Genomic DNA, 144,179 nt, shown 5'->3' with positions numbered 1-144,179 from the left:
AGAGGCCAGCACTTACCTGCCTTTCACACATCTTTGGTACAAAAGACTGATTAGGCATACCTTAAGGCATTCCACCCTCATTTATTTGAAACTAAATTTATGTTAAATAAAATTCCCTTTTTTGCTCAGTTTTGGGTGATATCTTTTTTGTGAATGATGTTGCAACTACAAGAGCTGGCGGGGAGAGCGTGGCCTAGGGGATAGAGCGGGTGCTCTGCAACAAGAAGGTCGCCGGTTCGAATCCCACTCTATCCCATCTGCATGCCTAAGTGTCCTTGGCAAGATACTGAACCCCTAGATGGCCCCTCATAAAATGATGAGTGTTCTTAAAATGTAAGTTGCTTTGGATAAAAGCATCAGCTAAATGACATGTAATGTAATGTAATGTAAAAGAGCTAAAGTAAAGGCTGACATAACAGGCTACACATTCAAATCTGCTTCCTTAGACCACAATTATGAAATCCGAATAGGACAAAAGAGAGAATCAAAACAACTTCAAAAGTTATATCCAAAAGTTATATCCAAAAGTTATATCCAAAACAAGCTTACATACAAAGCTTACATTCAAAGGAATGTAAGCTTTGAACATTCTGTCCATTCATTCCAGTAGTTGAAGTAAAAACTTGAAAACTTGTTGCATTGCAACCCCATATAGGGATGGAGGATGTTGTTTGGCCCTGAAAAAGGGTTACTGTAGTAGCATATGCTTCGGCAGGAAAAAGGGTTACTGTAGTAACCCTTTTTCTACTGTAGTAGAAAAAGGGTTACTGTAGTAGCATATGCTTCGGCAGGAGTAGTTTTAGAACAGTGCTCTTTATTTTTTTTAAAAATCTACTCCAAAATAGGTAAGATAAACCCAGTTAAAAAAGGTTGAAATCCAACAAAATTAATTTTGTAGTCAAATATGCAGCCTCACATAATGTTGTACAATCCTCTCTTTCCCCTAACTGCTATATACCACCTCAGCATTACCTGCCTGAAATCTCTTTCTCCCTCTTAATTTAACATTTACTCTCTCTTTCACTCTCACTCATGTATACACACTTTCTCACCCAGATGCGCTCACAGGTACTGAAATTTGATTTAACGTGACGTAATAAAGTTCAGTACTACACATTATTTAGGGAAATAGAAACAACCATCAGGAAACACTCTGTAAATTGTCACTGCTATGTGGACAACACAAAGTGATACTTTGTGATCAATGTTTTCAATTAACTAAACTTCAGAAATGTCAAAAGACATAAAAACCTGGATGGCCTATTAAATTCCAAAAAAACAGAGGATAGGGTAAGGGCTATGGTTCTGCCCTACATAGTTCAAGAATACATAATCTAATGACATAGCTACTCTAGATGGCTTTTCCGTTGCTTCCAGTGAAATCGTTGCCCATTGTGGGTTTGGAGAGCAGGGCACAGTTGAGTCTAGGCCAATTCCTCTCCCTGGATTATAAAGGCAGCATCAAATCAAATCAAATCAAAGTTTATTGTCACATGCACCAATGACAGCGTCATCGGAGCAGTGAAATTCTTATGACATGGCAGGCAAACATCTACGCAGTAGGCGACTTTACAAAATGAAAAAAAAAATAACATAGTGTGAACATAACATATTACATAACATTGTAACATATAACATATAACACAGTCAAGTGAATATTAAATTAAGTAATATGAATATATGTATAACATATAACATAGTCAAATTAAAGTCAAAGTTAAATGAAGCAGCAGTTTACAGGGTGAAGGGGTGGGGAATATTAAATGAAATAATATGAATATATGTATAACATATGACATAGTCAAATAAATTCAAATGAAGCAACAGTTTTCAGGGTGAAGAAGTGGGGAATATTAAATAAGCTAAGTATATATGAAGTAAGAGAGCTGCCACGAGGAGACATGGGAGAGACAGAGCCATGGAGCTGCCGGGGATATTAGTTTCTATATTCAAAATTATGTTTGTTGATTTAGCATCTGAATAAAGATTAAAACATGAATGGTTCATCGCTAGCAGTTGTAGGGAGACCCCGATTGCAACGTTGCTTGCCACACATACATGTTGACTGACTAAACTTCCTTGAACCCTTTTGATTTATCATTGCAGAACCAGGATTTGGGCTGTGGTCACATCATGGATTGTGGTAGCACCTGATCGCGGATTATGATTACAACTAGATTGCTTAGATATACAATATGCCTACTCACATAAAGTACTATTACTGGCAATTCCATCATCATTACAATTGACTGCGCTGCTCCCGTCATCTCTGTAAGACATTTTCTTATGTATGAACACTTTACACCAGGGGTGTCCAAACTACGGCCCGCGGGCCATCTGCGGCCCGCCATCCATTTTTTATTTTTTTTATACTAACAATTTAGTAGCACTTAAATTTGACTAATTATAGCACTCTGTAATTTTGCTCTATTTTTGAAGATATTGAACTTTCTTGATTCTCGTTCTGGGTTTGTACCCTTGAATGCACTTATTGTAAGTTGCTTTGGATAAAAGCATCAGCTAAATTAAATGTAATGTGATGGACTATGGCCAACTGTATTGTATTTTTTTCTATATGTGGCCCTCGGGATAAAAAGTTTGGACACCCCTGCTTTACACCTTGATACAGCTTTCCATATTTGTTTGACACTGTCATGAATGTTGTAAATATTCTTATTTTGTTACTAAGCTCTGTTAAATGCAACACTTATTGCACATCCGTCCAGCCAGGGAGAGGAATACCACACGTATGGCTCTTGCTCAGGTTTCTATGATTTTAAAATCTCTGCCAAAAGTTTTTTGGGGGCTTTAGGCTTTCAATAAATTGTGTTATCTAAAATATTGAATATTAATATTAAACATTAATTTTAAATAAAAAAACTTTAATTGATAAAGTTACCTCCGGGCACCACCCTTCAACTTTAAGTCTCATGAAGGTACTAATTGCAAATTGGGAAAATAAAAGTTCAACAAACAGCAGCCAGAAGGATGGCTTATTTCAACAATTGGCAAGTGATTATTTGAGTTAGCTTTCATCAATTAAATTTGCAAGGGTTGTCCTCTCAGTGCAAGAGGTTTCCTAAATTCATTAGATTCAACCACCTAACAGATCCCAATCATGGCCTTTCATTCAGCACCAATCTTTGCAATGTCTTTCTGTCTGAGCGGCTATAGCAAACTCTTTTCATTTGCATAATAGTTATTCTGAAACCAATTAACTACTGTGATGATAACATATGGATAGGAAACTATCATAATTGAAGAGATGTGTGTAACCATCCCTGCCATTATTAATCCACATACGTTCATCTTTCATTTAAAATTAATTGGAATAAAATGCTTGCTACATTAACCACATAATGAAAGGCAATAATCTACAATAAAGGATAAGACCAAGACCTTCATTGCAGGTTCTAATTAATTAAATCCAATTTAGCCATATTTCATCAAAATGGTCTCAGGCAGTATCAGGCCCTTATTCATTCAAGAGGCACTGATGAGAAAATAAAGGTGAAATGTTGAGGGAACCCAACTGTCAGCAAATTTAGTTCCAAATTAATTATTTCAGCCTGGTAACCCTCTTGATCTTTTCTGACTCATTTTATGGAAAGAGCCAATTAATTATGTCAAACATGCTCTCTCCTTTTGCTCCCCAGAGTGGGCAGGCAGGCTGATGGGGATGTTTACTATAAGAGAAGATGGTGGGGTGGTGGATGATGGGTGTATGTGTGGGTGACGGGATGTTAGGGAAGAGCCCACCCCTAATCTTGACTCACCTGTCAGGCATACAGCTCGTTATCTAGGCACTGAGGGCCAACGATGCAGAGGAACGTACTGAAGCAACATAGCATGCACACACACACATCTCTCTCTAAAATACATACACAAACTGTCCGCTGTTAGACAATTCCCTCAATTAGACCATTGCACTCAGTCACAACCTTAGGTAGTGGAGTCCAGTCAAAGGTTGTGTCATCAGTGTTTTATTGATGTCCATGCAACTTGAATGTTGCGTTTTGGTCTCAAGGTGGGTACAGAAGAAATCCATTCCTGCAAAACAACCTGGCAATAAGCTGATGTAGAATCGCTCATTGAGGGAACATACAGAGTGAAATGCCTTTTAATGAATACCTCTGACCAAGAACCAGTAATCATCTAAAATCTAGTGTTGTCCAATCATGTATACAAATAAGACGCAAGATTTCTCTTCGTAGTTCTGACTGGACCCACTTTTCAAACACAGAGGATAGAGTCAAATGAAAGTTTGAAAGCATTATTTGAAGAAAAAGACAATATCCAAGTCCACACAGAAGGTGGGGCTCCAACTGATGCTGGCTTTTGTCCTCCAGTGTCACATGTGCTGATCTATGGCTACAAAGCAACAATAGATACTTGAATTAGTCACAAAATGGGTGAGCAGTGTGAAGGAGACACTAGTGATTTAGGTGTGTATGAGGGACCGAGCAGGCAGAAAAGAGGAGTCACCGGTGTTTTCAAAAAATAGTTCTAGGCCCATAAAAGAGGTCAACTGAACTTGATTCAGGCTTACACTAAAATTTTACAAAATATAACTGACCAACCAAGGAAACTTCAGCCTACAGAATAGAGAATTGGAACGCTGACCTTTTGGTTGGAAGGTGACCTGTTCTATCCCCTAAGCCAGAGTCAACGTTGTTGTTGTTCTAGTCATAAGTTTTTGTTTTTCAGTTGGTTCAATTGGAGTCTGCAGTTTTTTTGACTTGTGGGTTCATATTTGTGCAAACAAAAGGTTTTTTCAAGGGATTTGAGCAAGACACATGCAGGGTTTTTTCTGCAGAAAAATCTTTCTTCATAGTTGCATACACCTTTTCATCCTCTCTCTGTTTCTTTCTCTCGTGACACACATTTAAACTCAGACTGGGTTAAAACAATGGAATTTGCACTTAGGCAGTGTATGGAGAGCCGGAGAAGATGGCGGAGCATGCTAGGTTTGGCTTAATTTGGCTGGCATTAATAAATCACTGACAGAGCCGATAAAAAAAATGTAAATAATTAATTTTTTACGTTCCAAAAATGTATGAAAAGACCAAAAATGGTTGTCTGCCCCGGGCACTCAGAATGGTTAATGCACCATTACATCAACCTGATTTCAGCTAATAATCTGAATGAGACACTGCCATTTAAACAGTATTTGGTAATTTGCCAAGAATACAAAATATTCAAACTAAGACGTGAAGTATTCCGACCTTATTTAGACAAGCATAGAAATCTATTGCATTAACGTCCTCTGGTAGTTTTTTTACAGCATTTGCGATAACGACGTACAGCAGTTACCAACTGCTTGACGTGCTATGCTTGTGCTCTGATAAAATCCATCACAGCACAGAAACAGCATTTTAAAGGTTGCTAATGAACTTTTCAAGGAATCAGATAATGGACTTGGCACTAGCAGTGTTGCCAGTTCGAGGAAACTGTTACGCTGTCTACTTGCTGTAAAAGAGTCAGCTTAGTTATCGTCAGGTGAACCTCCGTTGTGTTTTCTTCGAGGATTATCCTGGTGAGTTAGCTGCTTGACTAGACTAAGCTATGCGCTACATTCAAAGCTAATGCTATAACTAAAGTAAAACTCACAAAATGATTTGTGTATACTTACATTGTATAACAGCTTAGATGTATTGTGAAATGTGAATGTATAATTTTTTATTTTTAAACAGAGCAAATTGTAAATGGGTACAGTGGAGACAAAACATGTTTTGTTATAATTATAGTTATTGTATTAAGGTGAATTCCAGTGTCAGGGACTGGAGATAGTTTTTTAAATTTTCAAAAAAGGCAATACTTGGCAATTATTCTGGGCCAATAAAAAAGGTCTACCTGACAGAACTTATCTTAAGCTGCAACTGAAAAGAACTTAACAGCACAAACTGAGACACGGCAGAAACATATAGTGGTGCCAGAATATCAGATTACCAGAAAGGGAAAGCTGGATAACAGGGGTATCAGCTCAGGCCATTCCCATCACAGAGAGGGATTGACTAAGGGTTTTTTTGCTGACTAAATGTGTGCACTCCAAACAGCGAAACTGTTGTCAAACTATACCAATAAAACTGAGTTTACCAATGTCTTGATGTCCAGTTATTTATCTATTATTTATATTTATTTATGTGTGAAGAACAAAACCTTAACTAAGTAAATGAAATGGATGCAAAAAAATGCTATCACCATGTTCCAGAGTTTCTTTCTCCACTTCAGAGCAACGGACCTCCCTTAAACAGCTTGCAGCTGAAAGCCAACGGATGTTGGTCCTCCAGTGGTCCCTGCAAATGGACAGATCCAATGCCTCTTCAGGCTTCTCAACGTTGTAAGCAAAGGGTTCTTAACCAGAGACTACAGCATGTTCCAGAATGCTGCTACTACCTCCTCAGTTTACTGGACCTAGCTGGGGCACCTTGATCCAGTTGGATCTTTGAGTGGCGCAGCTCTGGCTGAAAAATTGGGGACAGGGCTAAAGGGCGTGGAACTTGGAACAGATACTTAAGGCCAATTTATGCTTCTCCGTTTTGACGGACACGGACAGATAGGACCGCCTTCTTTGCCTCGCAACGCCCTCTCCGGGCTCCATGGAGAGCTTTTCGTGCAGCTCAGATTTTTTTAACTACACGGCGGCATGGCGGAGAGCCTACGGATAGCCATTGGCTGTGATTGGTCCGCTAACGACAGTATTTCGGAACTACATCATTTCTGGACCTCAAACTTCCTGTTTCATTTCCTATATCACAATAAACCCAAACACAACTACGATTCTACGATTAATGTGACAAGTGTGTTAAGCCAGCAGAGTTGTCCGGCTGACGGTGGCTGGTTAGAGCCCTGACGGCATGTGTGTACGATCACATACGGTTATAACAAACTCTAATAATGGCGCTAGCGTCCCAGTCACCATGCTAACTGAGTGGTAACTTTGAAAAAACATGCTGTCACGACTTTAATTCCACAGCTATCATGAGACTGTTTCTCAAACACAGAAAGGTTAGAAGCCAACACTTGGTAGTAGTTAGTATCGGGTGTCCGTGCTGACTGTGTGTGGAAGCTGGGGGGGAAGCTAGCTGCCTCCGTGTAGCTTGTTGAATAAGCAACGCAGTTCGGAAACAAGACCGGGGAACCACTGCGCTAAGAAACGATAACATAAGCATTATGACCCGCTGGGTGTCACATTATTTTATTGAGCTGCCATCGTAGACTGTGTGTGAAAAAGCGGGAGCAGGTAAATAATGAACGTGGACTTCTTCTGAGAACTCATGAGGTAGGCTTCTGTAAGCTCGTCTTCCGTTGCGCCACCTACTGTTCTGGCGCCCAATTGTTTTCAGCAAGGAGAACTATAAATCAAAAAGTGTCCGTCCGATCCGTCAGTTCGTCCGTCTGTAACGGACTCGGAGAAGCATACATTGGCCCTTAGTCAAAGGTCTGAGAAAACACACTTTGCAGGGTTAATGATGAGGCCTGCTGATTGGAGACTGTCAGGACCCTCAGATGCTGGAAACGCTTTTCTCAAGTAGCACTGTAAACTACAATGTCATCCAGGTATGCACAGGTATAATCTTTGCATCCACTCAATACCTGATCCATCCATTCAGCAAAAAGGAGTCTGAAATGATGGGGTACTCAGGCAGATTTGTCAGGCCAAGGAGGAGGCCTACAGAAGTGGGGACAGGATCCTGTACAACCAGACCAGAAACACACTGACAAAGAAGACCAGGGTAGCAAAGAGCAACTACACTGAAAAGTTGGAAAACAGGTTAGCAGACAAAGACCCGGCGTCAGTGTGGAGAGGCCTGCAGGACCTCACTACAGGAACCCATCCCACGCTTTGGAGAATCATCAACTGGCTGACATCCTGAATGTGTTGTACTGCAAGTTTGACAAGCCCACTTTAACACCCACAACTGCTCTTCAAACAACTTCAAACAACCACCTCCAGCCAATGCTACCTCCTCACCTCTCCCAACCAACCCCCCACCTGCCTTGAGGATCTGTGAAGAGGATGTGAGTCTGGTCTTTCACAGACAGAAGATCAGGAAGGCACCAGGCCCAGACGGGTGGTCACTGCCTGAAAGTCTGTGCTGACCAGCTGGCCCCCATCTTCACACAGATCTTCAACCGATCACTGGAGCTGTTTGAAGTCCCCTCCTGCTTAAAATGCACCACCATCATCCCAGTCCACAAGAAATCCTGACGTCTATGGCCATGAAATCGTTTTAGAGACTAGTGCTGACCCACCTGAAGGACATCACAGGCCCCTTGCTGGACCCCCTGCAGTTTGTCAACCAGGCAAACCGGTCATGGATGATGCAGTCAAATGGGCCTGCACTAAATGCTGGAACACCTTGATTCCCGAGGGACACACGCAAGGGTTCTGTTTGTGGACTTCAGCCTGGGGTTCAACACCATAATCCCAGAAAATACTTCATACTAAACACTCCCAGCTCTCTGTGCCAGCCTCCATATGGCAATGGATCACTAACTTCCTGACAGACAGAAGGCAACAGGTGATGCTGGGGAACATCATATCTAGCAACCGGACCATCAGCACCGGCGCCACCCCAGGAATGTGTGCCCTCCCCACTGCTCTTCTCCCGGTAAACCAACGACTGCACCTCAGGAGACCCATCTGTTAAACTCCTGAACTTCGCAGATGACATAACAGTCATCGGCCTCATCAGGGATGGTGACGAGTCTGCTTACAGTCGTTGAACAGCTGGCCCTCTGGTGTGATTAGAACAACCTGTAGCTGAACAATGTCGAAACTGTGAAGATGACCAATACTCAGTCAGGAACAGACTACAACGGACAGTCAGGTATTCAAGACCCCTTTCGGATTATTAAAGACCCCTTTCACCCCAGCCATAAACATTTTTGCCTGCTGCCATCTGGCCGACGGTACCGCAGCATCCAGGCCCGCACCACCAGGCTCAGAGACAGTTTCATCCCCCAGGCCATAAGACTTTTAAACTCCTCTGAACTGCAATAACCCCACCAAACTAGCACCGTGACATATTTGCATATTTGCACTTCTGTTGTTTTATTTTCTCCTCAGCTGTTTATATACATTATTTCCTATTTTGATATTCTATTTTATTCTATTTCTATCTTATTTTGTTGTATAGTGTGTAATTACTTGAGCATTGTTAGAAGAGAGCCTGAGACGCAAGCATTTCACTGCCATCGACTGCTTAATGTTATTGTTGTGCATTTGAGAAATAAAAATCTTGAATCTTGAATCTTGAATCATGAATCATGGCGCAGTTGCGGGACTCTCTACCTCAAGGTTGCTGTGTGGCTGTACTTTAGCTTGTAAGGTCCTTTGTTGGCCGTCACTGGCAACCACGCTTCGGATGGCCAGGCTGTTCTGGCCTTGAAGGCCCCGTTCTGGCTGCAAAGAAACTGTTCAGGCTGTAAAGAACGGTCCGGGGTTTTAAGGGAGTGCTTCGCTTTTAAGGGAGTGCTCCGTTTTTAAGGAAGTGCCCTCTCTCTTTTACTGTGACTCTCCACGTTCATTTGAGATGTAGCGAGGAGTGACCACCTCAGAGGGATGCCTGATTTTTATTAACACTCTAATCCCATTTAAATTGTTGTTTATATTGGTTTGGATTTGGTTTATTTTGTTGTTTTGTTTTCATCAGCATTGATTTAACACTGTTATTATCTTTTTATTGTTGGACATATGCTTTGGGCCTGAGGGGGCGACGTTTTCTTCACGACCCGTTTTGTTGGTTTGGAGTGTCAGGGGTGGTTATTTTATTTATCCTTCCCTTTTTCCTTTGGTTCTCCAGGTGGCATAGTTGCAGTCTCTCATTTTCCCCGTTTTCCCTAAAGCTACACATATATTCAAAATTTTAAAGATATATATTCCACCTACCTCATGTACATAAAGTATCCTGTGACAACCTTACCATATTTATTCTAGTATCTGCACTCTGCATCATCGCACCATTCTCCATGTTATTGTAGTTTTTGTTGTGTCTTATTTTCATATATATATATATATATATATTTCATACTTGTACATAGGTTAAAGTTTGCTGAACCTTGTTATGCTTTGTTGTCCTGTTATTTGTCTATTTCTGTACATTGAGTAACGGAAATCTGAATCAAATTCCTTGTATGTGTAGGCATACATGACCAATAAAGCTGATTCTGATAATGATGAGGGTGGCATGAGGGCCTGACATCCTTTGGCGGGCCCTGTGCTCATGTCCCAGCACCATGCAGCTCGATTGGCATTCACCAGAGAACACTGGAATTCGAAGACTGCCACTTGTGCCTCGCTCTCCTCAGAGATGAGTGCAGGTTCTCACTGAGCATTGTGATAGATGTGATGTGAAATAGTCTAGAGACACCTTATTCGGGGGTAGACGGCCCTTGGGTTCCTCCTGCTGGAGGACAAAGCCCGGGCTTATGTGGCCAGAGTGTCAAGGCAGTTCCTGGATGATGAAGGGATTGATGCCATTGACTGAGCCTCACAATCCCCCCATTATATATTGGTGTATCTGTTGCTTTCCAAGTGCCACCAAAGACTCTCTAGATGCTCACTGATTCCCTGATCCAGGTCTTGGAGGGATCCCCCAGGACACCGTTCATCAGGAGAATGCCCAGACGTTGTCGTTAGTGCATACAGGCACGTGGGGGCCATACACACTACTGAGTCACATTATGGATGCTGTTATGAAATTAATGCAAGTTGGATCAGCCTGTGATTTCAATTTTTATTTAGATTTTGGGTGTTTCACGTTTAGATTCTCTATGGGGTTCAGGCCAGGCAAGTTTGCTGGCCAATTAAGCACAGAGATACCTTGGTCATTAAACCAGGTATTGGTACTTTTGGAAGCGTGGGCAGATGCCAAGTCCTGCTGGAAAATGAAATCAGCATCTCCATAAACCTTGGTAGCTGAAGGAAGCATGATGTGCTCTAATGTCCTGGTAGACGGCTGCGTTAACTTTGGAGTTGATAAAACACAGCCGGCCAACACCAGCAGATGACATGGCTCTCCAAATCATCACTGACTGTGGAAACTTCACACTGGACGTCAAGCAACTTCGATTCTGCGCCACTCCACTCTTCCTTCAGACTCTGGGATCTTGATTTCCAAATGAAATGCAAAATTTACTTTCATCTGAAAAGAGGACTTTGGACCACTGAGCAACAGTCCAGTCCTTTTTGTCCTTAGCCCAGGTAATCAATCAATCAATCAATAAAAAAAAGAAAATGTATAACCCATATTCACAAATCACAATCTGTCTCATAGGGTTTTAATATGGTGTGACATCCTCTCTCCTTAACCCTCAACAAGAGTAAGGAAAAACTACTAAAAACCCTTATAACAGTGTAAAAGAACGCAGAAAACAGCCACAGAAGTGCAATAGATGACAAGTTTACTATATATCAAGCGGTCCTGCTGCAATCATAGTCTATGGTCAGCAGCCAGCAAGATCATTATCCACCATCAAGATCGGATGCCAGTATAGTCCACAGTCATTGTTGTAGGTTCAGGGGAAATCTGACTAGCTACTGGTTTGTATGGCAGTACTATGAAAGCCATGCGGCCCACTCAGTAGATCAGACATCAATACCTCTATGCCTTTTTAAACTAAACGCTTCCCATTTTAGAACATAGGACAAGTTACGTTCTGTCGCACTAATAATAACAAAAAAATTAGGTTTTAAGACTACTCTTAAACCTACAGATGGTGTCTGCTTCCCGAACTGAAAGTGAGAGATTATTCCACAGGAGAGGGGCTTGATGGCTGAAAGCTTTGGCTCTTATTCTGCTTTTAGAGACTTTAGGGACAACAAGTAAGCCTGAATTTTGGTAGCGGAATGCTCTAGTGGGTTGATACGGTACTAACAGCTCAGTAAGATAAAATGGCGCCATTTTATTAAGGGCCTTGAAGGTGAGAAGGAGAATTTTAAATTCTATTCTAGATTTAACTGAAAGCCAGGGTAGCGATTCTAATATTGGAGAAATGTGCTCTCTTTTCTTGGTTCTCCTCAGGACACGTTCTGCGGCATTTTGGACAAGCTGTAGAGTCTTTAATGACTTACTGCAGGAGCCTGATAGTAGTGAGTGTTTCATTGGAAGCAAGGGCAATGTCGTCTAGCGCAGCTATATCATTAGATAATGTATATCTAAGGTGTTTAGGGCCAAGTATTATAATCTCTGTTTTATCTGAGTTTAATGAGAGAAAATTGCGAGTCATCCAGGTTTTTATGTCTTTGAGACATGCTCGAAGTTTAGTTAATTGATACTTTTTTCAGGTTTTATTGACAAGCATAACTGGATGTCATCCCCATAGCAGTGAAAATGTACTGTGTGTGTCCTGATAATGTATCCTAGTTGAAGCATATATAATGAGAATAAAATTGGGCCGAGCACAGAGCCCTGTGGAACACCATGGTTAACTTTGGTGCGCACAGATGACTCATCATTAATTTGCACGAATTGGAAGCGATCAGAAAAATAAGATTTAAACCAGTTTAGTGCGGCTCCTTTAATGCTAACTAACTGTTCTTTTCTCTGTAATGCTGCACTGCTGCACTGAGATATAACAGAATGAGGACAGACACAAATCCCTGATCTGAAGGCATTAGAAGGTCATTAGTGACTTTTGCCAAGGCTGTCTCTGTGCTGTGATTGGCTCTTAACCCAGACTGAAAGTTTCCATATTTATTATTTTCCTGGAGAAACACACACAGCTGATTGGCTACAACTTTTTCTAAGATTTTAGACAGGAAGGGGAGATTATATATTGGTCTGTAGTTAGCTAAAACCTCTGAGTCTAGGGTGGGGTTGGATTACCGCTATTTTTAAGGACTGTGGTACATATCCTGATGATAATGACCGATTGATTGTGTTAAGCAACAAACTATAATTTAGGGGCAGAATTGTTTTAGGTAATTTTTAGGAATGGTATCTAAGATACGAGTTGTTGGTTTAGAACCTGTGATTATTTTGGTAAACTGATCACGGGTGATCAGAGAGAAGCTGTCTAAATAATGGGTAGGATTCTCAGCCGTTTCTGAATTCTCTTTTGTTGGTAGGCAGGAGATGGTTGATTTTATTTCTAATAGTTCGAATTTTATCATTAAAAAAGGTCATAAAGATATTGCTACTTAGGGATCGAGGAATACTGGGTTCGGTGGAGGTGTGACTCTGTCAGCCTGGCTACAGGGCTGAAGAGAAACCTGCGGTTGTTTTTATTCTCTTCTATTAGTTTTGAATAGTTGGCAGCTCTTGCTTTGTGGAGGGACTTTTTATATGCTTTAACGCTACTCTTCCAGTCGTAGATTTTCAACATGGTTGCTGGAGCGCCACTTCTTTTCTAGTTTTCTAGATACTTGTTTTAACTCATGTTTCTTGGAATTATACCACGGAGCTAATTTACTATGTTATACATGTTTCTTTTTTAGAGGGGCTATTGAATCTACTGTTAATCGTAATGAGTCTGAAGCGCTGGTCAATCTCAGTAGGGTTTTTAATAAATTTGTTGTTTATATTGACGGATGATATGGGTTTACATGTAATCAGAATTATTTCCTTAAATTTAGCTACAGCACTATCAGGTAAATATCTAGAAAAATTTGTTTTTATTGGTGGCATATATTCCGATAATGAAAATTCGAAGGTTATTAAATTATGGTCTGATAGAATTGGATTGCGCAGAAGTACTGTTAAATGTTAAATTTTGACATTGTATGATAATACAAGGTCAAGTGTGTGGGTACAATAATGAGTAGGTTGGTTTACACACTGACTGAAACCAATTGAGTCTAGTATCGAAATAAATGCTACCCTAAGGCTATCTTTATTATAGTCAACGTGAATATTAAAGTCACCTACAATAACAATTTTATCGGTCTTTAGGACCAGGTTTGATAAAAACTCAGGGAATTCCGTTAAAAATTCAGTTTAAGCCCAAGGAGCACGGTAAACTACGGCAAATAGGATTGGCTGTGTGTGTTTCTTGGATTGTGTGGAAGACTAAGAACAAGACATTCAAATGAGTTGTAGATGAGTTAAAATAGCAGCAACTCCACCTCCTCGGCTGAATTGTCTAGGAATGGGCAGGTTTATATGACATGGGGGAGTAGATTAATTTAGGCATATTCATCAGGATGAATTAGTGTCGAAAAACGATGTCGGACACACTGATTCCACATTAACTTTGGTGACCTCCGACATGCGAAGCCGGGAGTCGTTTCTGCCGATGTGAATTACGATTTTATTGTATCTAAGTTTAGTTTTAGCCAGCAGCCAGCCCCTGGGATGTAATTGACTGTGTTCGCTGGTGTCGCTAACCTCACGTTTCTCAGAACTTAGCCAATTACCAGAGTTTGCTTCTCAACGGATGCGTCGCTGAGTGGATTGAATCTATTTGAAACGTGAGCTGGTGGGTCTTTAATCTTGGTCTTTTTAAGGGTAGCAACATGCCCCCTGCGGACCATTACCCAGCCGCCCTGGGCTCCTGGCTGCACGGGACAGGTCGAGGGACTGCTTGTGTCCAGTTAGACACTTTTGACGTTGTGTCTGGTTCAGGAGTGGCTTGACACGAGGAATGCAACTGTTTCCTGGATACGTCTGTGTGTGTTAGCTCTTGATGCACTGACTCCAGCTTCAGTCCACTCCATGTGAATCTCCCCCAAATTCTTGATTGGCTTTGGTTATCCCTGTTACTTGTGCACCTTTTGTCTACTACATCCACCTAACTTTCTATGAATATATGCTTGGATACAGCACTCTGTGAACAGCCAGCTTCTTTAGCAATGAGCTTCTGTGGCTTACCCTCCTTGTGGAGGGTGTCATCATTCAAGATTCAAGAGTTTATGTTCATATACAAAACGATTACATTAATCAATCACTTGCAATGAAATGCTTGGATCACAGGCTCTCTTATGGCAATGCTCAAAATACTAAAGCCGACAATTTTTGTTTAAAATAAGTTAAAATAGAATAAAAGGAAACAATAGTGCAAGTGTGTGCAATAGTGCAAAACGCAATGCTAAGGTGCAGAGTCAGTGGAATTATGACGTATTGGAGGAGTTAAAAGTCTTAGGGCCTGGGGGATGAAACTGTCTCCGAGCCTTGTGCTGCAGGCCCAGATGCTGCGGTACCGTCGGCCAGACGGCAGCAGGCAAAAATGTTTATGGCTGACAAAATTGTTTATGGCTGTGTAAACATTAATGACTGTCTTCTGGACAACTGTCAAGTCTGCAGTCTTCCCCATGATTGTGTGTCCTACTGAACTAGCCTTAGAGACCATATAAAGGCTTAAGAAACATTTGCAGGTGTTTTGAGTTAATTAGCTGATTAGAGTGGGACGTCGTGAGTCTACAATGTTTAACTTTTTCACGATATTCAAATTTTCGGAGATACTGAATTTGGGGTTTCATTAGCTGTAATCCATAATCATCAAAATTAAAATAAATAAACGCTTGAAATATTTGACTGTGTTATGATTCTATATAATATACGAGTTTCACTTTTTGAATTTGATTATTGAAATAAACTAACTTTTCCATGATATTCTAATTTAATTAGAAGCACCTTTATACCCTGTATATATGACTCTAAATGCAAACTTGCTATGTGTTTTATCAACATTTAATTCGGGTTGAGTCTACTTGTCCATCATATAAAACAGTTAACATTATATAAAACAGTTAGCAGGTGGGTCATGGATTGTAAAGATAGTGGGAGGTGTGTGTATTGGACTGTGAGTGAAAAGCAGTCACAACTGAATGATTTAATATTTGTTTGATCAACTTATACTCTTCCCACCTAGTCAGGCAAATAAACATCACATTTGCTTATCTACATGAGTTCATTGACTGATATTGGTACCAAATGTGATAAGACCTGCTGAAGTCTGCAGGGTGAAACTCTAGACAGAGAAGATGTGGTAAGATAAGTACCTTCTCCCAAAGCTATTCACCCTGAAACGCAGCCATTGTTTTGACTGTCAGTTATATTATCAATGGAATAATTAGAATTCAAATTCTCTCACATGCAAACTCTAATTCAGAAGCTGGGTTCCCTTGTCAAACATGTAAAGGGAAATTATTCCTATTCCTCCTGCTCCCCCTCTGGTGCTTCAAGGCAGGCCAAAGGGCTACTTACTTGGAAGCACAATGGCTGCCTTCTGTGGGCATTTTATCATAGGGGATCTTGGAGATGAAGCAACACTGGATATCAGGCTACACACTCCTAAGGTTCCCATGTTAACAGCCTCTACTGCAGGCCCCCATAACAAGAGCTCACTTTCCACCTCACAGCACCACAAGCTCCTCCTGTTAGAGACGCATTCGCTCCATACAGGTTTCCCTTCTAATCGGAGGAGTCAAAGACGAAAGAGGGAGAGAGAGCGATGGGAAAAAGCAGGAGCATTTCACAGAGGAAGCCTGCATTCACGGCTCTAAACTCTTCATACGAGAAGCCTTGTGTCACAGAGACAAGTTAACTGTCAATCAAGCGGCACCCGTCTGTGCCGAGCTCACAATGTAGGCTGATGCAGGAAATAACAATGTGCTCCTAGATCATTTACACACCCGAGTGGGAGAATCACACATCTGCAGCTGGAACAAATTGTTATGTGTTTTGAAAGGTGGGAAATAGTCACTATATGAATACATATCTGTTAGATATGTAATGGCTGTGCTGCTGTTTTTGTGAAGCAGCAGAGCTTAACACTATGAAGGCATTGAATCTTTCTGGGCCATAACACACAAATATGTGCTTCTGCAAAGACCATTGGAGCACTGCAGCTGTGCTTGATAATGATAATGACACTTCAAAAGGGGTACAGTTGTGTTGCAAGAAAAACCAGAAGTGAGCAATGCCATAAAATACTTGCTTTTATACATGAAGCTTAGTGATGATAGTAATATTTATGCAAAGTTTTCATAATATAGCAAGTCAATAGTTAATTGTGTTCATCATTTCTCATAACCACAATGTTTCCTTATCTTTAAAGTAGCTCTAATAAATATATATGTGATAACATTGGATCAGATGTGTAATGTGAAATGTTGATCATTGGATGAATTAATTGTTGGATACAACTCATCAGCTGCGCCAGTTCTGTAAGATCTGGGTGACATCTAGTAATGATGCATCATATCCTAATCATTAACTGGGCTCTAATACAATGTATAGATAACCAATCCTTACTGACAGCATGTTGTAATGTCAATCAATATAATCTCTCTACCCTCCTCATAAGGTTTATCTTTTTAATTATGTCACTGGTAACCGGTCAAAGAGGCTTCATTAGGGCCTAAACAGTGGCCTAGGTCTCCTGAGATCCAGACCTTTCTGCTCTCTGGACATATGCAAACATACATACACACCGCTCTTGGTCCCATATGGGCCAAACCTCCCTCTGTTTCCTGATTTGTGAAAAATGAACTAGGTCATGTTTATATATATATATATTTTTTTTTTAACTACATCCACACTTCCAAAAATTCACGTTCAATCCATCAATCAAATTTTATTTGTATAGCCAATATTCACAAATCACAATTTGTCTCATAGGGCTTTAACATGGTGAGAAATCCTCTGTCCTTTACCCTCAACAAGAGTAAGGAAAAAACTAATAAAAACCCTTTTAACAGGGTAAAAATACATAGAAACCTCAGAGAGAGAGCTACATGTGAGGGATCCCTCTCCAAGGACGGACAGAAGTGCTATAGATGTCTAATGTAGGAAAACATCATCAAGATAAAGGTTTTAGCAGCAATGATGAGGCTCAAAACCTTCCTTTTTGATAAAGCTTACAGTTAGGGCTAATTAGTGCGGCAGAACATAACTTGTTCTATTTTCTAAAATTGGAAGCGTTTAGTCTAAAAAGGCATAGATGTATTGATGGCTGATATACTGAGTGGGCCACATGGTTTTCATCGTACTATCGTACAGACCAGTAGCCAGTCAGATTTACCTTGAGCCTCAGTGTAGCCTCAAGTTCGGCCTGTATCATTGTATCAAGGCAAAAACCCCTGATGACGCTAAGACGCAAAGGGAATTTATGACACACGGAGCTTCTCTTTCCAGCTTCTCCTTCCTCTTCTCCATCCCTATCCCCCTTCCCCGGAATCCCTTTGCTCTATCGCCCGCAGATCCAGGGCCTCTGTGGTCGCACCATGTATTATGATTTGTGGATCGCGCATCAGAGGTCGCAATGGTGGATCCAGTATGGCGGATTCTCTATCGTGTGGGCTGATCATAGTGGTAATGGCTGATCCTGTGTCTCAGCGGCTCATGATGGATCCTAATAAGCGGCAGTGGACAATGACTGTGGACTAAAGTGGATCTGATCTGGATGGTGGATCATGATCTTGCTGGCTGCTGACCATAGACTATGATTGCAGCTGGACTGCTTGACATATAGTATTGAAGTTATCCTTTAAGATGTTTACCCTCATCAATGCTGCTAAAAACTTTAATCTTGATGATGTTTTCCTACACGTGGCATATATTGCACTTCTGTCCGTCCTGGGAGAGGGATCCCTCACATGTGGCTCTCTCTGAGTTTTCTACGTAATTTTACCCTATAAAAGGGTTTTTAGTAGTTCTTCCTTACTCTTGCTGAGGGTTAAGGACAGAGGATGTCACACCATGTTAAAGCTCCTATGAGACGAATTGTGATTTGTGAATATGGGCTATACAACTCCAATTTGATGATGATGATATACCCCAGGCATCCTATTTTCTACAAGGAAGGGATCCAGTATTTATTTTATACATCTTTCAAAATTGGTAAGGGACAAAAAGATTGGGGCATGATCCAATCAGTAATATCCCTAATATTAGTGGTCAAAATGAAGTCGATTCTGGTGCTTGTTTTATGCAGTGTTGACTACATTAGGATGTAAAACACGGCAGGCATAAACATAGCTGATCTAACCACAATTGTCTGAAAGAGCTTTAGACTATGCGCTGGTGGGGACCTTTATCTTGATGATGTTTTCCTACATTAGACATCTATAGCACTTCTGTCCATCCTTGGAGAGGGATCCCTCACATGTGGCTCTCTCTTAGGTTTCTACGTAATTTTACCCTGTAAAAGTGCTCAGAGTTAAGGACAGAGGATGTCACACCATGTTAAAGCCCTATGAGACGAATTGTGATTTGTGAATATGGGCTATACAAATAAAATTTGATTGATTGATTGATAAACATTTTGAAGGATAACTTCCATACTACACTCCTGATCAAAATCTTAAGACCAGTTAAAAAATTGCATGAATTTGCATTTTGCACTGTTGGATCCTAGGAAGGTTCTAAGTAGAGCTTTAAAATGCAAAAAGAAGAAATGGGAACAAGAGACCAAAAGTTGTGAGCAGGCAATTTATTGAAAACAACAATTTAACTCAAATAGGCTGTTCATCAGCTGATCAAAAGTTTAAGACCACAGCCTTTAAAAGCCAAAATCTGTGCAAAAATTTGGATGCCATGTCATTTCCTGTCAAGTAATCACACTGTGAAGATCTCTTGATGGCAAAGGAAAAAATGCTCACCGTCTTTGAACGTGGTAGGATTGTTGAACTGCATAAACAAGGCCTCTCACAACGTGCCATCGCTGCTGAGGTTGGATGCAGTAAGACAGTCATTTTGCATTTCTTAAAAGATCCTCAGGGTTATGGAACAAAAAAATCAAGTGGTAGACCCAACAAAAATCTCACCAGCGCTGAGCCGGAGGATCCGAATGGCTGTCCGTCAAGACACGGGACGATCCTCGTCCCAAATTAAGGCCATTACTGGTGCTGACTGCAGCCCAATAACCATCAGATGGCATCTGCGAAGGAAGGGCTTCAAAAACAAGAAACATCTTCAAAGGCCACGTCTCTTTCAACGCCACAAAATTGCCCGTTTAGACTTTGTAAGGGAGCACCAAACATGGGACATTCAAAGGTGGAAGAAAGTTTTATTCTCTGACGAGAAAAAATTTAACTTTGATGGTCCTGATGGCTTCCAACGTTACTGGCATGACAAGGAGTTGCCACCTGAGATGTTTTCTACGCGGCACAGTGGAGGGGGCGCCATCATGATCTGGGCTGCTTTTTCCTTCAATGGAACAATGGAGCTCCAGGTTGTGCAGGGGCGTCAAACAGCAGCTGGCTATGTGGAGATGTTGCAGCGGGCATCCCTCATGACTGAGGGCCCTCGTCTGTGTGGTAACGACTGGGTTTTTCAGCAGGACAACACTCCAATTCACAATGCCCGTCTGACCAAGACTTTTTTCCAGGAGAATAACATCACTCTTTTGGACCATCCTGCGTGTTCCCCTGATCTTAATCCAATTGAGAACATTTGGGGATGGATGGCAAGGGAAGTTTACAAAAATGGACGTCAGTTCCAGACAGTGGATGCCCTTCGTGAAGCCATCTTCACCACTTGGCGCAACAGTCGCACTAGCCTTTTGGAAACATTTGCATCAAGCATGCCAAAACGAATTTTTGAAGTGATCAACAATAATGGTGGAGCTACTCATTACTGAGTCAGTTTTTGACACTTTAATTTCTTTTTTAGGAGTTTATTTTTTTTTTTTTAACTGTGGTCTTAAACTTTTGATCAGCTGATGAACAGCCTACTTCCGTTAAATTGTTGTTTTCAATAAATTGCCTGCTCACAACTTTTGTGCTCTTGTTCCCATTTCTTCTTTTTGCATTTTGAAACTCTACTTAGAACCTTCCTAAGATTCAACAGTGCAAAATGCAAATTCATGAAATTTTTTAACTGGTCTAAAGATTTTTATCAGGAGTGTATATGTCAAGCAGTCCTGCTGCAATCATAGTCTATGGTCAGCAGCCAGCAAGATCATGATCCACCATCAAGATCGGATACGACTATAGTCCACAGTCATTGTCCATTGCTGCCAGTTAGGATCCATCATCAGCTGCCTCGGTCATGGTCCACCACCATTATCTCACTCCAACGCGACAAAGGATCTGCCATTCCCACTACAATGATACAGGCCGAACTTGAGGGTACACTGAGGCTCAAGGTAAATCTGACTGAATACTGGTTTGTATGGCAATACTAAATGCATATGGCCCACTCAGTAGATCAGACATCAATACCTCTACCTCTTTTTCTACCGCCAGTTGATGTTATCAACCTTCTAGACCTATAGCAGCATAACCTAGAGCAGGTCTAAGACAAGCCTGGACGAGCTCAAACTATAAGGTTTATCAAAAAGGAAGGTTTTAAGCCTACTCTTAAATGTACAAACGGTGTCTGGTGCTTCCCGAACTGATAGGGAAAGATTATTCCACAGGACAGGGGCTTGATGGCTGCAAGCTCTGGCTTCTACTCTACTTTTAGAGACTTTAGGGACGACAAGTAAGCCTGAATTCTGGGAGCGGAGTTCTGTAGTGTATTGATAGGGTACTAACAGCTCTTTAAGGTAAAATGGCACCATATTATTAAGAGCTCTGAAGGTGAGGAGGAGAATTTTGAATTATATTCTAGATTTAACTGGAAGCCAGTGTAGCGAGGTTAAAACTGGAGAAATGTGGTGTCTTTTCTTGGTTCTCTTCAGGACACGTGCTTCGGCATTTTGGACAAGCTGCAGATTCTTTAACGACTTACTGCTGGAGCCTGACAATAATGAATTACAATAGTCCAGTCTGGATGTAACAAAGGCGTGGACTAGTTTTTCTGCATCTTTTTGCGAAAGGACATGTCTGATTTTTTAGATATAACGCAAGTCGAAAAAGCCCGTCTTAGAAATTTGTTTCAGGTGTGAATTTAAGCACAAATCAGGATCGAAGATCACTCCCAGGTTCCTGACTGTTTCATTGGAAGCAAGGGCAATGTCCTCTAGCGCAGCTATATCATTAGATAATGTATCTTTAAGGTGTTTGGGAGCAAGTATTATAACCTCTTTTTTATCTGAGTTTAATAAGAGAAAATTGCGGGTCATCCAGGTTTTTATGTCCTTGAGACATGCTCGAAGTTTAGTTAATTGATTACCTTATTGAGGTTTTATCGACAAGTATAACTGTGTGTCATTCGCATAGCAGTCGAAATTTACCGAGTGTGTCCTGATAATGTTTCCTAGTGGAAGCATATATAATGAGAATAAAATTGGGCCGAGCACAGAACCCCGTGGAACACCATTGTTAACTTTGGTGCGCACAGATGACTCATCATTAATTTGCACAAATTTGGAGCGATCCGAAAAATAAGCTTTAAACCAGTTTAGGGCGATTCTAATGCTAATTAACTGTTTTAGTCTTTGTAATAAAATGTGATGGTCAATTGTGTTGAATGCTCTACTGAGATCTAACAGCACGATGACAGACACAAATCCCTGATCTGAAGCTATTAGAACGTCATTAGTTACTTTTGCCAAGGCTGTCTCTGTGCAGTGATTAGCTCTAAACCCAGACTAAAAGTTTTCATATATAATATTTTCCTGGAGGAACTCACACAGCTGATTGGCTAGAACTTTTTCAAGATTTTAGACAGGAAGGGGAGATTAGATATTGGTCTCTAATTGGCTAAAACCTCTGGGTCTTGGGTGTTTTTATTGAGAAGGGGTTTGATTGCTGCTATTTTAAAGGACTGTGGTACATAACCTGATGATAATGACAGATTGATTGTATTAAGTAGCGAACTTTCAATTAGTGGCAGAATTTCTTTAAGTAATTTTGTTGGAATCGGATCTAAGATACAGGTTGTTGGTTTAGAACCTGAGATTATTTTAGTAAACTGATCACGGGTGTCTAAATTATGAGTAGGATTCTAAGCCGTTTCTGAGATCTCTGTTGTTGTTAGGGTATTAGTGCTAATTGAGGCCAGGAGATGGTTGATTTTATTTCTAATAGTTAGAATTTTATCAATAAAAAAGGTCATAAAGATATTGCTCATTTGTTCCATTTTTTTATTGGGATGATTATGGTGAAACATTTACGATTATGTGTTTAGTCAATAATCCTTATGCGTGTCGCTCCGGTCATTTTAACAGTCATGACTGTGCATCACATCTCGTGTTGTACTGAGCACAAAACTAATCAGGTCCTGATAACTAGCGATGAGTGTATATTAGTGTAAGTGAGGGCAAGTCAGAGTGGAGGAGGGGACATGTCGCTCTAACACACACATTTTCTCTCACTCCTGGTATTTCACATGATGGCCTGATATGATGATGATTTAAAAATATGAACGTGCCGTGGGTTTCCGACCCCTGCATTATTGCTTATCCCAGCTGTTCACCATCTTGGTCAACAAGCTATAATGAGACATTTCCACAGTTTTACAACCAATCAAATGGTGTCTTCTTGGTGCCATGGGGATCTAGACATGCCTCTGTAAGGGATTAAATGTTTGACTTGGATACAATTAGTGTAAGACCTCTGAACACCTCTTAAATCCAAAGCCACAGTTGTTGAGACCCAGCAAACAGGTACGTTCCAAAACATTCCCCAGGGAAATTGAATAGGGGGCTATTTTGGCCCTTTGCATCATTTTATCATTAGTTATGATGTATGAGTACAGAATGTGTACAGGTGGGGTAAACCCAGGCTCAGTATATTGGTGCTTCTCAAAAAAAATAAGGCCTCTTTAAATCCTATTGCCACTCAAACTGTGGATGACATCAACCAAGAATAAGACTTTCAACGGTGCAGCTTGGGTCAAGTGCTGTGGTAGCAGGGGAGCATTTAAACCCATCAACCCTCTCACCCCTCTTTAGGCCAGAGCTGCTGGAGATCCATATAGGAACACATATTCTCCCATGGTTTAACATCCAGACAGTGGGCACTAAGCAGCAGCAGGGGGTTCCTGAATAACATAAATCACTGACTCATAACCATTGGGGTTTACTAAAAGGTCAGAGGTGAAATCACTTCCAATTCAGGAAGTATCTTCTTTATTCATATGCAGTCATGCAAAATGTGAAAGTAAATAACAGCAACAACATTTCGAAAAAGAAGGGTTAATCTTTGTGTATTTGATAAAAGTTTATATTTAAACATTTACATATTAAATTAACTATTAAATTTGGAAACATTTCACATTTCTTCCTCTTCACAGTTGCGAATGTGTAAGTACTTTGGTAGAAATAAACAAGTAGCAGCAAAACAAGGAGGATTTTTTTATCCTGAATGAAGAAATGAGCCACCTTGTGAAATTCACACTTCACAAATCACAATCAAATCCTCTTTATAAATATTCCCGGCCTTTACCATCAAAGCTTGTTGACAATGATATGCGCAGCCTGTCTGAAATGATATCAGAGGTGAATAAGAGAAGGTAGAGTGTGGAAGGGGGATAATTGATTTGACTTTGGCATTAGCAAATCCCTGCAAGGTTTGAGGTGGAACGAAGGCGAGGAGTAGCCACAGAGTGTGTTATCGCTGGGTATCCATGAAACCACAGACAATAAACCCTCTTAATAAGCCTAATCTCCATCTTTGGGATAAAGGATGAGGCGCGAAAACTTGCAAAGAAGCGACCATTTTATGGCAGAATTGTTCTTTCTGGGGACCAGGGCTTACACAGATTCTTAAACCCTTGACGTGACCCTGAATACCTTAATAGTCAGGAAAGTTGATCATATAGCTATAGAGAAAGATTTCATTTGGATGTTGTTGCTAAATTGGATATTTTATGGTTTACTGTTGTTTGTTTGCCTTCCACAGTTTTATCTTGTAAATATAATTATTACTTAATTTCTAGTTTATTTTTAAGTATATATTTGTGCTGCAGAAGTATTTTTGTATACTTGGTATACCGTGAAACGGTTTTATATATGTTATATAATATATATATATATATATATATTCTTCTGGTTTAGCCATTCCTTGCTTTCTAAGGATACCAAATATTTAGTCTTTTTTGCAGTTTAACCATGGGGTGAATGTGATCAGATGAAAACGGTGGGTTAGGGTTAGGGCCATTGTAGTGTATGTTCCCTGCTAACTTGACTCCCCTTGCTCACACAAACACACACACACACAGGGGCTAAGTGGATTGCACACTGATGATTTGTGTTTGACCATAAGCATTTAGTGATGGAGCACACAGCAATTCCAACCAAGGATTAGGACACTAGCATGTCATCCAATTGGTTAGCTAGCATGTCTAATGGCGATTTAGCATTTCACATGTGTTTGTCAGCATAAAAGCTAAAAGGATGGGATGGAGGTCCTGGGCAGACTGTATAGGAGGAAAGCAACGTGATTAATAGAAGGACTGAGTTGTGTCCCTTAAATAGGCTCTGTATCTCTAGTTCACATTGACACAAGATGCAAAGACACACTAGTATTGGGCCTTTTATTGTTGTCGGACATGATGTTCACCATTGTTATCATTCAGGTTCCAACTTAAAAGCAGCACGATGACAAGGATTTTCCATATTAATCCATTCCATGGTTTAATTGACAATCCTGTCTAATGCTGAGAAAGAGTTTCAGAAGTCTGCTTTCCTGAGATCTGTATTTGTTTGAATGCTGTTTCAACTATAGTCAAGCCACTTAGCCTACGAGCAGTTCTCCAGTCGCTGATGTGGTGAATTTTGGGTCGAATGATAAAGAATTTTAGGCTAAAACTTCCAGTGTTAAACAAATGATTTTAGATAGACCCAAGATCACCTTCTATCCGCCCCACAATTTCACCAGAAATCAAATTTCTAAAAAGCTTATTGTCTTTTACTTAAATTAGTTTCTGTATTTTATCCCAACATGCTAAAAATAGTGGTTTGCAGCCACAATGACAGAAACTAAATGCTGGTTTAAGCAATTCAAAATTCAAGAACTCTCAGTGAAATGGTCAGGGTTGGCAAAATGGCTAGCGTGAACCCAAAAGCAAGACAATGAAGCAGTGATTGAATAAGCAAAGCTCTTGGTTTATTAACGTAGCAGGGGTCAGAAGCCAGGGAGTCAGTCAGAGAAGGCGAACAAATCCGGTAAAGAGCAGGCAAGACGGGAGTCCAGGGAAATATCATGCAGGTCACAATGGAGATCAGGCAGAAGACAAGTCAGGCGGGAAACCGCTGGAAGGCTAGGTACAAGCACACTTAACGATCTGGCAGGGAACAAAGGAAACAGGCAGGTAGATATACTGGCGGACTAATGATTTGATGGAAGGCAGGTGCGTCTGTGGGTGGGGCTGTAATGGTATCTGTGGCACGAGGAAGTGCAGAGCAGAGGGGAGTGGCTGAGTTCTGAAATGACAAATGGATTATTATATACAAACTATGATAAGACAAACTAAAAATGTTGATAGGAGGGTGAATTCGTGACATTGGGGCTTATAATATACATCTGGAAATGCTACCAAGAGAGCCTCAAAAAGAAAAGACAGTGAAGAAAGTTGAGAAGTAAACATCTCAGGCAGAGATCGGAAAACAAACAAACAAACTCCAAAAACGTTGACCCTTTGACCTGCAAACCACTTCTCGAAATGTTGTCATACACATACCCTAACAGTGACGACCTTAATATCAATTTGAAATTTAGCTCAAACTTTCCAATCAGGGGTGGGTTGTTTTGGTGGATAGGATGGTGGTAGGGACTCCACGGATGGCGACAGTGGTTTTGAATATTTGTACCCTCTCTGAGAAAATTTAGCTTGACCTCCATGACCAATGGACTCTGGAGTTTGTGTCAGGGCAGGAAATAACTGCATGATAACGATGCCATATATGATTATATAGACAAAAGTCACTCTCTGCCTGAGCAGGAGTTTCCGCTTTTGTGCTCTTGAGGCCAACAACAGGGAGAGTTTTCATTGCTTCTAGGATGAGCATCTTAATGAAAGACCTTCACTGGTTCCCTTACGTGTTGAGATTCAGGTTGGAGTTGTTGTCTTAGGTAGATGTTGCAGTTTTATTAATATTAAAAAATACAACACTGATCTTTTAATCTCCTAAACATTACTGCCAAGACATTATATTCTGTGTGAAGCTTTATCCCACTCTGTTGACATTGGTCTTGACCTATATGTGCAGCAGTGCTCCCCTGTTCGATTTGCCCTCTCTGGAAATCGAACATGACCAATGAAAGAATACAAATGACATGGTGTGTAAAAATAAAAGTATTTCTTTTTTATACCCCATCAATAGGTTAATAATCATAATAAATTAATAGTCAACTATTTTTGTAAAGCAAAATACACAAAATGTTGGCTACAGGAAGACTGGGATTTTACCAAAGATCCTCTGGTTAGAGGATGGCCCACTCTACCCTCTGGGCCAACCATTACAGTCAGGTTGTTGATAATGCTAGAGGGAGTTGATACAGCAGTGAGACTGAGGAGACATGTAGTGTTGTGCCCCCTACTGGACACTCACACTCTGTACTTGTGTATTCATGCATTCCATGGAATGGAACATTTCCCCACAAACTATATCTAAAACATTATTATTATTATAATAATAACACATTCAGTTAAACCACTCTGTTCATATGTTTTACTTTTAATATTATGAGAATACATTTCTGATTTTAGGACAGGCTGTATAATGTCATCGCAGCTACTATGGCAATGAGAATAAAACAACTTTACTTTTGTAGAGTGTATCATAAACCCTGGCATCCTGTATTTAAATTTAAATAACCATATGCAGAAGGTGCTAAAAATATATGATGTGAAATCGAAAGCGATTTGCAGGTTTGATTTGGATCATTGTATGATTTTGTTCTATGCTACTTTCAATTTGTAATCATGAAAAAAAAATCTTGCTAGGAGACAAACACAGAAGAAAAATGTAATTAGCCATTATATTAAAAAAAGCTGTAATGCATTTAAAGGTGCTGGATAATTGGCCAATCAGCTGCTAGTGTTGTATGCTCAATTTAAAAACATGTTGGACAAACCTGTCTTTTTCTGGCCTGCTTGATGTACAGTTAATTTCTACAGCCAATATTCCATGTCCTTGGTCCTGCTTGTGTTTTTATACTGTGATGAAACCTAAAGCCTTCCACTGATAGGATACACTGTAAATTACCCAAAAAATTTAGTATGTGTGTTTGCATATGTATGCCCTTGTAGACAACTACAGACCTTCCCGATAATTTAACCATATTTGTCCTGTGAAGGCAGTTTCTGCTCTATCGGTATAACAATGGACTTAGCAGAGTGTAATGAAAAACCAATTAGCAGATTTTGGCACAGAACATCAACACAATTGTGCCACCTGAGACCAGCTTCGCATTCATTTCCTCTCCCCTAGTGGCCCAACGCCTCATCCAGGATTTAACTGCTTCTCATGGCCATTTTGTGGCCCCTCAAAAGACATGCTGACACGGCATAGAATCTTTTGCTCTGGCTGGAAATATGATTCTCTAACACGCTGCTGCTACCGCTGCAGCTGCTTTGCCACAGAACTCCATTATTACCTCTATTCCAGCTCCCTCTACAGAGCTGAAGAAAGTGGAGACACTGGTGGAATAGGAGGCTGATTGTGATTGATGGCTTCCCATTAGCAAGTCTGTTATCGCTCCGGCTGGCGTGAACAACCACTGAGTTGTAACACAACATATTACCTGATTTTTTTTTTAACCCAAGCTGAGAGCTGCTTAAATACAATATAGACCCTCTCACCAAGATCCTGATTCCCTGCTCGAGCTAGTGTTATTCCATCAGCTGTGATTTGCTGAGCATTCCCACTCAATAAACACATCATTAGTATTCATATTAACTGGAGTCATTGTTGGACATAACTGCTCTCTCCCCCTCTCTCTCGCTCTGTCTGCTTTGCAGGCCTGTAAAGCCTGATTGTGGATGTATCCGTTGTAGCTTCACCAGGTATGATTTTCTTTCCTTCTTCATCTTCTTTTTGGTGCACCCTGTCAAAATGATTGATTGGGACCAGGGCATAGAGGATCCTGCCTTACCCCAACAAATGATCTGGCCCTTGCTTGCAGACCTTGGCCTAATGGTGAAATCAATATTTCACCATTAAATTCTATCAGAGGAGAGTTAGGGCAATGGCTGTCAGAGGCAAACCTCAACAAACCTGACACCCGCAGCACAAGAGTGATCAATATCTAGTGGTTCACAGATCATTTGTGGTCACCTTTTAAGCAGTGATGGATGTCTGAAGGGACAGTGATTCACATTGCGTCATATTTTTATAGGGTTTTATTTTAGTTTACAAGGTCATTTCTCAGACATGAGCTGGAAATGTGGTACTGTAGTTCTTCGCGAAAACCTATTTCATTATATTTGGTCTGTCCTCAGCTGTTACTGTGAGCATTTTACAGTCATTGTGGCCTGCTTTGTGTGCAAATCAGAATCAGAATCAGAATGTATTTATTGCCAAGTAGGTTTACAACTACGAGGAATTTGCTCTGGTTATTGGTGCATTCAATGAACATAGAACATACAAACACAATAAATACAACACACATAAGAAAAGCAATAAAAAGAAACAATATCAATCAAATTTTATTTGTATAGCCTGCTTTGTGTGCATATCAGAATCAGAACCAGAATGTATTTATTGCCAAGTAGGTTTACAACTACGAGGAATTTGCTCTGGTTATTGGTGCATTCAATGAACATAGAACATACAAACACAATAAATACAACACACATAAGAAAAGCAATAAAAATAAACAATATATATTTATCAATCAATCAATCAAATTTTATTTGTATAGCCCATATTCACAAATTACAATTCATCTCATAGGGCTTTAACAGGGTGTGACATCCTCTGTCCTTAACCCTCAGCAAGAGTAAGGAAAATATACGTAGAAACCTCAGAGAGAGCCACATGTGAGGGATCCCTCTCCCAGGACGGACAGAAGTGCAATAGATGCCACGTGTAGGAGACCATCATCAATAATCAAAGTCTCTAGCAGCATTTGATGAGGGTAGACATCCTGAAGGACAACCCCAACATGACATGCAAAGCAGTCCCCCTGCAAGCACAGTCCATGCTCTGCAACCATCCAGACCACGATCCACCATCCAGACCAGACGCCACTTCAGTCCTCAGTCACCGTCCAGGACCCATCACAAGCCACCACCGCGGTCCTGGTCCACCGCCCGTGCCCAATGCCAACGCGACACAGGGTCCGCCACCAGCACCACGATCAGCCCACATGACTCAGAATCCACCACACTGGATCCAACACTGCGATCCCTGGTGCGCGATCCACAAACCTCAATCCATGGTGCAGCCACAGAGGCCCTGGATCTGCGGGTGATAAAGCAAAGGGATTCCGGGGAAGGGGGATAGGGATGGAGAAGAGGATGGCCCACTCTACCCTCTGGGCCAACCATTACAGTCAGGTTGTTGATAATGCTAGAGGGAGTTGATACAGCAGTGAGACTGAGGAGACATGTAGTGTTGTGCCCCCTACTGGACACTCACACTCTGTACTTGTGTATTCATGCATTCCATGGAATGGAACATTTCCCCACAAACTAAATCTAAAACATTATTATTATTATAATAATAACACATTCAGTTAAACCACTCTGTTCATATTTTTTACTTTTAATATTATGAGAATACATGTGATTTTAGGACAGGCTGTATAATGTCATCGCAGCTACTATGGCAATGAGAATAAAACAACTTTACTTTTGTAGAGGGTATCATAAACCCTGGCATCCTGTATTTAAATTTAAATAACCATATGCAGAAGGTGCTAAAAATATATGAAGTGAAATCGAAAGCGATTTGCAGGTTTGATTTGGAAGAGGAAGGAGAAGCTGGAAAGAGAAGCTCCGTGTGTCATGTGTCATAAAATAGAACTAGTAACGTTCTGGCGCACTAATTAGCTCTAACTATAAGCTTTATCATAAAGGAAGGTTTTGAGCCTACTCTTAAACGAAAAGATGGTGTCTGCCTCCCGAACTGAAAGTGGTTGATTATTCCACAGCCGAGGGGCTTGATGGCTAAAAGCTCTGGCTCCTACTCTACTTTTAGAGACTTTAGGGACGACAAGTAGGCTTGAATTCTGGGAGCGGAGTGCTCTAGCGGGTTTATAAGTTACTAACAGCTCATTAAGGTAAAAAGGCGCTACATTATTAAGGGCCTTGAAGGTGAGGAGGAGAATTTTAAATTCTATTGTAGATTTAACTGGAAGCCAGTGTAGCGATGCTAATACTGGAGAAATGTGCTCTCTTCTCTTTGTTCTCGTCAGGACACGTGTTGCGGCATTTTGGACAAGCTGTAGAGTCTTTAATGACTTACTGCTGGAGCCTGATAATAATGAATTACAATAGTCCAGTCTCGATGTAACAAAGGCGTGGACTAGTTTTTCTGCATCTTTTTGTGAAAGGTCTAATTTTTGAAATATTACGCAAGTGGAAAAAATCGGTCCTAGAAATTTGTTTTAAGTGACTATTAAAGGATAAATCAGGATCGAAGATCACTCCCAAGTTCCTGACTGTTTCATTGGAAGCAAGGGCAATGTCGTCTAGCGCAGCTATATCATTAGATAATGTATCTCTAAGGTGTTTAGGGCCAAGTATTATAACTCTGTTTTATCTGAGTTTAATAAGAGAAAATTGCGGGTCATCCAGGTTTTTATGTCCTTGAGACATGTTCGAAGATTAGTTAATTGATTACTTTGTTCAGGTTTTATTGACAAATATAACTGGGTGTCATCCACATAGCAGTGGAAATTTACAGAGTGTGTCCTGATAATGTTTCCTAGTGGAAGCATATATAATGAGAATAAAATTGGGCCAAGCACAGAGCCCTGGGGAACACCATGGTTTACTTTGGTGCGCACAGATGACTCATCATTAATTTGCATGAATTGGGAGCGATCAGAAAAATAAGATTTGAACCAGTTAAGGGCGGTTCCATTAATGTTAATTAACTGCTTGAGTCTTTGTAATAAAATGTGATGACCAATTGTGTCGAATGCTTCACTAAGATCTAACAGAACGAGGACAGACACAAGTCCCTGATCTAAGCTATTAAAAGGTCATTAGTGACTTTTGCCAAGGCTGTCTCTGTACTGTGATTGGCTCTAAACCCCGATTGAAAGTCTTCATACGTATTATTTTCCTGGAGAAACTCACACAGCTGATTGTCTACAACTTTTTCTAAGATTTTAGAAATGAAGGGGAGATTAGATATTGGCCTGTAATTGGCTTAAACCTCTGGGTCTAGGGTGGGTTTTTTGAGTAGGGGTTTGATGACAGCTATTTTAAAAGACTGTGGTACATAACCTGATGATAATGACAGATTGATAAAGTTAAGTTACAAACAATCAATTAGGGGCAGAATTTCTTAAAGTAATTTTGTAGGAATGGGATCTAAGATACAGGTTGTTGGTTTAGAACCTAAGATTAATTTGGTAAACTGATCACGGGTGATCAGAGAGAAGCTGTCTAAGTAATGGGTAGGATTCTCAGCCGTTTCTGAGATCTCTGTTGTTGGGAGGGTATTAGTGCCAATTGAGGGCAGGAGATGGTTGATTTTATTTCTAATAGTTTGAATTTTATCATTAAAAAAGGTCATAAAGATATTGCTATTTAGGGATCGAGGAATACTGGGTTTGGTGGAGGTGTGACTCTCTGTCAGCCTGGCTACAGTGCTGAAGAGAAACCTGAGGTTGTTTTTAATCTCTTCTATTAGTTTTGAATAGTAGGCGGCTCTTGCTTTGTGGAGAGCCTTTTTATATTCTTTAACACTATTCTTCCAGTCTATTAGATTTTCAACATGGTTGCTGGAGTGCCACTTCCTTTCTAGTTTTCTTGATAATTTTTGTAACTCATTTGTCTGGGAATTATACCACGGAGCTAATTTACTATGTTTGACATTTTTCTTTTTTAGAGGCGCTATTGAGTCTAATGTTAATTGTAATCAGTCTGCAGAGCTATCGACGAGGTGGTCGATCTCAATGGAGCTCAGGTTTTTAAAGAATTTGTTGTTTATATCTACTGCTAATACGGGTTTAAATGTAATTGGGATTATTTCCTTAATTTTAGCTACAGCACTATCAGGTAGATATCTAGAAAATTAATTTTTATTAATGGCATATATTCAGTTATTGAAAAATCAAAGGTTATTAAATTATGGTCTGATAGAACTGGATTGTGCGGAAGTACTGTTAAATTTTCAATTCCGTCATCGTATGATAATACAAGGTCAAGTGTGTGATTACCACAATGAGTAGGTTTGTGCACACATTGACTGAAACCAATAGAGTCTAGTATTGAAATAAATGCTACGCTAAAGCAATCTTTATTATTATCAACATGAATATTAAAGTCACCAACAATAATAATTTTATCGGTCTTTAGGACTAAGTTTGATAAAAACTCAGGGAATTCCTTTAAAAATTCGGTATAAGCCCTGGGAACACGGTAACTACAGCAAATATGATTGGCTGTTGGTGGTTCCTGGATTGGCGTGGAAGACTAAGAACCAGACATTCAAATAATTTGTAGCTGAGTTTAGGTTTAGGATTAATTGATAGACTGGAGTTAAAAATAGCAGCAACTCCACCTCCTCGCCCAATTTCTCTAGGAACCTGTGAATTGATATGACTGGGGGGAGTAGGTTCATTTAGAGTGACATATTCATCAGGATGCAGCCACGTCTCAGTGAGGGACAATAAATCTATGTTGTAATCGGAGACTGTTTCATTAACTAAAAGAGCCTTTTTTGCCAGTGATCTAATGTTTAAAAGACCACATTTAAAAGTCTGGGTTTCCTGTGTTGTTTCAGAGGTTGTTTTAATTTGTATTAAATTTTTTGTGGAGTTCTCGCTCTTATATTGTTTATTTCAATAATTTAATCGGACGGTGAACAGGCACAATCTCTATGGGGTTGTGTGACTGATCCAGAGGGAGCGCAGAGAAGTGTTTAGCACTGCAGCTCTGCTTCCTGGTCCCAACTATGGGTTGTCATGTTATAGACTGAGTAATATTCCTAGATAAGAGAGCTGCTCCATCCCAAGTGGGATGAACGCCGTCTCTCCTAACAAGACCAGGTTTTCCAAAAAAAGTTAGCTCATTATCTATAAAGCCCACACCGTTTACAGGACACCACCTCGACAGCCAGCGGTTAAAGGACAACATGCGGCTAAACATGTCGTCACCTGTTGTATTAGGGAGCGGGCCAGAGAAAACTACTTTGTCCGACATCGTTTTAGCAAAAGCACACACGGACTCAACATTCACTTTAGTGATCTCCGACATACGAAGCCGGGAGTCATTGCTGCCGACCTGAATTACGATTTTATTGTATTTACCTTTTTTAGTTTTAGCCATTAACTTAAGTTTAGATACAATGTCGCCGGATGTGGCCCCTGGGATACAATTAACTATGGTTGCTGGTGTCGCTAACCTGACGTTTCTCAGAACCGAGTCGCCAATAATCAGAGTTTGTTTATCAGCGGGTGCCTCGCTGAGTGGAGCGAATCTATTTGAAACGTGAGCTGGTGGCTCTTTAATCGTGGGCTTTTTAAGTCTAGCACTATGCCCCCTCCGGGTCGTCACCCAGCTGCCCTGGGCTCCCGGCTGCACAGGACTAGTCAGGGGACTGCCCGTTAAGGCTAAGCTACGTGCTAAACAACGTGGCTCTGCGGCTAGCGGGAGCCGGCTAACTACAGCTAACTGAGTTTCTAAGCTGCGGAGCCGAGCTTCTAAGTCGCTAAGCCTCGCCTCCATCGCTATCAACACACTACATTTATTACATGTACCACTACTGTTAAGGGAGGCAGAGGAGTAGGTAAACATAAGACACTCGGAGCAAGAGAGAGCAGTGGAGCAACAGGGAGAGAGAGAAGACATCGCTGCTAAAGAGCTACGAGGGTGAGCTCAAACAGAACACAGAATCACTAAGCAAGATAGAGTATGGCTTGTTATGTGTGGGTGTTTAACTACAGACCGGTGATTTTAGCCGTAGTGCTACAGAGAAACAGCTGTGTTTAGCAGCGGAGCTAATTCGCAGAGCGACCACCACCAGTGGCAAGAAAACAGGAAATGACGCAGCACGCTTACCGTAATGACGTCAAAAGGAAGTTTATTTACTCACTATTTACTTCTTATTTACTCCCCTTTTCTAATATTTATACAAAGTAACATTTATTTAGACATAAGTGCAAGACAGTGAACAGTGTCAGATGCAATGTAATGCAGTATAATGTAATATGATATAATCTGTTAATTTAACAGATCCTTGAGGTGTGGGGGCAGAATAAAAGTCAGAGTCCACCTGTAGGCGGATTCATCCCCACCAGAGATGAGCCCAGTGAGGGCTCATCTGCAAACTTAAGGAGTTTGACGGACTGGTGACTGGAGGTGCAGCTGTTGGTATACAGGGAGAAGAGAAGAGGTGAAAGAACACAGCCTTGAGGGGAACCAGTGCTAATGGATCTGAATTCCGAGACATACTTACCCAGCCTCACGCGTTGCCTCCTTTCAGACAGGAAGTCTGTGATCCACCTGCAGGTGGAGTCAGGCACCCTCAGCTGGGAGAGCTTCTCCTGTAGCAGATTCGGGATGATTGTGTTGAAGGCAGAGCTGACTCCTCAGGATCCTGGCTTAGGTTCCTGAGGAGTCCAGGTGCTGGAGGATGAAGTGAAGGGCCATGTTGACTGCATGGTCTACAGACCTGTTGGGTCTGTAGGCAAACTGCAGGGGGTCCAGGAGAGGATCAGTGATGGCTATGAGGTGGAACAGCACGAGGCGCTCGAATGCCTTCATCAACACAGAGGTCAGGGCGACGGCTCTGTAGTCATTGAGTCCAACGATCTTAGTTTTTTCGGGGACAGGGATGATGGTGGAGGTCTTGAAGCAGGCTGGTACGTGACAGGTCTCCAGTGAGGTGTTAAAAATGTCGGTAAACACTGGAGATAGCAGATCATCACAGTGCTTCAGGATTGATGGAGAGACGGAGTCTGGCCCAGCTGCTTTGCGGGGATTTTGTCTCCTGAAGAGTCTGTTGACGTCCCTCTCCAGGATGGAGAGAGTCGTCCCTGTGGTAGGGGAGTGTGTGTGTGGGGGGGGATTGAGGTGGGAAGTTGTGGGAAGAGGTGGGAAGTTGTGGGAAGATGCAGGCCATTGCTGTGGTGGGGAAGGTGCAGCTAGAGTGTGGTTTCATGGGGATGGTTTCAGGACTGTCCCCTTGACTATCGAAGCGACAGTAAAACTCGTTCAAGTCGTTGGCCAGGCGTGAGTCGTTAGTGGAGTGGGGGGCACTGGGCTTGCAATTTGTAATCTGCCTTAAGGCAGGCGCCAGCCTCTGCGTTTTCACGGGCCCGCAAGCGCAAGAGCCTTTTCTGGGCCCCTTACGTGCTTATGTATCCCTTCTTACGTGCTTACGTGCGTCGCCCAATTTTTTTAACTACACGACAAAACGTCGCGAGCCTCACGCAGCCCGCAAGACTTGTGATTGGACTGCTTACCACATCCCGTCCGGAGTCTAGTTTCCGGTTTCATGCTCCATAATACCGGCAGAAATCACAGAAGATTTAGAAGAACGAATATGGACCAAATAGAAGAGCATTTGGCAGAAGAGATCCGATAGTATGATCACTTGTATAACCCGTCACTGAGAGGTATGTAAATAAACAATCGACGAAGAAGAAAGAAGGCGTCTCTAAGGTCGTCTTCGACAAAAATCATTACTCCGCCTAGTGTTCTGGCGGGGAATTGCTTTGTAAGAGGCGCAACGCTTGTGGAAGCTTGGGGAAGCATGAATGACAAAGAGTCCTGCGACACAGCTGCGTGACGCAGTTGCAGAAGCATGCGCCGGCCTTTAGCCCTCTCCAGACAGCGGCAGAGTCATTGGCTGAGAACTGTTGTTGGAGTTTCTCAGAGTACAGTCGTTTAGCTTCTCTCACCCCCTTGCTAAACCTGTATTTAGACTCTATAAACCTGTCTCTGTCCCAGCTCCTGAATGCCTCTTCCTTCTCCAACCTTAACTTTTTGAGTTTCGCTGAGGACCAGGGTTTGTCATTATTGTAAAACACCCTGGTATGTGATGGAACACAGCTGTCCTCACAGAAGCTAATATAAGAAGTCACAGCCTCTGTGTACTCATCCAGACTATTAGTAGCGGTCCTGAACACATCCCAATCTGTAAAGTCAAAGCACGCCTGAAGATCCTCCACAGCTTCACTGGTCCACTGCTTTGAAGTCCTCACAACAGGTTTACAGAGTTTTAATTTCTGCCTGTATGCAGGAATCAAATGGACGATGACATGGTCCGAGAGTCCCAGTGCAGCCCGGGGGACGGCGTGATAAGCACAGCTTACTGTGGTGTAACAGTGATCCAGAATGTTTCTCCTCTCTGGTCAAGTATTTAATAAATTGTTTACATTTGGGGAGTTAATGGGTGAGGTTTCCTTTGTTAAAGTCACCGAGGACAATCACTAAAGAGTCCGGGTTAGTCCGCTCCACAGACAGTATCTGATCAGCGAGCATGCGTTGTGCCTCTTGCACGTTAGCCTGCGGTGGGATGTAAACACCGACCAGAATGAATGAAATGTTGCTTCTTTATGTTTTTTTGCTGTGAGAGAAACACCTGTTTAGTCAGATTTAATTTTTCTTACTAATAAAACGGTCAAATCTAGTTTTTTCAAGGTTTTGACCCTACTCAGTGGTGCCCCCCATAGTTTTGCATTGGGCTATGGTAGTGGAGCTCAAGACCTTTCCAAAACAGTTCATACCATGTCTGTGTCATATTTAGTTTCCATCCTGTAGGCCATCAAAACTGACCCAGGTGCAAGGTTCAAAGGTTATCTCGGAGGAGCAGGAGCCATTCACAATTTTCCCAGTGACATAATGTTACTCCCGAGGTCACGACCTTTACGATGATTTCTTTGCTTTTTTCCTATGGCAACGTTTACATTTTATCTTGCTCCAAACACAGGCCCTCTGGGGTGTACATTCTCAGACCCCTTTGAGGTCCAAGCTGGATCAAATCTGTCATATATAATTTAAGTGGTATTTAATGGCCAGATATGATAAAAATATGACTGGATATAAACGTTTACTTTATACACAATCATATGTTTCACTTTAGACCAAGTAAGAGACATCTTTGTTCATTAACAATCCAATTTCTCACACTCAGACTGTTTGCCCTCCTCCCCTCTGGGAGGCCCTACAGGGTCCTCTGTTCCCAGGCCAGCAGGTTCAGGAACATCTTGGGGCTCTCACACCGCTGAATCTCCGTGGTGCAGAGTTCATATATATTTTTCATATTAGGGTTATCAATCAATCAATCAATCAAATTTTATTTGTATAGCCCATATTCACAAATTACAATTCATCTCATAGGGCTTTAACAGGGTGTGACATCCTCTGTCCTTAACCCTCAGCAAGAGTAAGGAAAAACTACAAAAAACCCTTTTAACAGGGTAAAAATATGTAGAAACCTCAGAGAGAGCCACATGTGAGGGATCCCTCTCCCAGGACGGACAGAAGTGCAATAGATGCCACGTGCAGGAGAACATCATCAATAATCAAAGTCTCTAGCAGCATTGATGAAGCACAGTCCATGCTCAGCAACCATCTAGACCACGATCCACCATCCAGACCAGACGCCACTTCAGTCCTCAGTCACCGTCCACCGCCGCCCACCAGGAGGACCCATCACAAGCCACCACTGCGGTCCTGGTCCACCGCCCGTGCCCAATGCCAACGCGACACAGGGTCCGCCACCAGCACCACGATCAGCCCACATGACTCAGAATCCGCCACACTGGATCCAACACCGCGACCCCCGGTGCGCGATCCACAAACCGTAATCCATGGTGCGGCCACAGAGGCCCTGGATCTGCGGGTGATAAAGCAAAGGGATTCCGGGGAAGGGGGATAGGGATGGAGAAGAGGAAGGAGAAGCTGGAAAGAGAAGCTCCGTGTGTCATGTGTCATAAAATAGAACAAGTATTAGGGTTAGGGTTAGATCAGGGGTGTCCAAACTACAGCCCACGGGCTAACTGCGGCCCGCCATCCATTTTTAATTGGCCCGCATCAATGTCTTAAAATATAATATATTAGAAAACGAAATAAAGATTTTTTTTCTACAAATTTTATTTTTTTGATTTTTGGAAACTAACAATTTAGTAGCACTTACATGGCACTTACTTATTGCAATTTGTTTTGCTTTATTTTTGAAAAAATTTTACTTTCTTGATTCTTGTTGTTCTTGGTTTGTACCCTCGGGGTTGATGCACTTAAGGCCGGCACATGCTTCTATGTTTTCAGAGACATGCAAGAAGGGTTACGCAAGCACGAAAGAGCACCTTGCGTGCGTTGCCCAATTGTTGTAACTATACAACAAAGCTACGCAAGCCTCAGGCAGCCGGCAGGGCTGTGATTGGTCTGCTAACTACATCCTTTTCGGAGTCACATTTCCGGTTTCATGCCTCATAATACCGGCAGAAACCACGGAAGATTTAGATGAATGAATATGGACCAAGTGGAAGAGCGTTTGGCAGAAGATGTCAGAAAGTATGACCACTTGTATAACCCGTCATTGACGGAGTACAAGGACACGCAGATGGCCTGCAATTCCTGTAAGGACATCTCGGCTAATGTCGGTTTGCAGTTCGACGAGTGTACGAAGCTGTGGAGAAAGATCAGGGACAAATTTGTCCTCCAGAAAAAGTAATAAAGTAATAAACAGTAGAAGACGACTGCCAAACACAAAGAAGGCACCTTAACTGCCCCACCCTAAGCGATGCGGTCGAGTCGCACTGTCAACAGTCCGCCCCAGGGCAGGGGAGCGTGACGGCATGAGTGGCCCTGTCCTTCGTATTTTTTCTGTATGTGGCCCTCGGGACAAAAAGTTTGGACACCCCTGGGTTGAATGTCCGCCATGTTTTTTGTTTTCACGAAGAGAGAAGCGCATAGGTTACGAATTCTAGTGCATTACTTCTAGTAGCATTTCCTACGAAATTTTGAGCCTGAAATACTACAATGAAATAATTATTTAACCAGGCTATTGACGAATTATAACTTATTTATGTGTCAAAGCTGGGATCTCGTTGTTTACATGTCTAGTCCATCACGCCCCTCTGTGATGACAGGCTACGAGAACTTAGAAGGCATAGCAGAAAAAATGAACGGAAGTGGAAAAAGACCAAACTGCATGTCCACTGCCTAAATATGAAGAACTATTAACCTCTGTTGGGCCACAGTCCAGAGGCTGAACACCAGACACTGGAGCCGACGGTGAGGACAAAGGGTTGTATAACTTTTGGAGGGAAAACATTCTCCAGCAGGCCTGAGAATCTCCCCCTGGTGGTTGGAAAATGTCCTGAAGCGCCTTCAGGACCCCCGCTGAGTTCCAAGCCCCGCCCACTGAGGTCCAACTCTGACACTCAATTGGCTTAAAGCCAGCATCATCCTATGACCAGCACCTCAAGGAGGCAGAACCTCTCAGGTAGAATAAAACCACTGAGACATCAATAATCGCTGCCATTTTATTGATTATTGATGATGTTCTCCTGCACGTGGCATCTATTGCACTTCTGTCCGTCCTGGGAGAGGGATCCCTCACATGTGGCTCTCTCTGAGGTTTCTACATATTTTTACCCTGTTAAAAGGGTTTTTTGTAGTTTTTCCTTACTCTTGCTGAGGGTTAAGGACAGAGGATGTCACACCCTGTTAAAGCCCTATGAGATGAATTGTAATTTGTGAATATGGGCTATACAAATAAAATTTGATTGATTGATTGATTTTTACCCTGCTCTGAAGACATCACGAGGCCCCTTCGGGGCCTCCCAGCTGTTTTAGTTGCTAAAGGGGGTAACCTTAACTTTTAGTTTATCAGCCATTTTTACCCTGCTCTGAAGACATCACGAGGCCCCTTCGGGGCCTCCCAGCTGTTTTAGTTGCTAAAGGGGGTAACCTTAACTTTTAGTTTATCAGCCATTTTTACCCTGCTCTGAAGACATCACGAGGCCCCTTCGGGGCCTCCCAGCTGTTTTAGTTGGTAAAGGGGGTAACCTTAACTTCTAGTTTATCAGCCATTTTTCCCTGCTCTGAAGACGTCAACAGACCCCTCCGGGTCTTTCCAGATGATTTAGTTGCTAAAGGGGGCAACCAGAGTTATTTTCTTTCATTTCTTTCATTGTCTTTTATCTCAGTCTACGTTTTTATTTTCAAAAGGACTTTTGCTGTTTTAACTTGAAAAGACCAAACAGGAAATTGCACGCGGAACAATCTCAGACTGTTTCACTTTCCCCACGGACTTTACTTTCTTTTCCCAACAATCTACAAACGGCTTCCACAGCCGTCCCCTGCAGAAGCGCGAGATTCATTCCGCTGAGGAGCACGACCTCCACATCCCTGAAGAAGGACGATGTTCATCCCGTTGAGGAGCAAGACGAATCTGCTCCTATTCGGCCCAGCCGACGCCGCTGCGACAGAGGAACCAGCGCAACAGAGCTTGAGCGGCCACGATTATTCACTGGACTTCCGAAATATCCGCGCGACACGCGCATGCAACACCGTGAAGGTCACAGTAAGAGGCTTTATTGTCTTGGCAGATGTTAATCTAATACGTAGCGTATTGTTTAATACTTGAATGTATTTGTTTTGTATGAGACCGCAGAGTCTCCAGTGTTTTAGCGGCTATTCGCCACTTCCAGTTTCCGGTTACGGCCTTGTGCCATAGTTTTTAAGCGCCGTGAGCAGCGTCTCCAGCTCATTGTGACCGTTTGAACAACTTTAAAGATACTTTACCGGTCAAACCTCAGCACACAACGCCACTTGGGTGCTGAGTGGTAAAGTAAATGTAACTTGTCTCTGACGGTGCTTTTAGAGAGCTTTGCTCTCTCCTTGTATTCTCTCTCTCTCTCTCTCTCTCTCTCTCTCTCTCTCTCCTTCTAAACCGACCTATACACACATCCGATCTGTGTTTAGAATACAGTTCATGTAACATAGTTAAATCTATATTCAGAGAGGCTGGACACATCTGGAAGCCATGCGGCCGAACGCCAAAGCAGAGACAAAGAATTCTCTTTGTCTGAAAATCCCTTTGTGTAATTCATGTGACCACCAGTGTGAGCTCCGGCCACATGGTGTCATTAACATAGACTCCATTTTGAAGAACGCAAGTTAAACCACCATTTTGAGTCTATTATTGCCACGCCTCCTCTCTCACTCTCCTCCCATTCTGGCTCTAAATTCATAACGGCTCCGCCATCTTGTTTTGTAGTCAATTCGCCATTTTGAGAGTTTTTAGGCCTTGGTTCCACGAATCATGATCGGCCGCCATCTTAGATGTGACGTGACTTCGTCATCGCCACGCCCCCCTTCTTTTTCTCTCTCTCTCTCTCTCTCGCTCTCTCACACACACACACACACAGACACAGAGACACATTGATAGACACAGACAGATACACACACACAGATACACATAGATGAATACATGTGTTTTCTAAATTGTGATAAGTGGCTGCTGTTGTTATCTTTGAAATATGGGAGTTTGTTAAAATGATGAATCATTAAATAACACTAACTGTATTTCACATGCACACACATAGACACACACACACAGAGAGACACTTTGACACAGACACACACGCATACCATGACAGACATACATAGGTAGACCGCCGGTTTTACATGTACTTTCTGAATTGTGATAAGTGCTGCTGCTGTGTTTATCTCTGAAATATCGGAGTTTGTTAAAATGATGAAACATTAAATAACACTAACTTTATTTCCCCTTTTTAATAAATGCTTTTGTAATTAAAGTATCTGTAGTCTGTGATTATTTGTGCATATGTATGTGATTGCAGCTGGATTATGATTGCCTGTGCTCGAACTTAGAAGCCTTCACTGTTAATTAAATAATTATTAATATTAAATATTGAGATTATTGATTTGACATTTATCATTATGAGACTGATATTTTATAGATTGAATTGTTGGTCCCTGTAACCAGGGTGGTGCCCCGCGACAATAAGCAATGATTACAGATTTGTATTATTCTTAATTGATAATTTTATTGTTTTCATTAATTATTTTAACTATTATTAATGGATAACCGTATCATTTCTAATTAAATGTGTTACTGTTCTTAATTAATAGCTTTATCATTTTTGATTATTAATAATAAGCCAACGTCAATTCTACTCCTACTATTGCACAACACCTCCTACAATGACAAAATAAAAATTGCAAGAGCCAACTATTTCTCGAAACTAATCACTAGTAATTACCATGATAACAAGAAAAAAATGTATCCTTAAGTGCTTGCTCATTTTGGGAATGGTTGGGTTTCTCTTTAAACTTAAGGCCTTGACCTTATTATATTATGATTTTGCTCTTAAGTTCATTTTTGCCATGTGTGAAGAACTTTGTAAGCTCGTTTAGAAAATATTTGCTACACAAATAAAGTCTCATCTCATTTCTCATTTTCATCCGCTTATCCGGGGTCGGGTCGCGGGGGGAGCAGCTCAAGCAGGGGGCCCCAGACTTCCCTTTCCCGGGCCACATTGACCAACTCTGACGGGGGGATCCCGAGGCGTTCCCAGGCCAGTGTTGAGATATAATCTCTCCACCTAGTCCTGGGTCTTCCCCGAGGTCTCCTCCCCACTGGACATGCCTGAAACACCTCCCAAGGAAGGCGCCCAGTGGGCATCCTTACCAGATGCCCGAACCACCTCAGCTGACTCCTTTCTAAGTAAAGGAGCAGCGGCTCTAATCCGAGTTCCTCACGGATGGCTGAGCTTCTCACCCTATCCCTAAGGGAGACGCCAGCCACCGTTCTGAGAAAACTCATCTCGGCCGCTTGTACCCGTGATCTCGTCCTTTCGGTCATCACCCAGCCCTCATGACCATAGGTGAGGATAGGAACGAAGATCGACTGGTAGATCGAGAGCTTTGCCTTGCGGCTCAGCTCTCTTTTCGTTACAACGGTGCGGTAAAGCGAACGCAATACCGCCCCCGCTGCTCCGATTCTCCGGCCAATCTCACGCTCCATAGTACCCTCACTCGCGAACAAGACCCCAAGGTACTTGAACTCCTTCACTTGGGCTAAGGACTCATTTCCTACCCGGAGTAAGCAATCCATCGGTTTCCTGCTAAGAGTCATGGCCTCAGATTTAGCGGTGCTGATCCTCATCCCAGCCGCTTCACACTCGGCCGCCAGCCGATCCAGTGAGTGCTGAAGGTCACAGGCCGATGATCCAAAGAGGACCACGTCATCTGTAAAAAGCAGTGACGAGATCCTCAGACCACCGAACTGCAACCCCTCCCCACCACGACTACGCCTCGATATCCTGTCCATGTATATCACAAACAGGATTGGTGACAAGGCGCAGCCCTGGCGGAGACCAGCATCCACTGAGAACGAAACTGACTGGCTGCCGAGGACGCGAACACAGCTCTCGCTTTGGGAGTACAGGGATTGGATGGCCCTGAGGATAGACCCCCTTACCCCATACTCCCGCAGCATCTCCCACAGTTTCTCCCGGGGGACCCGGTCATACGCCTTCTCCAGATCCACAAAACACATGTAGACCGGATGGGCATACTCCCAGGCCCCGTCCAGGATCCTTGCGAGAGTGAAGAGCTGGTCCGTAGTATCACGTCCGGGGCGAAAACCGCATTGTTCCTCTTCAATCTGAGGTTCGACGATCGGCCGAACCCTCCTTTCCAGCACCTTGGAGTAGACTTTACCAGGGAGGCTGAGAAGTGTGATGCCCCGGTAATTGGCACACACTCTCTGGTCCCCCTTTTTGAACAGGGGAACCACCACCCCGGTTTGCCACTCCTTTGGCACTGTACCCGACTCCCACGCGATGTTGAATAGGCGTGTCAACCATGACAGCCCCTCATCACCCAGAGCCTTTAGCATTTCTGGCCGGATCTCATCAATCCCTGGGGCCTTGCCACTGCGGAGATGTTTGACCACCTCAGTGACCTCCACCAGGGAAATTGACGATGAAACACCATCAACCTCGAGCTCTGCCTCCAACATAGAGGGCGTGTTATTCGGATTCAGGAGTTCCTCAAAGTGTTCCTTCCAACGTCCGACAACCTCCTCAGTTGAGGTCAACAGAGTCCCATCCTTACTGTACACAGCTTGGATGGTTCCCTGTTTCCCCCTCCTGAGGTGCCGGATAGTCTTCCAGAAACACTTTGGTGCCGACCGAAAGTCCTTCTCCATGGCCTCTCTGAACTTCTCCCACACCCGCTGCTTAGCCTCCGACACGGCAGCAGCTGCAGCCCTTCGGGCCTGTCGGTACCCTGCAACCGAGTCAGGAGTCCTCCAGGATATCATATCCCGGAAGGCCTCCTTCTTCAATCGGACGGCTTCCCTGACCACCGGTGTCCACCACGGTGTCCGAGGGTTACCGCCCCTTGAGGAGCCTAAGACCCTGAGGCCACAGCTAGCCACCGCAGCTTCAGCAATGGAGGCTTTGAACACCGCCCACTCCGGCTCAATGCCCCCAACCTCCACAGGAATGCCAGAAAAACTCCGCCGGAGGTGTGAGTTGAAGATACCTAGGACGGGGGCCTCCTCCAGGCGTTCCCAGTTCACCCGCACTACTCGTTTGGTCTTACCAGGTCTATCCGGAAATTTCCCCCACTCCCTGATCCAACTCACAACCAGATGGTGGTCGGTTGACAGTTCCGCTCCTCTCTTTACCCGAGTGTCCAAAACATGCGGCCTCAGATCAGATGACACGATCACAAAATCGATCATTGATCTTCGGCCTAGGGTACTCTGGTACCAGGTACACTTATGAGCACCCTTATGTTCGAACATGGTGTTTGTTATGGATAATCCATGGCTAGCACAGAAGTCCAATAACAAACGACCGCTCGGGTTCAGATCAGGGAGGCCGTTCCTCCCCACCGCGCCTCTCCAGGTGTCTCCATCGTTGCCCACGTGGGCATTGAAGTCACCCAGCAGAAGTACGGAGTCCCCTACTGGAGCCCCATACAGGACTCCATTCAGGGTCTCCAAGAAGGCCGAGTACTCTGAACTGCTGTTTGGTGCATACGCACAAACAACAGTCAGAGTTTTCCCCCCTACAACCCTTAGGCGCAGGGAGGCGACCCTCTCGTCTACCGGGGTAAACTCCAACACCGCGGTGCTCAGCCGGGGATTTATGAGTATCCCCACACCCGCCCGGCGCCTCACGCCCTTGGCAACTCCGGAGAAGAATAAAGTCCAACCCTTATCCAGGAGTACGGTACCAGAGCTGAGACTGTGCGTGGAGGTAAGCCCCACCAGATCTAACTGATAGCGCTCCACCTCCCTCACAAGCTCCGGTTCCTTTCCCCACAGCGAGGTGACATTCCACGTCCCCAGAGCCAGCTTCTGCCGCCCGGGTCTGGTCCGTTGAGACCCCTGACCTTCGCTGCCACCCATGTGGCTGCGCACCCGACCCCAACGGGTCTTCCCACAGGTGGTGGGCCCATGAGATGAAGAGAGGGGGGGTGCCACGTAGTTTGTTCGGGCTATGCCCGACCGGGCTCCGTGGCAAACCCGGCCACCAGACGCTCGCCATCGAGCCCTCCGTCTGGGCCTAGCTCCAGACGGGGGCCCCGGGCTTCCTCCGGGCTGGGTCCCATCTCCTCTTGTGTCGATATTCATTGAGGGTTTTTGAACCATTCTTAGTCTGGCCCCTCACCTGAGACCACTCTGCCATGAGAGACCCTACCAGGAGCACAAGGCTCCAGACAACACAGCCCTCAGGTTCACAGGGACACGCAAACCTCTCCACCACGATAAGGTGACGGTTCAAGGAGAGGTCAAATAAAGTTATCATTTTTATTATTATTATTATTATGACCCTACTGATATATTATGACTCTACTGATATATTTCTTTGTAGAATTCTGTAAATTCTACAAAGAAATATGATTATTTTAGCATATTTTTACCTTAAATTAACAGTTACGTTACAAAATTTTAATGTAAATTAAACCCTGCTTTATTGTTTTTCCAATTACAATATTTTTATGTCCGAATATTACAGCACTTCACTGTTAATTTCACAGACTTTCTTTTACAGTGTACACACGGTATACAAAACTCAGTAAATGCCCCAGTATTCCAAGTGTTGAGCCAGATCCAGTTACCATATTTTTATTTATAATATTACTGTGAGTTTCAGCAGCACTAAGAGATATTTTCTTATGTCTTCGTAATAATGGCATTCAGTAGGTTAAGCACAGCGCTCTAGGAAGTTGAGGTAAAGGGGTAGGGGAGAGCGGGTAATGTGGGACTTTTTTTACATTTGCTCCCCTCTAGGCGAGCTTAAATGATATATCAGTAAAATGTACACATTTCCCATTAATTATGGATGTTTTCTAGCAATGGAAATGATCAGAATGTCTTCAGGACAAAGGGCAGTGAAAATATGATTGTTTTAAAAAAAGTGGTCTTGTGTCTCACTTTACCCCAGCTACGGGGTAAAGTGGTCCACTTACTTTTTCCACTTTAAAACTACCATAACAACACATGTTGTAATAGTTAAAATCCCAACAGCTAGATTGACAACCACTAATATCGGACTAAAAACAGAATCATGGGGATTGGTCAATTAAGCACATTTATGATTATTATGATTCATGTTATCTCTTGCACACCCTAGCTTACCTGCACATTGTTTCTCTGCCCAATTGGCAGGGACAGGGACATTGTTTTTCTCTGCGTATTCAAATGCCAGTTCATGGCACTTAACTGGAGTAAGGCCATGGAACTGGTCAGCTAGTTGTTTCAAGTGTTTGGCAAGCTCATCCTCCATCTCATCTGTGAATATTCTCTTTGCCTCAGCTACTGCACCCCAGGCTACTGACTTTACTTTCCCTTTCTCTTTTTTCTTTATGAAACTTTTGAGGGTTGTCTTATCAACATTTCTTTTCCTTCCAGCTTTTCATAATGACTTCTTTCCTTGCATGACCTCAGCGGCTGCACTCTCCATCTCTGCGAGGGGTGTTTGGCCCCAGGTTGTCTTCCTGGTGTGTAGTTTCTTGGCATGATGGCTTTTCTACAATGTTTATGACATTAAAAATAAAACATATATAATGTAATATAACACTAAAATAGGTTTAAGACTAAACTTAACTTGTGCTCCACCGTTTTATAAAAAACAACATCTCTTAGCAATTCAGGCTTATCTTCAGCTAGCATCAATCACATGGTTTTATATGTTGGAAGTTCACCAACATGTATGATATAAGTTTTTCTACCTGAAGCAACTGATTAACAACGGTTGATTAAGTTCAAAGCAAGAAAATTTACTTTTACATGCAGAAAACACATTTTTGTGAAAAAACATACTTTCCACAGCACCAGCACCAACTTCTCCTTCATGCAAGGGGGGATGGAAGGGGCTTGAAAACCTAATGGTCAAATGACCACAAATCGGTTCCGTTGCCTGGATACAGGGGGTGTCTCATATGACCCGATGTCCTACATTACCCGTGTTGTGCAATAGTAGGAGTAGAATTGACGTTGGCTAATTATTAATAATCATGAACTATGATTATTAAAATAACAATTATTTCTTAAAAATAATCAAAAAAATGATAAAGCTATTAATTAAGAATAGTAACACATTTAATTAGAAATGATACGGTTATCCATTAATAATAGTTAAAATAATTAATGAAAACAATAAAATTATCAATTAAGAATAATACAAATCTGTAATCATTGCTTATTGTCGCGGGGCACCACCCTGGTTACAGGGACCAACAATTCAATCTTTAAATATCAGTCTCAATGATATAGGTTATATTAATAATCTCAATATTTAGTATTAATGATTATATAATAAACAATGAAGGGTTTTAAGTTCGAACACAGGCTATAGTAATCCAGCTGTATACACATACATATGCACAAATAATCACAGAAATACAAATACTTTAATTACAAAAGTATTTATTAAAAAGGGGAAATAAAGTTAATGTTATTTCAATGATTCTTCATTTAACAAACTCCAATATTTCAAAGATGGTAACAACAGCAGCAGCACTTATCACAATTGTCACACATGTAATACGGAGTATCTATGTGTGTGTGTGGTCGTGTGTGTCTGCCTGTCTGTGTGTGTGTGTGTGTGTGTGTGTGTGTGTGTGTGTAAGAAAGAGAAAGAGGAGTGGCTATGGCGTAATGACGTGGTGACGTCCTCTGGCCAAATTCAAGGTGATGTTACATTCACGTACTTTCAAGATGGAGGTTACCTTAGTGAAGCCACGTTGCGAAAAGCAAAATGGCTGCCGGTCACTGACCTTAACAAAGGGGATCTTTAAGACAAAGAGATTTCTTATCTCGTGGTTTTGGCGCCGAATGGCGTCGAGATGTATAAATGCTCGTTAAATCTAGATTTCTCCATGTAACATGAAATGTATAAATGTAGGTCGGGACGTGTGTAAAAACAGGTTTAGGAGGAGAGAGAGAGAGAGAGAGAGAGCTCTCAAAATCAGGAAAGCTCTCAAAACATCGTCAGAGACAAACTTCCAGCGAAGCAGACCAGTTACGTGAGATTTATCTTTTAACAGATGTAAATCTCCGCACAATATCTCTGACGGTAACACGCAAAAAGGAATCGCGGCTCTGTACCGCGCTCTTCTCAAAAACACAGTAAACAAAGGAACCGGATGTGTCGTCTCGGCCCGCCGTGTAGCACGGCTAAAAATAGATCAGCGATCTACCAACAAACATACAATCAAACAAATGACACGCTAAGTATTTAAACTAGTCTCTGCCCAGACAATAAAGCCTCTTACTGTGACCTCCGCGGTGTTGCTTGCGCGTGGGGCGCGGATTTCCCGGAAGTCCAGTGAATCTGTCGTTAAACCTCAGAATGCGTGCGAACGGGCGGATTCCTGGAAAACAAATCAGTGTCCTGGCCTCTTAAGCGGTGCTCCGGTGGGTCTCGTGGTTGCAACGGAGGTCAGCGCTGGGCCGAAATAGAGCGAACTTCTCTTGCTCTTGGAACGGAATTCGGCTTCGTCTCTTCTGCAGGGATGAGCAGCGGTAACGGCGCTGTGGATTTGGAAAGAAAGTCTCTGAGCTCGGCCAGCGAGCGAGTGAGTTCCTGTGCACGGCCTTTTCAAGTTAAAAACAAAAATAGTCTCTATCAAATTAAGATCAAACTTAAGATAAAAGAAAATGAAAGAAATGAAAGAAAATAACTCTGGTTGCCCCCTTTAGCAACTAAATCATCTGGAAAGACCCGGAGGGGTCTGTTGACGTCTTCAGAGCAGGGAAAATGGCAGCGATTATTGATGTCTCAGTGATTTTATTCTACCTGAGAGGTTCTGCCTCCTTGAGGTGCTGGTCATAGGAAGTGTCAGAGTTGGACCTCAGTGGGCGGTGCTTGGTACTCAGCGCGGGTCCTGAAGGCTCTTCAGGACATTCCCAACCACCAGGGGGAGATTCTCAGGCCTGCTGGAGAATGTTTTCCCTCCAAAACTTTTACAAACCTGCTAACCTGCTTATTGATCAGCTGATTGTGGGCGTTCCTAAATGGCCAATCAGATCTGCCAGGGTCTCTTAAAGCCAATCATTCAGCCCCTTTCAAATTTTAAAATCCCCTCTCCTTTTTTCCGCAGTCAGCCATCATTCATTGACGTACATAACCCACCTCCACCCCAATCTCCTCCAGTCCTCAGCAGAATCATCATCACCTCATCTGGATCCCCCACCTCAACCGATCGTGTTCATATGTATAATCCTGTATCGTGTTGGTAGCCGATCATGGATCATGACATTGGATTGTAGATTATGGTGGCATATGATCATGGTGGCGGCTGATTGTTGACTAAATTCAACAAGACTGTCTGACACAATATATCTATTATAAGCTGCAACTATTGCACTTCTGTCCGTTCTGGAAGAGGGATCCCTATCATGTGGCTCTTCCTAAGGTATCTACGTTTTTCCCCCATATGATTTTTTGTAGTTTCCTTGTTAAGGGTTAAGGGCAGAGGATCTTGCATGTCTAATTTAACCACCATCAGTGTCTAAACCCCGTTGGGGTATTTCTGTTCTGCGCTCTGCTTTACTACCTTTCTAAACCTGATGACATCATAGAGGGGTTGGCCGGTGTTGGGGTAGACTCCTCAGTGAGGAACATCAAACAGTGGGTTGTAAATACTTGGGGCCTGCTAGGCCAAGCTGAAACCAGTTTGGCCAGTTTTCAGTCTTAATTCACACCTTCCTCAGACAGCCTGGAGCCTCGCCTCAGTGGGGAAGAATCTCGGATGTCCTTCAGGGACCCCCACTGGGATCCTGAAACGCCCACTGAGGTCGACTCCCCGCCCACTAAGGTCGGAATCCTGACGTTCTCATTGGCTGAGAGCCAACTGAACCCTATGACCACTTCCGGAGGAAGCAGGAAGTCCTCAGGTGGTATAAGAGTGTTGAGGTCCCAGAACTTTTAGTTTTACAGGTTAGTAGGTTAGTAGTTGTACGCTCTCTTTTTCACCCCAGCACAGATGTCCCCACCAGGCCTTTACAGGTCTGACCAGAGGTTCCCGATGCTTAAGGAGGCAACTAACTCTTAACTCTTCCCTTTCACTCCACTGCTCAAGTTGTATTCGACCTCCAGAGGCCGAACTACACGACTCAGCAAGCTAATGTAGGCGATAAGACGTTTATTTGAATTCATTTCATTATTTTTCTTTTATCTCAGTCGACGTTTTTATTTTCAAAAGGACTTTTGCTCTTTTAACTTGAAAAGACCAAACAGGAAATTGCACGCGGAACAATCTCAGACTGTTTCACTTTCCCCACGGACTTTACTTTCTTTTCCCAACGATCTACGAACGGCTTCCACAGCCGTCCCCTGCAGAAGCGCAAGATTCATTCCGCTGAGGAGCACGAGCTCCACATCCCTGAGAACTGCTTGAGAGACCACGTGATTCACTGGCCCGACGCGCACGCACACCGCGAGGGTGGTACAGTAAGAGGCTTTATTGTCTGGGCAGATGTTAGTCTAATACGTAGCGTATTGTTTTAATACTTGAGTGTATTTGTTTTGTATGAGACCGCTGAGTCTCCAGTGTTTAGCGGCGATTCGCCACTTCCGGTTACGGCCTTGTGCCACAGTTTTTAAGCGCTGTGAGCAGCGTCTCCAGCTCATTGTGACCGTTTGAACAACTTTAAAGAGACTTTACCGGTCAAACCTCAGCACACAACGCTGCTTGGGTGCTGAGTGGTAAAGTAAATGTAACTTGTCTCTGACGGTGCTTTTAAGAGCTTTGCTCTCTCTCTCTATCTCTCTCTCTCTCTCTCTCTCTCCTTCTAAACCGACCTATACACACATCTGATCTGTATTTAGAATACAGTTCATGTAACATAGTTAAAACTATATTCAGAGAGGCTGGACACATCTGGAAGCCATGCGGCCGAACGCCAAAGCAGAGACAAATAATTCTCTTTGTCTGAAAATCCCTTGGTGTAATTCATGTGACGACCACCAGTGTGAGCTCCGGCCACATGGTGTCATTAACATAGACTCCATTTTGAATAACGCAAGTTAAACCACCATTTTGAATCTATTATTGCCACGCCTCCTCTCTCCCTCTCCTCCCATTCTGGCTCTAAATTCATAACGGCTCCGGCATCTTGTTTTGTAGTCAGTCTGCCATTTTGAGAGTTTTTAGGCCTTGATTCCACGAATCATGATCGGCCGCCATCTTAGATGTGACGTCACCACGTGACTGCGTCATCGCCACGCCCCCTTCTTTTTCTCTCTCTCTCTCTCGCTCTCTCACACACACACACACACACCCACACAGACACAGAGACACATTGATAGACACAGACAGATACACACACACAGATACACATAGATGAATACATGTGTTTTCTAAATTGTGATAAGCGGCTGCTGTTGTTATCTTTGAAATATGGGAGTTTGTTAAAATGATGAATCATTAAATAACACTAACTTTATTTCACATGCACATACATAGACACACACACAGAGAGACACTTTGACACAGACACACATAGACAGACATACATAGGTAGACCGCCGGTTTTACATGTATTTTCTGAATTGTGATAAGTGCTGCTGCTGTGTTTATCTTTGAAATATCGGAGCTTGTTAAAATGATGAATCATTGAATAACATTATAACTTTATTTCCCCTTTAATAAATGCTTTTGTAATTAAAGTATCTCTAGTCTGGGATTATTTGTGCATATGTATGTGATTACAGCTGGATTATGATTGCCTGTGCTCGAACTTAGAAGCCTTCACTGTTAATTAAATAATTATTAATATTAAATATTGAGATTATTGATTTGACATTTATCATTATGAGACTGATATTTTAAAGATTGAATTGTTGGTCCCTGTAACCAGGGTGGTGCCCCTCTACGATAAGTTATGGCCTTATCATTTTTAATTATTTTGAATAAATAATCTTATTATTTCATCTCATCATCTCATTTTCATCCGCTTATCCGGGGTCGGGTCGCGGGGGGAGCAGCTCAAGCAGGGGGCCCCAGACTTCCCTTTCCCGGGCCACATTGACCAACTCTGACGGGGGGATCCCGAGGCGTTCCCAGGCCAGTGTTGAGATATAATCTCTCCACCTAGTCCTGGGTCTTCCCCGAGGTCTCCTCCCCACTGGACGTGCCTGAAACACCTCCCAAGGAAGGCGCCCAGTGGGCATCCTTACCAGATGCCCGAACCACCTCAGCTGACTCCTTTCTAAGTAAAGGAGCAGCGGCTCTAATCCGAGTTCCTCACGGATGGCTGAGCTTCTCACCCTATCCCTAAGGGAGACGCCAGCCACCGTTCTGAGAAAACTCATCTCGGCCGCTTGTACCCGTGATCTCGTCCTTTCGGTCATCACCCAGCCCTCATGACCATAGGTGAGGATAGGAACGAAGATCGACCGGTAGATCGAGAGCTTTGCCTTGCGGCTCAGCTCTCTTTTCGTTACAACGGTGCGGTAAAGCGAACGCAATACCGCCCCCGCTGCTCCGATTCTCCGGCCAATCTCACGCTCCATAGTACCCTCACTCGCGAACAAGACCCCAAGGTACTTGAACTCCTTCACTTGGGCTAAGGACTCATTTCCTACCCGGAGTAAGCAATCCATCGGTTTCCTGCTAAGAGTCATGGCCTCAGATTTAGCGGTGCTGATCCTCATCCCAGCCGCTTCACACTCGGCCGCCAGCCGATCCAGTGAGTGCTGAAGGTCACAAGCCGATGATCCAATGAGGACCACGTCATCTGCAAAAAGCAGTGACGAGATCCTCAGACCACCGAACTGCAACCCCTCCCCACCACGACTACGCCTCAATATCCTGTCCATGTATATCACAAACAGGATTGGTGACAAGGCGCAGCCCTGGCGGAGACCAGCATCCACTGAGAACGAAACTGACTGGCTGCCGAGGACGCGAACACAGCTCTCGCTTTGGGAGTACAGGGATTGGATGGCCCTGAGGATAGACCCCCTTACCCCATACTCCCGCAGCACCTCCCACAGTTTCTCCCGGGGGACCCGGTCATACGCCTTCTCCAGATCCACAAAACACATGTAGACCGGATGGGCATACTCCCAGGCCCCCTCCAGGATCCTTGCGAGAGTGAAGAGCTGGTCCGTAGTTCCACGTCCAGGGCGAAAACCGCATTGTTCCTCTTCAATCTGAGGTTCAACGATCGGCCGAACCCTCCTTTCCAGCACCTTGGAGTAGACTTTACCAGGGAGCCTGAGAAGTGTGATGCCCCGGTAATTGGCACACACTCTCTGGTCCCCCTTTTTGAACAGGGGAACCACCACCCCGGTTTGCCACTCCTTTGGCACTGAACCCGACTCCCACGCGATGTTGAATATGCGTGTCAACCATGACAGCCCCTCAACACCCAGAGCCTTTAGCATTTCTGGCCGGATCTCATCAATCCCTGGGGCCTTGCCACTGCGGAGATGTTTGACCACCTCAGTGACCTCCACCAGGGAAATTGACGATGAAACACCATCAACCTCGAGCTCTGCCTCCAACATAGAGGGCGTGTTATTCGGATTCAGGAGTTCCTCAAAGTGTTCCTTCCAACGTCCGACAACCTCCTCAGTTGAGGTCAACAGAGTCCCATCCTTACTGTACACAGCTTGGATGGTTCCCCGTTTCCCCCTCCTGAGGTGCCGGATAGTCTTCCAGAAACACTTTGGTGCCGACCGAAAGTCCTTCTCCATGGCCTCTCCGAACTTCTCCCACACCCGCTGCTTAGCCTCCGACACGGCAGCAGCTGCAGCCCTTCGGGCCTGTCGGTACCCTGCAACCGAGTCAGGAGTCCTCCAGGATATCATATCCCGGAAGGCCTCCTTCTTCAATCGGACGGCTTCCCTGACCACCGGTGTCCACCACGGTGTCCGAGGGTTACCGCCCCTTGAGGAGCCTAAGACCCTGAGGCCACAGCTAGCCGCCGCAGCTTCAGCAAAGGAGGCTTTGAACACCGCCCACTCCGGCTCAATGCCCCCAACCTCCACAGGAATGCCAGAAAAACTCCGCCGGAGGTGTGAGTTGAAGATACCTAGGACGGGGGCCTCCTCCAGGCGTTCCCAGTTCACCCGCACTACTCGTTTGGGCTTACCAGGTCTATCCGGAAATTTCCCCCACTCCCTGATTTAACTCACAACCAGATGGTGGTCGGTTGACAGTTCCGCCCCTCTCTTTACCCGAGTGTCCAAAACATGCGGCCTCAGATCAGATGACACGATCACAAAATCGATCATTGATCTTCGGCCTAGGGTACTCTGGTACCAGGTACACTTATGAGCACCCTTATGTTCGAACATGGTGTTTGTTATGGATAATCCATGGCTAGCACAGAAGTCCAATAACAAACGACCGCTCGGGTTCAGATCAGGGAGGCCGTTCCTCCCCACCGCGCCTCTCCAGGTGTCTCCATCGTTGCCCACGTGGGCGTTGAAGTCACCCAGCAGAAGTACGGAGTCCCCTACTGGAGCCCCATACAGGACTCCATTCAGGGTCTCCAAGAAGGCCGAGTACTCTGAACTGCTGTTTGGTGCATACGCACAAACAACAGTCAGAGTTTTCCCCCCTACAACCCTTAGGCGCAGGGAGGCGACCCTCTCGTCTACCGGGGTAAACTCCAACACCGCGGCGCTCAGCCGGGGATTTATGAGTATCCCCACACCCGCCCGGCGCCTTACGCCCTTGGCAACTCCGGAGAAGAATAAAGTCCAACCCTTATCCAGGAATCTTATTATTTTAATAATCATATTTCATGATTATTAATAATTAGCCAACGTCAAGTCTACCTACTATTGCACAACACCGGCGTGCTTGTTTATCCTAAATATGAGAAGATGAGCCGAACTCAGTTTGTTCAATCAAGTATTTATTTAGAAAGCAAAGAAAGGTTTCAATCAGCAAAGCAATGGGCATCCAACACACTACCCCAGAACTCTAGCAGCCCTGGGGAAGCCTCAAGTCGCATCAGAACACAAGACCCATAAGAACGCAGAACACATCAGAACGCGAGACCCATCAGAACGCATCAAACAGCCGGCGTGAACAGGAGACACTCCCAAGACCTTGACACAGCTGATGCCATGAGGGCCAAACTGTTGTTGTTGGGGAAGAGATATTATTGTGTTCCTGCTATATCGGCCTTATGTTCTCTTTGTACAGACATTCAAAACAACTTAACCAAACAATGTCAACAAAGTCACTCCGAACTTCCTCAGATGGGACACTTCCTTCAACTACGGGAATTATGCTTTAAAATCAGAAGTTAGAATTTAGAACAATTAAAAGATTCATTATTAACACTATGCAGCAAGGGTAAGTTATAAGTCATTTGTGTGAAGGCCTTATCTAGCTAAAACTGCTTCTATCTTTATTGTTAAGAGTTCAGTCATACAGAGACTATAGGTAAAATATTGAAATCCTTACAGGGTCTAAAATGCAAAAGACTGAAATGTTCACATTACTGTGTGCACTTGTCAAATAAATATTGTTAAATCGTGAATCAAGTTTCTCCTGATTGAACTATATTTATTCTCTGATTTTTTTCTGACATTGCTAGGAAAATGCAAGCAACAAACATCCAAGTTTTAAATTGGATGTTTGTGTATCTTATTTCATTTCCACTATATGTGGAGAACCTTATGCTGCTGTACTAAAAAATCTGTATGTTTACTTAGTATTAGGAAATGTCTTGTGCCTTTGCACTTTATATGTTTCACTGTGGGAGAGTGGGAAACGTATCGATTCCTTGTATGTCTTGAACATGTTAAGAAATTGACAATAAAGCTACTTTATCTTTATCTTTATCTTTATATACATGTAGCCTGTTAAGAGGCCGTTAAGATTCTTCTAAAACCTCTGCCTGAGGAATTCCCAAAGTAAAATGAAAGCTTTTCTTCAACCATTTGACTTAATGCATGGTCTTGGTCTCTTTTGAAAGGTAACATTCTGAACTCCCCCCCTAAAAGTCAGAATCACTCTAAGTGCTAATAGCATTTCGAATGGCAGTTAGAACACAGTGAAGTAGAAGGTTTTTATTTCCGCCCGAATATTTTTGGGCAAACAGATGCCTGCAGATGACTCTAACTGGGACTTATGAGCTGGAAAACACAATGGAACCACAGCACGAAGCTTTGACTAGCCCAAGTTTAAATTTGATGACAATACCAAAGACAATTAATATTTTACACATGTTTTTCCGAAGGTATGTCTAGGAGGTTTCCATTTGAAGACTCCAAAGGACCCTTTGTAACCATGGTCACACACTTTCAAACTGAAAGAAAAAGGGCATTCAAACACACACACCCTTCCTCCAGATCAAAATTGACTCCTACAGACAGACAGAATGAAACAGAGGGCCATACACAAATCACAACCAAAACAACACTTTTTTGCCTTTTACGCACAGCTCTTTGTCTTTATGCACTGACTTCCTCGCTGTCCCTATAACTGTACACCATGATGCCTCACATCTGCATTTTAATCAGGAGAGACTGGATTTCCAATTTACAATATTTATTTTGCAAACACACAAGATATGAACGTTTTACAGTCTATGGCATTTTAGACCACCGTGAGATGTCATCAGGTTTAGAAGGGGTTGGAGCAGAGCATCGAATAGGAATACCAGCCCAGGGTCTAGACACTGGTGGTGGTTCATCAGTCCAACGAGAGTTTTGGATGGCCCATATTCGTGAGAATTGTCCTGTTGGACTTCGCCAATTGTGACACCCTTAACCCTCAACAAGAGTAAGGAAAAACCTTCTTAAAAAGGAAAAATGTAGAAACCTCAGGAAGAGCCACATGCAAGGGATCCCTCTTCCAGGATGGACAGAAGTGCAATGGATGCCACGATTAATAGGTAAATTGTCAGGCAGTTTGTTGCTTTTTTAGTCCGCTATCAGCTGCCGCCGTAATCACGATCCACTGAACCTATTGGGATCTGTCATCAAGGTCCATGATTGCTGCCAACATGATGTGAGATTAGGCATATAATCAGTTGAGGTAGATGAATATTCTACTGGAGACTGGAGGAGATTGGGGTGGAAGAGGGGTTATGTGCGTCACTGAAGGACGCCTGACTGCGGAAGAGAAGTGAAGGGATTTTTAAAGTTTGAAAGGGGCTGAATGATTGGCTGAAGAGACTGCGCCAGACCTGATAGACATTTAGGAACACCCAAAATTAGCTGATCACTATGCAGGTTAAGTGCTCCGTTGCGATCAGCTGATCGTCTGCTGCTTAAGTCTTCCTCACTGAACTTTTGCTAAGCTTTATGTTGGAAATGTCATGGCCTAAACGAAATGCCAGTCATCAGAATAATCGGTTCCAATGGCTCAGTCTTTACACGTCAGAAGAGGGGCAAGCTCTGTCCATCAACGAGGTGTCTTGTTGGCTATTGTAGGCTGTGGACAACCTATGCCAGCTCCTATTGGGTCAAGTGAGCTGTCAATCTAAAGTTTAGAGTCTAGCCGCCAATTTGTTAGCATGAGAGCGGCTGTGTTTACATGCGAACAGGAGTTACGAGGGAAAATACATCCAAGTTTACACTTAGCTGCTGGCTGCTCTGAGATTACGGAACAGCAGACTGCGGCTATTCGTTGATGTAATAGTGTGTTTTGGAGTGATACTGGATTGGATCGTCTGGACCTTTGACAATGTACCAAGACTGTTTTTGTTGGATTGTTAGCGATCTGTGGATTAACATGATGCTTCTTAGGTGAGTGACGTCGACTTTGTTGTTGTTTCATTCTTTGTTGAGGGTCTGAGTGAGACGTTGTTTGTACCGGCTGTGGTGATCGGATCTTGAAATGGTTTACATCAGTCGAATCAGAAGAATCGTAGCTTTCCAAAGATATGTTGCATCTGTATGACGCAGTTCTGTAAATAACAATGTTTGAAGCTTATCGGTAAAGAAGGCAACCTGTGGGATGCGTGAGGGACGGTGCAGCACAAGAGGTTTTAAACTACAGGAGCCACTACTTTTTAGGGCCCGAGCACCGAATGGTGAGAGGCCCTATTGAAATTGTAAGGATTTTTATTATTAAGGCCCGAGCACCGAATGGTGAGAGGCCCTATTGAAATTGTAAGGATTATTATTATTATTAGGGACCGAGCACTTCCGGTGCCCTTATTAGGGCCCTAAAAAGTTTGCAGTAAATTAGAAAGTGGTGTAAATTTACGTCGTATTCTGGAGTATTTGGAAATGGGCGTGGCAAAATGGCTCAACAGCGCCACCTACGGAAAAGCCCCTCATTTAGCATTCACCGATCCTCACGAAAATCAAGACAGTTGTGTATCATGACCAGATGAACAAAAAAGCCTCAAGGACCATTATGAAAAAATCAACAGGAAGCCCGCCAGTTTGACTTTAGTGGCCATTTTGGTCATATTCCATATTTTTTCTTTTATGTACTTGTCGTGCAGCTTTCATCAGATCAACTTCAAATTTAGACGATCGTCATCACAACAAAATGGAGATCTAAAGTTATTGAAGGATTTAGTTTTTGCAAAACCGTCTGATCGTGGTGTGGCGTTAAAGTTTGATGAAACGGCATGAAAACACAAGCTTCCATATTTCAGACATATTTTGTCCAATTGAGTCCAAACTAGACACATACAACAAGAGTCGCGACCAGAAGACATCGGTGCAGAAATTGTGACTTACAATCACAGCGCCCCCTGGTGGCAACAGGAAATGTCTTGTTTTTGGTACGTGTTATATATTTATGTACTAGTTGGAGAGCTTTCATCAAATCAACTTAAAAATGAGATGAGACTCTACAAAACAAGATGAAGATCTAAAGTTATCAATATTTAAACTTTTCATCATACCGTGTGACCGTGGTGAGGTCTCAAAGTTCGACTAAACGCCAATATAAGCGAGCTTCTGTAACTTAGACATATTTTGTCCAATCGACTCCAAACTACACATATAAGACAAGAGTCGCGACCGGAAGACATCTACCTAGAAATCATGACTTAAAAGGAAAGCGCCCCCTGGTGGCATCAGGAAATGTCTTGTTTTTGTACATCGTGCGCTTTAATTTATTTGTCGGAGAGCTTTCATCACATCAATTTAAAATTTAGACGAGTGTCATCACAACAAGATGGAGATCTAAAGTTATCAAAGAAACAACTTTTCGTCACACTGTCTGACTGTGGCGGGGCGTCACATCAGCTCGCCATGACACACGAAAACGCTTTAACTTCCGTGTTCATGGGTCCATCTCCCTCAAACTACATGTGTGTATCATCAGCCCCCCTCCCTTGAAGATATTCAGATGGTTTTAAAGAATGGGCGTGGCAAAATGGCTCAACAGCGCCACCAACAGAGCTTCCCCTCATTTATGGAGAAACACCTCATTTAGAATTCACTGATCCTCACGAAATTGAAGACAGTTGTGTATCATCACCAGATGCACAAAAAACGCGCCGGAGCAATTTGAAAAACGCAACAGGACCCCCGCCATTTTCGATTTGGACCATATTCCATGTTTTTTATTTTCAAGTACTTCTTAGAGAACTTTCATCAGATCAACTGAAAATTTAGACGAGTGTCATCACAACAAGATGGAGATCTAAAGTTATTGAAAGATCAATTTTTCGCCACACCGTGTGACCGTGGCGAGGCGTCAAAATGTGACTAAACGCCATCAAAACACAAGCTTCTGTATCTTGGACATATTTGGTCCAATCGAGTTCAAACTACACATGTAAGACAAGAAGCGCGACCTGATGACATCAACAAAGACACCATGACTTAAAATCATAGCGCCACCTGCTGGCTACAGGAAGTGAAGCGTTTATCTTGCAGCAGTGCGCAAATGCATGCAACGCTGAGACGAGCGCTTGGTCATCGAACGTTCTCGCTTCCCCGACCGCAACAGACTTGAAATTGCCTGTGCTCGGGCCCGTTAGTGCTACAACGTAGCCCTAGTTATTATTATTTCTTCCGATAGTGAATTGGCTTTTTGAGGGCTTTATCATGCTCAAAAAGTTTTAAAAGTTTGCAGTTGGTTAGAAAGTCGTGAAAATTTACGTATTCTGGGGTATTTGGAAATGGGCGTGGCAAAATGGCTCAACAGCGCCACCAACATAGCTTCCCCTCATTTACGGAGAAGCACCTCATTTAGCATTCACTGATCCTCACGAAATTAAAGACAGTGATGTAACATCACCAGATGAACAAAAAACCTCAAGGAGCATTATGAAAAACTCAACAGGAAGCCTGCCATTTTGGATTTAGTGCTTATTTTAGTCATATTCCATAATTTTTTCTTTGATGTACTTGTCGTAGAGCTTTCATCTGATCAACTTCAAATTCAGATGAGTGTCATCACAACAAGATTGAGAAAAAAAATGATTAAAGGATTTATTTTTCGTCACACCGTGTGACCGTGGCGTGGCGTCAAAGTTTAATTAAACGCCATCAAAACACGAGTATCTGTATCGCGGACATACATGGTCCAATCGAGTCCAACCTAGATATGTAAGACAAGAGTCCCGGCCTGATGATATCTACACAAAAATCATGACTTGAAATCCCAGCGCCCCCTGTGGGCAACAGCAAGTGACATGTTTTATATTTTGATGAACTGCTCCTGGCTGCTTTACAATATACAGCTCAAATGAGCTCAGTCAGGTCATTGGATCAAGGTCAGAATTGTGACGTTTCCTCAAACCATGTAAATATTGATGTTTGGCGAAGGATCATCCTTCGCCAGACGAGAGTCCACTGTGCATTGTCCTATCACTACCAAACTTCTGTCACATGATTAGCGTACAAGCCTGATCAGCCCTATGTGTCAATATTTCCTCAGTGTCATAGCGCCACCTATTGATTATCCATGAAACAGGAAGTACTTTGTTATTCCACTCTGGATTATCCAACAGGCTCCAAACTACTGACCTTTGATCACAATTGTGACCTGAACAGCTCCATATCTGAATATTAGGGTTAGGGTCATAGTGCCACCTACTGATCAGTGTGAAAATTACGTTGTGGTAAAATTGTCAAATTTACACAAAATTGCTCACGCTACATCAGAGCGCCTACTTTAACAGTTCAGGTCTGTGTTTAATAATAGTGATGGCGCCACCTACTGGCAAAAGGAATTAAACTTTGTTTTTCAACTATCCTTCGATTTACATGTAATTTTCACAGTGTGACGTTCAATTGATAGCGTGGACCGTAATGAGCAATTAGCAGGCAAGGATCGGCGTCGCTTGACGGACGGAGATAGTGAAGTGTTTATCTTTCCGCAGTGTGCAAAACGCATGCAACGCGGAGACGTGCGCTTAGTCATTGATCGCTCTCTCCACCGACCGCTACAGGCTTCAACGTGCGGTTGCTCGGGCCCGCAAGTGCTACAACGTAGCCCTAGTTTTTATGTAAATTTGTTTTACTCATATCAGATTTATATGATAAAAAGAAATTTATATAATAAAATGAATTGGGAATGAACAGAGTCAGAAACCAAAGCAGTTACCAAATGTCAGTTTTTATTACATTAAAGTTTTCAAAATTTAGTTCAAGTTCTAGAAGTTGTTCAAATGAATGCAACAATTTTTTTTTAAAACCACTATATAATTACTTATTAAAGAAATAGTTCACCGAAATATTTAAATTCACCCATTATCTTCTCACCACTATGCAGTTGGAGGGGTGAGTGAATCATTGAGTCCACAGGAGGTGCATTTAAGGATCCTTGGAAACACCATCGTGTAGCTACGTCCACTAACTTAGCTTCCGGTAGACTTTAAGGCTCGAGACAAATATGAATGTTGGGGCTTGCGGCGACTGGGATGGTGAATGGTGAATGGTTTTGTATTTATACAGCGCTATTTCTAGTCTTGATGACCACTCAAAGCGCTTTACAGTACAGTTTTACATTCACACACACATTCATACAGTGCATCTATTCACAGCACTTTGTTGTTCTATGGGGGGCCATTCAGGGTTCAACATCTTGCCCAAGGACACTTCCGCATGCAGATGGGTCAGACTGGGGATCGAAATGCCGACCTTCAGGTTGGAGGACGACCACTCTACCCCTCAGCCACAGCCGCCCCAATGGATGATACCACACGAGCAGTATGGAGCAGTGTTGTGTTTTTTCTGTTGTTATATAACGTCTGAAGTCTAGGTCACTATTGACTTCAAATGTATTGAACTCTTCTGCAACGAAGTTTACCCTGAGATTCCAGAAGTGTTTTATGGATTCTTAACCCACCCCTCCATCGGCAAAGTAGTGAGTAGATAATGAGTGTATTTTCATATTTGGATGCACTAACCCTTTAAGGAATTCAAACAATTTTTCATATTCAACAAAAGTTAAACAATGCTGATTTAAAATATGCTGCCCAAAAATGTTTTCCAGATCATCAAACATATATTGTGGAACAAGACAATAACACTGCTTTTATTGGTTCTGATTAAAATGCTGTAATGCTAATTGTATTAATATTTTATCCCAAAGAAATTGTGATCAAAATGTCCATTTAAATCACCCAATCATGCATTATAAAGAAATGCTTAAGACTGATTTAATAGGATTTCTTTGTGGGCAAGATCAACAAAGTATTCCGCCATTAAAGTCAGTTCTTCTATAGTGAATTATTCAACCAAACTCAGCAATGAAATCCAATGTGCATGTCCAGTAAACGTTTGCCTGTACAATCTTACCAAACATGTGATATTTTATTTAATGTCTATTTAGCAACATCATTAAGAATTATAATTGATACTGTCTCATGGTTTGAAAAGGAATCCAACAAGTTTCAATCAAGTGGTGAAAGAAGACAATAAGGTGAGAAATTTGGTATTCAAATTTTTTGGGGCAAAGTGAACATTGCTTTTTAACCTTTTAACAAGGAACTGAGACTGCTAAAATGTTGTTCCCTGAATTTAGGTACGTATTTAAAAACATTACTGTGATTTCCTGAGAAAAAATCGTAATGTGATTAAAAGTGTTGTCATGTCTGGATGAAACAAATTCACTTACAACCTCAGAGATTTGCAGTCAATAAAAAAGCTGTCTTTATTCATTTTACCTTTCATTTGAATCCTATGATACTATACGTATCAGTATGGTTAGGTTGAAAAATCCTCTGAAGGTGAACACTGCACATACAGTACACAGAATCCTTCCCTTAACAAGACAGTTTAAGTAAAGATATAAGATAGTTACATACAATACAAGGTCTGGTGTAAATGCATATCTTTCTCGATATAAATTCAATAAGCTGCATGTTCTCCACTGATTCAGGAAGGATTTGACAGACTTAGGTGATAAGAGTTTGTTTTGCATAATGTAGCCAAAGATTTTTAACATCTGATCTGATCTGAAGAACTACATCAGCTTGGCTACTAATCTCTTTCCAGATGAGTCAAGATGAAATGCACCAAAGAAAAAACACAACAAATTCTCTCACTGTTCACCTTAGCTCCCGTTACACTGACCGCTCCAAGCTCTGAATGACCTGATGAAAACCATTAAAAAATACTGTCTGGTCCAACGAAAAGTAATGGGCAGCCAATCAGGAGTGGGGCTCGTTCGACATGGCTGGGTCTTTGTCTGGTGTAAGCCTCATATTTTCTCTGATAACCTGTAACTGGCTTCAGGTTCCTGATTCCTCAGTCCTGATGGGTCTTTTCTTGAACGAAGTTATATTCATACTGACATAAAAATTACAAGAAAAGAAGTGTTAGAGAAAATCAGCTGAATCCACTTTCATGGCCAGTTTCTGTTAAATGGTAAATCGTTTGTATTTATATAGGGCTTTTCTAGTCTTCGTGACTACTCAAATCCCTTTACAGTTCAGTTTTGCCATTCGCCCATACATTCACAGTGCATCTTTTTGCGGCACTTTCTCCAACAGCTGTCAACACTGGGGGAACACTGGGTTCGAACCGCCTTCTGGTTCATGGACTTGGAAGGATACACAAATGCAATCTTGACATTTTTAGATATTTAAACTGAACAATATATATTATATTATTCATCTTAGTAAATCATAAATTTCTTACCAAGGCTAGCTGCCGTCCTATGTTCCCCATCGTTATCACCCCTGCAAAGAAGATACAAGGTAACCAGGAGCGAATGTACAGGAAATCTGGAGAAGTGTACCTGTGCAGAAAAGAAAAACATAAAAGCAACCTGTAATAATAAATACCAACACTTAACTTTCAACAATGTTTGCTGTGCCAATCTTGATTTGGCTACTGTTTAGTACAAAATAAGTTAGAAAATATATTTTACAATGTGTCATAATGTGTAACAAAGTTGATTTGTCAGAAATATATCAATCATAGTGTGGACTGATCACAAGAACCTGGCTTATCTTCAGTCAGCTAAAAGATTAAACCAATGACAATCTAGATGGGTCCTTTTCTTGGGGAGGTTTAATATATTTCAAACCTACAGACCCTGTTCCTGCAACCAGAAACCTGATGGCCACGCTCAACAGACGGCCACTGATAACTCCAGCACACCGCCAGAGTCCATCTTCCTACTTGGTTAAGGAGGCCCAGCAGACAGATTCTGGCACAGATAATGGTCCTCCTAACCGCCTCTATGTTCTTTACCCCATCAGATCCCAAGTGCTCCTTTGGGGGCATGCTTCCAAGCTAACCTGCCATCCCGGTGTCTGACGAACCCTGGAAATCACCAGACGACACTGCTTTTGGCCTACTATCGCCCAGGAAACTCAGTCCTGATTAGTCTGTGCCTGCGGAAAGGCCTCCCACTGTTTCGACCATTACCCATCCCCAGCCATACATTGTGCCACATTGCTGTGGAATATGTCACTGGTCTTGCAATTGCTCCTCTCCCTTCAGCCCTAGAGACCGCTGACCTCCTGAGCCAGCATATGTTCCGGTTACACAGTCTTCCCCTGGATATACTCTCTGACCGAGGGCCTTAGTTCACCCCTCCCGGGTGTGGAGGGCTTTCTGCCGGTCGCTGGGGGCGTCAGTCAGCTTGTCCTCCGGCTATCACCCTCAACCCAACAGGCAGAACGAGCGTGCCAACCAGGATTTGGAAGCAGCCCTATGCTATGTCTCTGCCAGACATCCCTCATCCTGGAGTTCCCACCTGGCTTGGGTTGAATATGCCCATAACTCCCTCACAAGCTCTGCCACATGTAAGACACCTTCATCATCAGGTATGGATTCCAACCCCCTTTGTTTCCTTCTCAGGAGGAGGACATGGCCGTCCCCTCCATCCGATCCCACCTTACGCTGCCGTAGGAGCTGGATGGAGGCTTGGGCAGCGTGGCTCCGGACGGCCGCCAGGAACGAGAGGATGGCCAACCACCGACGAACCCTCGCTCCCACATACACACTATGATAAAAAGGTATTGCTAGGTTATTAACACAGCCACAGTTTGCCTCAAGCTCCCAATCCACCCTCAAAATACACCCAACTTTTCACACATCCCTCATCAAGCTGGTCTCCACCAGACCTCTGAGCCCTCCAACCAAACCCCTTGCACCCACCCAGTTCATCGACAATCATCCATCATTCACCGTCTCCCGCATTCTGGATGTACAGCGGCGTGGCAGGGGTTTTTAGTACCTGATGGACTGGGATGGGTACGGTCCCGAGGAGTGCGCCTGGATCTCTCTGCTCCTCATCCTGGACCTCACCCCTATTCGGTACCATCACAGCTCCCCTGCTCCGCCAAGTTTCTCTCCCCCTTCCCTTGTCTCTCTCCCCTTCGCAGGTGTGTGCCATCTTTCCCTGATGACTCGGCAGCGGCACGGCCAGGAACAGCTCACCACTGCACCTGCAGCTCATCCGCTAATCAGCAACCGGACATCTAACCTGATTGTGCTCCCAGTGACGACCTCCCGGAGATATATTCTGCCTCAGCTACTACATCTCAGATCCAGCGTTTAAATCTCTATTTAAACCCTTGAACTCTCCATTTTGACTCATGCTCACTGTTCTTCCTCTGTGCTGGGGTTCTAAAGCACATCCCGATCGTACCATTTTCAAAATACCTCAGTACAAAGTTATATTATTTTGTTTTCTCTGCCTCAATGGAAAATATCATAAGGTCAGATAAAGATGTGAAGGAGAATTCATAAGGTCTTAAAGACAGCCATGCCGAAGAGAGAATACGACTGCGACTACACTTCGCTTTATTTATGATACATGAAAGATAATAATGACGGTGCAACTGAGCACCTCTGAAAGTGGAATTTGTACATTTGTATATAGAAATGCTTAAGGAGTTGCACAACAGTTACAACTCAAATTCATCATTACAGGTGCACAAATCCTGTGTTAGAAATCCTAAATTAAAAACCTTCTACACGGTTTCACTTTTGCACCATATGTCTCAGTGAAATGTTTTGTTAATATGTCAAAACTAGGGCGGCCTTCATTCAGAGATCAGACAATCTTATGGTTCTATAAAAAAAAAGATCTTATTTGAGAAGATGTAACTTTTGTGTCGTATTTGTGTAAAAGATTTTCTTTCTATAACTTCAAATTTATTGATACAAATGAGGGACTACTTTCTAGAACAGGTGCAAATTCCATTGTCACAAGTGTTCAGTTGTTTTGCACCGATAATACCTGAGCAGATAAACACAAACTCAATGATGTAAGCTCACAATTTAAACTGCCCAAAACAGTCATAGCCTTACGTTCTTCCCTCATTGTGTCAACATGAAAACTTACTGAAAGACTCCATTGTAAACCAGGAGTTGAGTGGCCAGTGTTGCCAGCAGGGCTATGCTGATCCCCAAACCGAAGCCGCTACGTGAGCGGTCAAATGTCCACCACAGACCAATGGAGAGCGCTGCCAAAGTCAGAGACAGCTGGATGTTGTTGTCAAAGTCCACTTTCTGACAGAGTAAGGTCAAGGAACCTTCTGTATTTACAAAGCTTTACTGTTGCGGAGCATGGTAAGCCAAAAGCAGTCATAAGTACCAACAAATCACTATCAATCAATATTATTCAGCTGACAAAAGACATCTTTTAGGGGCCGCAATGATGATGTTTCTAACACACAACTAAAAAGGTTCCTCCGTGGGATATGTCTGAAAACAGCTTGTATACACAACCAAGTTTCTCTTATTGTGGTATATGCACTAGTGTCCATAATACTGTGCATGCAGTGGAAATACAAAGCGCAACCAATCAAATCTTAGAAAGATTTGGGTGTTTTTTATAAGAAAGAACAGCAACAGATCCATAAAGCTTAAAATCTTGAAGGATACGGCACTGGCGTGGTTGATTCCCACAAACACAGCCACACAGCGCATCACACTTGACCATTCTCGCTTGAATTTGTGTGGCTCACCCAGATGCCTGTCGATGCAGGGGTACAGCAGTCCAATCATTGCTAAAGGGTAGAAAAAGGCGAAATAAGCATATGCAGAAAAACAAGAGGCAAAACAAACTGATTTGACTGCTACAGTAGTAGCATCAACATTAATTGTATTGTTTTGCTGAGAATAGGCTTTCAGCTAACATCTACACTATTCTAATGGCACACTTACAGCCATGGAAGGGTTCCTGGATGAGCTGAAAGGGTACAGGCCCAGGGTGAGCTTCCTGGGCCACATATTCTATTTAAGTAACTTAACATCATGGAATGTTGATCAAACAACTATAGAGTATAGTGGTCCTGATAATCTAAAGAACTGCAACTTAAGATAACACTTACAAATAGACACAACACATGCAAATGGATAAAAAATCGTCATCAATGTAAAAAAAACACATACGAAGCAAATAGAAAACCACACCAAATACTCACAATTACATTACATTACATTTAATTTAGCTGACTATTTTATCCAAAGCGACTTACAATAAGTGAATTCAACCCCGAGGGTACAGACCCAGAACGACAAGAATCAATAATGTACAATTGCTTCAAAAGAAAGTGCTATAAGTAAGTGCCAATTAAGTGCTACTAAATTGTAAGTTTCAAAAAGTTGTTTAAGTTGTTTGCTAACCCTAACCCTAACCCTTTTTATTTTATTCAAGGTATAGTCGGAAGAGGTGTGTTATTAGTTTTCGGGCGGAAGATGTGTAAACTTTCTGATGTCCGGATGTGGAGCTCATTCCACCATTTACGAGCCAGGACAGCAAACAGTCGTGATTTTGATGAGTGTTTAGCTTGCAGTGAGGGAGCAACGAGCCGATTCGCCAGAGCAAAGCGGAGGGAAGTTGCTGGGGTGTAACGTTTGATCATGTCCTGGATGTAGACTGGACCTGATCTGTTCACAGCATGGTAGGCAAGTACTAATCATTGTCCCTGTTCCCAAAAAAACAAAAATCCTCTGCCTGAACGACTACCGCCCATTAGCACTCACTTCCCATCATCATGAAGTGCTTCGAGCGGCTGGTCCAACCATTCATCACCTCCTCCCTCCCTGACTCTCTGGACCCTCTTCAGTTTGCCTACAGGACAAATAGGTCGACTGCAGATGCCATCTCCCTCACCCTCCACACTGCCCTCTCCCACCTGGACCAGAGGGACACATATGTGAGAATGCTGTTCATCGACTACAGTTCAGCATTCAACACCATCGTGCCCTTGAAGCTCGTCACCAAGCGCAGAGACCTTGGGCTCAACATCGCCCTCCGTGATTGGATCCTAAACTTCCTGACGGGCAGACCACAGGCGGTGCGGATCGGCAGCACCACATCCTCCACCCTGACTCTCAACACCGGGGCCCCCCAGGGCTGCATGCTCAGTCCCCTTCTGTACTCCCTGTTCACGCATGACTGCGTGGCCACCCACAGCTCCAACACCATCGTTAAGTTTGCTGATGACACCACTGTCATAGGCCTGATCACCGCCGACGATGAGAAGGCCTACAGAGAGGAGGTCAGAGCCCTGACATCTTGGTGCCAGGACAACAACCTCCATCTCAACGTCAGCAAAACGAAGGAGCTGATCGTGGACTGCAGGAAGAGACGAGGAGAAGAACACGCCCCCCTCTCCATCAACAGGGCCACGGTGGAGCGAGTCAGCAGCTTCAAGTTCTTTGGGGTCCACATCACTGATGACCTGACCTGGACCCATCACACAGACTCCATCAGAAAGACGGCCAGACAGCGGCTCTTCTTCCTCCGCAGGCTGCGGAAGCTCCAGGATTCTCTGCAACTTCTACAGATGCACCATAGAGAGCATCCTGACTGGCTGCATCACCGCCTGGTATGGCAGCTGCACTGCCTTGAACCGTAGAGCTTTACAGAGGGTGGTGAAGTCTTCCCAGCACATCACCAGGACAGCGCTACCATCCATAGAGGACCTCTACACCCAGCGTTGCAGGAAGAAGAGCAGCCGGATTATTAAAGACCCCTTTCACCCCAGCCATAAACATTTTTGCCTGCTAAAATCTGACCGACGGTACCGCAGCATCCGGACCCGCACCACCAGGCTCAGAGACAGTTTCATCCCCCAGGCCATAAGACTTTTACACTCCTCTGAACTGCAATAACTCCACCAAACTAGCACTGTGACATATTTGCACTTCTGTTGTTTTATTTTCTCCTCAGCTGTTCATATATATTTAGATATATATACATTTTTCCTATTTTGATATTCTATTTTATACTATTTCTATATTATTTTATTGTATAGTGTGAAATTACTTGAGCATTGTTAGAAGAGAGCGTGAGACTCAAGCATTTCACTGCCAGCGACTGCTTAATGTTATTGTTGTGCATTTGACAAATAAAAAATCTTGAATCTTGATTTTGAATCTAATGTTTTGAACCGGATGCGGGCAGTCAGTGGTAACCAGTGAAGGGTGCGGAGGAGCGGAGTAGTGTGAGTGAATTTAAACATGTAATACTTAATTGAATTAGATAATAATAGTTAATTCATGCAATGCACCTGGTAGACTGTATGTACCTGTGAACATTCAATAGAAATTGTTTTCAAATTGTGCTTGGTTTATTTCAGTCTTAATACATATACTTAAGTGCCTGTAGGGAGGTACTTCGGACAAGGACATGAGTGTGTGACCTAAAATATCTCTCTGAAAAGTGCAAACAGCATGAAAGATAAGTTAAGATAAGATCAACCTTTATTGATCCGAACACTAGGGAAATTCAGTTGTTACCGCAGCAGGCAAGTCAGAATAAGGTAGACAAGAGAATAAAGACATAAAAAGGATATAGAACATAACATTAGATTAAAAAATTCTGAGTACTTACATTATATACACCTTTTTCACTGTGGTGGTTTTATTTAAATGTTATAAGTAAAGTGCAAAAAATCTGTACATTAACACAATTGTGCAAAAAGTAATTTTCTGTTAAAAATAGTGCAAATAGTGCAAGTAAGTTGCCACAGTCATTTGGACAACACAATGAGGCTGTATTTTTGCGGCAGGCTTACTACACTACCAAATACTACTAACCATTTGATTCTGTTGTGAGTATTTGGTAGTATTGTGAGTATTTGGTTGTGTTACAAGTACTTAAACTGTGTGCAAAATTATAAGGCATGTTGTATTTTTGAGGATTAATTGTATTATTTAACCACTACAGTGCTCTCAGGCAATCCAAAATGTAAATAAACCTCTAACCTGAATATTTAAGAAAGTGAAAGTGAGGTTTTGGCTTTGTTAGGAGAATATATATGTGTGCACAATTATTGGGCAACTATTAGTGTGCACAATTATTATGCAACTAAATGAAAAACGAAAACTTTCCCATCTCACTTGTTTATTTTCATCTGTTAAAGTGAGAATAATAAACAAAAAACAAAAAAATTCCAAATAAACATTTGACATAAAAAATGTCTTATAAGTTAGCAATATAGCCACCCTTCTTTTCTTTTTTTTAACTTCTTTTTATTTCCTTTTATCAAATACAGTCATACATTACATTACATCTGGTCATTTTTAACGTGACCACGGGTACAAGTCTTTGGTTTGTGGGGGTTATCTGCCTCCAAGATCCAGGTATATCAGAATTGAGTTTTACACATTTTACATTGTCAACACACACAGTACATCTCACATGTCATTACATCCAGACAATATTACAAAGGAGGATAGCCTGCAGATGTCCATTGCTTGAAAAATTTAAAAAATAATAAAGAGAGAGAAAAGAAAATAAATATATCTATATATTCTGCTCATATCAAATGAAAGTGTAGAGCTATGGGGGACCAGTTGTTTTTGAATACATCAGTTTCATTTGTAATAGGGCAGTGAGGTATTCCATCCTATACATTTCTTGTATTCTGTCCCTCCATTGGATTATTGTGGGGGGCTGTGGCTTCAGCCAGGAAGCTATTATTACTTTATTTGCTTATAAAAGAAGGGCTCTCAAAAGTTTTGCCTGGCTATTTTCTTCAATATTATCTGGTAGTATCCCTAAAATAAAGTTTGATGATTCTAACGGTATGTCTATCGATAAACATGTCAATTTTATTTCCCTTTGTATTTTTTGCCAGTATTGTGTTAATTTTGGACAGTCCCAGAATATATGTGTGTGGTTTTCCACCTGGCCACAACCCCTCCAGCATTGTGCTGAAGTGTTGCTCCATTTAGACATTATAAGTGGAGTTCTAAAGTATCTCATTTTAATTTTCCATCCAAATTCCCTCCAGTTTGGACTATTGGTTATTCTGTGTCCCTGCTCGCATGATTTTTCCCATTGTTCATCAGAAATTGTTATGTTCATCTCTATTTCCCATTTTTCTTTAATATCTAAATTATTCTCCTTCAGTTCTTCCTGTAATATCCTGTATAGATGTGATATGAACTTTGCTCTCACTGTTTTTTTAATTGCCAATATGAAGAAGTGTTCCATTTTGGACGGTGGTAAGCAGAGCTTTTCCCATTCATGATGTGTATATAAATAGTGTCTTATTTGTAAATATCTGTAGAAGTCTTGGTTTGTTAACTCGTATATCTCTTTAAGCTGTTCAAATTAGTTCATTACCCCTCCCTCAAACAGCTGGTCCAGTACCACTATACCCATCTCCCTCCATCTTTCAAAACCTCTGTCCAGTCTAGCAGGAAGAAATTCTGGGTTGCTTGCTATTGTCATAGCTCTGGATATAGTCATGGGTAGTTTTAATTTTTCCTCACAGCTGACCATATTTTTAGAGTATTTTTAACCCATATATTAGTAATCTTATTCTTTTCACGGTGGTCTAAATTCAGGAATGGGAGTGAGTCTAGTGGTGTGTCTGGGCATTGACTTTGTTCCATTCCTACCCATATAGTGTTTGATTCTTGTGATACCCAAGCAACCATTGCTCGTAATTGGGCTGCCCAGTAGTATTTTTTCATGTCAGGCATGTTCAGGCCTCCGTTGTCTTTTGGACATAGTAGTCTTCTAAGTTTAAGTCTTGGTGGTTTGCTTTGCCATATAAATTTGGAAAACTTTTTGTCCAGTGCAGTAAATGTGGTCGCAGGTACATATATAGGTAGTGATTGAAAAAGAAAGAGCAATCTTGGCAAAATGTTCATTCTTATCGTTTCTATTCTTCCTAACAAAGAGAGTGGTAAAATTTCCCATCTTATGAGGTCTGTTTTTATGTGGCCCATCAATTTTCCATAGTTGACCTCGAATAGTTTTGATAAATCTGTTGTAATGATAATTCCCAAGTATCTAAATCCCTGTGACCAGTGAGCGTTAAGCCTTCCTGTTAGTTGTATAGGCCATTGTCCAACTAACATCATTGCCTCTGATTTTGATTGGTTGATCCGATAGCCTGAGAGCTCTCCATACTCTTTTAAAGTGTCCATCAAGGCAGGAACAGTTTTGACTGGATCACTTATGTAGGTCAGGATATCATCTGCATAAAGAGATATCTTATGTTCTCTATTCCCCATGTCCTTTATACCATATATTTCCTTATTTTGTCTTATAGCTGCTGCCAGGGGTTCAATATTTATAGCAAAGAGCAAGGGACTGAGGCAGTCTCCCTGTCTCACCCCCCTCTGCAGATCGAAGAACTCAGAACACCAACCGTTCACTCTGACACGCGATTTTGGGTTTTTGTATATGACCCTTACCCAGTTCACAAACTATGGGTGAAATCCCATTGCAGATAGTGTTTTGTATAAGAAGTCCCAATTCACTGTATCAAATGCTTTCTGTGCATCAAAACTTATGAGCATTGATGTCTGCTTATTTTTCTTAGCACAGGTAATAATGTTTAGGGTTCTTCTTATATTGTTAGCTCCTTGTCTGCTGGGAATGAATCCTGTTTGGTCTGGGTTAATCAGCGTTGTTATATGTTTTTGGATTCTTAGTGCTAAAATACTTGTCAATAATTTCTGGTCATTACATATCAAGCTAATGGGTCTATATTCTTCGCAGAGTGTTGGGTCCTTTCCTTCTTTATAAATCACAGATATAATGGCCCGCGACCATGTCTCAGGGGGGTCATTTTTGGAGAGCGCGTATCTAAACACCCTGGTTAAGATCGGCACCAAATCATTAATGAAGCATTTATAGAATTCTCCAGAGAATCCATCCACTCCTGGGGATTTATTGTTTTTCAATCTTTTTATTGCATCCCTTATTTCTATTTCTGAAATTGGTGTTACCATGTTTAATGATACTTCTTTGGACAATTCTGGGAGGCTTAAATTAGCTAGGAAGGTTTTAAGATGATCTGCTATTGTTTGTGATTTGGGTTCTTTATACAGATTTTGGTAAAATGATGCAAATGCATCTGCCACCTCTTTGGGCTGAGACACTGTTCTTGCCAGTGTTGGATGAACTACCTTAGAGACAGTTCGGTTGGCCTGAGCTTTGCGTAGTTGGAAAGCTAGGAGGCGGCTAGCTCTGTTGCCCATCTCATAATATTTCTGTCTGGAGAATCGTAGAGCTCCCTCCGCTTTGTATGTTAAAAGCTTATCCAAGGATTTTCTTGCCTCCTTAAGTTCTTTGGCATTAATACTTGATCTGTTATTCTTGTGTTGCATTTCTAGGAGCTTTATCTTGTTTTCTAAGCTCAACTGTTCCTCCAGTCGCTTCTCTTCAGTTGTGATGATAGCTGTATGATTTTCCCTCTTATAACTGCTTTTGCTCCCTCCCATAAGATTGACGGGTTAACTTCTCCGTTATCATTTATCTCAAAGTATTCTTTTAATTGTTGTCTCAAATCCTCCACTATTTCTGTGTTGTTCAGTAGAGATACATTCAACCTCCAATATCTGAAGAAAGAGTACATGCCCAAGTCTATTTTCAGTATAATTGGGGCATGATCACTCAGAGTTATAGGTTCAATGTGACATTGTTACTTTATACATGTATTGTTGAGGAAGACAGAAGAAGTCAATCCTTGAATAACTGTTGTGTACATTAGAGAAAAAACTGAAGTCTTTCCCTTTATGATTTTTTTGTTCTCCAAGGGTCCACAAGTCCCAGTTCAGAGATGAAATGATTCAGTGTATGTGTTTTTGGACTTCGGGGTCCTTTTTCTATTGGATTCCTGTCCTTTTTTCCGTCTTGCACTGCGTTGAAGTCCCCTCCAATTACTAACATACCTTTTGAATTGTCTGAAATGATGTTCGCGATATCTTTGAAGAAAACTGGATCGTATTCGTTTGGAGCATATACATTCAAAATGGAGATCTCAGTTCCTCCAACATTTCCAACCACCATGACATATCTTCCTGATTTATCCTGCACCACCTTCTCTACACTAAAGGCCAGAGCTTTACTAATTAAAATCGCCACCCCTCTTTTTTTCCCATTTGAGGAACTATACACTAAATTTACCCATTCCCTCTTTAATTTTTTGTGTTCTTCCTCGGATAAGTGGGTTTCTTGTAGCAGTGCAACTGAACATTGCATTTTCTTTAACTGATTGAATATTTTTTTCCTTTTTATAGGATGGTTTAGTCCATGGACATTATAACTCACTATGGTCAATTTATCCATGTGAATAGCAATACCCCTTCATTTTGTCTTTAAAGATTATCATATATTTTCCAGAGATGTACCCGTATTAAAAAAAAAAAAAAAAACTTATGTGACTGCACAATTATGAAATTCACATGTATTTTCCACCATTGTGGAAAACAAGAACACACATTCAAAAAAAGGAAGAAGCAGACTTCCGCGTCCCGGCTGATCTAACAAACATAAAATCAGTCTCAACAAGGACAGAGAGTTGTGACATGTCTCTCCGGGGGTGTGCACACAGTGCAGCTAGGCTACTTACAAGTCCGAGACCTTTGCTATAGCCCGTAGTGCTCGCCAACGTGGAGCGTAAAGAAACAAAAACAAACAAAAGGCTCCTCGGTGGAGGAGAACTTATTATTTTTTTTATATATATTTTTTATACATAATGTTAAACTTTTTATGAAAAAGCTAGCCAGAACATATTTATCCTACCAAGCAAGCTGAATCTTCATTTCCTTCAAAGTCTACTCACAGCCCGATGTATTTCCACTTGTTCCTTCGCCATCACCGCGGAGGAAGCTCCTCAGATCTGCACCGGTCATCACGTTCTCTCTGTTTGATGTGGAAGTCTGTAAAAGTTCCGCCCGCAGCGTCTCCCGTTCATCCAGGTGCACATGGATACCGATCCCAGCAAGTGTTTGTGCCGCCTCTGACAGTGTTGTGAAAGTCTTGACTCCGGAGCTCAGGTGAATTTTCAGCTTGGCAGGGAACGGCGATTGAGCTTTTATGTTATTCTCTTTGAGCGGTTTTATCACCTCCCTTACTTTTTTATGTTTCTTCTGGATGTCCGATGTGTAGTCTTGGTCAAAAAAGATCTTCATGCCATTATACTTCACTCCTCCTCTGTGTTTCCATGCTTCCTGAATGACCAGTTCCTTAGTTCTGTAATCGAGGAATCTGACGATTACTGACCTCGGGGGGCTCCCCGGGTCTGTTGGTTTCATGGTCAGAGATCGGTGTGCTGTCATTATGTTTAAATTCAGGTACTTTGTTAATGTCAGTGAGGTTCGGATGAGATCGTTTATGTAGCTCAGCATATCATTGTTTTCTTTGCGTCTCGCTCTGGACTCGAGATCCACACATTTTGCTGTTAGGTTAACATCTCGTTGTAACAGATAGCGAAGGGCTCTTTCGTGTCGCTGTGTTTTATCTTCGGCAGCACCCAGCCTTTGTTCATATTCTGTCACTCGTTGCTCAAGCTGTGTTGTCCTTTCAGCTACCTCTCTGAGCGCAGTTTCCACTCTTGCTAACGAGTCTTTGGTATCTTCGGAGGCTTCAGATTGCTCCTTCCTGAATGTGCGCAGCTCGGCCAGCACCGCTGCCATGCCCTCCTCATCACCTGAGTCACTTTGACTCCGTTGGTCTGGCGGTGGACTTGGAGTCTTTTTGTTCCTCTTTCCTGTCTCCCGTCGAACGCTCGTCATCTCGGTTAGTTGTTGTGAGTAACTTACATGGGAAACAAAGTTGTAATTGTGTTTTCTGGCTAGTTTTCTTAAGTTCTCCGGGAGCTCTTGGATCAGGTTGTTGCCTCGATCATGACGTCACCAGAAGTCTCGCCACCCTTCTTTTCAATAACAGTAAAAAGCCTTCCATTCATGTATTCTGTCAGTTTCTTGATCTGTGGACGATCAAGCAACCACAGCCTCCCAGACACTGTTCAGAGAGGTGTACTGTTTTCCTTTACCGTAAATCTCCCGTTTATGAAGGGTCCAAAAGTTCTCAATAGGGTTTAGTTCAGGTGAGGAAGGGGGCCATGTCATTATTCTTTAATCTTTAAAGCCTTTAATGTCTAGCCACGCAGTGGAGTACTTTGATGCATGCGATGGAGATTGTCCTGCATAAAAATCATGGTCTTCTTGAAAGATGCAGACTCTTTCCTGTACCACTGCTTGACAAAGTGTCTTCTAAAAACTGGCAGTAGGTTTGGGAATTGATTTTGAGTCAATCTTCAACCATAAAAGGTCCAGCTAGATCATCTTTAATAATAACAGCCCATACCAGTACCCCACCTCCACCTTGCTGGCATCTGAGTCGAAGTGGACCTGTTTGCCTGTTACTGATCCAGGCACAGGCCCATCCATCTGCTCCGTCAACAGTCACTCTCATCTAATCAGTCCATAAAACCTTTGAAAAATCTGTCCTCAGATATCTCTTGGCCCAGTACTGACGTTTCAACTTATGTGTCTTGTTCAGTGGTGGTCAGGTTTCAGCCTTCCTTACCTTGGCCACGTCTCTGAGCACTGAACACCTTGAACTTCTGGGCACTCCAGGTAGGTCAAGAAATGTCTATGGTAAATGGTCTGTATTTATAGGCACTTTCCCTTTACAGTAGAGTTTTATATTCAAAATAATCAAAATAATCCAGGCAGGAATTTGTTAAACCATTACGGGGCATGTGTTCACCTACCTGAGGCCATGCCACAGCAGGGTGGCACCCACCAGGCGGAAGAGAAGATACTACTGATGACATCAGGGGGAAAGAGAGTGACGTTTCTTTGTACTTGAAGTAAGTTCAGCACCAGGGCCAGGAAGACACCCACTGAAAACAGCATGGCTCCTCGTATCACAAGATTGGTGGTTCTACAATTCAAAAAAAGTATATTACTACAACCTAATAAAACATATTGAGAGGAAAGCAGGAACTCAAAATACACTGCTCAAATGATACGCTGACATGGTTTTTGTGTGTGTGGATTTCAGTACGGTAAGAAGAGAGCGAGAGGGACTGGCTGATAAATACTCGTGCTGCTCTCAAGAGCCATTTTACTCATTTGAGAAAAGTATCAATATGTATGTGATGATTATTGTTGATATTGTGGCATCATTTCAAACAAACCAATGTTTAAGCTATAGTAGGTCAGAGACATCAGCTGAGTCTGAGAGAAACAGAGATAGAGACAGAAAAGTGAGTAGTTGAATCAGTCATTTTGTAGGAATCTGGCAGTGCCCCACTTTGCACAAAGGAACAGAGACGGGTCCTGCTGCTGGGTTAATACCCTTCTCTGCCCCTGTCCAGCTCTCCTCTTGTAACGCCTAATCTATCTCCTCCATGCTCTTGAGACTGTGCTGGACGAATCAACCTCATTGGGCTGCAGGCATCGCCTCACACTACCAGTAGTGACAAAGACACTTGCACAACACAAAACTAGAGAGGAATCAGTCAGGAAGTATAAGGAGAGCGCAATTGTCTGTGGCAACCACATGCAAAATCATTTCCTGTTGGGGGGTTGTATTGTTGTATTGCACTTGTTGTCACTTCCATTTGCACCAATGCAGGTGAAATTGATTTACTAAATCTAGTGCTTCCTAAAAGGATGGATTGATATCCCTGAAGTATAACTGACTTGGTGTTACACTGTGACCATTAATTGTTCCCTCAATAGTTTTTAGAAGTGCCTATTAAGAACATCTACCTAGTCTACCAGAGGTACGCTCTGATGCTTGCTATAGAGCAAACCAAGAGCTACGGAACTCAGTTTGACTGAGCAGCCCCCTATTTGATAAAGACGGGACTAAAGGCAGAGAGGCCACTACAACAGAAGCTGAAGGAGACTGCCGTGAAACTGTGGCTATGACAGGTGGGATTAATAAGACCCAATCAGGAAGCAAATGTGAGTTACTGCTCGTCCAGGCTAAAAACACCCCCCCAACTAAAACAGAGTCAACTGCATTTCTAAAACTAGAATGTCGCAACCAGGAGACAATGAAGTAGAAAAGATGAGTTTTTAACTAAAACGTTATCCATGATTTAACTCGAAATTATTGTACTGTAGCTCAGAGATTGAAAAATTACCAACTGCGTAAATAATTCTAGTCTTGACCCTACCTATTTGCCTTGTGGTCTTGTTAAAAGAAACTTATGTGAAGCAGACACATGCTAACCTGTTGGTGATGACTGAGATATAGGGGCCACGGGGGGGCGGCTGCGTTTGTCCAACCCCTGACCACTGTTGGTGCCTGCTGGTTATGGCGCTGTCACTCATAGCTGTCAGTGTCAAAGACATTCGAAGGCCTAAGACAGAAAATATGGAAATGTTTGGGACGTCTTTATCCACCGGCAAGTTCAATGTCCTCCCTTGACATCCTAAACCAAGCTGAAAAACAAGGACAGACAGGGTATTAGTAAAGACTGAAAATATGCTCTGAAACAGTACTTGCGTTATGCAATTATTTTAATCAGTAAGCATCTACAAACATACTTATTGAGATGTAGTCCTAGCTTGGAATCAGCAAATCATTCTTTTTTTTTTTCAAAATATTTTTATTAGAAAGATACATTACAATACTTCCAATGAAAGAGATACAATTTCCTTTCCTTTTTTCTTTTAAACACATGGATATGCACACGGACACATAAACACATATGAATATAGAAGAAGATAATCAGATTGAATTCAATTAGTACAGAGTACCGTGTAAAAACAATGAACAACCCCCCCACCCACGTCCACACTCAGCACCTCATGATCAACTCACATATTACTTGTTATTGATGCAATAATAAAAGATACAACAGTAACAGGCACACATTCAGTTGGGAAGTACCCTCAAATTAGTGAAATAGGAAATAAAGGGTTGCCATTTGTGGAAAAATTTGACTGTACATCCTCTCAACGTATATTTAATTTTCTCAAGTTTTAAGAAAAACATTACGTCTTTGAGCCACTGGGAGATAGAAGGATATTTAGCAGATTTCCAGTGTAACAATAAGGAACGCCTTGCTAATAAGGATGTGAAGGCTATGATGTCCTTTTGTGTACGGTTAAGTACAAGTGAAGAGTCAGGAATCCCAAATATAGCAATCAGAGGACAAGGTTGAAGGTTTACTCCAAGAACAGTGGACATAATAGTAAAGTAACCCGCCCAGAAACCTTCCAGATCCGGACAAAGAAAAAACATGTGGCTAAGGTGACAAGGAGAGCTATAACATTTATCACATTTGTCTTCCACTTCTGGATACAGTTCAGACAGTCTAGACTTAGAAAAGTGTGTCCTGTATAGGACCTTAAATTGAATAAGTCCAAGACGAGCACAAGAAGTGGTAGATCGTATCCTCTCTATGGCCTGCTCCCAGGACTCCTCATGTATTTGTATTCCCAGTTCCCTTTCCCATGTACACTTAAGTTTAGCATTAGAGTGGTCGCTAAAAGCTAAGATAATATCATACAGCTTTGAAATGATTCCTCTGTTATGAGGAACAAATGATAGCATGGTTTCCCACTGGTGTTCTGTAGGCAAAGAGGGGAAATTAGGAAAACACTTAGCCACAAAGTTGCGAGTTTGAAAATAGCGAAACAGGTGAGTAACAGGGAGGTCATAACGAGATGACAAATTTGCAAAACTATCAAAGACACCATTTACATATAAATATCTGAATTGTGTAATTCCCTTGTTGTACCACACTGAAAATGTCGGGTCCAAAAGTGATGGAGGAAATAAATGGTTGTTATTTAAAGGACCTAGGGAAGACGCAGCTACAAATTTAAAGTACCGTCTAAATTGATACCAGATTTTGAGAGTGTTAAGAACCACTTGATTATCGGTATATAAAGACGGTCTTGTAGGTAAAGAGGAATAAAGTAGAGCAGGTATAGAACACCCCCTACAGGATAATAATTCTAATTTACACCAAGAGGATCCAGGAGATTTTAACCAATAGCAAAGTTTATGAATGTGAGCAGCCCAATAGTAAGTTTGAAAATTAGGTAATGCAGGTCCTCCACTAAGTCTGCATCTCTGCAAAATAGATTTACGAACCCTAGGTGGTTTCCCACCCCAAATAAAAGAACGTATCATCTTATCCAGTGAGTCAAAAAAAAATTTTGGCAAAAAAAGAGGAAGCGACTGGAATAAAAATAGAAATTTTGGTAAAATATTCATTTTAACAACATGATCTTGCCAATTAATGAAAGGGGGAGGCTACCCCATCTTTGAATATCTGATGAAATCTTTTAAGTGAGAGGAGTGAAATTAGCAGATGCAAGGCTGGATAAGGAGCGAGTTACATTAATACCTAGGTATTTAAACCCTGATGGACTAAGTTGAAAAGGTAAATCTGATTGTTGAATGTGACATGCTGCAGTATTAATGGGAAAACACTCACTTTTCCCCAGATTCAATTTATAACCTGAGAAGGTGCTGAAGTTCTCCAAAGTACTTAAAACAGCAGGGATAGAAAGAGTAGGATCAGTTATGTACAGTAACAAATCATCCGCATACAGTGATAATTTATGTTCGATTCCATTACGGATGATTCCTTTGAATAAAGGGGAAGATCTTAATGAAATAGACAGAGGCTCAATAGTGATGGCGAAAAGCAAAGGTGATAAAGGACAACCTTGGCGACATCCACGTTCGAGGGCAAAATAATCAGAATAAACATCATTGGTATGAACACTGGCCTTAGGGGATGAATAAAGAAGACGAATCCAAGAAATGAATTTATCACCAAATCCGAATTTCTTTAAAACTGCAAACAAGTACTCCCACTCTACCCTATCGAATGCCTTTTCAGCATCTAACGAAATCACAAGTTCAGGAAGTTTAGCAGAATGTTTTGAGTAAATTATGTTGAAAAGTGTACGGATATTAAAAAACAATTGACGTCCCTTTATAAAACCATTTTGCTCTTCGGATATAATATGAGGAAGCACATTCTCTAAGCGGGATGCAATTACTTTAGCCAACACCTTTACATCAGCATTAAGCAGAGATAATGGTCTATAGGAACCACAGGAGGTTGGATCTTTGTCCTTTTTAAGAAGGAGCGCAATAGTGGCCTGAGTCAGGGTGGGTGGTAATGAACCGCTTTCTAAGGATTCATTGAATACGGATAAAAGTAAAGGTGCCAATTTACCAATAAATGTTTTCAAAAATTCAATCGGAAACCCGTCAGGGCCAGGGGCTTTGTTAGATTGCATAGCTTTAATTGCATTTAATACTTCCTCAAGGGAGAGTGGGGAGTCGAGATGCCTGGCAGTATTTGTATCAACGACAGGATTTGAAAGATTCTGAAGAAATTCATCCATTTTAGTATTGTCTGTAGGAAATTCAGATTTATATACTCATCACTCACTCATCTCATGTAGTAATAGTGTCATCATTGTTTTTAATACTAGGTATCAAACGGGAGGTGTCCTGACGTCGTAACTGATGTGCCAGTAAACGACTTGCTTTGTCGCCATGTTCATAATATGAGCCACGACTGCATAGTAACAAGCGCTCTGCCTCCATATCTTTGATCAAGATTACTAATCTCAGATGTAAGAACATTAAGCCTAGCATTTATCTTTTTATTAGAAAGAGCAGAGTAAGAAATAATTTGACCTCTCATGTAACATTTAAGTGTCTCCCATAGCAATGAATATGAAGAGGAGTCATTTTGGTTGAAAGATAAGAATTCATCAATAGAATTTGAAATGAGTTCGCAAAACTCTTTGTCTGCCAAAAGAAGAGAGTTAAATCTCCAAAGTGGAGGGCTACGTTTATAGTTAGAGAATTGAATATCTAATAACAAAGGTGAATGGTCAGATATTACAATACCTAAATAGTCAGAAGAATTTACACATGAATTAAGTGTACTGTCAATAAAAACATAATCAATCCTCGAATATGAATGGTGCACCTGGGAGAAGAAAGATAATTTTTTGGTAGAGGGGTTACGAAATCTCCACGGATCAATAAGACCATTCTGTTTCATAAAATCAGAGAATGTTTTAGACATAGCGGATTGAGACAGATTACGAGGACTAGACCGATCCAAGCTTGGGTCAAAAACACAATTTAGATCCCCTCCGAAAATCAGCAGGTGTGTATTCAAATAGGGGATGTTACTCAGCAATCTGTTAGCGAATTCGACATCATCGAAGTTTGGGGCATATACATTTACCAACAAAACCTCTCTCTACATTAGGGTACCAGCAACCATGAGGTATCTGCCATTCCTATCAGCAATAACATCAGTGGGTGAGAACTCTGCACATAGATCAGATTGATACAACAAGGCACGTGAATATATAGATTAACAAATAACAGAAGGCCCTCAGCCCTGTACAGACAAATGCAGAAAGCATAAAACGAGGTATTGTTGATCTGATTTGGAGTACAAATATACCAAATACGGTGCAACCGTTATATAAAATAAAAATGCGTGCTATAAACAAACAATAGTGACACCAACCTAGTTAGTGCATATATCAGAGAACCACCTAATACTGCACAGGTGGCTTATTCAGTCTAGTGAGCACAAGCTTTGAACAATAAAAGGACACAGAACTGAAAAGGTATTAGAGCTCACTCAGAAATCAAGGTCTTGACATAGTTGCTGGCTACCACCGCTGAAACGAAGTCCTTCTCAACCCTGTTGTATGTGATGCGAAGTCGCACTGGATACATCAGACCATACCGAGCGCCGTCAATGCCACGGAGTTGGCGTCTGACCTCGTTGAATGCAGCCCGAGCCCGAGCTGTCTTGGCAGTGTGGTCAGGGAAGACCGAGATTGACAAGTCTCCGACTTTAATCTGTCGCAGCGCTCTAGCGCGGCGCAAAATGTCAACACAGTCACCGTGATAGTGAAGTCTGCACACAATGGCTCGTGGACGATCTCCAGGCTTGGGTTTGGGTTGGAGGGTCCGGTGGGACCAGTCCAAAACTGGCTCCTTTGCCAGCCCGAACGCATCCTTCAGTAAGACGGCTACAGCAGAGGTGATACAGGTGTCGGGACCCTCCGGTACACCCACTATTCTTATATTGTTACGCCGTGATCTGGACTCCAGGTCTTCACACTTATTCTCCAGCATGGCCACATTAGCAGTGAGGGACTTGATAGTAGTTTTCATCTCGGCGATGTCATCGGAGCACTCAGTGAGCGCTAGCTCCATCCCCCCGACCGTACCTTTTAGCTCGGACATGGTAGCATCGGTAGCAGCTTTATCATTCGCCAGCTGTGTCTTCACTGCTTGCAGGTCGTGCTTGATAGTAGTCAACGCATCACTGAGAGCATCCTGGAGCTCCTTTTTAAAGATGTCAGCAATATCTTTCCTGAGCGAGGCCAGCAACTCGAGCCTGAGGGCCGTGGTGTCAAGGTCAGCGTGCATCGAGGCAGCCACTGCAGGAGCCAACGGGTCACCCGAGGACGCGGTCGCGGCTTGTGGACCAGGCCGCAGTTGCGTTTGAATCGAATTGCGGGTTTTAGAGTTTTTTCCCGACATATTAGGAAGCTCAGAGTTAAACTTCCCAACAAAAAAGTACCGATGAGCAAAACAAGACCAAGTATGTGAACAAAAAGCGCAGATGAATTACATTTTTAAATCGAAATCGGCAGGAGCCTCCAAACTCACATCCTACTCCATCAAAGCTCAGCAGCGCCCCCCAAATCATTCTTACCATAAATTGTTTTAATCTTATTTAGATGTACATAGCTGCAGTTAACCCTTTGATTTATGGAAATCTTTGGCTTTTTCAGTTTTCTTTTATGATACTTTTGGCTTTGTTTATGCATATGGCTTGACATTTTCCAAAGGTGTGTATTTTGGGGGAATTATGCTCATATATATGGGCCATTCTACCGAATTGGTGCAAAGTATTGTCCCCCAACAAGAAAAACTATTTACAAAACAATTAAGTATTCAGACATAGATATTTACTAAGAATATGTTATGGTCTATTTAAACCCAAGACATTAAAGGAGATAGGGATAAGCTAAATATATACAAAATCATCATTTATAGGGTACTTTCTATTGGGAAGTAGCTGTCCCCAACCATGACATCTAAATTTCCATGTCTGAAAATAACACTTTTAAAAATGTTTCGATTTTTTTTAATGATCTTATTTCAAAGATATTTATGATTAAGTTTAAACAGAACTTGGAAGAATTAGATTTATTGTGGGTTTAATTTTTAAATTAAAAAACTATCCTCAAAAAATCATGTCCCCAGTTTTCATGTCACTACCGAAACACAAGAGTTTTAGTCCATTGGCTGAGCCTGGTTTTAGCCACATCCCTGCATTTTTGACCAGGCAGTGACACTGCATCCCTGTCCCTCATGGCTGAATGGTAAATAGCTAAATCTCATACTTTTGATATAAATGTGATCCAAAGTCTGAAAATCAGTGTGTAACCTTAAGAATTGTCACTACCGAACTCATATTCTCTTCAATTAAGTAAACTTTTTGGGGGTTTTATGCAAAGTATTATGTTTTTATGTGTGAACACCTCTTCAAAGATGTGTATACTAGCCATGTGCTTGCTAGCATTCTTTAGTTATGCTCAAAGTTAGCTATAATTGTCACTACAGAAACAGTCACTACCGAAACAGTCACTACCGAAACATATGGCCAAGTTTAACTGCACATTATTCAACAGTCTGAAGGCGATCTCACTGCTGCAATTTGCCAATTCGTGAGATGCTAGTTCTGCACAAATACTTTAATAGTGCTCACAGGACATATCCATTATTACATTTTTCCAATTCTCTGACCAAAATTTTTACCTTGAGGTCAAAGTCACGCAAAACATTGGGTGAAACCACTTTTATTGGCCACGACTAGAGGACAAGATCTGGTACACAGTGGACAAGGTCGTCACCTTAATCCCACCACCAGAAAACGTCACACAGAGGCATGTCCAGATTTCCCTCAAGAGTGTTCACCGCAGGATGTGAAAAGTTAAATTTGTGAATTGGATTTGTGATGGTGTCTGACACTAAACCCCCTTAAACATACAGTACAACATAATATCAGTTATTTGGCAAAGTTTTCAAGAATAAAATTATTCTATTGACCACAAAACATCTGTGTTTTTAATATTCCCAACCTAAAGCATGTTATGAGTTAAGATTAAGCAATAAGGTTGAGGAAATATGATGCAACCTTGCAAACAAAATACTGTGGTCACTCCAAAAACAGTGCAGTCACTACCGAAACACTGTATGTTTTGTAAAAAATTAAGTATATTGAGTTATCAAATAAAATGTTATGATACTGATTGGTTTAATGTATGTTCAATTTCATCAATCATCAACTCTGGAATCAATATGATCAGTATTATGCATTTTACAAAGAAGTATTGCATTTAGATTTTGATGAATTGTATAAATTGAACTTTGAAATTTGTTAAAAATTCCAATTTAATTGATTTTAATGTGAAAACATTCAAGAAATATTTTTAAAAATACTCTTCAGAGAAAGGAAGGAAACATAATCTTAACAGGTTAATAATAATACTTTTTTACTATAGTTTATTACTATGTTTCGGTAGTGACAATTTTTAGGAGAGGAAAAACATTCCAACACAGTCTGAAAATACAACATAAAAATTGACGGTTCTTTTACTAGATATGTGTACTTTAGGTATGGTACAATATATATACAGAAAAAGTTTTGGGAATAAAACATACAAAATTTCAAAAAAAATTTTACCTGACTTTGCACCAATTGGGTAGAATGGCCCATATACATATATATATATATCCATACATGATTTACAGCGAGCTTCAAAGGTGTGTGTGTCTATGTTTGTGCAGTTATGACAGTATCCAGAGGTAAAGAAGTCAGATAAATACTATTGTGTAATGTTACAAATTCCTCTCCCTTTCTGTCTCTCTCTCACACATGTACACACCATGACCAACTCAGATTTCTCAATTCAAAACTTTTTTTAAGGAGTTTTAGTAAGGGATATATTTTTCCTACTGAAACAGCAGGACTTTTTCTATTAAATGTGTCTATGGTTACCTATCAATGACATATGCCAGGCTGTGGTAACCCAAAAAGGAATCATATTTTCATAGCATCACAGTATATTGAAAATATTTTTAAAGATAAAAACTGGGGGTGAGAGAGAGAAGTTATATATGTTAACTAATACCATATAACTACAGCTTTTGTGATGTTTCTGGTGTGACTAATGTATTTCCTTGAATAAAACTAGTCCTATATACTCAAATAAATACCAGCCCTGCAGCTCCCACAAATATTTCTGAATAAAAGCTTCTTTTTTTTGAATGAAGAATTTTATGACTAAGTTGTTGACGTACAATTCAACAGTGTGGTTGAGAAACGATTTTATATATCTATATTGTCCATCGCTATTGAACCACGATGTCCACAGTCCACTTATACATGTATATGTATATGTTTAGTAGTTATCAAACTCACTTTGGGCTGCTGAAGAGTGCTTATGTAACTCATGTTGCGTTGTTATAGTGCATATTTTTGTTTTCAAGTTCTATATTCTTTCATAGAGCACAACTCTTCTAGCGGCGACCCTGATTGCACTTTTGATAGTCATCTGATGCATGTTAAATATATATTACAATGGTATCTCTATGCTGCACTAACGTTTTCCCATGCGCACTTCATCTCGTTGAATTTGCCCTTACATTGTATTGCATTGATTTTGTTGTGGCTATTAACTGCACCTCTATTGACAGACAGTTTGTACTGTCAATGAACAAACGAAGAGGTGGCACTTTTAGCTCAAGCCTGTGGTGTGTTGCGGTTTAACGTAAACGTGTTGCATAAATAACACACAGTTAGCTAAGTGTTGTCTTTAGCAGCTAACACTTGGAGCACACTAGCTGAGGTCAAAGAAAGGCTCTTACCTCATGTCGACGAAGACCATCCACGAATACAATTACACATTTCATAAGACACTGGAATAGCTCACCCACTAATAGTAGGCTGCATTAACCGAAAATATCAGTTTGCCTTCTCCCCTTCTGAGACTACTTCCGGTTCTCCGGGTCTGAATGAACACCCAATCAGCGTCTCCGGTTCTGACGTCATCGCGCTGCTCAAAGTTGACGTAACATGTAAAAGGAGGCACTCTATGGATTCACTGTTCACCGACACCGGTCGTGGAAGCCACGCTGAAGCGCCGGGCAGCGCTAATAATATCAGCCGTTGATTCAGTAGTACAAAAGCATATACTTACTTGTTGCTCCAACATTAAGCAACAGCGTCCCAACATGTGTCTTTTTTGGTGTTGTGAGGATCATACAACTCACTGTACTTCTCCACTTCAATTATTCATTTAATGTCATCCATGTTGAAGAACTTTTGCTCGCTGTTAAATGTTGGGTGTCGAGGGTAAATTACGTATTCTCCACTCAAGCTTATGCGGAGAATACGTAGCCCCCCCTCTCTTTTTATCTTTATGACTGCTTGTGTTGCTGTAGTGGATGGGCAGAGGGGGACATTTAATAATGTGGTTGGTAAAAGTGGTCAAATTAAAACTCAAAGAAAACAGAAGGTGAATACAAAGTATGGGATGCATATTTGATCATTTATATCATATCAAATAATTTTTCGGTGTGTTCGCTTCACGGCGCTAGGCAGCCGCGGCACAAAGGTTTAACACGGGAGTGGATGGGAGCCATCTGTTTTTTAAGGCTTGACGCTGCGCTTACGCCACGGTATGGCGCCGCTTCGCGTCCGGTGTGAATTCGGCGTAACCCTAAAAAGACCGATGACATATCTGCAGAAACCTATGTTTCTCTGGAATTTGGGTGAGAAAATATGGAAAGTTTAAAGTCCTTATGAAAATCAAATGCTGCTGCTGTTTGAATATACATGTGTGCTATGGCCTATGTAATATTCCCCCCTCTTGTGTTATGTTTGTCTGTTTGCTCTAGAATTTATGAGGCACATATTTAACACATAGAAATATAGTCCAACGTTTTGTACATAGTTAGTGCTATCAGGGAAAGTGATCAGAGCGATCCAGATTCATGAGCTGACATTATTTATAACTAAATCAATGTGGTCAGTTTTTGTGTGAAGAACTACAGAGACACCCACACAGGCTACTGACAGGAAATACGTAATATTATAATACAACTTAATTTTCCTTTTAACTTCAATGTTGCAGACGAGACGATGCTCCGCTTATCAAGGAATAGATGATTATTAATTTAGTGGGCCGTTTTTGCTATCAGCTGTGCCGTGGTGCCATCAACGGGGCAGGCAGGTCCACCTCAAACATTTCGGTTTTTGCTTTTAGGTGCTGCACACAAGGCGAAGTGCATTGACATGTAGAGAGGGGGTGGGGTGGTGCACTCAAAACTGTTTTAGACAGGGTAAAAAGGGTGGGGTTTTAAATGATCCTTGTGGTATTTTGACCAAAAAATGTTACAGACATTTCATTAAGACCCCAAAGAACCATTTCAACTTGCGGTAAAATGGGCATAATATGTTCCCTTTAAGAGTAGGCTTAAAACCTTCCTTTTTGATAAAGCTTAGTTAGAGCTGGTTCAGGTAAGTCTTGGACCATGCTCTTACTTAGGCTGCTATAGAAAATGAATGCTGCTCTTGTGTTCCAGTGAACATGTCATATATTTGGGATGAACTGAACACTCTACATAATGAGGAATGTCGGGGAAACATGACACATGGAGCTTCTCTTTCCTTTTCTCCCTCTTCATCACATTAATGTCTCATCAATTCACGTGACTGACATGACCACTTCCACGGAGTCCTTGTGCTTTCATTGCAAATCCAAGATCACACTGCTTTCAGACATTCACTGGACCATGTATCATGGATCATTATCATGGATCATGATCATAATGGTTACAGCTGATTGTGGATAATTGCATTATGCATTCAGCCAAAGGAATAAGATATTGGAGACACAGACAATATAGTGGGATCAACTCATTCTGGATTTTACAAGCAAGTTATTAACAACAATAAATCTATTTTATTTAGAGAGTACCAATCTTATGCTTTAATGAAAACTTTCAAAGCCTTTTAATTGCCAAATCTTGAAAGGACCTTTTCATTTGGTCCAAAAATTCTGAATCTTCAGGGCAATGGAGACTGTTCTGAATATGGCTAGTATATTTATATATAATGTCAGTGTTCTGAATTCAAGACAGCTGATTCTCTAAATCTTTTGTAATTTATGTTTTATCTACTCACTGCACCCCTCATATTCCCATGGGATATTCACTTAACCCCAATAATTACAATGATAAAGGAAGCCGGGTAGGTTAATAGGAGGGTATGGGGGTTTTCAATTAGCTGATGCAGCCAGAGAACAGCTAGAGGTACGGTTCATCATTCTGCCTGTGGGCCTTTTCATTATCATACCACTGAGTCCTGCTGTCATTTCCTTCAGTATAAATGTGAGTGATGGCGTGTGCGTGTTGGGGTGGGGTGTGGATGGGATGGAGGGGTGGGGCCAGGTTGTCATCGTAAATGTCATCCCCATTGGACCAGTGCAGGTCCCGGCTCCAAAATAATAGCCCTGTGACCTCTCTGTTGTCTATAATTAACCTCTAACCCCCTCCCTCCCTTCCTCATCCACCAATCCCTAGACTGTCGTGATATGTGGGAGATGCTGTTTGCTAAGCCTGGCAGCCCGTAGCCCTCAATTCTCTCACTACAGGCAAGGGAATAGAATAGAAAAAGGGTGTCAATGAAACACAAGAAAATTAATGCTGCTCTTGTGTTCCAGTGAACATGTCATATATTTGGCATGACCTGAACACTCTACATAATGAGGAAAATGATTTGGCACTGCTTGACATTTGCTCTGAATCTGCATTAACCACAGCTCCAGCAGCAGGGGAAAAGCTTAGTTTGGACAGCTTGTCTTAACTCGCTATGAACAAAAGGGAAATGAGCTGGAAAACATAGGTCCCTTGCTCGTGCAGGCATATTGAGATTTACCACAACAATGACGCATCTGATGAGCAAATTATGACAATATTATGTGTTGGCTAAATAAAGACAAAACTCATTAGAAAGTCAAATGATCCCTAATGGCTGGAGCTGACACTTCTACATAATGTCCTTTTGAGGACGTGCACACAAACAATTAACTAATTAACTAGCAAAGACAGAATTTTACACATAGACATAGATGAGACAAATAAAGTGAAAGCTTTTCTGTATCTTGAGCAGCATCAGGGAGCAAAGGCATCTCTCATTTTAGGGCATTGTGTGCTGCAGTGTGTGGTGAATTTCTGTCTGTGCAATTATTGTTGAGGATATGCAAATGCTCTGTTGCTTGAAGCACCATGGAAGCTATACCAGCATGTGTGTGGCATATTGAATGATAATGACAAAGTGGGTTATATCCCCTGTGAGCAAGCCTGCGGAACAATGATTACAGATTGGCCAGTGTGTCCTTAGCAAGACTGTGATTCTAATGCTAATCAAAGCAGCAGTGCATTGAAATATATCTGTACTTGCCATGCAGGAGGAAATAAGATGGAATATCCCAGTTAGCTGTAATTGTATAAGGAAGTCCTTCTTATTTCTGCTTAATTGGCTTTTGCAATCTTAACTCATTGCACCACCTGCTGGCCATAGACAGGTTCCAGGGTTAATCAAGACTCTTTTTGTTCTTGGACACACTGAAGCAATTATCTACCACTGAGCATACATTATTGATGTATGAGCTTGACTGTATTGTGCACTATTCAATTTGTTCTTTGAGCTGGGAGTCTGTAAAGATGACACAGTAATGTCTCTTCTTTGAATGTACTTATTTTTATTCAGAGGAGGGTAGCAAGACGGCAAGCTGAGGAACAGTGATGCTCAGATGCACACTCCAAGTAGGTTAATAGAAGGGAGGAGAGTCTGAGCTCATGCTGCTTCTGATAGGCTGGTCAGCGATGTGCAGCTTCTCCGCAGAACAACCTGTCACTATTAATCAGAGGCCATCTCTTAACAGCCAGCCAAGGCTATCGGAGAGGTGAGCCCATTGCTATTCAGGATGAAACAGATGATAAATCATTTGTACATAATTAGTGCTCAGCAAGGTTACAAGTGACACCTATTTTCATCTTAATTAGGAGGTAAATTTGTTCCATTAATTTAATTTGGTGCACATGAGCAGCTCTCCATCTAACTAAATTAATCTTACACCTGCCAGCAGGGTATGGTGTTTGGCCTTGGATTACAGGAGGAAATGGAAAAGAGTCCTATCAGTTTCATACAGACCACTGAGGCAGCTAGACCTTAGTGAAGCAGCAGTGGCATGATATAACCAAATCTTTGAACATCTACTACTGTTTTTAGAAGAAAAACACCATTATAAGTATTTAACTGTTAATGAAAGTGAACTCATTGAAATAGTCTCCATGATGATTAACAGACTCTCAACACACTGCAAGAAGTGAACAGAAAATAAACAAGTATTGCATCTCCTTAATCCTAAAACAAATACTTAAGGGTATCTCATAAGTGGTTATAATGGAGTAAAATATGTAACATTATCAGAGATGTAGGACATTCATATACACAGCTTTCTGAATTCCAGCAACAGAAGCCTTTCATATATTTGAGTCAGAATAACTGTTTAATCTTGTTGCAGTCAAGTGGGCAGGGATACATCCAAGGACTAGGTCTCTTTTCACCGCTGAAGGGTGTATGAAGCTGTAGTAATTGCCCCAACACGGTGGTTCAATAGAGAGGAAGGTGGAGAATGACTGATTTAGTAACTACAAGGTTTCTAATGGAATTCTCCACTGCTTCTCGGGCACTCAAGCTGACAACCATTACCTGAACTGATGCATAGTCCATTACAGCATCCCCTGCTGTAATAGAGTGTCTATCATGTGAAATACAGAGACGTCAGGTGCCAAAGCATGCACTTTCCCCATGTGGGAAGGTTTAACCCAACTGTAATGACTTTTATTTTAAACACTGCTGCACTGCTGCATGCTCAAAAATGTGCCTAAAATCATCAATTATCAAAGTAATGTGTAATTTTTGATTGACTAATTGATTCTGCTTTGTATCAAACTGTCAATGTGGCTGAGTAGTTTGTAATGTTACGAGCAAAAGAAAGCTGCAGTAGTTTTTGATGATTATTATAATCATTAATCGGAATTATAAACATGGTTTCTTTCGTTTGACAACATGAGCATGAGTTCTTAAATGTTAAGCTAGCAACTGAACAAGAATTTTGTGTAAATAAAATCCAAGTGAAATGTAAACCAGTAGATCTAATTTGATAATAGTAACAGTTAAAATCGACCAAACATACAAATATTGCATACATATCATTAATTGAATGTCTCCTCCAATGCATTTACTGCTATTATTATATTATGATCCAATTATAAAAGTTTACAATGCCATATTTATTATGATTGTGTAACCTTAATGCTCCCTTTTAATTCACTTCACATTTTCCCTAATGAATCTTCAAAATAGGGTTTGATAGCATTTATTTTTTACCATGTACATCAGTTTACAGCATATTTCACCAAAATTATAAACTGCATAAAAGTGTTGGAATTAGCACCCTTACAAGATTTGTTAAAAAGCTTTAAATTCATCAAGAATAAAAACAGGTATATGAAAACATTTAAAAGCACAAATTCTGCATTATGTGCCCTTTTACTTTTGATTATCTGGAGAAATTGTCTCTTTAGTCCTTGCAAACTTTTGTTTAACACACCCCCGGGTGGCAGACTACACCTTTTCATTTCACTGGACTGAAACACTGGAAAGCAGCAGTTTCTGCTGTAAATGAATTTAATCCTTTTCAGAAGACTCAAAATAATCATCTCACAGGTTACATAGCTACACATTGTAAGACAACCAACTAAAGGGTGAACCCAAACAGCAGGTGATAATTCCATGAGTTTGCAAAAATCTTTAACTCCAAAGACATTTATTTCAAATAATTTGATACAATATTAAAAACTCAAGAAAAGCTTAGATTTCAGTATAGATATTAGACTGATCTTCATCCTATACAGAATTTATTGTTGGCACAGTCATGTTTAGTAGAAAAAAGCTTCAACCTCATCTACTTCTGATCATTTCAGTATTACTTGTTATCCACGTTACAGCTTCTTGTCCTTCACCAGCTCCTCCCGAGCCATGGGCTCAATGATGGAGCCCAGCTGGGTGATTACCTTTGGCTTGGTGATCATTTTAACCGTGTGCTCTGTGTTCCAGGTGCGGCCCACGGGAGAACGGACAGTGCTCTCAAACTGCATGTGGTTCTCAAAGGGAAAGGGCAGAGAATTCACCTGGTGGAGGCTAATGGAGTTGTTTCTCTTCTCCGAGATGATGACACTGGGCAGGTGCTGATCTTTCCTGGGTGGAGGCAGCACAGTCTTGATCCTGAACCTCCTGCGTTTGTTGCGAGATGGCTTAAGCCCACCCCCTCCCCACTCTCCCCAGCCAGGCAGGGTCAGGTCCACCACCTTAGGTCTTCCTGCATCTTCTTGATTCCTCTTGTCCCTAAGGAAGTCTGAAATTACATCATCTCCAGCAAAGGCCTCTTTAATGAGCCCCCTCTGTTCCAGCTTTTCATCTGAGTCCTCTGTGTCCTCCACTGCGGGGGCAATCGGGACTTGGATCACTTTTGCCTCTGTGGTGAGAACTTCTTTCAGCTCAGTCCCTCTTTTCCTTTTTCGTTTTTTTTCTGCTGTCAGAGATGCTGACGGCAGTTTTTCTGTGCCTGGGATTGGCTGTGGCTGAACAGGTGCTTTATCAGTTATTAAATCTTGACTGAGGAACTCCACATCCTCCGGAGTCCTGGTTCTCTCCCCTTCTTCCAGCTGAGCAGAGTCTGTGTGGTTGGCATCCTCTGCTGCATCAGCCTGTACTGCTTTGGCATCCTGACAAGAGTTTGCTATAACTTGGAAAAGACTTTTGAACTCAGACAGCTGCTCCTCCTCTTTGTTGGAGGTATATTCTGCTGCAACTTTATTGTCATGATCCCCAAATATCACAGGCATGTTTTCAGCCTCTTGAACCAGACGCAGTTTCCTCCTTTGGTCAAATTCTCTGAGGAGTGCTTCCTCCGCAGTTTCCTCCACCTCCTTATAATTCACTTCTTCAGTTTTATTTCCCACCACTCCGGCCCCCTCATCTGTGAAGTCAAAAATGTCAATCCTCTCTGAAGGTTGCTCAGAGAGCTTTCCTCTCATCCAGGGATTTGAAGAATCTAGCCCTTGCTCCCTATCATTAACAAAATCCGGCATCAATTCTGGAGAGCCTACCTCTTCCTCCTCCCCCTCATTTTTGAGTGATGTCACCAGCTTCTGGGTCAGCTCTTTGTTCACCTCCAATTGCTGGTGCAATGCATTGCGAGCCACCTTGTCATATTTAGAAATGATAGCATTTGATTTGGCCCACCTGCCACTGTTCTGATGCTTCAGTGACATCCTCTCCTGCATCCTGGCAAGCTCCACTTTATTCAGCTCCTCTATGGCAGCTGCTGGGTTTGTCTTAATCATCTCATGAAAATGCTTCAAGAAGTCTTTACGTTTGGCCTTATTATGCACTTTGTGGTATTTCTTGCTCTTGATTTTTCTCTCTCTACGGGCCTTGGCTTCGTAGTAGGACTGCAGTGCCCGGGCCTTCTGTAGCTCTGCACGGCGCATCTTGGCCTCCTCAAGGCTCATGGCGCTCAGAGAAGCCTCCTCAGCAGGGGTCAGGATGGGGTCATTGATGGGCTGCTTGTTGGCAGATAGAAGGGCAAAAATGTCCTGCTCAAGTGGGGTTTGTACCTTCCAGCTGGTCACAACCCTCTCCATAGCTTTGGGGCCAGTAGGCTCCTGATTAAGAGGGAAGAGCAATTGCTCGGCCCTCTGGTTCTGCTTAATAACACCTTTCCACTTAGACACCTCTGTAGATGCCTTCTGAAAAGCAACATCTCTCTGGATCCTTTCACTTTCCTGCTTACTGAGAGAACATTCGATGGTCTTTTTACTTTGCTCCAGGTTCTTCAGCTGTTTCTTTGTCTTAGCTGGTACTGCGGGGTTTTTCTCCACAGTCACGATGAGCTCCGCCAGGTCCATTTTGTCGCCCTCACCCTCCGCTGTGACGGTAAAGTCCGACATGTATACGGATGCCTCGGATCGCTCCACCAGCTTTTTTTTCCTCTGAACCCCGAGAGCGTTGATAGCTTCCAGCAGCTTCTGGCGTTTTCGTTCATCATTGTGGCCGTCGTCCTCCTCCTCTTCCTCACTGGTGATGTTAACATCTGCCTCATTCAAACGCTCTTCCCCTTCATCGTAGACCACATGTTTCTTCTTCTCCGACCCTTCGCTGCTCTTTTTAACTCTCTTTGAGCTCATCGCCTTAGTCTTGGACATTTTAGCGATGCTGCAGTCACCACACAAGTGTACGGGATAGTAAACACGTGTAATATCCGTACCGTCAACCAGACCGTTGTCGGTAAACACTTGCCGTAATGCGAGCAGTAATGTCGTAATTTATTTTCTTCTTTACATTTTATGGCGGTGACACAAGGGCGTGTTACCGCCCCCAGCTGGAGACAAGGTGTTATAGTGAAACAGGTACCGTTAATTTATAATCGTATAATCCGTGATCTGCTTTAAATTACAGCGAAAAACCAATGATTTATTTTCGTTTTGAACCACTAATGGTTGAATTTTTGTTGTCATAATCAAGAATGAAATAAATCAAATTCAACAAACGTCTCCATTTGGATTTAATATACCTCTTTACATTTCCCAAATGATTTAAAAGGCAGACAAGTGACCTGGAAATGAAAGAAAATAGAAGAATTTTAGATTTGTTTATGTTCAAATACACTTATTAAAGTGTATATAATGTAGTGTAAATATTAAATTAAGGGCTTACATGTTGTTTTATTGTCACAGCATGAATTAGCCTTATTTAATCTTTTAATAGTCTGTGCTCTCCTTCTCAAATAGTGACCAAATGATCGAGAGTGACCAGCAAATGTCTCCACAGGCCACCTCATTCCCCATAGACTATAGATATAACCACCTAATTCTAACTTTTAATGGCCATTTTCATGATATGATCATGGCACAACATTAGCTACCAGAGCAGAGTCTACAGAAGGGGTGTCATTGGTTTCTAATGTTCCACTTCTGTGTATTTTGTATTGCTTTGAATAATGCTGAAAGTTCAAGGTAATAATAATATTTCCCTGCAAGTGAGAAAACAAAAAATTCACGGAAATGTGAAATTAACAGAAACATACATTGGTTAGATTCCCGGACGTTCTATGTCTGGAATGCCTTTTAAATTTCAATGACTAATACCTATATGTTATTCATAACCTTTACATTCTTGAAGAGGTGCATTAATGATATTTTTAGTATTGGTGTTGTGGACAGACTTGTGTTGACCACTATGTAAAGGCACTGCAGTGGATACTTTTACTTGAACAGTAATTCAGAATCATTTTTCAATAATTTTTTGTATTTTATCTCTTTGTACTGTCCTCTCTACGTTGATACTAGTTACTAGTTACACCAGATGCAGATTTTACACAATGGATAATATAACATATTCTTATAAACACCTGTTTGATCAGGGCTCACAATTCAGATGTTTAAGAGCTATTAACAGCTCCACCAAATACCATTTTATTTCATTGTAACAATGTTTAAGTTTTAAGCCTATACTTAAATACTCGATACTACAATAAATTCAAATGTTTGACTTCATATATTTATATATAATGTATAATGGATATTCTCGCATTCATTTAAGGATCTCAATAATGTGTCCACTGCAAAATGAATGGGACATTGCAACCAGTAATACAATTTTTTTTTTTGAAAAGAGCAAACAGAACATATTAAGCCAGCCGAATAAGTTAAAGTAGAATTGAAGGCATTTGGTAATGTGAAAGATTGATTGTTTTTTTCGGTCAATGTGTCATGATGTAATTAATTTATTGGTGGCAGTGGATGAACCCGGTTAAAGAGTAACCGCCTGGAACAATGTGAAAATATCTGAGTGCAAGCACACAGTTTGAGCAGAAGCAGAGCAAATTAAAGTCCAGAAAAGAAATACAAAACGTAAACAACAGGTCATGCTCTCAAACTGAAAGACCATGGAGGATGTGAGCTGAGGCCACATGTGGAGAGGCAGTCTTACTAAGGCATGCCCAGGGGTGGCACCAGTTACTCACCTTGGGTGCATCACAGCAAAGCACAGCAACAATGGTGCACACAACACTCATATTCCAGTGCTCTCACTTACATGCATCGATGTGGGGACCTCACCCAGAATGCCTGGCCTCCCAGTTGTTGGCACTCAGCTGCACTGAAACAAAAAACTAATGTAGAAATTAAGAATATAACCAATCACGGTGTAACCCAGTTGATCTAATAAACAAGATAACAATTCAAACAAACCAAGCAATAAAGTAAACCCTATCAGGAAGGAACAATACATTAAAACAATCCATTTTGATGACCTACAATAAGTGCATTAAACCATGAGGGTACAAACCCAGAACAAATATAATCAAGAAAGTACAATTTTCTTCAAGAAAGCCAAACTAGAAAGTGCCATTTAAGTGGTACTAAAAAGTAGTTTGAACTTTTTTTTTTATTCAAGATATAGTCGGAAGAGATGTGATTTAGTTTGTGGGGGAAGATGTATAGACTTTCTGCTTTCCCGATGTCATTCGGTTGCTCATTCCACCATTTAGGAGCCAGGACAGCAAATAGTTGGAATTTTTTTGAGTGTTTAGCTTGCATTGAGGGAGAAACAGGCCGATTGGCAGATGCAGAGTTGAGAGGACAGGCTGGGGTGTGAGGTTTGACCATGTCCTGGATGTTGACTGGACCGATCTGTTCACTGCAAGGTACGCAAGTACTAGTGTTTTGAAACGGATGCGGACAGCCACTGCTAACCAGTGAAGGGAGCACCAGAGTGGATTAGTGTGAGTGAACTTAGTTAAGTTAAAGACCATTCAAGCTGCTGCATTATGGATGAGCTTCAGAGGTCGGATGGCACTAGCAGGTAGACCTGCCATGAGGGAGTTACAATAGTCTAGGTGTGAGATGACCAGAGCCTGGACCAGAACCTGCGCCGACTTCTGAGTGAGAAAATGCATATTCTCCTGATGTTGTGCAGCATGAATCTACAGGAACGTGTTGTTGCAGTAATGTTGGCAGTAAGGGAGTGTTGACTGTCGAGTGTCACACCCAGGTTCCTAGCGGTCTGGGTAGGGGCTACCAAGGAGTTGTTATACAAAGAATATGGTAATACCAAGAATATGTAAGGAAAAGTGTTTCGTCTTGTCAAGGTTGATTATCAAATGGTGTGCAGACATCCACTGACACATGTTGGTCAGACAAGCAGAGATTTGTGCTGTTACCTGTGTTTCAGACTGATGAAAAGAGAACTTGGTTGGGTTTTATCTGCGTAGGTACGGGTGGTGGACCAGGACCGCGGCTCGTGGTGGGTCCTGGTGGGCGGCGGTGGACGGTGACTGAGGACTGTAGTGGCGTCTGGTCTGGATGGTGGATCGTGGTCCTGCTGGTTGCTGACCATGGACTGTGATTGCAGCGGTACTACTTGCCATGTCATGGTGGGGTAATCCTTTGGGATGTTTACCCTCATCAATGCTGCTAAAAACTTTAATCTGGATGATGTTTTCCTACACGTGGCATCTATCGCACAACTGTCCGTCCTGGGAGAGGGATCCCTCACATGTGGCTCTCTCTGAGGTTTCTATGTATTTTTACCCTGTTAAAAGGGTTTTTAGTCATTTTTCCTGACTCTTGCTGAGGGTTAAGGACAGAGGATGTCACACCCGGTAAAGCCCTATGAGACGAATTGTAATTTGTGAATATGGGCTATACAAATAAAGTTTGATTGATTGAATGATAGCTGTGGTAGGAAAAGACGTGTGAGTGAATAAGAGAGCTGAGAGAGTTGTTGTACAGAGAAAAGAGGAGGGGACCCAGGACAGAGCCTTGAGGGGTCCCAGTAGTGAGTGGACAAGGTTCTGACAGAGATCCTCTACGAGTTACCTGGTAGGTACATTCTTTGAGGTAGGAAGTATGTAGGGAGAGTGCAGAGCCTGATACAACGCCATCCCCGGGTTAAACACTTACTGGCATCTCACCACCACCCGACTCAAAGGTCAACCATGACAAGGCGGCGGCCAAATCTGTGAAAGCTCTGAACGTATCATTGCTGCTGCTCGCCAACTAGGCTAAATGGAGGATGATATGGTGACTTCTCTCACCCCGGCAGTATTGGATGAGCTGTGTGTGATGACAGACCTCTGCCTGCGTCTGGACATGTGTGCATATCAGGTCTCTGGAAGAGCCATGGCCCTGATGATCCCCCAGGTTAGAGCTTGGTGGCTAAACTTATCTAGCCTCTCCAAATGCAGCCTCATTTGTTCATAAAGAGCATAAAAAACAAACATTAATAGCAATGATGAGGAACAGAGCATGGTGGTGTGGGCTTGCATGACACCACAAGGGGGCAGTATAACTCCACTTATGGGGCAGCAAGTCAAGCTTGCCCGCTGTAAGGGGAAGTGTGAGCTCTTCAAGCTACGCAGCCCATGTTGCCTGCCGCTGCACAGGCGGCTGGTGAATCAAACCCGACAGTGTGACAATGGTTCTGGATTATAAAAACTGTGACCAGGGGTTACAAGCTCCAATGTGTGTCCACCAAACCCCGTTTCAATGGGATATTGTAGTTACAGTCTTAAGGAGAAAATGATTATATCTTGCCGAAGAAATCAATGCTCTGCAAAACATCAAATTTCTCATTCTTGCCAAACTTGCGTTTCAGTCTTCAGGTGCGCTGCAATGCAATGCAAGGGTTATGTGGCATGCAGGAATTTTCTGACCAGGCAGTCGTGTCCATCCATCCTTTTTGCTGAGCGATTCACAATATCCAATAATTTGACCTATTCTCTGGACGTTTCCTCTGTTTCCTTGCTGGCTCTTTCAATGAAGTTATAACTGAACTGTGTCATCAGTAGCTCCTCCAGGTTTATTATGGATATGCGATTGACAGCAGCAGCAGGGCAGCCATTTGTATCGCTAATGTCGTTGTCTCCTCACAGGGGACCATAGATGACCCACCCCAGTAGGGTCTTCACATCATATGGGCCTTCCCCTTGGCTGTTGACCAGCTCCCAAGGTTCCAACACCTTTGATGCATTTGTCCCAATGAGTAGGTCAATGCCAGATTCAATTTCATGAATTTTGATATTGTTCAAGTAAGGGCATTGTCTGAAGTCCTCTTATATGGGAATGTTGTGCAGGAAAACAGGCATGGTCTTATGTGAGAACACATCAGGTAAACTCATGAAATAGTCTTTGTCCAGACTAGATATTTCCAAATCTGAGATATAATGACTGATCACAGGTTGGTTCAAGGTGCACAAAACAATATTGGTATTTTGTCCTCCAATTTGAAGTATTTCAGGATGATTTTGGTTGCACACATAACAAGTTAAAAAAAACCTGCAGTCTTTGCTCATGTGTCCTATTTTCAAACATCCAAAACAGACAAGGATAATTTCTTTAAGAACACTGTTTTGTTTATGTGCATTTTCTTCCTGATCTGTCATCACCGCTCCAATGTGTGACCACTTTTATTACTGAACAAACAAGAGCTTTGAGAATTGGTGGTAGATACTTTTCTTTTCATTACATTTGCATTCAAATTGTCTTGCATTTTTACAGTTGCAGCCAGCTTAGCACCCGGAAGTTTCCAGAAAGTGGATCTGACAGTATCTTGACTAGTCTTTCCATGAATTCTACCAGGTCAGAAAAATTTGCTCTATGGCCACGCCGCTCCTGTAGCTGATATGCCCATTTCATCCACTTGTCTCTGAGCTCGTAAGGCAATTTCAGAAGGATGGTCTTCATAGTGGAAGCAACATTAATTTCCTCCATATACAGTAGGTGAAGTAGTCCATTGCGTTGCAACAACCTCTAAGGAACAGTAAGAATGCTTGCTGTGTTTTCACATCCTCTGATTTGATCACTGACCAGGCAAATGCTTTGTCCATATATATAAACAGTGGTTATCTTATTTTCATTACTAAATGGCAAAAGTAGGCAGCTAATCTTTTGGATACTCTCTTGTTTATTGCTCTATAAAAATGTATTTCTTTCCATTCCTCTCTTAAATGCCCTGATGAAAATGTCATACTGCAAAGGATTACCATAGTTACCAGGTATGTCTCTTGGTGGTAAAGTAGATGTGAGAATTAGTTGAGCCAGATTAGCAGTGATTTTGCCTCTGAATTAGGTTGCAGGTATCACCTTGGTTACCATCATTTAGTACATGACCTTGCAAACATCTTTGCATAGTTTGTACCTTTTGACTTTGAAGAATTAATTGGGTTAGATGGGTCTTTTGATCTAACAACCTGTTGTTGGGAGGATGATTTGGTTCCACATTTTGCTGATGCACAGGTTCATATTCATTTGCATTTGGATCTAATGATTTTTCTTTTTTAGCAGATCCTCTTTTTAAATACAAGTTCATCCCACCAGATGCTCTAGAGCTTGATCCCAATGCCTTAAATATACAGATTTTTGCATTGGTTGCTCCCAGTTCAGTCTCTAGTTCCCGTTGTTCTTTCTTTCTTTTAAATTTTTCTTCTTGTGCCTCAAGTTCATGCTTTTTCTTCAGGGCAGCAACCCATTCTATGAACTCATCAGAGTTTGCAACATTCAGTTGTATGGCAATTTCAGTAATGTAGTGGGTTTTTGGCTGTCCAACGTCAAATATCCACACTTTTGTATCTTGTATTAACCCATTAAATGTTTAAATTTTATGTTGAAGCCACTGCTTTTTCTTTTCAAGTTCATATTCAGGCAGTGGTAAATTCACCAGTGATGTTCTTAGCTTCAGCACAAAGGTTGATTAATGGGACAAACTTAAATCGTACTTCATTTGCATTTTCCTTTGATTTCATGAGCTCTTTCAGCATTTCCATCAACCTTTTAGCTTGTTTGCATCTCAAGTTTTTTGTCTTCTGACAATTTTCAATGAACAAAGCCCTTGGCAGTGTGTTTAATAACCCTTCTTTCCATCTCATCATTGCCATCTTGTAACTGAGCATCAGACTTGACAACAACATATTTGTTCACTGTCCCTTTAAGGCTCGTATTGTGATCCAGGAAGAAAGTCGAATGCCAATGCAAAAATGTTTCAAAGAGTTGATATCGTTGTGAGATTGTAGTACGATTCAGTCAGCCAACCTCATTATAGTAGCCATTTTCCAATACAGCTTACTATATATAGATTTCCAATAAAGCTTATGATACTGCACATACCTACTCTTCCTGTACGTCAGCTCTCGTGGTTTCCAATCTTGTCAGTCAGATTAGAACAGGTGGCGACAATGTCCTCTTGATCCAGGATGGCGGTGTCAGGTTTGTGGGTTAAAACAATCCTTGTTCAGTTTTAACGGTTCACAAGCTCAAGTTTCACTCATAGAGAAAGTTATTTCTTATTTTTCATGGCAATTTTCAACATTTTCTGTCCTTTTTCTGCAGTGGCCATTACTACACATCAACAGATTGTCAACTCGATACTTGCACTTTAGTTTGTTGTTTATTGAGATGTTGTTAATGACATGAACATACCAGGTTTCCAATTCAGTGAGTTGTGTGCTGCTCTGTTCCTGGTCTGGGAGAGCTGTGTTATGTCCCTCTACCTGTGCCTTCAATTCCCTGTCACCTATCTCCCATTATGTGCATTGTACATCTAATGACCACCACCAAGTATCCAAAATATGACACAATACACCTGTGTCAGCTCTTATCACCACAAACTTACATCTTCGTTTGTGTCTTCCATGTGCATATCAGCACTTTTTCACCGGGAGATATTGTTTTCGTTTTGTTTTTGTGTCAGAGGGAGAATATGTCTTTTATAAATTCAATGAAAAAAACGTGTTAAAAAGTAGCTGATTACGTTGCTGATAATGACAATTTAGGCCTGCCTACTTTATCTCTGCAGAAGATGCCTGATCCAGTTGTCTCCTGTAGTAATATGTTAAAGTTAGACCTAATTCAAAGATGCACACACATGTAAAACATTTGTATTTTTTGGTCTTAACTCTTTCTTCCTGCTTCGCTGTAGCTGCAGATAAAGTAAACTATAGTAATAAAGGAAAATACGCACACAATGTGCGGTAGCTCTGCGCTATAATAAAGTTCCTTTCAAAAATAAAATCTTGAGAAAAGATGTTTTCAGTTTCTGTCAGTTTCTGCAGAGGGAACATTTAATCATTAGCCTACTCATAGCAAATAATGAATCAGATTAAATTGAAAATAAAAATAAAAGGACTTATAATTTGAGAATTTTAAATGGAGGATTCACATCACTTCTGGATCATGTCATGAGAATAAAGCAAATGTTCTGCTTTATATATTTACGTGGTGTATACCTGTATACATGATGATATAGTACATATTACACACACCTTCGAATAACTCTACTGCAGCTACCAAATAATAAATCTAATTGTTTAAAATATAGATTTGAAACAATATGGAAATTCATTTATCATGTAAGTGAAGAAGGTGTACGGTCGTTTACATAATTTCGTTTTATTTTAAACAAATATTACAGTGAAACAACCGCAGTACTCTCAAGACGAGCAGAGACGATGACATTATCAAATCCGCGGTACCAATTGCTGAATGACGTACTGCGTCCTCCCGTGCCCGTGTGTTTGCTCTGCCGAGTCCAATCTTCTACGTATGCCACGAACTTGCTATTGATAAACTAAAAAAATCGAAGAGCTCTTACTATAGAAACCGCTGAAATACTTCCGGGTTATTTCACTAATTTCTAACTAAATGGCCTATTGGATCGATGCGAATGCACCCAATGACGTGTACGTCACATTTTGTGATCATGTGACCTATCACGCGCATCGTTTAGTTCAATATGGCGATGGCTTCGTCTGTTTTCCTCAGAGTCAGAACTGGGTCGAAGATAGGTGCCCAATATGACCAAGAAGGCAACCTTATCCAGGTAAATAAAACGTATTTAACACTGCACAAATTATGTTACTGTGAAGCAGCAGATATTTGTCAACACAAAACATAGCTAACGGTGGAAAAAGCTAACCCATTCGCGATAACGTTATTTAAATATTATTCAAGTGTGAACGGTTAGCGTAAGGACAATGTGAAGAAAAACTGTGGAGAAATGTCAAGCAAAGTGGGACATCAGATAAGAACATTCCCCCCTGCTCGCCTCTTTTCTCACATGTCGCCTAGAAGCAAGCTGAATTAGAAAACTTCACTGCTTTGTGGGAGTCATTGTATCCATCCGAAGCAGCCCCGTTTCTGTCTTATACTGACGTTTACGCTGCTGATGATGATGTGTCTGGCTCCAGGTGGAAACCAGAGAGGACGAAGAGCAGAGTTTCAAACTTGCGGAGATCCTGGAGCTCCTGCTGGCAGCTGGCTACTTCCGAGCCAGGATAAAAGGACTGTCACCTTTTGATAAGGTACACACTGGATCTGTTAAAATATGGTGTTGGGAAAACGGATAAATTAATGCTTGTGCAGTTGAACAAATATCTAAACAAGAATTCCTACATTTATGTAGTAAATTTACAAGAATGAAAGTCGTATATTCACTATAACTTCAAGAGAAAAAAAAACCAGTGGATTTAACCTCGGCTGGTAGTTCAATTGAACTTGTGGTACTGCAGAACAAAAGTTGTCACATCATTCAAAGTAGTGTTATTTTTCTTGTGAATAGACTATATATTCCAAATATATAAAGTATTGATGCTTTGATAATATGCAGATATGGCCAAGACTGCACGTTAGCCAATGTTTGTCTGGGGTTGTTTCCTTTTTCCCGAGATGCTGGATCCATAGAGAACTCCTGTAATACAGCCACAAACAGTGGCCTGCAGCCGAGAGGGGAAATGCTGCAGTTAATCAGACCTGGGGTCTCATTTATGGATATACATTTATAGAAAAACTTGATGGGAAAATTTGCGCATTTCTACGCAAGCTCTGACCCAATTAATACAAAGGTTTTGGAAAGGGGAAAGTGGAAATGCAGAAGTGAGGTAGTGATATTAAGCCACAATATTTATCCACTTCATCATTGACATTAAAAGGGACATATTATGCCCATTTTACCACAGTTGATGTGGTATTTTGACCAAAATATGTTACAGACATTTCATTAAGACCCCAAGGAACCATAAGGATCATTTAAAACAGCACCTTTTAACCCTGTCTAAAACAGCCCTCCTTAGATTCACCTGTTTTGAGTGCCCCGGCCTACTCACCCCCTGTGAGCCTGGCTGCGAGAGCCCCAGCTCCCCAGCGCAGCCACGCAGTGGGAGCAGTGGGAGCTTGAGCTGGCGCAGCATCCTTCCACAATGTTGAGTCAACCTTTAGAGGTGTCCCGGGGATCCCTTGTTTATGCGGCAAATTAAATGTCTGACGAGTAGCAGCAGCGAGCTAATAGGGAGCTAGTCCAAGGCCTTGTAGAAAGACTTCCTACATGGGCATGGTGGGACTATGAGGTTTATTTTGGTCATAATCCTATTCGACGCACTCTAGCGTATCGTTTCTGAAATAGACAAACCACAACAAATCACGGGAGTTGTTTTTTCCCAGAGTTTTTGGGACGGTAGACATGCCAGATACCCAAAACGTAGAAATACTACAAAAGAATTTTCATAATATGTTTTAAAATCAACAGCTTTAGTTGTGCGAAAAACTGCTCCACACAAACCTTTTAATTAAAAAATATATAAAAAACAACTGACGGCAAATTACGTTCAGATGCCATTAAACAGCGGAATTGCAGAGTTATTAATAGTTTTTAATAATATCTTCTAACGCTGTGCATGTATCATCAAATCGCTGCAGTGAGGGCGGCTGTGGCTGAGTGGCAGAGTGGTCATCCTCCAACCTGAAGGTCGGCAGTTCGATCCCCAGTCTGACCCATCTGCATGCCAAAGTGTCCTTGGGAAAGATGTTGAACCTGGAATGGCCCCCCATAGAATAACTAAGTGCTACAAATAGATGCACTTTATGAATGTATGGGTGAATGTTGAACTGTACTGTAAAGCGCTCTGAGTGGTCATCAAGACTAGAAAAGCGCTATATAAATACAAAGCCTTTGCCATTGTGAGACCAACTATTAATTATCTCTCATAGGGCCTCATAACAAAGTTGATGTATATTGTCATCATTATATTCAGGGCCACTTATATATTGTATAATGGTACATTTAAGAGGGTTTAGTAGTGTGTGTGTGTGTGAGAGAGTGTGATGGTGCATGTAAGAGGGTATAGTACTGTGTGTGAGAGAGTGTGATAGTACATGAAAGAGAGTAAAGTAGTGTGTGAGAGATGATATTACATGCAAGAGACTATACTGGTGTGACAAAGTATTAACTATCTGTTATGGCTGTACAGTATCTCTCATAGGGCTGTACAGTAAAGTGCAGTGGCACAGGATGATTATACGGTCAAGTCAAATCTGTTTGTGCATAAGACAAAACGTTTGTAAATGATATATCAATATCGACTGAAATGAAAAAACATATTGTGATACGATTTTTTTCCTCTATCGCCCAGCCTACTCAGTAGACAGTCCTACTTATTAATCAATGCAGTTAACCTCCATTCTCGCTAAACCTGTTTCCTCTGCCTCCCTTGTTCAGGTGGTCGGGGGTATGACCTGGTGCATCACCACATGTAACTTTGACATTGATGTGGATCTTCTTTTCCAAGAAAATTTGACGATTGGCCTAAAAATGTAAGTGTTTTTTCTGTTTGCTTGCTCTTCTCCAGAGCTCTTTTTATGCTGGTTGCCGTCACAGCAGAAAACCCTGCTTCGCACAGATATGATGTCGGAAATGGCAACAGAGTTTTTACGTGCTGTTGTGTCGATCTCAGGGTATTCGGCCGTGACTTTAATCCTGAACACCGGCAGAGTTGTTTTCTCGAACATAGTTTTAAGGCCGCCGTTGTTTGCGATCTCCAGCACCTGATCTTCTTCTTGCACAGACATGATGGGTTCACCTGGTTTGTTGACTAATGGGTCCGACAAATACCGTGTGGGTTTGTGTTTAGCGAAAAAGTCACGTGACCGAGACAAGCGCCTTGACATGCGTAACGCATGAGTAATAAAGGAGAGGATACGGTCATTTTTCAAAATAAAATGCTGTTCAGAATCAGATAATAAATAAAACGGAAATAATGTTAGTTGTTTATTCTTTCTGTGCGGCCCGGTACCAAATGACCCATGGCCCGGGGGTTAGGGACCACTGATTCAGAATAAGCCTAAATTTCCACTGATATCTTCAGATGAGGTGCAATCAGGGACTGTCAGACATTCTTACATCAGTTAGTTTAGCCTCTTCGGGTGGCCTCTCAGGCCTAAAACACGGTTAGCATAACTAAGGGAGGGTTCAGGGCTCTCCTGATCCAGCCCGTTCTATAAGCTTTATCAAAGAGGAATGTTTTATGTTTAACCCTAAATGTAGAGATGGCGTCTGCCTCCTCAATCCAGGAGAGGAGCCCGTTAGCTGAAGGTTGTACCTCCCACTTTACTCTTATGCCTGGTTCACACCGGACGCGGTAGCGCCGCCGAAGCGCCGTGCCGCGCTAATCCCTAGCGCGCCGGCGTTTGGCTGTTGACACTGGACGACGTATTCTCCACTCAAGCCTATGTGGAGAATACGTAGCCCCCCCCCCCCCCCCCTTTTTTTTTATTTATATTGCTTGTGTGGCAGTAGTTGATGGGCAGAGGGGGACATTTAAGAATGTGATTGGTAAAATTGGTAAATTAAAATTCCAGGACAACAGAAGGGATATACAATGTATGAGATGCATATTTGATCATTTATATCATAGAAAATATGTCATCAATATCGTTTAAAATAATTTTTAAGGGGGCTTTCATGGCGCTATACGCTCGCATCAATCGGAAAAAATAGACTCGACACCGAAACGATCGCTGTACGATAAGCAGCCTTTGCACGGCGCGGCACTACAGCGTCCGGTGTGAACTGCACAAAGGTTTAACATGGGAGTGGATGGGAGCCAGCCGGCTTTTCTGGCTTGGCACTGCGCTAAGGCGTCGCTTCCGTGTCCGGTGTGAACCCGGCTTTACAGACTCTTAGAACAATAAGGGAGCCTGTATAGGAGCAAAGTGATATATTTAGAAAGTATGGTGCTATGAGCTTGCTATATCCCCTTAATAGGTCTACGGCCAGCTCTAGACAGTAAAACACTCAAAAATATTAATAAGTGAAAGAAATTAGATTGTAAAGTTGCATCTTATAACAAATGGTTTACACAAAAATTGTGGAGGATGGACCATGAGGTTGTACCAAATATAATACAATGAATCCAAGAATACCAGCCCTGACTACCAGCTCTTTCCAAGATCTAATTTACAAGCCTCTCAAACAAGCCCAGTTGATCTGTTTGTAGCACTTGGATATACCATGACCTGGATGAGTATTTTCCCAGACATAAAGAGGTACACATTCCAAGGGGCATAACTGTATACTGAAAGAAACCATAAGGAGTCACAAAAGCTGAAATGTCTGAAGCTCGGGGGCTCAAAGGAGCCTACAGTGGATATAAAAAGTCTACATACCCCTGTTAAAATGCAAGGTTTTTGTTATGTAAACAAATGAACAAAAGATAAATCCTGTCCGAACTTTTTCCACCTTTTAATGTGTAAAAACTTACAATAACCTGGTTGCATTAGTTAGCACAGCACACTAAGGCACAGCAACTTAAGAAAACACATGCAAGTATACAGAAAAAACAAGAAAAGTAAGAAAACATCATCAATTTCACAACCCAACATATTATAGAAATGCGCAGCAAATAAAAAAATGCGCAGCAAATAGAGAAACACAGAGCACGTAGAGAAACGCGCAGCAAATTGACAAACGCGCAGCAAATAGAGAAACAACATTGGAAGGGATTCCATTGGGGACAGCTAAAGGTGATGGACACTGCTGCCACAGCAGACACAAAAACGTCCAATACATAATACAAATTCTGTTCTACACAGAGGGCGGCTCTTCAGCCCCTCTGCAGTGGCTGTACAGTCAATGTTATGCATATTTTTCGTGAACGCGTGCGCGCGTGCATGTGTAACGAGCGCAACGGCCCATGGTCCCGGGGCTCCAACCCCGCCCACTCGCTCAGAGAGACCCACAGTGAGCTCTGAGCACTGAGGATGGTCTGAGCTAGAGACATAGACGTTACCAGTACTGGAACTCCATATTGAAACTCAGGACTTACTCCTACATTTGCCGACTGTCCTGCTTAAACTTGAACAAACACGAGGGCGGTAAAACTAACCATTCAGAAACATCCTGTTCTTACCGATTGTGAATATATGGCTGGTCTTCTTTAGCTGTATCCAAATACAGCCACTAGAGGCACAGCTGTCTCGGGCAATTTGGGGTTCAGTATCTTGCCCAACAACTTTTTGGCATGCTCTACCTCCTGAGCCGCATTTGCCCCATTATCCTGAAGGTGAAGTGCAATGGATCGAACATTGTGAATTGGAGTGTGCTTTCGGGCCTGGATAGCTCAACGTCATTGAAGGGAAAATTTATTCCCATCTTCATCAGGATAACATTAGGGTGTCTGTCCAAATGCTAAGGTTCAGTAAAAGCTGGTGATATAGCAAGACAATGACCCTGACCAGTGAAGCAAATCTTTGAATTATATTGTAAAATATAATTTTTCTCTGTTATAAGAAATTAAGCACATTGTTTGTCCATACTAATTTAGGCAAAGATCATGTTATATTTTATCACCAGTTTTGCAGCCACTGTTGATCCAGTCAGCGTTATCTGTCTCCTTGCAGAGCCCTGACAGAGAAAATAGTTTCTGTTTTGCCGAAGATGAAGTGTCCTCATCAACTTGAACCCCATCAAATTCAAGGATTGGATTTTATCCACATTTTTCCTGTGATACAAGTAAGAGAGTTCATGACAAACTTTCAGTTAACATTCAACATAAATTGGGTCCATTTGCATTGTCTATGAAAAGTGCTAATGATGATATTGTATTTAGACAATTTTTTTTCCTTCCATGCAACAGCAAGTGGTCGGAGGCATTAAGTTTGCTGGTTCTCAATATATATGTACAGTGAAGTATATAAGTATTTGATCCCTTGCCGGTTTTGTAAGTTTGCCCCCCTGACAAATAAATTATCGGTATATAATTGTAATGGTAGGTGTATTTTAATAGTGAGAGACAGAATTTCAAATAAAAAATCCAGATAATCAAAAAATATAAAAGTTATACATTTATTTGCATTTGATTGAGGGAAATAAGTCATGATCCCCATCAACCAGACAGAATTCTGACTCCTGTAATCTGGTTTGATTTGTCCTCTCACTTGAAGAAAGTACTCAGAATCTCAACTCATTATCTGTCTACTGAATAAATTAATCAGATTCCAACCTCTTCACCATGGGCAAGACCAAAGAGCTGCTTAAGGACATCAGGGACAAGATTGTAGACCTGCACAAGGCTGGAATGGGCTACAAGACCATCGGCAAGCAGCTTGGTGAGAAGTAGAATACTGTTGGTGCGATTATTCGGAAATGGAAGAAACAAAATTACCATAAATCGCCCTCTGTCTGTGGCTCAACTTAAGATCTCGCCTCGTGGGGTATCGAGTATCATGGGAAAGGTGAGGGAATTAGCCCAGAACTACACAGGAGGAACTTGTTAATGATCTCAGGACAGCTGGGACCACAGTCACCAAGAAAACCATTGGTAACACACTACGCTGTAATGGGTTAAAATCCTGTTGCACCCGCAAGGTTCCCTTGATCAAGAAGGCAGATGTACAGGCCCGTCTGAAGGTTGCCAATGAACCCCTGAATGATTCAGAGAAAGCTTGGGAGAAGGTGATGTGGTCAGATGAGACCAAAATCGAGCTCTTTGGCATCAACTGGACTCGCCGTGTTTGGAAAAAGAGAAATGATGACTATAACCTCAAGAACACCATCCCCGAAGTCAAGTATGGAGATGGAAACATTAAGCTTTGGGGGATTTTCTCTGCTAAGGGGACAGGACGACTTGCCCGCATCTAGGGGAGAATCGACGGGGCCATGTACAGTGAAATCTTAGGCCACAACCTCCTTCCCTCAGCCAGGACATTGAAGATCGGTCGTGGATGGGTCTTCCAGCATGACAATGATTGACAAACATATGTCTGACCTCTGTGCTTGCCAATAACAGTTTATTGACCAAGAACTAAGTCATATTTTGCTAGGGAATCAAATACTTATTTCACACAATCAGATTTTATATGATAATAAAATTAATTAACCTACCATTACAATTATAGACTGTTAATTTCGTTGTCAGTGGGCAAATGTACAAAATCGGCAAGGGATCAAATACTTCCTTTACTTTACTGTACATATAGTTTGTCCATACCATTCTTTTGAACACAATATCTCAAAAGCCTTGAGGGAATTTCTTCTATTTAATACAAACAATCTGTTGGATTAATGGATGAACTGATTTGATTTTGGGGGTCAAAGTCACAGTGACCTTGCAAAACCCTATTTTGACTTGTGATCATGTCACCTAAAGAACGCCTTGACAGAATTATTTTTCATTTGGCACAATGTTCACTAAGATTCAAAGATTAACTTATTTGATTTGGAAAATCAAAGGTCAAGGTCACAGGGGCCTCACAAACATGTTTTTAGCCTCTTGAGCGTGATAGCTCATGACAATCTTTTCACTTTCTACTCTACCTCGCTCCTTCTTTGTTTGTTACTATACACATATTTTGCCTTTTCTATACAGTCAAGTGCATCAAATGGTCCTTTTGTTTATCTTTCAAATTATACTTTCTTTGAATATTAAATACTTCATTTATAGAACTGACACATTTGCACCAGTGCAGAAACCAACCTTTCAGAAATATGTGGACTGCGTTACTTCACATTGTAAATATTCAATTAGTAAAGTTTTAATATATTTGTTTATTTGTATGCCAAAATTGAAGGAAATTTACATTGAGTTGAAGTGGCTTTTTGGTTTGAGCTTTAATTTCCGTATCTTGCCCGAGGACACTTCTGTACAATTAATGGGGGACACTGGGGAGACTTAAGTGTCAGCTTAAGAATTCACACCCAACTTTAGCCAGAAATTCCAATCCAAGCAACAGGACCAGTTGGTGGATGGTTGAGTGTTTGCATATATTAGACTGTTGCTCCTTGTTTAGACTTGTATCTGATCAGCTGTATTTTGTCTCCTGCAAGTGGCTGGTGAAACGAGCCATAGAAACAAGGGAAGAGATGGGTGACTATGTGAGAGCTTACTCCATTTCTCAGTTCCAGAAGATCCACAGCCTCCCAGAGGTGAGAGTACCAGTATGCCACAGAGCCAGAAGAATAGGCTCAGTGACTCTACTTTATAACAATGTGTTTCTGCAATCCCAACATATTCAAAAAAGTGAGGCATCGTAGCACTTCAGGAATAGGTTTTACTTCATGTCGCTGTCAATGAATTCTCCAAACTTAAAATAAAAACAAAAGTAAGCTTGGGCACTATATGTTTTTTAAGTGTGGTCTTCAGTATTTGGAACAATACGCTCTTAAAAAAACAGGATATGAGATGAACCAATCTACAACACTGTTATTGAATTGTTTCAGTCACACAGGCTGTTCAATTAACAAGAAAAGAAAATCAAGTATGGGACCAGCAGTGTTGCCACAGTTACTTTGAAAAAGTAACAGTTACTTTACAGCTTACTTGATTTTAAAAGTAACTTAGTTACTCTACAGATTACTTGATTTTAAAAGTAACTAAGTTAGATTACAAGTTACTTTATCCGTTACATTCAGCGGCTGCCGACAACGCCCCCGCCGCCTCTACATAAAAATGACAACCGGTTTTGCCAACACTCACTTTATTAGAAGGCGCCTGAAATTATTACCATTGGGGGGCATGATGTTTGTTAAGCCAAAAATGTGTCAGATATACCAGCACAAAATAACAATATGGGACTAAAAATATCAATACAGTATCAACATATTGATTTATATTCTTTTGAATGTAAAACTGTACTGTAAAGCGCTTTGAGTGGTCAACAAGACTAGAAAAACGCTATATGAATACAAAACCATTTACCATTTAGCAGAACTTTGCAGGTATGTGGTAATAATCCACCACCATGGTTTATTTAAGAGAACCAAAGGATAATTAAGCAAAAACTGCAATTAACTGTCCTCTAAATAAGTGCTGATGTTCAAAAGTAACCTTTGTATTATAGGATGAAGAGTTTCTCCAGCAGAAAGATAAGGCTGTGAAAACAGTTCTGGATGTACTGGTGAGTTGCTACAACTTTAGGCAATGCAGTGGCTTCAGAAAGTATTCAGACCCATGCAGTCTTGGCACACTTTATGGTTTTATTGATACATTTTAATGGAAAAACTGATATAATCAAGATTTCTAAAGGATGGGGTGATTTTTCCGTTCACATCCGACTGGAAGGAGACCCCAGTGTACAGACTTAACCTATTCAGACCTGCTAGTGGACAACTCCAAGTACACATGTGAAGGCAAACAAGAAGCATTAGGGATGCGTTTGAGATCTGTCTAAGACCACGTTCGGACATGATCTTCGATGCATTTGGCCGCATTCTTTGTCAGACATAGATTTTGTCTACATATTATCATCTTTTTTTTTACTATTTCAATCAAGTGAAATCTTATTTAGTAGAGCTGCACATTTAGTCCAGCCAAGTAACTCATTTTGGAGCCAAAAATAGAACTAATTGTAAAAGAATTTGGTTCAGCATAGATCATTTCTATGAGGGGTCCAGAACAAGATACTAAAAGTCCTAAGAAATCCTATTTGAAGAAATATGTTTAATTCTCATCAATCCGAGATGTGTGCCAATAAGGCCAGGCAACAATACACCCCAATGATTGATTTTTTTTTTGCTATTACAATTTCTTTGAAATTAATTTGAATATGCAAGTGAGCTATAAACTTATCGAATATGCCCCAAATACACCTAAATAGGCTTAATTTGTTCCCTTACTCCTACCACAATAAAACTTTACATTGTAAAGTATACATGAAAAGTAACTTTTTTTGTATTAAAAGTTTCTTTTGAAATGAATTTGAATATACACATGAGCTCCACACTTATTGAATATGTCCTAATTTGCATAGGCAGAAACACCATTCATATGTATGACAAAAACATCGGACCAATCTTCATCTCTTTGTGCTGCAGTCTTTCTTGCCACTAAAGTGGATTACATCTAGTATTTCTGGTGGTGCCGCAGGCTGATCGGTCATTATTGGCATAAATCTCCCATCCAATACATACCACCTCCAGTCTTTTGGGTCCATACGTTCACTTCCCCCTTTCCACTCCATAATTTGGTAAAAGACCCAAAGAATATGGAACTTTGCAGCTGTTGACGTTGGAGGGAGAGTTTGAGGTTCGACTGGAGATGAGTTCTGAGTTACTTTATCCCAGAATCGCCTGTATCTCAGCATATCCAGTGAATCATCTTTTTCGCCCCCATACAGTAATACCAGAGCTTTTTCACATGCTGCAATAATGATGCCTTTTTCCACATTTTCCTGTGACTGGCTGAACACCTTAGCTTGTTCGAGAAAGCTAGTATCATTCTTTATTCTTTTGGGCGGCTGTGGCTGAGGGGTAGAGGGGTTGTCCTCCAACCTGAAGGTCGGCAGCACGATCCCCAGTCTGACCCATCTTCATGCCGAAGTGTCCTGTGTTGTGCTGATGCTGAACCCCGAATGGCCCCCCATAGAATAACAAAGTGCTGCGAATAGATGCACTGTATGAATGGGTGTGTGAATGGGTGAATGTTAAACTGTACTGTAAAGCGCTTTGAGTGGTCATCAAGACTAGAAAACCGCTATATAAATACAAAACCATTTACCACACCTACCAAAAAATCAGGTACGTATATAATGCTAATATGTATGAGCAGATGAAATTTCATGTGAGTCCAGTGTTATTAGGGGTAGTGATCTTTACTCAGTTACTGTGTGGTAACAATTTGGTGTAGATTGATGGAGAAAGATGAATGTTTGATCCTTTTTAAAGTTTAATCTCTCTAATATCATTTTTGACTTGTGGTTTGCAGGAAATGTACAAACCGCAAAGAAAGTACAGGAGGCAGAAGGATGCAGGACAGCTTCTGGATGAAGAGTCTAGGGTTCATTCCACCCTGCTGGAATATGGCAGGTAAGATTAGACATCAGGTATGTGTGTGCTCTCATGCTTTGTAACAGAAAATCACTGTCATTTGTTTGCATCTCACACATAGAAGGTCTTGACCTATTTGATGTGCCTCAAGATAATGTATATTATGATTTACCGCTATACAAATGAAATTGAATGAATCTCCATTTTTTAAGAATTGCGCCAATGAGCAAGGATCCACTAGGGCCATAGTGACATAAATTTGTCATAAAAGGGTTTACATGAGGCTTGTACACATTCACAACTGTGCATGCATTCTGCTGCTGCCTGAGTGAACATCATCTCAGGTCTAGTTTGTCTGACATGTTTTTTCATTCATCCTTCCATCACCGCCTCTGTGTAAGAATGTCAGATTTCCTTCTGTAAGTATTGTATGAAGCATTTTTTCTGCAAGCGTCTACTCATAGCACTTTGTTTTGTGTCTAAACATGTTGCTCAGTGAATGCAAAGTTCTCACATACTGTGTTATTGGCATGATGGATGCACAGTGTGATCTTGCTTTGATGCATTTCTGTATGCGTTTATTTATTTTATCAGACATTCCTTCTTTTGGGAGCTGTTTATCCTAATGTTGCAAACCTTTATGATGTCCGGATGTAATGTAACATGGTAAACATTTTTTTATTGCAAATGCAAAGAAAATGGTTTAATTTCCACATCTTTGTCACAATTTGTTCTCCAGGCGATATGGTTTCAGAAAGCAGTCCGAACAAGAAAAGGTTGGTGTTGCAATGATGCAGCTTTTTCAAACAACATTTTTCTGTTATTCAAAAAGTGACTTTGCAGACACCATTTCATGTGTTATGATAATTTCACTATTGTTATGTTAATTTATTATTTATGCAATCCTATTATTCTTCCTATTCAGACCAACACATTTGTGTCAAGTTCTAGAGTTCTGCTTTAACCATCTGAGCTACATTGTAGCCAGTGATGCTGTTTGGTAGCTGCTTGCTATGGATAAAATGTATGTGGAAACATATTGATAATGTATACTGCAGGGGGATTCATTACATCACATTTACTTATGATATATATGATTTTGGGAGAAGAAGAGTTTTCCAGATTAATGGTACACTAACAATCACTCAGACAACAGATGCTTTGGTTTTGAGTTCACTGTAACAACTTGCTATTTAACCACTACACCAGGGTCGTCCAAACTTTTTATCCCGAGGGCCACATAAAGAAAAAAATACGACTGTCTGGGCCACTCACGCCGCCATACCCCCTGCCCTGGAGTGGACTGTTGACAGTGCGCCTCAATCGCGTGGATCAGGGCGGGGGGCGTGGCAGCGTTCTGAGGGACAGCTGGCAGGTCAGGGGTGAGTTGGGTGCCACCTAGCATCTAAACTGAGAAGCACAGTACAGTGGGCCATAGTCCATTACATTACATTTATTTAGCTGACGCTTTTTTAGCTAACTACACTGTTGTTTAGCTAAATGTCAAATGTAGACCAGTTGTAACTACACAAATTATTTTCTGCTTGTCTGTTTAACATGTGGTTATATATAGAGATCTTAATTGGTCTTTTACTGTTTACTGCACAGAAACTAACAATCGCTATTGTTGTCAACTCAAGTTAACGTCACTTCGCCTGGTGCACTGTGTGAAAGCTGAGAGAAGAAGTAAATTGTCTTAATTGCAGTAAACTATATGACCACTGTAAAAGAAGCTTGATAATCTCGTTGCCACCCCTCTCGTCAGAGAAAGAATGTTAGAAGCAACGTGAGAAGCTACCTTATGTCTACATTGCAACATGTCGTCTGCAGTAACTTTTTTGTCAGTTATCCCCAAAATAACACAGCAATGTTATAGCAGTAGTTATGTCCAAATTAAATTGGGCTTATTGGAGCCAAAATATTCTCAAGTTTTAACGAGTCCACCCAGTTTTGTTTATACCATGTAATGTAGGACAGAAAAATTGCTTAGTTTTCCCCTAATATTTTTTATTTCAAGGCATGCAAGGGCAGTTACTGAACCTTAATTCAAGACAATAATTCGACACAATGAATTAGTTTTCATGCGTTACAGTCATCAATTAATCGTTTGTATTCAGGTTATTGCCTACAGTAATTTCCCAAGCAAAGATCACTTAAAATCTATTTTCAATTTCAGCCACCAGCAGGATTTTTTTTTATTTATGATTGTATACTGTTCAGTAGCAGATTCTGAACATGTCACCATTTGCAGAGTTAAACTTCCTCGGCCAACTGAAGTTCAAAGATTAATACTGTCAGTTCTGATGTAGAGACTGTTTGAAATTCTCATTCAAACAGAATGTAGATTGGGTGCACCTTTGATGTGTTGCTGTGACAACTCACCAACATAAGACGTGAGAGTGTCTGTGCTGTCCATAAACACAATTAAAATTGAAGGATTTTTTCATCAGACACGTTTAAACGTCAGCTCTCCAACCATAACTCTTTTCAACCAAGGTGGACCTGGGCTGATGCTGGAGCTGGTTCGGAGTCATTCTTGCAAACCGCTAGAGTTACGTCATTGCGTCACTTTAAACGTTCTGATGTCTGAGTAACTCTGGCACCACCTTCAAGCACAGCATCAATAATGGCAGAATACACCAACTTTTTTTAAGACAGTTTGTCTCTTACACTGCTCCTGTTGTTAATGATAAACCTGCCCCCAGCCCCCGACATAAGCGTTTCTGTGTTGGTACCAGAATTTAACCTGTTTTTCTGGCAAAAAGTCAGTTCTTAGGCTTTTGAAAACAAAGAGTTTGTTCTGGATTAGGCACTGGCCCTGAATCAGCCCTTGAATTAGGTGGAAGGTGGAAAAGGTGTACCAGAGAGCAAAGAAATTCAAATTCACTTTTAACACCCAATACAACACAGCTTTTCTGCTCTTATCGCAGCATGTTTGTGTGCCTGCTTTTGCACCACTGCACAAGGGGGAACAGAATACGAGCTAACAGGAACAGATCAGAACAAGGCTTCTTATTAACATACTTTCAATCTTACAGATCTAAAAGCAAAATAGAATTAAAGGTCACAACCCACCTCGATAAAATGTACTTCTTGCTGCCTAGTTGAGAGCACTGTTTTTATTAATATTCTGCCGCTGCAAGGGCTGTCATTCTGGGAGCTGGATGGTAGGGCGGGAAACGATAACTTAGTTGGTATGAAATGTGTCTTCCCTCCACTAGGTGGATGAGGGAAAGGCTTTGCTAGCCAGCGGCTCTCAAGTGACCCCTCCTGGGATGGTAGAGGTGTCAGAAGAAGACGACCTGCAGGCAGCAGAGGAGGTGAGTACTTTATGTACTGCGTTACAGATAAAGGGCAAAAGTAGACTTATTATAAATTCCTTCAAGTAGCAAAAATTTGTAGGACGTTGATTCAATTTAGTTGCAATTAATTATGCCTTACGGCTAGTTATGTGAAATATAATGCATGATACATTAAAGAAACTAGGCAAGAGAATATATTTATATATAATATATAATAGAGGGATTAGAAATAGGTAAAAACCAAATTACTAACAATATTTTTTAATCCTTAAATAAGTACTTCATTTCAGAGAAAATATTTTAGTAGTAGTAATAGTGTGAATTTTATTTCACCTTTTCTTCTTTTTCTCTAACAAATTTTAATCACATCTTAACATCTGAACAGCCACCTGCTTTCTTCTTTATTGTCCTCTTAAATCAAACCCGCTTTTTACTCATTTTGTATTCCTCCTTTTTATTCATTGTGTATTCCTCCTCCTCTCCTAACACCAGTTGGGCACAGAATGCTTATTGTAATTCACAGATTTGATAGTGAGTTTCTTAGGCTGCAATGAAGCTACATCTGTTCAATTAGAAACGCTCTGTCAAACTTTGACAATTCTCATGATTTATCTGTAATACGTCCGGATCTCTATAGGATGGATTCTGGGTCCAGATCCAGACTGTTGCTGCCTATTTGTGACTTCTGGTTAAGGAAATGCATTATAGGAATTTCTGTTTCCACAGGGAGAGTAGAACAAGACTGCGTTTGTACCATCTGCACCTTGCATCTTTCTATAAAGTACAGTGAAGATTAACATAGAATTTTCTGGCTTTAAAATGCAATTTTGTTTTTTTCTCTTAGATGCAAATCAAAACTCTGATGACCAGCATGGCTGCTATGGTGAACGAAGAGGTAGACAGAAATAATTTTTCTGTGTTCTCTCTCTAACCTTACTGACTCATAAGAAATTAATCACCACAATATTCCTTTATTTATCTGGACCTGTGTTGTTAAATTGTAGTATTCTTCACTATGCAGGTGACCACTCTCACTAAGGACTCTCCTCATCGACATTATGCATAAACACAATTAAAGTTTTTTGAGTTGAAGAATTGTTGGTTGTTACAGAATCATTTGTCTTACTGGAAAATTGTATATGATCCCTTCAGTTTTTGCTGTATCCCGCCCAAAGTCAGTTTAATAAAACACAACTTTTTTCTAAACTCAGTTTCATCAAGAGTTCACAAAGCATCTATCCTTTCATGGGATTTTCTACCTGAAAGCTATCTCATCATGACTCTAGGTCACATGTTAGGGCACCCCTGGAGATCCCCTAAATTTCGAAGACAAAACTAATCTAAAAATACTCCTGAAACTAGAATAAAAATAATTACCATTTTGGTCAGGTAAGAGACTTGCTCTCTGATGCCTGGTAAATGCAGGTCTTGGTAATTGAAGGTTTTCTGTCATTGCATTCAGTATAAACTGAACAAATTAATGTTAAGTGATGTGTGGTTGTGACTGAGCTTTGTCATTCTGCAGGGGAAGCTTACAGCGAGTGCAGTGGGTCAGATAGTTGGACTGCAGTCTGAAGAAATCAAACAGATTGCCTCTGAGTATGCTGAGAAGGTGAGTCTTAAAGTAACAATGTCAGTTTTAATTAAGGAGCAGAATAAATTAAATTTCCTTTGATCAAGGTCAAAGGGAATCAGTCAGAGCACAGTGACACGTAATTGTGATGTTTGCTCATAAAGTTGTGTTCAATAATGTTCAAAGTTGCATGTTACATCAGGAACATTTGCGTATAGTCCCTGTGTATTAACCTCCGTGTATATTTTATCTGTTAGCATTTATTTTTTGTAAATATTATGTAATAATTGTGTGCAAAGCAGTCAGAGCTGATCTCAGAGGAGCGTTCAGAGCTCTGCGGTCCGTTGCAGCAACACCACAGGGCGGTCGCCTCGCTCACCAAACAGATCCAGCACAAAACGAAACAATTGAAGGAGGTGAGCAGTTCACTGTGGTCTACTTTTCAGTCCACTTAAACAATGTTATGCCTTCCACTGTGTCAAACACCCTAACCCTAACACTTCTGCAATCACTTGGTTGACATAAGTACACAAAACTATTTGTTGATGGCATTGGTGCAGAACCAACATGTAAACAAAACACATGTTACACTCACCATGTCAACATAGGGCACAATAATTCCAATAGAACAGACGATACATTTAGAACTTGTATATTGCATGTAGTCTGTTTTCATTTGGTTCATTAACACATTGAAAGGGCTTATTTTTACACTGCTCAAAAAAATGAAGGGAACACTTAAATCACACATTAGATATTAATGAACGAATTATTCAACTTGAAAATCTTGACTGATGTACATTGTATAATTTTTTGATAACAACATTTATTAACGATCAATGGAAACCAAAATATACAACCCATTGAGGGTTTTTTACTTTAAGTAAAATGGTCAGAATGTAAAGCTGTACTGTAAAGCGCTTTGAGTGGTCATCAATACTAGAAAAGCTCTATATAAATACAAAACCATTTACCATTTACCATGTATAGATGTGCCATCCTGGAAGCGCTGGACTGCCCGTACAACTAGGGATGTCACGAGAACCGATACTTACGATACCTTTCGATACTAAGATAACAAAACACAGACGATGCCCATTTTTTTGAAGCACCGTAAGAACCGTGAGCGCCGAAACCAGCTGTTAGCATCGGTGCTGCGCCTCTTCTAGAGCTGCGGCGCTGATCTCTGAGCAGCTGAGACCAGAAAAACTTGGTGTTTTCATTGTTTCCACTGATAAGAAGCAGCCGGTCAGTTAGTGAGCGAATGCTTCACGTGAACGAGCTGTGATCTCACTGTGTGCCCCGCTCCCCGCCCCGCTCACTCGCTCAGAGACACAGTCTCGGAGAGCGCGCACGCACGCACACACACACACACATCGCCTGCTCCTGGTATTTCATGACGGCCTGATACGATGATGGTTTAAAAAAATTAACGTGAACGTGACGTTCACTCACGTTCACGTGCACAGGGAGCCACTGCAGAGGAGCTGAAGAGCCGCATACGGCTCTGGAGCCGCAGGTTTCCGACCCCTGCTCTGGAGGATGACGTGAAGCGTTTTTACCGTGGTATCGAAATTGGCATCGAGAATCGTGTTATTTTACTGGTATTGGCACCGACTACTGAGTTTTTGGTATCGTGACACCCCTACGTACAACCTTATTGATTTAATTCATTCACCATTGTAATATCACTTTAAACGTTATTACCTTTATGCACATTCTATAGACATAAAACATTTTTTTTAGCACTATAATACGGGCTTTCTTTAACCTGCAATATGACTTCTTGTAAGTTTAGTTAGTTATTGTTCTGACATTGGGTTACACCCCATCAGGTATTAATGTGGGCCATTATGAATTTTCTATTTAAACAAAATTAAGCTTACAATGATTTCAATTAGTGATCAGGGAGGGTGTTATAATTGTCATTAATAAGTATTCATATATTTATGGCAGCTAAAAGCCAGCCATGCAGAGGTGAAGACAGGCTGTGACGAGGTCAAGCGAAAACTGATGGAGGTAAGATGAAGCTAAAATATTGTCATGAAACCAAACGTTTGTGTTGGCAAATGTCTGACATATGGCACAGGAGAACAATGCCAGGAATATTACAGAAGTCCATTGATTACAGAGTTATTATTTAAGTCTTGGTAGAAACATTTAGTGCAGAGATAAAAAAAATACTATAATCACAGGCGCAAGCATTTTTTTAAAAATAATTACTCTCGATAAAATTTGCCCTTAAACATTGGACTTGCCAAAGAAGCATAATTAAGTCAATCCTATTTTGTTTGAAATTAAGATGGAGAACATTTTAAGATGGGAATTATGGCAAAATTGTGAAATCATGCATCTTCCTAGGCAACACAGCTCTTGGAGAGCCTGGAAAAAGAGGTCAAGTCTTTAGAAGAGCTGGAGGAGCAGGCTGACAGTGGGTGAGTAGTTGAGAATAATTATTGTTTATTTCTTTTGCAGTTTTTCACATATAAACTCTGAACATGCGCTGAATCTCCCTGTTACTCATGCCCATTTAAGATGCATTCTCACCTGCTGAAATATGCCAAGATTGAGTATGCAGGAGGAAGGATAGAAATGTCAATACAGATTGACATTTCTCTGAATCTTTTAGCCAATGACTAAGGGATTTCTGATAGAACTGTTGGATTAGGAGGAAAAGTGTTTGAATTTATTAGTCAATATAAAATGAGGAGAAATTAGCTAACAACTAATATCCCAGCTCTGTGTTCTTGAAATTTTCTAATCTTAGGTCATTTAGACAACACAATGAGGCTACATGTATACACTTGTGTCGGGTTGTTTTTGTTGAGCCTGGCTTGCACCCCTCTCAATTTGCCTTGTTCCACAGGGGTCTACTCTGACCTAGTTCCAAACCTGCTGTTTTTGCCTGTTTTGTTGCTTCTTTTGGTGTCCATTTCCGTCCTTTTGTTCGTGATGGTCTAACAGCCCATATAGAATTTACATCCTCTACATGACTTGAGATAGGCAGCTCGAGGATGCCGTGTCCATAAAGACAAATGTTGCTCAGACATCTTGGGACTCCTAACCACTTTCTTACGTAGGAGTTGATCATTCTCTCCATGTTCTCAAGTCTTGTAATAGGAATGTCAACTACTGTTAGTGGCCAAATCATTCGGGGTAACAGGCCAAACTGTAGGCACAAGAGCTTTAGTTTATCAGGAAGCATGGACTGGTCGATGTTCTTAAGGCGGCTGCTGATTATAGTCAAACTTTATAATTAAGAAAAATCTAAAAATTTAAGCAACAAAATAAGAGAAACTACCTGTTTTCACAGACTAATTTCACTTCATAATGACATGTCACCCCCTCATAGTCTGTGTTATGAGCTCTTTCATATATGAAGGGTTCTTGATTGTTAAGGGCTTTGTAAGTGAGGAGCAGGATAATTAATAATATCTTTTTTTTTATAGGGAGCCAGTGTAGCGAAGCTAAGGCGGGAGTAATATGATTTCTCCTTCTTGTTCTTGTCAGCACTTGTACTACAGCATTTTGGCCCAACGTGAGGCTTTTCATAGATTTACTGTGACATCCTGATAATAAAAAATTACAATAATCCAGTCTAGAGATAACAAATGTATGGACTACTGTGGGAGCTGTCCTAGAGACTTGTTTTATTTGTGGGTCAAATGACATGTCCTGGCCAAACAAAACTACAAGGTTCCTAACTGTAGAGCTGGGGGCCAAGATTAAACCATCCAGTGTGACCATCTGGTCAGACAATCTTTCTCTGTGTTTAGGGTTTTTAGGGCCAGTTTGACCTAAGTTTTGTCTGAATTTAGAAGTAAGAAGTTTTGTGCTTCATAGATATGTACACCAGGATGTTATCTAAGTAACAATGGAAGCGTGCTTTATGCTTTCTGATGGGGTTAACTAAATAAAGCATCTATAAAGTGAAAGTATCAGTCCTGGGACAGAACCTTGGGTAACTCCATGGCAAATGTTTGTGTGCATCGAGGAGTCATTTTTAAGATTAACTAATTTAAATCTTTCTGATAATTATGACTTAAACAAGCCTAGTTCCATTCCTTTATATCCTGCATGTTGTTCCAGTCTCTGTACCAGGAAAAGTATAGAGACAAGTCCATTATCTGATACCATGAAAGGGTAATTGGTAACCACAGACTGTCCAGGAGCTCACTGATGTTCGGATCCAGGTCTAGGAGGAGTAGGAGGATAGTTTCCATGGTGCAGAGCCACCATTCCAAATGGCTAATCCTTTCCACCATCTTGGCGAAAAACTGCATTTGTTGCAAGTACCATTAATGCTCAAGGAGGCAGAGCAGTAACTAAACATCAAACACACTGAGCAGGAGAGAGCAGGGGAGTGAGAGAAGCCATTGTTAGTTGCAAAAGCTAAGTTGCTAAGCTAACGCATGACTGTAATAGCATGTAAACCACTGTGAATTAGCGAGCAAGTCGCTAAGAGAGGGAGAGATATGAGTGTGAAAGTGCCTTGAAATTAGCCTCAGTAGAATTAAGAGAGATGAAAAAGAGCAGAGGTCAATACAAAAACACCAACGAAAACCTGGAAGTATATCAGCCCTTATGTGTCCCCTGACAGTCTAGGTCTATATTAGCATAAGTAAGAGCTGGTCCAAGGCAGACCTGAGCCAACTCTAACTGTTAGCTTTATCAAAAAGAAAGTTATAAAGGCTACTCTAAACGTAAAGAAGGTGTTTGCCTTTCAAACTGTAACTGGGAGATTATTCCACAGGTGAGGAGCCTGATAGCTTAAGGCTCTGGCCCTACTCTACTCTTCCAGACGAGTTAGCCTGAATTTTGTGAGCACAATGCTCTAGTGGGGTGATATGTAATTATGTGTGCTTTGTAGTTGAGGAGGATAATTTTTTATTCTATTCTAAATAATAAGCTAATACAGGAGAAATGTGATTTGATGTGTTTTTGGTGATTTCCAAGCGAAACCGTTTCGAGAATGTCTTAGAAGGAATAGCACACCATTACCGACGAGCCGCACGTTTTGAGGTTATTTTTTGTGCATGTACAACGAAAACTGCGGGAAGAGTAGTGTTTAGAAATTTTATTTCTCAACCCACCATTAATATGCTCTATTTCCTCAATGGTTTTAACTCTGGAATTTGAACTATTTTCTGTCATCTGTTTGTAACTTTACTGCTGTATGATTTATTCTATTAGCTTGGTCATTATGTGTTATATTAAATAGCATCAATGCATGTGCGCTTACCTGAACCATGTATTTACCAGAGTGACTGGTTGTCTTGTTAATAAAGGGTTTTCAATTGAACCACACATCTGGAGTATCAACAGGCACATGAACACTGTAGCAGATATTGGAGTGTGGTGATGGAATGGATCCAAAGACCATTTTAAGCATGGATTTAGTGTCTGTGATAGCACTCAGGTTTTGAAGGATGGGAAGGGATTTAATAATTACAGCTGCCATTTTGCAACAAGTTTTGAGTGGTTGTCAAATTTTTTTTTAATGTTTGACATTTGACTTTGCAACCTCGTAAAACTTGTGATCTTTGAGTGGTACCACAATGTAATAGTGTCTATTTTGTTAAACAGCTTGTTGGAGAAGCTGAGGGCTCTGGTAACAATGAATGAGAACCTGAAGCAGCAAGAGCAGGACTTCCGCACACACTGTAGAGTGAGTACAACATCACACATACACACATTCTGAATCATGTTTATCCCATTCTGTGTGTACAGCATAGTATAACTTTAGTTTTTAAGTCCTATATGACAGTTATATATAATTTGTATGAATTTTCTCTAACATGGATGTGTGGACCAGGAAGAGATGGCCCGTCTGCAGCAGAACATTGAAGAATTGAAAATGGCATCAGGACAGGATACAGAGGAAAAGGTATCTAGCACATCTTAGAATTGCACAATTCTCTGAAACGGTATACATCAAAAGAAGTAGAGAAGGTTGATTGTAGTCTTCAGTCCCAGAGAAAAAATACTTGAACGTGAAACCCACCAGTAAAAATTCAGTTCACAGTTCCGTTTTTATTGGGATAGTTATGATTTAGATGACAAACTTAAGATGATATATTTAGTTATTAATCAATTGTGTCGTATCATGAATCCGGATCCTCCGGCCACTTTAACACTGAGTCCTGGCTGCGCTCGTCACGTCTCGCGTTGTTCTGAGGGAGCACAAAATGTTGTCGACTGATTCTTCCTAATGTTTAAATTCAGCCTCACAAACTTCGGAGCAAATCATACAAACACTAAGTAGACTTCATGTACTGATCAGATCCTAGTAACTTGTTATTAGTGTTGGTGTTTATAAGTTAGAGTGAGTGCTTCTGCCCTGATCATGAAGCAGCTGCGCAGATCGTTTTGCAGCTGAGGATCCTAGTGAAACTCTGTATTTTCACTTTTTGCTGCCACTGTTCTTCAACAAAGTAATTTACCGGCTGATTTACGATAATGGACTCTGGTCCTCTAATCTCACTGTGATGCTCATACAGTGTACTCTATGGTGTCGCTCTGTGGGCGTGATTTGGGGGCAGTGCCCCAAGGCCTGTGTGTGTATATGTGCTCCCAGTATGAGGATTTTTGGAGAACTCACACCAAAACGCACGCTCCCCTATACAATGATGATTTTGAAAATAAACGATGTTGCAAAACTGGAGCTTTCACATTCATCATTTGTAAACAGATTCGTTCAGGGCAGCACTAAAAAAAAGTTTAAACGTACTCATTGAATGCTGTTCATGCACAATATTGCATACTAATCCTTTTTTTCTTTTCTCAGGAGAGGAACCAACTGATAGACAAACAGTACAATGCAGACAGAGATAAACTACAGAAGATCCGTCTGGTCATGGTAACTAAATTAACTAAACAAAAGATTTGATGGAGCGGGAGGTCATGGTGTAGTTGACTTATAGATTTGCTTGGATGTTCTGATCAATTGTTAATCCCTTTCTGGTCTAAAATTTGAGGTAGTTAATAAAGATTAGTCAGACATCAGACACCTAACTCGGGTAACCCAGCTGACATTCCCTAGTGGGGTCATCAGCTCTGATTACATCCCATATATACTTGTTGGTGATATATACATGGCTAAGGTTTTGAAAGATGGGAATTTGTCAATTGTGTTTAGTAGTGAAGAGAAGAGGGAGCAGGATTGCTGGATGAGAAAAATTGGACGATTTAAAGTGGCGAGTGTAAGCAGTATTGAAAGAAGAAGCAAGTGGAGTGATTTGGGGGATGCCAGTCGGAGTTACAATGGAGGGAATTAAATCAAACTTGAAAGGAGGAACTGTAAGAGGTGTTGGTTGCAGGTGACTCTTTGCTTCTTGAGCTATAGTGTCAGAGAGATACATTCCCAAACCAATGAGATGTTAAAATTGTCAGAGAGTTGGTCATACAGCAAATAAATGCAAGGGGATAAAAATGTGCTGAAAAATCAACCACGAACGACCAAAATATTGTAACTGTAGTTACAGTGTGGCTTATGGGTAGTGTGAGGTAATGAAAAGGAAAAGGGTGAGAGTTGTATGCAGAGTAGGGCTGCTCGATTAATTGAAATTTAATCGTGATTACGGTTATTGGTTCAAACGATCTCCAAACCACTATAATCTAGTTAAAACGATTATTTGGCTTTTTTTTCCGAAAGACACGCGCAGCGGTATTTAAAAAACAGTGCAGCTGGAAAATGGCAGAGGGAGTGCAGCCCTGTTAGATGGACAAAAAGGGTAGAAAAACTGGCGAGCAGCAGCACCACACAATGTAGCGCCCGCACCGCTACATTCTCCAGCGCGCAGCCGCCTGGCTGTTCACACCGGACCCGCAGTTCTCAGCGCCTGTCAGCCCGCGATTCTCCGCTTGTTTTTGAATGTAACCCATTCAATGTCAGGGTTCGGGGGTAAATGATGATGGTCCTCATAGCTATCCCCCACCCCTCCCTTTCTGTGTGCTTGTAGTGAGGGGGCAGATGGTACTTCTGGTCTAGTCATTTAAAGAATAAAGCATAGACTTCAAAATAAGGTTACATATTCATAATCGTTTGAATAATCGTTATTTCGATATTGTCCAAAATAATCGTGATTATGATTTTATCCATAATCGAGCAGCCCAAATGCAGAGGCTGTGAAACGGATGAGTCGGAGTGTAGTAAATAAGGAAAGAAAAGCACGGAAGCAAGTCATAAAGAATCAGAACAAGACACTGAGGGGAAAGTGAAAATTGACTTGAAAACATTTTTTTACTTTCATAGGTAAATGCTACAATGGAGGTTAAATCTAAAAACTGAGAGAATTCAAACAATGTTAAAGGCAGCTGCCCATCATGCTTAGAGGATTGACATGGGAGGATGTGATGAAAGACATCGGTGTTCAAGGAAATGTAGATGGAAATGGGCCAGTGGCTTACAGTCCCATCATGTGGGATAAATGCGGCTGGTTGTGGCTCATGGGTAAAAGCAGTTGTCTTGCCCACTGCACCTCTGTGCCGTCCGATTTGAAATCTTCTCTTAGAGAAAAGTGCTGAACACCCACTGTGGGCCTTCGCGATGCTCTGTTTTAATTAAACAGTCAGATTCCCCTGGTCCGCACCAGTTCTCAGTCAGCTGCTAGGCGCCAGCCGAGGCGCACCGCCGGTGGCCCCCCCCTGCGCAACCCAGCAAAAATCAGCTACGGCGCCCACCAGCGGGCGCCGTAACTGAGTTGATCCGCAAGAAGGTACTGACACACGCCATGAGTCGCTTCCGCCGACCGCCGTACACGGTCCCCTCCAACCGGTCCACGCCTTCCACACCGGTGACAGACACTGCCCCGCGGTCCAAGAGAAAGAAAGGCCCCGCACCAGCGACGCCGGTCATCATCCAGATTAAAGTTTTTAGCAGCATTGATGAGGGTAAACATCCCGAAGGATAACCCCACCAAGCAGTCCCGCTGCAATCACAGTCCATGCTAAGGACATGCACCCAGATATGGTCAATCTGTGGTGAGCCTGCCTCAGAAGAGGGTGTCTTGTGATTAAAGGCCAAAACACCTGATGATGCTAAGGTACACAACTGAGGAAATGTCATGTGTGGTAGAAAATAAAAGATAGTGCTTTTAAAGCTAGGGTTAAATTATCCTAGAAAAGCTAGCAAGAGCAGGTTACACTTTTTTTGATTTGTACCAAATTAAATGATTGGTTGTGAACAGGCTGACTTTAAGGCCCATCCCATTTCCCCCCTTGACCCTAGCCCTAAGCCCCTCCCCTTCTTTTTTGAATGTTCACATGTAGGGGTAGGCTGTCACAATACCTAGAGGAGAGGTAGGGCCAAGGAAGAATTTTCAGACCCACACTTCAATCCAAGGGGTACCCGGAATGCCTTGCGCATTACCAGCAAGCTTGGAGAGAGACCCATAAATTTAGCAATATCTCCATTAATACGGATTTTAAAACTTCAATTATGAGTGTGATATCTTAGTTTAATATCATTCCAATGTATTATGGACAATTTCTTCACAACAACCTTAAAAAAAAAGGATTAACCACTAGCGTGATAACAATCCTTTTTTTTGCATGTTAATCCAAATAGTTTCACATAATTTCATATCCCAGTGGTAGAGGTGAAGGGGCAGCAATGACAAATTAATTGAGGAGTTATTGTAAGTAATGGTCGAGTATGTGTGTCGGCATATTGTATATCAAGCAGTCTTGTTGAAAATAATATCCTGCAACCGAAACATTGGGCACAGCGTCCGTTTTGATTAAAAAGAAAAATAACAAACCCCTAACAGCCTGATTAATAAGTTCCAAGGTCCTACAGAGTTCCTCCTTCTGCCATTTTCTGCTATGATCAGTCAGGTTATTAAACTGGTCTGGTCTTTTGAACATTATTTCCTGAACCTAGATTGAAATTCTTACAGTTTCTGGAGATATTTAATCTTTTATTCTTGCACAATTTTCCCCAGCATTTTAGAGAAATAGGTAAGGTAGAAATTGGTCTGGATTTACATGGGTATAGCTTTCTTAATTAATTGTTTATTGTGCAGGACATTAAAAGTGCTTTATTCAAAAACATAGCATGGGGTTTATCTCCTTGATATTATACTACTGAGAATTACGCGAGAACCTCCATTATTATCATATGAGTATATGATCAAAGTTTCTTGAAACAAATTCACTTGGTTTGTTCGCATACAATAATTCTTATTTCATTTAATGGAAATATAACAAAGACAGTGACCTGAGTTTTATTATTTGAAACTCTTTGAGCTGAATTACTCTAGAGGTTAATTCCCTCTGTTCAGGCTCGGAGGAACCGTGAGATCGCCATCCTGCAGAGGCAGATTGACGAGGTGCCAGGCCGGGCCGAGTTGACCCAGTACCAGAAAAGATTCATTGAACTCTACAGCCAAGGTGCGTTCCACTTCTGTATCTAGTCTAACCAGAATTAGACCAGGAAAGTATTCAGTAGACATTTGATGTATCTCCACTTATGAATTGCACTAAATGTCAGCAGAAGATTAGGAGCGAAGGCTATCTACTAATTCTTCTTGTGCCTTTCAGTTTCTGCAACACACAAAGAGACAAAACAGTTCTTCACGCTGTATAACACATTAGATGACAAGAAGATTTATCTTGAAAAGGAGGTCAGTTACAGCATGGTTAGCAACATGGGAAAAAAATCTTAATATAATTAATTCTTCTGTGGCATTGAATCAAGATTTGTCTGTGACTTTAGCAGGTCTGTTCAGTTTAACTAGTAATATAAATGAAAAACTAATTAAAGTGAGACACCAGTAGACAATTATACATTCTAAATATTATTCATAAAATAGTGTTTTCTCATCTGTAGGTGAATCTGCTGAATTCTATTCATGACAACTTTCAACAGTAAGTATAGATCTGCTCACCTATCGTATGTTTGTAATATGAGAAGAGAAGTTTGCTTTCCCATTACCTGCATGGTCTGTCGGTGTGTCAAAGCTGTAATCTGCTGTGCTGGTGTCCAGGGCCATGTCATCTTCAGCAGCAAAAGAGCAATTCCTCAGACAGATGGAGCAAATAGTGGAGGGAATCAAACAAAGCCGGATCAAGGTAGAAATCACTCTCTTAAAGAATAATTAAAGTTACGTGCCTTTTATAGATTTGGAAATATCATTGCTGAATTGAAGTACAGCTTTGGAAGCAGTACAAGAAATCAGACAAGTGATTCAGATGTCTTAACATTGTTTACACCATTACAACACAAGCACATCTCAGTTTGTGTGACGCCTGCTTTCTGCCTGTATGGTTTGCCAGATGGAGAAGAAAAAGCAGGAGAACAAAATGAGGAGAGATCGGCTGAATGATGAATACCTGGAGCTTCTCGATAAGCAGAGGCTCTACTTCAAAACTGTCAAGGACTTTAAGGAGGTGAGGAGGACAGTCAAATATCATCATATTCTTTATTAGTTGTGGATTAGGCTATTTTGCTGAGAGGTGTTGCTGACTACAACAACAAGCAGTTTATATTAGATAATATCTACAGTCTTAAAATTACTGTATCGGTGAATCAACACCTCTGTAAACAGTTTTAATAAAACTTAATTTTGGGGGGATAATATTATTGATTAGATGTTGAAAATGACTACCAGAGTCATTCAAATATTTAACATAATTACCAACATTTCTCAAAGTTAACAATAGGATCAAGATTTAGATAAATAAAATATAGACAATCTAAAGTTTATATTGATCATAAGATTATGTCTAATCATATGTCATATTAGAAGTGAAGTGCAATCATGAAGTAGTTACAAAGAAGTTATGTGACAGTAATGATTAAATGTTTTTTTTCTCTCCAGGAGTGTCGGAAAAATGAAATGCTGCTGTCTAAGATGAGAGCCAAAGGAGCTTCTTAGCCCTGAGTCCAGCATAAAAAGTTATTTGATATAAACAAAATATTTCTTCTCATGAGCTAAATTAATCATAGTTAACTTTTTTTTTTTACATTACACACGTTGTTTCATTGTTATCCTTTATGGTTGATGTGTTTGTATGCCAGCATCTAAAAACTTGTGAGAAGAGTCCAGGATATTATATATACACTGCGCCATTCACATGTGCCAAATCCAGCTGCCTGAAAAACATAAAGAAATCTTGTTTTAACGTATCAAGTCAAAAGAAACTATTGAGTGTTTGACAAATGTTGGCGTGATCTACAACTGAGGTGCGAATACAGCATCTGCAACAACCAAGATGGTCAACAAATACCAACCAAGTTGAAACTGTTGACTTTCAAAATTAACAATGTTTGGGAGCCTTGTAACGATCTTCTTAATCGGAACCTTATATCTGACAACTTTTCACTGTGGGACCGACCAATGTCAAATTAAATCATAAGTCAACTAACCTTAACTTCACACTTTCAAAGCTCTACTATACAATTGCCCTAGCTTGAGAAATGTGTCAATTTTGTTTCTGTTGATCCCATGTCTACAAAAGGTGCCTTAACTTTTTTTTTCACTAATAATATATATATTTATGAATTTAAGGCTTGAAAGTCCATCATAGTATTTCGAAGTTTCCAAGTGAACATTTAAGCATTGCTCTTTGTTTGATATAATTTTACAGTCAGGCTGCTCGGCTGTCATTATATTGTTTGAGCTCACTTTATATCTTATATTTGCTTTCATGACCCAATCACCATAAAGTTCTTAATATAGCAGCATTTAATGAATAAAATTATCTCAATAATTGAAATGTCTCTTGTGTTACTAATCTTTGATAAGATTTGTACTGTCAGACATTATGTGCTGTTTTTATCAGAGTGTTGTCAAAAGTAACATGATGACTCTATGACGAAACATCCTGTGAACCCCCAAATCAATTCAGATCTGGTGCACATGCACAAGCTGGCATATTGACATCTGTTCCTTATTTAGTCAGCACAAATCCCACCAGTTGTGGGAGGTGTATTACTCACAGAGAAACAATAACTTCAGATAATGGAATATATTTCAAGATTTAGTTGAGAGAAATTCAGTCAGATGGTGGTAACTTACCAACAACATAAAAACTGTTGATGAATACTTTTAAAAAGGGTCATAATTGATGCAGCAGACCAGAGAATTTATTTTATTGGGTAGCCTACATTGCCCGCAATGTAACTTTACTGCTGACATTTGGATCAGAGATTTGACTGTTTTCTGCTAGTTGCTGTTCATACAGCCTTGAGCCAAAACTCAGGTCTTTCTACCTCTATTTTACACTGATTTAATTATAAATGATTAAGAATGCAAATGTATCTACTTACAATAACCTCTATAATAACAATAAACATCAGAAAAGTTGTGCAAATCTATTAAATATTCAAAATGCAAACATCTAATTTACTTAAGTATCATCTATGAGATGTGTCTGCACCTGTGATGATTGGAAAAGTGTCAGTGGCCTTCATAATATTTAATTGGATGAAGTTTGGAACAACCGGGACATTTCAGAGAGCAGGCTCTCACAACCTTTAATCCGACTGTATATCTAGAGGGACCTGATGGTGGCTGTCCAACTACAGTCCCCATCCAACCTGACAGCTTCAGTGGCTCTGAAGAAAAAACGGGCAGAAAAATGCAAACACAGGTAAGGAAAATCAAGGACTCAAAGCTGAGATGGCTGTCGGAGTTGTTTCAACTCAGTACCCATTAACGGCTCTGACTACTTAGGTCAATGTAATATTTCAGCTTTTCTCCTTAATAAATTTAGCTAAATTGTCTCAGTATATATATTCACTAGGTTATTTAGGAGTATTGAGTTTAGATTGATAGATTATTTTCGCATACAGCTGCAACATGAAAATTTGAAAAATGTAAGGGGTTGGAATGCTTCTTGAATGCACTGTCTATTTCCTGCTACCCCATGTACAAATCCAGCTCCATAGATTAATAGATTTCCCAATCTGGTGTAGAAGAACTTGGCTGAACTGAACATAGCCCAAGAACCATCTCCCAACAAAGAAATCAGAAGACTACCTGAGAGTCTGATTTCCTCAGCCTACACCAGGGTTGGACCTCACTGATGCCCATGTGGCTGAATAGGAACAAATCACGTTCAACATTAGAGGACTGAAATAAGTGGAAATAAGATTTTTACAGCATCAGTGCCTTGATATGACATCTTCAGATCTAGTTTTATGTTTGGATGCTCAATTATGTACCTTTGGACATGTAGTGTATTTGTCACTTCAATTTTAAGTCTGTAAGATTTAAGTGAAAGGGATCTATTGGCAGTAATTTAATATAAAAGTATCCTAGTGATGTCTTCACTGTTGTCTCATCTAAATTGAACGATTTGATAATTTATTTACCCTACAATGGGACATTTTTATATTAAAATACTTTATATTTACATCTGGAAAAGGTCCTCAACGGAGGCCGCCATGTTATTTACAGTCATCCAGTTATTATGACAAAATTAAGGCTACTACAGGTTCTCTTTCATGTGTGGATGGGGAGGGTGAGGTGAGGGGTATTTAGCTGCATCATGCAACTTCTCTGCTAGTTATCAATAAATTCTACACACTGGACCTTTAACATAATTCTGTAAAACTTTCTAGAAACAAAAATGTATTAGATCACAGAACTTTTGTTAGTTTGTTTTTAAATTAGGACCATGTTCTTTTCCTTCAGACTACTTGCTGCTTTATCAGCTCACTCTCCAATCACCATGATTGAGATACTGCACAGACAGTTTACATGTCTCTTGTCCATCAAAGGTCTGATTGGGGAACATAAAAACATGTTCATATATGCAGGTCAGTTTTTCTGACTATACTTTCCTCATCCTTCTATGGTGGAATGAAACTAGATCAGAGAGATTGATTGTGAAAATATAACAAGATGCCTTCTGTAGGAGCTTCACAGAACATCACATGTTGGTAGTAGTACTCATATGTAAGATAATACCTAACTGATGTGTGTAAGTATCTCACTATGTCCCTGTCAGAGCTTCAGAGTAGACAAAGGCACCGAAGAGATAAAAGGAGGAAGTGGGTGCAGAGAAGGCGCTAGAGCACAAATTTGGCAGAGTGAGACAAACAGGAGGCCTTACCTGGTGTTGCCGGACAGATTCTCACTATATCTGAGACTGTGGACCTTTCTGAATAGATATGATTGTTGGTTGTACATCGCTGTGTTGCCTGCTGGAAGCTGCTTGATATCTTTCACTATGAATGTTTTCTTGGTGCTGCGTGGTTTCCTGTTGCTCCTGATTGTCGGTGTGTATGATCATGCATTTGGGGCAAAGAGACAACAACCAGTGATTTCACCTGAGAACAACAACTCTCGCCTCCGAGGTCTCTGGAAGCTACACATGAGGAACTCCCTGCTGAAAGGTAAAGGTCAAACAACACATAGGAAACTTTCTTAAATGCTAATCCTCTAAATGTTTTTTTTCTATGGATTAAACTGTGTTATGAACACATGATGATGTTAGTGGGACATGGTGTGGAAGAAAAGCTGTTAGGAAGTAAGAACCCTAACTACGTGTCATACAAATCTCTTTCAGTGCTTTCTGTAACTTTTCCTTTAGGGTATGATTTTCTTTAATCAACATTGTTGACTGTCTCCTTGGGTCTTCATTAGCTCACAATTTAACAGTGTAGCTGGTCAAGGCATGTATACTGTCCTCAGTGGTCAAGACAACGCGTTTCATTTTGGAAGTGTACTATTAAATTAACTTGCCATTCCTGCCACCATAATGTGTGTTGTCAAATCAACCAACAAGACTGAAATCTTAAGGGACATTTTTGACTGTCTTAATATAATACATGATAACACATCTTTTGTATATGTTACTGTTCATTGTAATCAGTAATATACAGAAGCTGCTTCATATTAGCTCTCGTTGAAGTTAATACTATGCAGTCTGATTTAAATCTTCTTTCTCGTGATAGCTGTATGTAGGTTAATTACTGGCATGAATACTAAAATATATCACTATCACCACTCAGTATTGAAACTGTATCTGTGCAGAAAAACAATTCTAATAACATGGCATTTCACCAACAAGGATAACTGGTTATTAAGTACTGTGCACATCAGCAACAACAAATGATCTCTTCACATTGCAGGTCCTAGTCATCATCCAGTCGAAGAAGGGGTCAAAAAGAAGCTGCTTTACTGCCGTGTTGGCATTGGCTACCATCTACAGATTCTGCCCAGTGGCTCTGTTGGAGGCATCCACAAACCCACGGAGTATTGTAAGTGCAGTCCACACATACAACCTCCTTACCATAAGCATGTGTTAATTTTTCAAGTTTATTAAGTCTGTATTGTAAATTTGGTCCGTTAATTTATGCTTTGCTCTATTCTGCATTTCTAAATCTCCACAAGCTTGGCTCAAGGTATTTGCTATGAAGCATGGAGTGGTGGGAATCAAAGGAGTCAAGAGCGGTTTGTACCTCTGCATGAGTAGAGAAGGCCTGGCATATGGCGCGGTATGTAGTCCCCCTTCACATCTTCAATACTGCATGGTTTAAATGTGTGATATTTTTACTCTTCAAACCTTAGTCAAAGAGTTGTAAAAAAGCTGTAGATGTAAAAAACAAAAAACAATTGTACCTAAACACTATAAACAGGTAGCTGGGTGGTTGTGGCTCAGGTGGCATAGAAGGCCATCCACTAATAAGAAGGTTGGAGGTTTGATCCCTTGCTCCCTATTGCACAAAATGTGTAGCAAGATACTGAGCCCAAATTGCACCTGATGGCTGTGTTGGCCGTGGGTGTGTGATGTTTGATCTAGGTCTATATAATGGGACATCATAAATGTGGTTTTCTCTTCCAGGAGCACTTTTCTATTGACTGCTTGTTGAAGGAGATCCTGGAAGAAAATCATTACACCACCTATTCCTCTCTGTCTCATCCTGGCATCTACCTGGCTCTTTCCCACAAAGGAGACCTCAGAAAAGGTAGCAGTGTGGGCCGCCACCAGTCCTGCACACACTTCCTTCCTAGAAGACCACCATGATCCGGGCATAGGACAGCCAGCTTTTTGAGAAATAGAGCCAAATACAATTCATGCTGCCAGTCTACCATGTGAGGAGAGCAACAGACCTCCACACAGCAGGTTTCAGGTTTGTCATTTCCACATATGTATGCTTGACACACATACAACGTGACAAAAGGTTGTTCCTTTTGGACCTCAGTGTGACAGAACAGACGCCACACAGTCTATGGATTCTTATGGAGTCTTATGGATAATAGTTAGAGTGAATACTCTTTGCCGAAACAAGGTTAACATTCGGCAGTTTTCCTTGTGATTGTAACCATAGTGCAAAAAAATTAGTCTCACAGAAAGAAATGATTTCCCATTGTGTCAGTGTTGAGTTAGCCAATCTTGATGGCCATGTCTTGTCATGTTGTAGAATTTCATTGAAAACAAAGGTGGAAGAAGTTTCATTTCATTGTGAGTTTACAACCATACTCACTGTACCAGTCTCCAAAAGGCCCTGGTGTGTGTAGCTGTTACTGTTTTTCGATTGGATTACTGTTGAAATTATTCAAACAACAAAAGCAGTGAAAAATGTAGTTTATAAAAAGGCCTATGCTTCCAACAGTGCCACCTAGGTAAGCAAGTAATGTCTGGATATTTTTACCAGTGCTAAAACCTAAAACAGCTCCATTGCTAAATGCTGCCAGAAATAAAATCTTTTCTTAAAAATGCCCAAAACTAGGGTTGACTGTAAGAAGACGGAGAATAGGATTTTGCTAAACAAATTAGAAGTTGAAATTTAAGATCCAAACAGTTAACTGATTAAAGTATATTTTTAATAACTAAATAACAGTTTCAGTGCTTAATACAGCAAAATGTTCCAGCCCCATTCTCGTGATCAGTTGTCTTCCTACTCCTGTGGCTAAGAACATCCACACTGCAATGCTTGGAATGGGGTCATGCAAGCAGTCAAACACGGAGAATCCCTGTCTGCACAATAGTGTTTCGCCACTAGATATAACTGTATTGTTGTACACAAAAGGTAATACAATTTTCATTGACAAAAGATAGCATAAACATTGTGGAAATATGGTACTACTGCAAAAAATGTGTAATGTTGAGTCGGTGTGTGCTATTGCAAAAACGATTTGGGACACAGTAGTTTTCTCTGGACCTCTCCCTAACACAACAGGTGATTGATGACATGTTTAGCAGCATGTTGTCTTTTAACCGCTGGCTGTCGAGGTGGTGTCCTGCAAATGGTGTGGGCATTGTAGATAATTGGCCATCTTTTTGGAGGGAACCTGGTCTTGTTAGGAGAGACTGCGTTCATCCCACTTGGGATATATAGAATATAAGTCTATAAAATGACAACCAAGGGTTGGGACCCGGATGCAGGGCTGCAGTGCTACACACTTCTCTGCGCTCACTCTGGATCAGTCACACAATAAAAAAAAACATAGAGACTGTAGACTCGAGGAAGTAAAAGTCGTAACAAGGTTTCCGTAGGTCAACCTGCAGAAGGATCATTACCGGTACAGCCTGATTCAACTGCGTGGCACCAAACCAGCTTTGCTCTCCTCCTTTTCGGAACCCTCCGGTGCGGTTGTGTGGCGGCCTCGGCCTGGTCGTCATCCTCGCTCCTCTGGAGTGTGTGTTTTTGAACGATGACAAACCGGAATGAAAACAAGCCAAAATTAAATAGGAGTAACGAGGCTATTTTTAAAATGTAAGGAGTAGAAAGTACAGATATTTGCGTGAAATGTAAGGAGTATAAGTAAAAAGTCGTCTGAAAAATAAATACTCCAGTAAAGTATAGATACCCCAAATTTCTACTTAAGTAAGGTAGCGAAGTATTTGTACTTCGTTACTTGACACCTCTGCCATTAAATTATGTAAATCTAACATAACAGAGGTAGAATTCTAACTCTGTTAGAAATTAACACAACCTTCGCAGCAGCTCAACAAACAAAGACTTTTAAAATGTGGACTTTTAGACATAAGATCATTGTCATCAAAGCCTTTTTTAGTAAATGAACTAGTCTCAGATCAAAAAATTGATTTATTGTTCCTCACTGAGACGTGGCTGCATCTCAATGAATATGTCAGCCTAATTGAATCTAGATGGAGAAGACTGGGGATTGAACAGCCGACCTTAAGGTTGGAGGACGACAGCTCTACCACTCAGCAACAGCCGCCCGTTTATCATGCTCCTGTTGCGTATTGTGAACTAGTTTTTATCAAACCTAGTCCTAAAATACGATAAAATGATTATAGTTGGTGACTTTAATATTCATGTTGACAATAATAATGATTCATTATCTGAATATATGCCACTAATAAAAAACAAATTTTCTAGATTTCTACCTGATAGTGCTATAGCAAAATTTAAGGAAATAATTTCGATTACATTTTTAATGATGAAATTCGAACCATTAGAAATAAAATCAACCATCTCCTGCCCTCAGTTGGCACTAATACCCTACCAAGAACAAAAATTGCAGAAACGGCAGAGAGTCCTACCCATTATTTAGACAGCTTCTCTCTGATCACCCTTGATCAGTTTACCAAAATAATCTCAGGTTCTAAACCAACAACTTGTATCTTAGATACCATTCCTACAAAATTACTTAAAGAAATTCTGCCCCTAATTGATAGTTTGTTACTGAACACAATCAATCTGTCATTATCATCAGGTTATATACCACAGTCCTTTATAATAGCTGTATCAAACCCCACCCTAGAGGTTTTAGCCAATTACAGACTGTGTGAGTTTCTCCAGGAAAATAATTTATATGAAGACTTTCAGTCGGGGTTTAGAGCCAATCACAGTACAGAGACAGCCTTGGCAAAAGTCACTAATGACCTTCTAATATCTTCAGATCAGGGATTTCTGTCTGTCCTCGTTCTGTTAGATCTCAGTGCAGCATTCGACACAATTCACCATCAAATTTTATTACAGAGACTAGAACAGTTAATTAGCATTAATGGAACCGCCCTGAACTGGTTTAAATCATGTTTTTCTGATCGATTCCAATTCGTGAAAATTCACGAGTCATCTGTCATCTGTGCGCACCAAAGTTAACAATGGTGTTCCACAAGTCTCTGTGCTTGGCCCAATTTTTTTATACTCATTATATATGCTTCCGCTAGGAAACATTATCAGGCACACTCAGTAAATTTCCACTGCTATGCAGATGAAACCCAGTTATAGTTGCCAATAAAACCTGAATAATGTCATATATTAACTAAAGTCCAAGAATGTCTCAAGGACATAAAAAAAACTGGAATACCCACAATTTTCTCTTATTAAACTCAGATAAAACAGAGGTTCTAAAACTTGGCCCTACACACCTTAGACATGCATTGTCTAATAATATAGCTGCGCTAGACGACAGTGCCCCTGCTTCCAATGAAACAGTGAGGAGCTTGGGAGTGATCTTCGATCACGATTTGTCGTTTAATTCTCACAAACTAATTTCTAGGAGCACTGAGTTCCCAGAATTCAGGATTACTTCTCCCTAAAGTCTCTAAAAGTAGAGTAGGAGCCAGAGCTTTCAGCTATCAAGCTCCTCTCCTGTGGAATCATCTCCCACTTTCATTTCAGGCAGACAACATTTGTATGCTTTGAGAGTAGCCTTAAAACCTTCCTTTAAGATAAAGCTTATAGTTAGAGCCGTCTAGGCTTGTCTTAGAGCGTCTCTTAGTTATGCTTCTATAGTTCTAGAATGTCGGGGGACACATGACACAAGGAGCTTCTCTTTCCAGTTTCTCCTTCCTCTTCTCCATCCTGATCATGTCAAATAAATTAATATCTCATCAATACAATGTATCAATACAATTTGTTCTCGCAAAAGATAATTTTTGTTATTTGCTCTGCATGCTCTATATTACTGTTAACCTCAATTGAACATATTCCATACATTCATGACTTCAAGCTTTTAGTTTTTACCTTAATTAAATGAATTTGATGAAAGTGTCTCTAAGAGTCCACGTCCAGGGTTAGAGGGGTGGGCCATAATCTTACTTGAAATCCTTATGATCCTTGAGACCAACAGGTTCTGGAGAGAAGGCAGGTTGCAGCCGATCACATCTTTTGTGTAGAAAATGATGCACTGCAGTCAGGCCCAGTCCTTGGCAGTAGTAGCGGCAGCATAAAATACCGTGATGGAGGAGGTGAGAATGGACTCTATGATTGCAATGCAGAAGTTTGCCATCAGCGGCTTTGGCAGGTTGAACTTCTTCAACTGCCGCAGGAGGTACATCCTTCGCTGGGCTTTATTGGTGAGTGAGCCGATGTTCAGCTCCCACTTTAGGTCCTGGGTGATAAAAGGGGCCAAGGAAGCAGAATGACCTCAAAGTGTCCATTGGAAAGTCACACAGGGTGATGAGTGTTGGCTGGACTTGGCTCTTCCTGATGTCCACACTCATCTCCAATGTTTTGAGAGCAAAGAATGCAGCCTTAGGTGGATCTGGTGCTGATGGTCTGGGGGTCAGAGACGTGTTTCTCCAGCTTCCCACGCTGAATCCTATCAAACAGGAAGTCTGATATCCACCTGCAGATGGAGTCAGGCACTTTCAATTGGGAGAGCTTGTCCTGAAGCCAAGCAGGGATTATAGTGTTGAATGCAGTTCTGAAATCCACAAACAGGATCGGGGTAGGACGAAACTTCACCCCATAAAAAAGTTTTTTTTTTCCTGACTGCTTGAGTTTTTTTTCCATTGAGTCTGTTTTGGAGACATCGACAGCGCATTAATTTTGAAAAAGGAACAGAGATATGCGATCAAGGCATTTGTAGATCGAAAAGATGTTTTTGCCGTCCTTCCTACGGGATTCAGAAAAAAGTTTAATCTATCAGCTGGCCCCGATGGTCGCGAAGGAGAAAGGACACGGGAATGTCGCGTTCCAACCGTGTTATTAAGTTCCAACAAATGTGATACGATTTGTTTGATGTGTTGTGGAGCTGTAATCCTAAACGGATAACTTGTTCGTACGTGCATTCACCTTTACTGTAACTGACTGCTACACCTGCCACTTTATGCCTACTGTTTTATTCTGTTATTTTGTGTTG

At 41.3% G+C, this 144,179-nt stretch overlaps 4 protein-coding genes across 10 annotated transcripts; 2 read left to right on the top strand and 2 right to left on the bottom strand.

Annotated features, from left to right (window-relative positions):
• Positions 1-25,863: 25,863 nt before the first annotated feature.
• insig2 (insulin induced gene 2) lies at positions 25,864-89,082 on the bottom strand. 5 transcript variants are annotated; one of them, XM_062402583.1, is made up of 7 exons: positions 88,935-89,067; positions 80,211-80,422; positions 78,736-78,908; positions 68,645-68,769; positions 68,103-68,269; positions 65,441-65,540; positions 25,864-26,063 (listed from the first exon to the last, which is right to left on the bottom strand). In XM_062402583.1, the coding sequence occupies exons 1-7, from the start codon at positions 88,977-88,979 to the stop codon at positions 26,040-26,042; spliced, it is 846 nt and encodes a 281-aa protein (XP_062258567.1). In that variant the 5' UTR covers positions 88,980-89,067; the 3' UTR covers positions 25,864-26,039. The 5 variants fall into 5 exon arrangements, with proteins under 5 accessions (XP_062258567.1, XP_062258568.1, XP_062258566.1 ...); XM_062402584.1 differs by lacking the exon at positions 25,864-26,063 and adding an exon at positions 62,893-65,089 and having other exon boundaries at positions 89,000-89,082; XM_062402582.1 differs by lacking the exon at positions 25,864-26,063 and adding an exon at positions 62,893-65,089 and having other exon boundaries at positions 88,935-89,068.
• Positions 89,083-94,500: 5,418 nt separating this feature from the next.
• si:dkey-251i10.3 (uncharacterized protein LOC553498 homolog) lies at positions 94,501-97,505 on the bottom strand (the record flags this gene model as incomplete). Its single annotated transcript, XM_062402382.1, has 1 exon — positions 94,501-97,505. A coding segment is annotated over one exon (2,364 nt), but the record flags the coding sequence as incomplete, so codon positions are not given.
• Positions 97,506-105,941: 8,436 nt separating this feature from the next.
• ccdc93 (coiled-coil domain containing 93) lies at positions 105,942-134,883 on the top strand. Of its 3 annotated transcripts, none has more exons than XM_062402339.1 (23): positions 105,942-106,077; positions 106,445-106,558; positions 108,748-108,842; positions 111,927-112,038; positions 114,352-114,450; positions 115,365-115,421; positions 117,227-117,327; positions 118,028-118,064; positions 120,510-120,608; positions 121,435-121,485; positions 122,116-122,202; positions 122,463-122,579; positions 124,120-124,182; positions 124,525-124,598; positions 127,750-127,831; positions 127,979-128,050; positions 128,951-129,022; positions 132,447-132,555; positions 132,706-132,788; positions 132,995-133,032; positions 133,152-133,236; positions 133,441-133,554; positions 133,986-134,883. In XM_062402339.1, exons 1-23 carry the CDS (start codon positions 105,991-105,993, stop codon positions 134,040-134,042), a joined length of 1,905 nt encoding a protein of 634 aa, XP_062258323.1. In that variant the 5' UTR covers positions 105,942-105,990; the 3' UTR covers positions 134,043-134,883. The 3 variants fall into 3 exon arrangements, 2 of the variants coding, with proteins under 2 accessions (XP_062258323.1, XP_062258324.1); XM_062402340.1 differs by having other exon boundaries at positions 105,964-106,077; positions 122,466-122,579; XR_009924014.1 differs by lacking the exons at positions 132,706-132,788; positions 133,986-134,883 and having other exon boundaries at positions 105,964-106,077; positions 133,441-133,497.
• A 2,604-nt stretch (positions 134,884-137,487) lies between these two features.
• fgf9 (fibroblast growth factor 9) lies at positions 137,488-139,143 on the top strand. The gene is made up of 4 exons (XM_062402381.1): positions 137,488-137,509; positions 138,248-138,376; positions 138,510-138,613; positions 138,961-139,143. Exons 1-4 carry the CDS (start codon positions 137,488-137,490, stop codon positions 139,141-139,143), a joined length of 438 nt encoding a protein of 145 aa, XP_062258365.1.
• Positions 139,144-144,179: the final 5,036 nt, after the last annotated feature.

This window comes from Platichthys flesus, chromosome 13, assembly GCF_949316205.1.
Source record: "Platichthys flesus chromosome 13, fPlaFle2.1, whole genome shotgun sequence".
Classification (NCBI taxonomy): Eukaryota; Metazoa; Chordata; class Actinopteri; order Pleuronectiformes; family Pleuronectidae; genus Platichthys; species Platichthys flesus.
The sequence above is the reverse complement of the archived record's forward strand: the minus strand, read 5'-3'. Positions and strand labels throughout refer to the sequence as shown.

Excerpts from the sequence above, each read along its gene's own strand:
- ccdc93 (XM_062402339.1), top strand. The coding sequence starts at position 105,991 with ATGGCGATGGCTTCGTCTGTTTTCCTCAGAGTCAGAACTGGGTCGAAG. Across the intron at positions 106,078-106,444 it reads AAGAAGGCAACCTTATCCAG|GTGGAAACCAGAGAGGACGA; the intron begins GTAAATAAAACG and ends GTCTGGCTCCAG. Across the intron at positions 114,451-115,364 it reads AGATCCACAGCCTCCCAGAG|GATGAAGAGTTTCTCCAGCA; the intron begins GTGAGAGTACCA and ends TTTGTATTATAG.
- insig2 (XM_062402582.1), bottom strand. The coding sequence starts at position 88,979 with ATGAAATGTGTAATTGTATTCGTGGATGGTCTTCGTCGACATGAG. Across the intron at positions 68,770-78,735 it reads CTGCTGTGGCATGGCCTCAG|CAATGATTGGACTGCTGTAC; the intron begins GTAGGTGAACAC and ends TCTACCCTTTAG. Across the intron at positions 65,541-68,102 it reads GTTTACAATGGAGTCTTTCA|GTACACTTCTCCAGATTTCC; the intron begins GTAAGTTTTCAT and ends TTTTCTGCACAG.
- fgf9 (XM_062402381.1), top strand. The coding sequence starts at position 137,488 with ATGAGGAACTCCCTGCTGAAAG. Across the intron at positions 137,510-138,247 it reads GAGGAACTCCCTGCTGAAAG|GTCCTAGTCATCATCCAGTC; the intron begins GTAAAGGTCAAA and ends TTCACATTGCAG. Across the intron at positions 138,377-138,509 it reads CCACAAACCCACGGAGTATT|CTTGGCTCAAGGTATTTGCT; the intron begins GTAAGTGCAGTC and ends AATCTCCACAAG.